Source organism: Onychomys torridus, chromosome 2 (genome assembly GCF_903995425.1).
Source record: "Onychomys torridus chromosome 2, mOncTor1.1, whole genome shotgun sequence".
Taxonomy (NCBI): domain Eukaryota; kingdom Metazoa; phylum Chordata; class Mammalia; order Rodentia; family Cricetidae; genus Onychomys; species Onychomys torridus.
The window spans coordinates 80335879-80479289 of NC_050444.1; the positions used below are offsets into that span (position 1 = coordinate 80335879).

At 46.5% G+C, this 143411-nt stretch overlaps 2 protein-coding genes across 2 annotated transcripts; one reads left to right on the plus strand and one right to left on the minus strand.

The window, feature by feature from the left end:
* Window positions 1-5955: 5955 nt before the first annotated feature.
* On the plus strand, window positions 5956-113118 carry Snx30 (sorting nexin family member 30). Its single transcript, XM_036177488.1, has 9 exons — window positions 5956-6678; window positions 62501-62692; window positions 71835-71945; window positions 83859-84017; window positions 90013-90208; window positions 91430-91629; window positions 97943-98029; window positions 103488-103640; window positions 107425-113118. Exons 1-9 carry the CDS (start codon window positions 6523-6525, stop codon window positions 107482-107484), a joined length of 1314 nt encoding a protein of 437 aa, XP_036033381.1. The 5' UTR covers window positions 5956-6522; the 3' UTR covers window positions 107485-113118.
* Window positions 113119-116003: 2885 nt separating this feature from the next.
* Window positions 116004-121570, minus strand: Slc46a2 (solute carrier family 46 member 2). The gene is made up of 4 exons (XM_036177089.1): window positions 120303-121570; window positions 118809-118892; window positions 118007-118163; window positions 116004-116061 (listed from the first exon to the last, which is right to left on the minus strand). The coding sequence occupies exons 1-4, from the start codon at window positions 121435-121437 to the stop codon at window positions 116004-116006; spliced, it is 1434 nt and encodes a 477-aa protein (XP_036032982.1). The 5' UTR covers window positions 121438-121570.
* Window positions 121571-143411: the final 21841 nt, after the last annotated feature.

Sequence of the window (143411 nt, forward strand, 5' to 3'; positions counted from 1 at the left end):
AGCCTTTTGTTCAATTTCCAGCTCCGCTTAGACCAGATGTGGCGCACACCTGTAATCCTAGCACTAGAGAGGTGGAGGCAGGAGGATCAGAAGTTCTTGGTTAAACGGCAAGTTTGAGTCCATCCTCGAACACATGAGATCCTGCCTCAGAGAGAGAGAGAGAGAGAGAGAGAGAGATATGAGATGAGATAGCTCAGTGGGTAAGAGCACTTGTTGTGCAAGCAGAAGGACCTGAGCTCAAATCTCCAGCACCCATATAAAAGCTGGACCGTGCATGCTTGTAACCTCAGTGTTGGGGGTGGGGAGGATGGGTGGATCCCAGGAGCATGCTGAACAGCCAGCCTAGCTGAAATGGTGACCAGTAAGAGACTGTCTCAAGAGAGCAAGGTGAGAGAGTTACAGGAAGACATCTGGTGTCTTCTTCTGGCTTCCACATGCACGCATATGGGAACATACAAACCTGCACACATATACCCTAGGCTTCTAGACTCCCGACCCTACCCTGTGCTTATGTGTATGTGTGTGCATGTATGGAAGCAGGAGCTGGATGTTGGGTGTTTTTCTACAAGCACCTGCTACATCATCCTCATTGTCGTCATCATCATTGTAGACAGGATATCCACTGTACCCTGGAGCTCACTGATTTGGTTAGCCTGGTTGGCCAGAGCCTCTAGGATCCTTTTGTTTTCCCTCTCCGGTGCTGCACCTGCCTTTTTGTTTTTAAACCTTCTCCCACCCCCCAAGACAGGGTTTCTCTGTGTAGCTTTGGCGCCTTTCCTGGAACTCATTCTGTAGCCCAGGCTGGCCTCGAACTCACGGAGATCCGCCTGGCTCTGCCTCCCAAGTGCTGGGATTAAAGGCGTGTGCCACCACTGCCCGGCTTAAACCTTTATTTTATGAGCATAGATGTTCTTCTGCGTGTGTGTCTGTACATAATGTGTGTGTTGGATTCCTTGGCAGTTGAGTTACAGACAATTGTGAGTTGCTGTGTAGGTGCTGGGAATTGAACCCAGGACCTCTGGAAGAGCAGTCAGTGCTCTTAATCCCTGAGCCATCCCTCCAGCCCATCTTTTTTTCTTTTTTCTTTTTTAATTTTATTAATTTTTATTTGTATGTGTGTGAGTGCCTGGTACCATTGGAGACTAGAAGAGAGTATTAGATCCATTGGAACTAGAGTTACGGGTAGCTGTGAGCTACCATGCAGGTGCTGGAAATCAAACCAGGGTCCTCTGCAAGAGTAGCAAGTGCTCTTAACTCCTGAGCCATCTTCCCCTGCACCTGGCTTTTGAGGGGAGGTTGGATCTGAACTTGAGGCCTTCATTCTTGCATGGCAAACACTTTCACCCACCCCGCCTCAGAGCGTTGTGCTATGGAGAGAGAAAACGATCCTGTCATTTACCCCAGAGCTCGTCTGTTGGCTCTCCAGCGTGATCTAATTTCTTGTTTGCAAAACTCTTCAGATTCTGGCTTCGAGTGGATTTGCTTCTTTCCTGGGACATCACCAGCTGAATTGAACTGTCCACACAAAATTCTCTCTGTTGGGGTTGTGCCATCTCAGCTGGGCATCCCCCACCCCTTGTCTGAGGCAGCCCTCTGTGGCTTGTTACATGTCACTCTGGATGGTCTCTGAAAACCTCCTTTGTCCTCCCCATCGTCCACTTCAGAAGCGGTGGTGTTGTTTTGAGGCAGGGCTTGGGATGCCACATAGAATAACGCTATGATTGTATTAAAAGCCAGAGGAGTATGAGCAGCTAATACAAACACCAAGCGTGCCCAAGCACGCGCTGTACCAAGGGAGAAAATGGACAATGCCTTATTGGCACTCCTTTGTCTCTGAGGACTGAGCACTCACATGCAGTCCTGACACGATTGCTAGTGAGGTTGACGGGCTTCCTGTTTGGCAAAGTTACTAAATTGTGGGGCCCAGGCTAAGTGCCTACCATTCCTTGTAGATGGGGAAGGGCCCATGCAACTGGGTCTTGCTCCAAAGGTAGATAGTTCATTCTGGGCCAAGTATGTTTGGCCATACCCCAAGGAACATGGGTCGAGTGTACTCAGAATGACATGTTCTACTGTGGAAGTTCATACATGATTCTTTTCTTTTCTTCCCCATCCCTCCCCTCTCCTCCCTTCCCCTTCCCTCCCTTCCTGTCCCTCCCCTCTCTTCCCTTCCCCTCCCTCCCCTCCCCCCTCCCCCTTCCCTCTCTTCCCCTCCCCTCCCTTCCTGTCCCTCCCCTCCCTTCCCCTCCCCCCTCCCCCTCCCCCTTCTCCTTCCCTCTCCTCCCCTCCCTTCCTGTCCCTCCCCTCCCTTCCCCTCCCCCCTCCCCCTCCCCCTTCTCCTTCCCTCTCCTCCCCTCCCCTCCCTTCCCCTCCCCTCCCTTCCCTTCTTCCCTTCCCTTCCCTTCCCCGTCACCTTCCTGTAACTCAATTCCAAATTGGTCTTTTAATAAAAAACCGGGAGCCAGATGTTGTGGTAAATGCTGAAAGATCATCAGAGAGACAAAGGAACAAGCCACAGCCACTTCTCACCTCTAGGACTCCTCAGTCTGAAAAGCCTCTAGTTCCTGTCTCCTCAGGCCTTCTATGCTTTCCTCTGCCCAGCCATTACTTCCTTCCTAGTGCTAGGATTAATGACCTGTGTGCTTCCCAAATACTGGGATGAAAGGTGTGAGATCTCAAGTGCTGGGATTAAAGGCGTGTGACTCCCAGTTATGGGGATTAAAGGCGTGTGCCACCACTGCCTGGCTGTTTCTCTCCTAGACTGAGTCATTTTCATGTAGTCCAGGGTGGCTTTGAACTCACAGAGATCCAGACAGATCTCTGTCTCCCAAGTGCTAGGATTAAAGGCATGTGCCACCATTGCCTGGCTTCTATGTTTAATCTAGTGGCTTGTTCTGCTCTCTGATCTTCAGGCAAATTTTATTAGTGTACACAATCTATCACGACACTTTCTCTTCCTCTCCTCCCCTCTCCCCTCCTGCTCTCTCTCTCTTCCCCTCCCTCTTTTCCTTCTTTCCTTCCTTCCTTCCTTCTTTCTTTCTTTCTTTCTTTCTTTCTTTTTTCCTTCCTTCCTTCCTTCCTTTGTTCCTCCCTCCCTCTCCTCCCTCCCTCCCTCCCTCCCTCCCTCCCTCCCTCCTTTCTTTCTTGAGGCAGGATTTCACTATGTAGCCTTGGCTGGCTGGGAACTCACTATATAAAGCAAGCTGGCCTCCTAGAGATCCACTTGCCTTCCCAGTGCTGGGATTAAAGGCAGGTGTCACCACATCCTGACTTAGATAAATTTTTATAGTCACAGAACAACAGAAAGTCACAAATCAATGTGTTTACCAAATACATTTGTGGGGACATCAGTAGACAGGCTATAGAAAAGTGGGGACATCTGTTAGAGGCCTCAGATGCTTTCTGATGACAGTTTTTCAGTTTGGTGGAAGTTAGTGGTTTGGTGAGTTAACACATCCTAAAGATTTTTCTTGATAGTCAAAAGGAAGTTAGGTCAGATACACGAGTTAGTAATAAATTACCATTTTTTTTTCTTTTTTTAGAGACAGGGTTTCTCTGTGTAGCCCCAGCTGTCTTAGAACTAACTCTCTTTGTAGACCAGGCTGGCCTTGATCTCAGAGATCCACCTGCCTTTGCTGAGATTAAAGGCGTGGACAACTATGCCCAGCAACAAATGACTACCAAGGGGGGCTAAAGATAGCCAAAGATGACCTGCAACATTCCAACAACACAAAGTTGTAATCATTTAGTCTGTGGGATCTTAGCAGCCATAGGCTTTTCTAGGCAAGTGCAGTTCCCAATATGTAGAGACATGGCGGGGCGGGGGGAGGGGGGGATCCCACAAACTCCCATGTCCTTCTTAGAGCTCATCACTAGAAATCCAAGTTTCTCTCCACAATTTCCAACTAACACCACAGCCTTTTGCTCTGATAAACTTCCCATGTTTCCTCTTCCCCACCATGCTGCTCTTGGTAGACAAGAGTCACGTGCTCTAGGACTTAGTTATTTCAAGAACTATTCCTCACCACAAGGAGCACTGAAATGAAACAGGAAATGGTGGACAGGAACAGGCAGGCCTCGGCTGAAAATGAATGCTGGAACTTTCCATCAAAAATATTTCCCATAGTTCACTTTCTTTAGTCTGGATGACAACCACAACTTAGATCATTTCTGCCAGATGCCTCTGAGTGACCTGGAAGGTAAATAAAGAAACTTTCATGGATCCCTTAGGAACTCTGGCGCCTCTCTCTCTCTCTCTCTCTCTCTCTCTCTTTCTCTCTCTCTCTCTCTCTCTCTTTTCCTTCCCTCTTTTCTTTGTTTTTCCTCTCTCCTCCTTCCAATGTGGGGAGGCGTAGAAACATGTTATTCTGACTCAAACTAAGGACATGGAGTTTGGAATGCATCATATAATTATGGATATTCTGTGGTTGTTATTTCAGAATAGTAGAGAAAAAACTGAGGAAAAAGGAAGGGAATAGCATGCAAAAAGCTCTTAACATTTAACAAGTCCCATCTAACTCCCACCATTTTCTTGTGTATGACTCTGCTGTCTGTCTCCCTACTTGGTAGGCTACGAAAGAGTTTTACTGTGCATGCTTGTGCGCACATGCATGAGGTCCGAGGGTGAACACTGGGGAGTTGGTTCTTTCATCTCCCCCCATGGAGGCAGAGTTTCTCATGTTTGTGCTGATGCAGCAGCAGCACTGGGTACTCTAGGCTTCTGGATGATTCGACAGCCACTGCCTGGATCAAAGAATGCCACAGCATCTGGCTTTTCCTGTGGATTCTGGGGATTGAACTCATGTCCTTAGGCATGGGTGGTAGGTTCTTTTACCTACTGAGCCATATAATTTGGCTCTTCTATGGAATTTTCTTTTGATATTTATTATTGTTTTATGGATGCTGTTGAACCTGGGTCTTCTATAAGAGCAGTCAGTGCAAACCACGGAGTCATCTCTCCAGCCCCACTTCTAAGGAATCTTAAGAGCTCCATTATGTTAACGTGGCCCAGTTGTTAAAATAAATAACAATAGTCAAGAAGAAAACCTGTTAGATATCCATACAGCAGTCGTTTCTAGTTGTATTTGTATTATCTGTTTTAGTGAAGATAATAGGGCATGTAATAGTTTTAGACGGCTCCTAAATGTAAATGGATCGACAATTTTGCCAACTCAGAGCATCAGACCTCAGCACTCACATGAGACAGACGCATTTAAAATGTTGTTAGCGGCCTTTCAATCTTATTTTCCTCCATCCAGGCGGACCACTCCAAAGGAGACGAAAGTCAATCACAACAGTACCAAAGGTCCAACTCTTCGGACTATGCCCGAAGAAAAGGAGCCAACCGAAGTTAAAAGAGACTGTCGTCGTTATTTGGGGTTGGATTCAACTCTGCATTCTCCACTTTTTGTTTCAGAGAAAGTGTGACAGAGAGAGCCCTTTGTGAATCCCAATGCCAAGACTTGTCACCATTTTATTTTTATTTTTATTTTAGCAGGCAAAACTGGACAAACCTAAGAAGTTTGAGGTTTGGAAAAAAAAAACAAACGTGTTTCTCATAGTGAGCCACACACAATACTTAAGGCTTTGCTAGATGGGCAGATGACCCTCTAACTTGGCCTTAGAAACAGAAGCTCCCCTGACAGGAAAAAAGGGATGAAGGTATTCTTTAAAGAGCTGGAAGTAATGCCTCGGCCATCTCCACCACGCCAACAAATATAAAAGTCGAGAATCCAGCTTGGCTGGAGCATCAATGTTTGAAAAATAACTCTAACCTCACGGTTCTTGCAGAAGACTGGTGGACTACGTGTGCGCGTAGGGGCCATAACTCATTTGTAGCACACGCTATTTACGGATGCTCATGCTTCTGAGGTTTCGCCTTACATAAACCCTGCTTAGCTGCAGAAGCCAGACCGTACGGGGGACGTCAGCGTGGATCTGAAGACATCCCACACTGCCTCTTTCAATGTCCTTCTAGTTTTCTCTACTCGGTGTTCTCTAGACCCTCGGAGCCACGTAACTCTCTACGTTACTAAGCTATGCCCCACATTTCTATTTTGGCTGCTTTCTGCGAGCGCGGTGAGGCTGGAAGACCCTGACTCAGGCGGATGGGTGCCTCCCGAGACCCTTAGCCTTTAAGCCCGCAGCGCAGCTGCCGGTGGGCGCACTTCCTGCCGGGAGGTGGGCGGGGCGGGACGCCTCCTGCCTGAAGCCACGCCCCTCCCGGCCTCCCGGCTTCCCCTCCCTGCGGGCGAGGCTCCGCGGGGGCGGGGCTGCGAGCCGTGGGCGGCGTGGCGCTGCTTGCTGGGCGCGGGGCCGGAGGTGCCGGGGATCGCGGCGGCTCAGCGCGCGGAGCTGCGGTGTGCCTCTAGGGAAAGCCCAGCCTTGCGGGCAGGAGAAGCATCGGGCGGCGGTGGCGGCGGCCCCCACCGGCTGGTGCAGGGCCTCAGGCCGAGTGGGGCCCGAGCGCTGCGGGGCGGGGGAAGCGGCGGCGGCGGCGGCGGGTCCCGAGCGCTGCGCGCCATGGCGGGCGGGCCCCCCAAGGCCCTGCCGTCCACGGGGCCCCACTCCCTGCGCGACATGCCGCATCCGCTGGCCGGCTCCAGCAGCGAGGAGGCCGTGGGAGGAGACAGCACGCCCAGCCCGGACCTACTGATGGCCCGCAGCTTCGGTGACAAGGTGGGTGCTCGCGTCTGGGGACTCCTGGAGCGGAGAGAGGAAGGATGATGGATCTAGGGCCACCCCTGCCACCCGGCCGCGCTCCCCCTGGCGCCCCTTTCCCAGGGATCAGGCATGCTCTGGCCCCTAGATCCCTTGGCCAAAGCGTGTCCTCTTGCTGCCCCCGCGGGGTCGCAGCTGCGGGCTGAGTGGCCTCAGGGCATGTGTTTCTCTGGCTGAGACTGGCCCAGAGCGCGGGTGACAGCTGGTAGGGAGGGGTTCAGGTTGCAGCGTGCAAGTGGGGGCCCGGGGTTTGTGCTGCGGTGCTTGGCCCTTGTGTCCTGGGAAGGGGTGGGGGCTCTCTCACTCCTCTAGGTACGTTCCTTGAAGAGGTCTGCGGAATAGGAATAACTTGTTGGCGCCTCCAGCTTCTCAGTACTGCAAAGAAGCAATAATTAATGGCTAATGGCTTTCTGGGGTGGGACCGCGCAGCCTTGCTCTTCTTCTCCCCAGTCGGTCATGTGGGGAGTGATCTTTGTTTAGGTTTGCTGTTTGCCCCGAGGAGTCACCTGACTCCGACCTCAGCGGCGGCGGGAGGAGAGTCTTGCTGTGGTTTTCTGTCTGGGGCTTCATTCACCTCCTGGAGCGGACCACATTGGTTAGGTTTGGCCGTGGCAGGTTTTGTGGTTGGCGGAAAGCAAGCTTGCCCTCTGGCCTTCTTTGTGCATAAGGAGGCTCTTGGTTGTTCTACCCTCCTGCTGCTTTGAGAGATAGCAAAGTCCAGTGAGGAGGAAGAGACAGCACCTCCCCCGCCCCCATCGCCATTTCAGCTGTGCCCAGGATTTTGAGCAGTGACCTGCACTCTTGCTGCCTTTTAGTCATGAGTTGTAAACATTCCAGTTGTTCTTAGCACTTGAGATCAGGGTTTCTCCCTCCTGCTAAAATACTAGATGAGTTCCTGCTTCCCCCAGTATTAACGGAATCGAGAGACTTAACTTTTCTTCACCCCTTAGGTCGGAGGCCATATGCAAGGGTAACTGACAATGCCCATGGGAGAGTATGATTTGATGGCCTCGAGCCCTCAGAATGACCAGGGAGTGATAGACATTTCTAAAGCATAAGCTAATGAAATCGATGGATTGAACAGCTCAAATTGTGTTCTTGCATGCACCCCTGTACCTCTGTCGTTATTGCTTTTTATAGATTTTAGATTATATGAAAACAGGAAGCTTGCAAACCCTTAGCTTATGTTTGACATTCAAAAAGTGATTGTTGAATGCCTGAATAATACATTTTTTTTTTATTAGCAGAGAAGTTGATTTTTAATGGAAATCGAATGAGAACTAAGGTTAAACCTTCAATTGTTGTCTTGGTTCTGTGTAGGAAATGGAATTATTTTCTTACTATTGTGTAACAAATTATCCCAGAATTTAGCATCTGAAAGTATTGTCTATGGGTCAGGAACCTGGGTGGTTCTGGGTCAGACCTTTAGGAGGCTGCCATCATCTGAAGGCTGGATTGGGAGGGTTCTAACCTCCCTTCTAGGCTCATTCATGAGGTTCTTCAGAGTCTACAACATAGTAGCTGGTTTCTGCCAGAGAAAGTGATTCAAGACAGCCCAAGACTCCAGCCAGCCCTATGTAAACTGATCCCCAAAGTGACATACCTCTGCTGTATTCTATTGGTCATAGAGGGACACTGGTACATGGGTAGAGGATGTGAATCCTAGAGAACACTAGGAAATGGAGATCCTTGTGACCATCTTGGACCCTGGCTTCTACAGTGTGTGTGTTGTGTGCTACTACGGGATGAACCCATGCCAAGTGCTCTACCACTGAGCTATATCCCTTGCTTCACAGACTGTTATTTTAAATATTCGCTTATGCTCCGCTCTTGGATAATTAATTAGAAGTGGAGCCATTTTACTAATAAGTACTCTGGGAAGGTAAGTTCCCTGTTCCACTAAGATCTGGCTGGTTGGCAGGAAGTGAGGCCCATGTCTAATTATGGATGGTTTCCTCCACAGGATCTTTTCTTTGAAAGAGTCTTGAAGGCACTGTTATTAATTATTCAACATTTAATAAGTATCCTAACAACTGTGGGGAGCATCTAAATGACACAAGTCTCAAGGGCCTGATTTACAATCAGCCACTTTTCCTTAGAGGCTAAGCATGGTAGAGATTTTTCTGATTGGGAGTAATATTCTCTTATCTTGGCATACCTGTATTCTCATACATTTTTTTAAAAAGAGATTTAGTATGAGTGTGTGTGTGTGTGTGTGTGTGTGTGTTTCTGTGTGAATGGATGCTGTGTGTGTGCAGGTCCCCTCAGAGGCCAGAAGAGGGTGTTGGTTTGCCTGGAGCTGGAATTACAGGCTCTGACCTCCTGACAGGGGCGCTGGTAAGTGAACTCAGATGCTCTGGAAGAGTAGGAAGCACTCTTAACTGATGAGCCATCTCTCGAACTCCTCCACCCCACCCCACCCCCAAGTGTTTGTAAAGAGAAGCTAGCAAGCCCCAGAAGTGAGGGCTGTGGAAGGCAAGCTGCCCTTGCCCATGCCTGCCTTGTCTGGGTAGCATGCGTGTTGCTGGAGGTAAGTCAGGTGATCAGTCTTGTGAGAAGAGGCCTTTCCCCTGCCTCCTTAGCCGTTGGGATTTTCATCCTAGATGGCAAGGATTTAGGGTTGGTTCTGGGTAAGGGGCATGAAGGTTTTGACAGGCTGAACACAGTGCCAGGTTACTGTGCAGAGGACCGGGTTGTTGTAGAGCCGCTAGTTGCTTTCTCTGGCTTCAGATGGTGTCATCATCAGTCTAGCTGACACTTCTGAATGGCCTTTTTGGTTCTGGGGTAGGAAAGAACGTGGAGAATGCTCCATTATCAGCTTCTCACATTGTCCAAATTGTGGTGCAGTGGGAAGAATTATTGTCTACCAAGGGCCAGATGGATGAATTCTTCTGATGCTAGCTAAACCCCTGGGCCTTATACCACTTGATTTTTTTTCTTCTGCCAAAAATGTAAATAAATAAACTTGACCTGTTTCTCTTCTTTTTCACTTTCGTCCCCGTATTCTGAGCAGTTTCTTCTGTGACTCGGCCGCTTACTTGAGTGTGCATTCTGGAACTGAACACTTAACCCCTTTCAACCCCCACTTGGCTTACACTTCTCACCACATCCCACCCTCTTCACAACCTACTTCCTGACCCTTCCTGCCCCCAAGGTGTTTCTTCCAGTTACATTTCATTCACTGGGTGTGGGAATCCAGATCTTCCTCTTTCATCTTTGATTCCTTTTCTTCCCCCCTTTAAACCTTTAACCTTTAAACCCAATGCTATAGAATGAATCCTAGGATAGAACATTCAGGAGACCCTGTCTTAAAACAAAACACAACAAAAACAACTAATAATAATAATAAATACGTATTTTAAAGAAAGCTAGCTAATATAGTGGATCAAATAAGCGGATTTTCAGCTCAGCAGCCTGGGAGTCCAACTTTGGCTTCTTTCTAATCAAGACCCTGGAATGTCCCCCCGGCACTCAAAGTAAAGGCCAGTGTTCTCAGGGGTCCTTCCAGGCCAATGTAGTCTGACCCTTCCCCTGACCCCTCCAGGCTGTTCCCTGACTCACCCTGCCTTCTTTAGGCCTCTGCTCCACTGTGCCCTCTACCTTACATTTATTGCAGACAACCACTTGTCACCTCCCTCCTTTCCTGAAGTCTATTCCAGCCTCAGATTCTCAGAAAGTCCTACCCAAGTCCCGTTCCCAATAGCCGGTGGTCCTGAAGTCCCCTTCCCACCCTGCTTTCTTCCGTCCGGAGCATCTGCTGCATAACACAGTGTGTACTTGGAGAACGGGGGTCTTGCTGGTTTAGTGAATAATCTTGTGTTCCCAGAACAGTGTCTGACCCCCTCAGATATTTTCTGAATGAACAAAAAGGATGAAGAGTGCCCCCGGGAGCAGAGTGGGGATGTTGCTCAGTTGCTTGAGTGCATGTCCTAGGCCTGGAGTTCACGGTCCCCAGCAAACATGAGCAGGGCATGATGGTGGCACACACCTGTAATCCACTGGGAGGAGAGGCAGAAGAATCAGGAGTGTAAGCTCTCAGCTATACAGAGAGTTCAAGGCCAGCCTGTCTTTAGAAAAGCAAGGGCATGGAGGTTGGGGAGATGGCTCTGGTCCTAAAGTGCCTGCTGTGTGAGCACGAGGACTGGAATTTGGGTCCCCTGCCCCCATGTAAAGCACAGTCGCACACATCAGGAACTGGGAGCAGGACAGGAGTGTCTCTGGGACACAGTCAGCCTAGCCGAACCGGTGAACTTTAGGCTCAGCCAGAGACTGTCTCAAAAAGTGAGATGGAGCTTGCTACATGTGTTGGGGCTCACCTTCAGTCGCATCGCTCTGGAGGCAGAGACCGGTGGATCTAGAGGCCACAGAAAAGGGAGGGGTCGGCACGATTGAGGACACTTGCTGTTGACCTCTGGCCTCCAAATACTGTTGCACACACAACATGTACTTTTTTTTTTTTTTTTTGAGACAGACAGATCTTGCTATGTAGATCTACCTGGCTGGCCTTGAACTCAGAGATATGCCTGCCTCTGGTTCCTTGGGATTAAAGATGTGGCTGTCACACCTGGCTATTATTAGTCTTCTTCCCCCCATCCGTGTGTGTGTGTGTGTGTGTGTGTGTGTGTGTGTGTGTGTGTGCATCAAAGAACAACTTGTTTGAGTCCGTTCTCCCTTGACTAGTTGAGACAGGGTTTCTTGTTTCTAGGGTGCTACTTGATCCAGGCCGGCCGGCCTGTGAGCTTCTGGGCTGTCTCCTGTCTCCATCCCGTCTGGAGGCGGGAGTGCTGCCGTTAGAGCCGCACACCATTGGGCTTTCTTAAGTGGGTTCCTGAGGGTTTAGTCAGCTTGCAGAGCCATTTTCTTGGCCCCTAGTTAATATTCTTTTAAAAGGACATACAACTTAAAAAAGCAAGCTGGCCATAGGAAAATGTCCAAGCTTCATTACTGAAAAGACCCAGATAATTTGGCTTCAGGTATGGCTAGAATAGCTGGTGCTGATGTTAGGAATCTGTCGCTTGCAACAAGCAGAAGGGCACGTCTACCCGATAGTTTGGACAAAGCTCTGGCTGATGTCTTGGTTGGAATTGGGTCAGACACCCACACCTGTGTTTGTGCCTGATGAGGCAGAGCTAGAATCCAGTTACCTTTGGATTGTGGGACTTTTGAAAGTGGAATATACAGATTAAGTGTATCTAAAAGTGTGCCGGCACACTGTGAAGAGTAAGATCATATTCTCGTCTCAAACAGAAACCAGGGAGGAGTGATGCATCTGTTCTAGCCTTGTGGCTTGCTCTCCACTAGCTTTTTTCTTCTTTTTTCACCCCTGAGACAGGGCTTCTCTGTGTAGCCCTGGCTGTCCTGGAATTCCCTCTGTAGACCAGGCTGGCCTCAAACTCACAGAGTTCTGCCTGCCTCTGTCTCCCGAGTACTGGGATTGAAGTCATCTGGTACCACATTTGATTCATTTTTTTTTTTAGTTATGTTGGAATCAAAGGTGTTCACCATCATGCCTGGCTTTGCTCCAAAACTTTACAGAGTGTACTGGCTAACCCTCTCAGATGTTGGGTGATTTTGCATCTCCTAGCGTTTAGAATTTCAGAGTTTCAGGTTAGGGGTGTTCAACGTACGGTGGCTACTGTGCTGTAGAAGCTGCTGAACACCCCCTTGAAGTGAGAACAGTGGAGTGAGACAGCACATCCAGCAAATGTAGTTGCTGAGCAAGCCTGGTGACCTTAGTTCAGTCCCTTCACCACACAAAAGTCAGATGTAATCCCAGCAGCCCTCCAGCGACATAGGAGGCAGAGGTGACCGGAGAACAGCCCGGAAGCTGGAAGGTCAGCTAGCCTGGACTGCAAAGAGTGGCAGCCACAATAGAGGCCCCACCTCAGCATGGGGGAGGAGAGAAACAACTCCTGAAAGTTGTCCTTCGACCTCCACACCATAGAACACACACACACACACACACACACACACACACACACACACACACCTTAGAACATTCCTGTAACAAAATTTAGATGGGGAAATGGAGGCATTTTAACATAAAGAAATTTGTCCCAGGCCACAAAGCTTAGCTGTTAAGTGCTTGTCACATCCACTGGATCCATCTGTTGATGTGTCTCATTCTCACTGGACAGTGAACACTCCAGAGGCAGACCTCTGCTTGTCTTCGTCTATTCTGAAGCATCAAGCACAGAGCCGGGTACATGGCTGCAGAGGTAAGGGTTTGGAAGTCCCTGCACTTGGCTACCCAGATGTGCCACATGCTGTCTGGTCTCTGTCAGTTCTCAACCAGGACCCCTGAAACCTTCCCTGAATAGCCCTGGCTCCCCACTCTGCCCCTCTGCACACAGGAGAACCCACACAAATGTCATAATTCTTATTGGCCGCTCTGGTGGTCTGGATGAAGGGCTCTGTAGTTAGTAAGTGTCAGTGCTCAAAGGAAGGACATAAGACAACAGACGCCAAGGAACCACCAATGTTCCTTGGCGTCTGTTGTCTTATGTCCTTCCTTTGCTTTGAGAAGTTCTTGTCTGTCATGGACATCTGTCTTTCCTACAGCCTCCCCTAGCCCTCAATTCCCAGGCCACTGTGGCGTCTTGCCATCACTTATTGTCAGTGCCGTCTGGCCTAAGTTCTTTTTTCTTTCTTGCTGTGCAGCCCTGGCTGGTTTGGTACTTGCTGTGTAGCCCAGGCTAACCCAGAACCCCAGCTTCTTCATCCTGTACTCTCAATTCCACTTAGACTAGGGCGATTGCTCATCTACATGAAGTTTCCCAGGGCAGCGTTCATTGGAGCAGGTTTTCAGTCGTGACCTTTGGACAACCTCTGTCCTTAAGGAACTCATGACACCACATTCTAGTCATCTACACAGTCACTAGCACCTTCGCCTCCTGTTTGAATCCTCAGGGAAGGTACAGATCATCCCCAGTCCCCTGGACTGCGAGGCCAGTCTGTACTCCACCAACTAGAGTCCTTCCTAATCCTTCCCCCCAGGCAACAGCTCCAGTCTCGGCCAAACTCCTTCCTCTCTGACCTTCCATTGCCAGACTCTCCTCTTCCCATCCACAGAGTGCAAATTCTCTGACTCAGTAACCCAGTAGCACTGGCTAATACTTACCAAAGACAAACAAATTAAAAGGAGCAAATGGACCCTCGAACCTTCGGATCGCTGCACTGAGAGGGGCTGGGCCCTTCCCACCCGTGTCCTCTTTGACCTTCCCCACCTGAAGGTGCTCAAAGGCCATTTGCTTGTTTTTGACTCTCGCTCAGTCATCTCCTGCGAGCACAGTTCTTCTCCACCTTGAGGGCTTTCCTGGCCACTCCCTCACACCCCACCTCACCCCAGAAAGCCCCCTTGAGCTCAAGGGCCCGATGAGCACACAGCCCCTGCCACCTAGGCCCACTGGCAGACAAACTTGCAAATACCTCAGTAAGGGGACTGACCAATGAGAAGCGCTCACTACCTTGTTGACACTCCCCAAGTGAAACTCAGTTCTCACTTCGTGTTTTCAGGTGATTTTTTTTTTTTCAGGTTCATGTAAAGCAGTACCAGCAGAAGGAAACTGGTTCCTAGAACCAGGAAGTCATGCTAGCTGCTGGCCCAGCTGGCTCTAGAATTCAAAGTGTCTTGTCCCCCTTTTCTAGTTTACTCCTGTCTGACTTTATTTTGAGGTAGGGTCTCACTATGTAGCTCTGTTTATCCTAGAACTCACTTTGTTGGTCAGGCTGGTCTTGAACTCACAGAGCTCTGCCTGCCTCTGCCTCCAGAATGTTGGGATTAAAGGTGTGTGCCACCATACCTGGCTTGGCCTCATTTTTAGGCAGGCACTCTGTGCATTATGAGAAACAATTGCTCCCAACCTACTAGAAAGGTATTTTCCTCTGTATGTAACAAATCTCAGGAAAGACTGGTGGGCTCCCCCACATCACCTGCCCACTGAGGACTATATTTTGGCAGTAGAAGACATTGATGAGAGACCAGAATGCAGGATGAAGACAGAGGTCAGGTCTCTCCCCCTGTCCCTCTCCTCCTTTTCTTCAGAGTGAAGCTGGCTAGGCTGCTATCCAGAGCTTCTTTTGTGGCCCCAGGTGTAGAGGCACAGCCGTGCTGCCTAGTTAGGCAGAAACTGACTGGTTTCTACTAAGATCAGCTTCTCCACTGACCCTCTAGTCCTGAGGATGATGGGAACTTCCTGCCTCTGCTGCCGATGACCTCACCATGCCCTGCTTGGCTCCTCAGGTTTCTTTCTCATTACCTAGACAACTACTTCCCTGTCCTACAGTCCCTCAGATTAAGTACCTTAGTAGTTCTTGCTTTTCATTTGGACCACAGCAGATACAGAAATCACAGCAAATATACAAAAATGTGGAAAGAAAACATAGGGGAACATATTAAGGATTAAGAAAAACTACCTTAGCACACTGTGAATTCCCTTGGTCTCACATCAACCCTGGGATGGAGGTCTCTCTGCGACCCTTTTTAGTTAGTGGAGCTGAGAGTCAGAGCAAGCACCTGGCTCCAGAGCACACTAACACAGGAAGCCAAGGGCCAGGGCTTTGAGCTCAGGGGCTCTCGGTAGGTGGTACCTGCAAAGGGCCAAGTGAGATAAAGAGCGGGAAGTATTTACTGGATTTAGCAACAAGGAAGTCATGGAGGACCCTGAATAGCAAAGTCACAAACCAGATAACAAGAAGCTGAGGAGTAAGCCAGAGGTTACAAGTAGGGAAGACAGCAGCATGCCTTCCTTCTAAATTGGTTTCCAAAGAACAGTAACAAAAATACATAATACATACACATACACACATATATATATATCCATATCCATATGCACATAAACATTAAGTATGAGATGCAGGGACAGACCACCATGGAAAGATGTTCTTGACTTACTTTGAGCTTGTTCAGATGTAGATGGGAACGAGCCAGTTGGGTGTGTGCGCTGCCAGCTTTGTATGACTACAGTGGAATTCCCAGGGTCAACTGGGAATTCTTTCATCAGGAAAGATTTAAGCTGAGAGTGTAGCCCAGTGGTAGATTGCATACATGCAGTATGCAAAGCTCTGGGGAATCAACAACCAACACACACACACACACACACACACACACACACACACTCACTCACTCACTCAAGTGCACACGCACATTTACTGAAGTTTTGGAGGTTCAAGGGCACAATGCCTCTATCATCTTACTCTGCAGGACTCAGAAAACACAAACTAGAATTCTGAAATTTTTCCAAAGGCGGGAGTCTTTCCCAATCACCCTCTTTTTTTTAATTAGTTAATTAATTAGTTTTGTGTTTTGTTTTGTTTTGTTTTGTTTTGGGGGGGACAGGGTTTCTCTTTATAGCCCTGGCTGTCCTGGAACTCACTCTGTAGACCAGGTTAGCCTTGAACTCAGAGCTCCCCCTGCCTCTGCCTCCCGAATGCTGGGATTAAAGGTGTGTGCCGCCACCGCCTGGCTCTTCAAGTTCTTACCGTCTCTCAGTACTACCAGTCTGGAGGTGGAGTTCTCAACATGTGGACTTTGGAGGTTGGGGAGACAAATCCGATTGAGACTATGGGGGAGGAAGAGAATCTCTCCAAGAGTGGACTGCCCCAGGATTTGCCACATGAACTCCTCCACTGAAATGGGAAGAAAGGAGAGCTGCTCATTCAGACTGTATCATTTCCTGGAAAGTTCTGCCCTGTGGCATCTCAGCTGTGGTTGGGATCATCAACAGAATAGGAAGGGAGAGGAAAGGAAGAAAGTGAGGGAGCATACTGAAGCTGGAGGTCAGCCTCGGCCATCAGGAGCCTACTGTGGAAATAACATACAACCTAGCACCCAAGAATTACGTCGGGGATGTTGCCCAGGTGCCTCTGTCCTCTGGACCATGGGGAAAGATGTAAGTAGAATAAAGCAAGGAGACAGTGTTGCGGCCTTTGTTGAGGTGGGCCTCATTATCTAAAGTAGATGGGGTGAGGAGGATGCCTGCCACTCAGTAGGCCCAGCGCTTGCCTAACGTGCAGGAAGTCCTTGGCTTGAATCACCGTATAAACCGTGGGTGGTGGTGCGCCACTGTAATCCAAGCACTCTGGGTGTAGAGACAGCAGGATCAGAAGTTCAGGGGCAGCCTCAACTACATAGAGCTTGAGGCCAGCCTGGGCTACGTGATACCTTGTCATAAATAAGCAATAATAAACAAATAAAGGAAGCAAGTAGAGGTGTTGGAGATGCAGCTCAGAGGCCCAGCACCAGCGCGTGTTAGTCCTAGGTTCATTCCCTCGCATTGCAAAAGAGCACAAAAATAAGAAGGAAGGAGCGAAGGGAGAGCGGGCTTGGAGAACCGTTGTTGTTTGTTATTACTGACTCAGAGATGGGAGAGCAGGAGGTAAGGCAGGAAGACGGGGTGGGTATCTGCAGAGGTCAGTGGAGGTCAGCAGAGCCACTACGGGAGAAGACAGTGTGGCAGGAGTCCCTGCAAGCCACCGTGTGTTTCTGCTGGGCCTGGGTCAGAGAAGCACAACTTCTCTTGTTTCTGTCTCCTTTCAGACGCTGGCCAGAAGCGTAGTGTGTCTTTCTGACACCTTGGGCCGCTTACTCTGTCCCTGAAGCAGCCTTCTCCTGGGGGCCGCTTGTCCACCGAGTGTCTGATCGCCAGGCTTGTTTCAGTGCAGAGGCTTTCTTCTGTTTTCCTTCTCTGCTCTATTCTCCTCATAGCAGCTGCTGAGATTTACAGTTTGCCTGTTCCGCAGGTTTTTCTTTTAAACTCTGAGTAAAATTGTCCTGGAGTTTAAAGAACAAGGAAAAAAAAATCAAACAGTATGGAGATTCCTAAAGGATTTAAAAGTGAGTTACCAGCTGCCTCAGCCGGTCCTTTTCTGCACATATATTCCATGCAAAGCAAATGAACCCACCCCTCTAAGATGCCTGTATTGGGGCCTACAGAAATGGCTCAAGAGTCAGGATCACTCGCTGCTCTAGCACAAGACCCAGGTCTGGTTCTGAGCACCCACATGGTGTCACAACTGTCTATAACTGCAGGGATCTGATGCCCCTTTTTGGCCTTAAAGTATACAATACGCACATGGGACACATACAGACAGACAGACAGACAAATTATGGGAGACTGTTAGTTTGACTCACTCTGGTCTCCATAGTGAATTCTAGACTACAAAGGGAGACTGTCTTTAAAAAAAAAAAGAACATTTCAGAAGCTTGGTTTAGGGATGCTAACTTGGTAAAGTATTTGCAAATATACCAAAATCTGAAACATTGGACCCAAACATTTCATTTAAAGGATGCCAATGTTGTGTGTTGTTGCCTTACAGGCCATTCTTTTTTTTGTTTGTTTGTTTTCGAGACAAGGTTTCTCTGTGTAGCTTTGCGCCTTTCCTGGAACTCACTTGGTAGACCAGGCTGGCCTCGAACACAGAGATCCGCCTGGCTCTGCCTCCCGAGTGCTGGGATTACAGGCGTGCGCCACGACCGCCGGGCACAGGCCATTCTTGAGAGAAGATGTCTGTAATTTATTTGAGAGTTGGAGAGGCAGGGAAGTGAGACAGAGACCTCAGGGCAGAGGACAATATGTTACCAAGCTAGTCTCCCGGAGCCTAGCTGGAGCTTTATCTCCCACTGGGAGCCTCTGCAGGGGAAGAGATAGGGTGATCATTAGTCACTGGCTGAAAGTGGTAAGTTTGGGCATTAATTAACAGCACTTTTCAAACTGCCTAGTGGGAGACAGACAGAGCAGGTTCATCTGGGTAAACAGGCAGGCTGAGAAATGCAGGTGCTGGGGTTGGTAGTTAGACCAGAGGCTGCTGAAGTGGTCGGAATGGGAGAGTGCACTGTCGTCAGAACTGAGTATAGTTACTATGAAGTTTATGTACAGGAGTAACGGGAAGAGGAGGTGCTGCTACCAAGGGAGCTGATTTTTGAGTCAGGAACTAAGTAGGTGATTTCCTAATGGACATAAATGGGAAACTCAGTCCACCCCCTACCCGAAAGTCCTAAATGTAAATTTGCAGGCACAAAGTGTCAACTGGGGAAATGCTGTGGAAGGGCTGGTGGGTGATGGGACTGGAGAGGCAGCTAAGTGCGCGCAGTTGAGATCTGTAGTGGAAAGTTAAAGCTAGCAGTTGGGAGGCCAGTCCAGTGAAGAGGAAAGGGGAGGAGCCGGGCTGTGTGTGGTTTTAAGCAAGGTCCTGGTGATCCAGCGCCTAGCATGGCTCTCGTGTATGGAACCTAGAGCTAGAGACAGACCGTTGGTGGCGAGGGTCAGTGCCACAGGGCTCCCCTCACTGGACTCAGGGAATGTGCTGGATAGTTTTCTTTGCTAATAATGGGAATCCAGCTCCCATTAACTCAAGAAAAAAGGAGGGGAGCCTGTTGACAGTCTTAGCTGGAACCTCTTAATGCCACTGAGGACAGGCCAGTCTCTCAGACCAGTTTCTTCCGTGTGGAAATGTGGCAGCTGTTGCATCCACGCATTCCACAGCTCTACAGCCAGAGTGAATGGAAAATGTCAAGGCTGCCTGGCTTGGGTCACATGCCAGATCAAGTGGACCTTGAGATTGATACACTGATTGGCTTAGCTTGGGCCAGTCATCTGAGGCTGGGGAGGAAGTTGAGAGTATGGTTGGTCTTATTTTAATAGCTGGGAGACATGGGTCAGAAATTAAAGCACAGTCTTTCTAAGGCATATGTGCTTTTAAAAAAGTTACATATTTGCTGGGCGGTGGTGGCGCACGCCTTTGATCCCAGCACTTGGGAGGCAAAGGCAGGCGGATCTCTGTGAGTTCGAGGCCAGCCTGGTCTACAAATCGAGTTCCAGGACAGACTCCAAAGCTACACAGAGAAACCTTGTCTTGAACCCTTCCCCAAAAGTTACATATTCACATACTACAGAATTCATTTATGTATGTATGTATGTATGTATGTATGTATGTATGTATGTATGTATGTATTGAGACCAGATCTCTCTATGTAGACCAGGCTGTCCTCAAAATTCACAGAGATCCACATGTCTCATCCTGAGTCCTGGGATAAACGCGTGCACCATTATGCTCATGCCTGAGTATTTTATTTATTTCTAAAGATTTCTTTTTATTTATGTGTATGCAAGTGTGTCTGTGTTGGGGTATGAGCACATTCATGCAGGAGGTCAGAAGAGGGCTCTGAATCTCTGGAGCTGGAATTACAGCAGGTTGTGAGTCATCAACAGTGCTGGGAACCAAACCCAGGTCTTCTGTAAGAGCAATAGGTGCTTTTAACCACTGAGCTCTCTCTCTCTGGCCCTATTTATTTACTTTTAGGTAGAGTTTTACATGTTGCCCAGACTTTCCTTGAAATTTTGGGGCCAAGTGATCATCTTGCTTCAGATTCTCTGGTATTTGGCACTATGGACACATGGCACTATGCCTGGCCACAAAAATAAACTTTTTAAAATATACACCAAAGTAGTTTTCAGTATAATTCTGAGATTTCATAAACACAGTTATTACCTGATTCTAAAGCATTTTCATGACCCCAGAAGACCCCATGAGCCCATGCTCAGCCATTCTTTATTTTCCCTGTTCCCAGCCCCTAGCAACTACAAATTCTTGAGTCTGTCGATTTGTGACACAGATGTTTCATGTTGGTAGCATCATAGGGTATGTGGGCCTTTGCAGCCAGCGTCTGTCACTTACTCTGATGTTTTCAAGGGTATCTCATGACACCCATGTCAGATGTATCTGTTCCTCAGTCCCCTTGTGACCCAGGCTTCACAGTCTGACTGCCAAATAGTTGAATATATTTAAGACATGCAGCATGATGTTCAGTGATGTTTATGGATCACGAAATAACCACCATTGTCAAGCTATTTAAAATACCCATCCCTTCATGATTAGTTACCATTTTTTTGTGTAATGGGTGTGAACATTTGAGATTTCAGGACATTCAAGTACAAAATATTTTCTCTTAACTGAGTCACCATGTTGCACATTAGGTCTCTACAAGTTACTCATAACAGGTGATGTTTTTCTTTTGACTGATATTCCCCCTTTTCCTCCACCCCTGTACCCCTGGCATTGCTCTGGTCTTTTTGTAATCATTTTATAAACAGGCCCCATTTTTTCATCCTTTCATCTGCTGATGGACATTAGGTTGTTTCCTAGGTCTATGTCCCTTTTTTTTCTTCCCCAAAGGATAGTAAAAGTAACCTACCCAATTTTCTATAATAGTTTTGACATTTGATGTCAATGGTCATTTTAATCATTAACATTAAATTAACTAATTAATTCATTTTAAAAACTATACTAGGGATTGAACGCATGACCTCACCATGCTAGGTAATTACTCCAGCCTTTGAGCTGTATTTCCAGCCTTCTTTTTACTTCTGTTTTTCCTTTTTAAATTTCAAAACCAACTCTGACTAAGTTCGCTAGAACTCACTGTGTAGCCCAGGCTGACCCTGAACGTGGCAGTTCTTCTGCCTCAGCCTCTGTAGTAGTGGGATTACAGGGTTTCCCCAACATGTCTACCTAATCACTTCCTTTTCAGCGTACAGTAGGATGGTCTCTAGTGCCTTGGGTTCTTCTCACGATCTTCAGCCACTTTGTACACGGACAGTTCAGTTGTGCTAAATACAGGCACATTGTTTGCGGATCTTCAGAACATTGAAGACAAACTGCCCTTGCTAAGTGACCTGTACCCTTCCTTCACTCACCCCACCCCCATGACCCACATTCCTTTTGTTTTCGTGAGGTTTCCTTAAGACATTTCTTCCAGGATGTGATCAGATAGTATTTTTCTCTTTGTGGCTTGTCCCTCCCCCGCCCCAGAGCTGAGGATCGAACCCAGGGCCTTATGCTCTCTACCACTGAGCTAAATCCCCAACCCTGTGGCTTGTTTTACTTAGCATCATGTCTTCAAGGATCATCCGTGTTGTAACATATGACAAGACTTCCTTTTTGTTAAGGCTGAATAATATTCTGTTGGACATATCCACTGTATAAAGAGTATCCATTTATCTAAGGGACATTTGGGTGGCTTTTTGCCTCTTGGCTGGTTTGAAAAATGCTATATTGAATGGGGCTGGGCTGGAGAGAAGGCTCAGTGGTTACCAGTACTCACATGAAGGTTCACAACTGTCTGTAACTCCAGTCTCAGGGGATCTGAAGCCCTTTTCTGGCCTCTGCAGGGGCTGCACCCACATGGGAAGAGCCTTACATTCTGGAAATGCCATGCACAGGTTTAGCACAGGTTATGTCTCAGACATTCCAGCAAACGGCATCTTCCTGCAGTTACAACAAGGGATGTAGAGTAACTGGTTTACTACAGAAGTAGAGGCCCAGACCGTCCCAGGACAGCTGAGGGAGGGAGGGAGGGCAGTGGTGTGTGCTAAGGAGCAGGCTTGTCCTGCTGCCCTCAGCATTCTGCTGGAGAATCTGCAGCGGCGTTTTCCTGCACCATCTGCCCAGGCAGACCTTGCGCACACCATGACTTTGGTCAGCAGTTGTAAAGGGCAGGCCGGCTTCAGGTTTGTTCCTCAGAATTTTGTACAGGCCCACCATGTGCTGTGTCTGAGGGATTCAGAGATGTGACCTCACAGGATAGTCACCCAGGTGGAGGAAGGACACGTAAAAACTGCTGTGTAAGCTGATGTTGTAGATGCACACAGTGCCGAGGGTGGGGGTGGGGTGGAGGGGTGGGGGTGGGGGGTTGGCGGGGGGGGGGGGGCACACAATGATTCTTTTTTAAAGTTAGGGAACTTTGAAAGTGAAGCACAGTTGACTGAGGGGGGCTTGGATGGCCAGTCAGGTAACAACTGCATTTTGTATTTCAATTAATGGACAGTTTTGGAGTTTTACTGAGAGTTTGGATGGTTGCTTTCTGACTTGATAATGAGAGCCCCCAACCCAATTTTTAGCCCTTAGATATTCGTGTTCTCTCTCTTTCTCTCTCTCCCTCTCTCTCTCTCTCCCTCCCTCCCTCTCTCTCCTCCCTCGTGTGCACGTATGAAGGTTAGAGCAGCGTCTCCTGTGTTGCACTTAGGAGCTCTCTGCTTGTGTTTTTTGAGATGGTCCCTCATTGGCCACTAGAGTGGCTGGCTAGTGGCCTCAGGCATCTTCCTGCCTCCACTTCTTCATCACTGGGATTACATGTTTGTGGCACCAGGCCCTCTAATGGCTTATGCCAGTACCAGGCATGCACATGACACACCTATATACATGCAGGAGGCAGAATACCCACACTCATAAAACTTTTTTGTGGGGTAGGGTGTTTCCGAGACAGGGTTTCTCTGTGTAACAATCCTGGCTGTCCTGGAACCCATTTTGTGGACCAGGCTGGCCTTGAACTCACTGAGATGCACCTGCTTCTGCCTCCAGAGTGCTGGGATCAAAAGCATGCACAACCACTGCCCAGCCAGAAAACATTTGAAAATATTAAATGGGTTGGGTTGGTAACAGTAGGGCATCAAGGGTCATGTGCAGGTGCACAGATGGCACGTCCATGACGTAGGCCCCATGTGTCCTTGAGGACCCTAGCTTCCCAGTCCAGTTAGTCTCTAGTCTGTGCTGTGCTCTGGGTCTGTCCTTCTTCTCTCCTGTGTGTGTGAGAGACAGCTGGACTTGCTGCCGTTTATTTCCCCAACCGTGGTTGACAGTGGGGGGCACAAGAATCCTTCTGTAGCATTCCCCGTTTGTAGGAGAACTTAATGGAGTCTCCCCAAGGCCCAGCTGTAGCCTTCCTTGTTTAATGTGTGCCTGGTGGTCCTTCATTTCCCTAGCCTTGCTTCTGCTCTTTCCTGTTATTTCTGACTCGTGTGCGTCAGGGACATCTGTAACACGAATCTTTAGAGGTCTTATTCCTAAAAACAAACCTGAAGCCAGGTATAGGGGTGAGCGCTGGAAGATCAGAGAAACAGAAGAGGCCACAGCCACCTCACCTCACCACTTCCTCAGCTGATCCTGTTTCCTCAGACTGGAAGCCTCTGTGTCCTCATCCAAAATGGATCTCAGCTGAACTGCTGCTCAAAAGCCTGAAAGCTTAAACAGGCTCTAGTTCCTGGTCCTCACACCTTGCATACCTTTCTGCTTCCTGCCATCACTTCCTGGGATTTTAAAGGCGTGTGTCACCATGCCTGGCTGTTTCCAGTGTGGCTTTGAACTCACAGAGATCCATCTGTATCTCTGTCTTTGGAATGCTAGGATTAAAGGTGTGAGTGCCACCATTTTCTGGCCTCTTTGTCCAGTGGCTGTTCTTTTCTCTGACCCCAGATAAGTTTATTAGGGTGCACAATATTTTGGGGAATACAGTATCACCACAGACATCCAATGTATGCTCTCTCATCCCCCTTTCTGTCTCTCAGAGGTCACAGGTGTGCATCCGCAACCATTGCTAACACTCAGGGAGCCCTAGTTTGGGAGGGTGCCCTCTGGTGTCTTTTCAGTGAACTGCACTCTGGCATGGCTGCTGTCCCATTTCTTCTGACAACCAGAAAAGTAAGCATTGAGAGGTGAAGTAACTTGAACAAGTTATAGAGCTGAGAGAGGGTGGAGCTGGGATTTGAACTTGGGTTTGTTCAACTCAGTGTCCTTTCCCATTGCCATAGAGCATGGCCCTGAATTGGCCATCTTGCATCTCTTGTGTAGAGCGTAGTCTTCAGATAACCCCTCCCGTGTCTTTTTACATCACTTTGTTCCTCTCAGTTACTGGCTTTTTTGGCTTTAAACTCATGGCGTACGTCTGCCTTGTTTCTGAGGCTGATGCCTTATGCTCCTCATCTCCATGGACCCTTGGATGAGTGGTCTCTGTGTACTACTTCCATCTGCCTCACCATCTGGTTCCCTTTGGTTCAGTGTCACACCCACATCATCCAGGGCCTGTCCAGTCAGCCTGGCTCATGAGGTTCAGTAGTTTTTTCTCCACTGTAAAATCCCGGCTACTAGAGCTGAGGAAGTGTGGACGTCATCTCTCATTTTACCCCAAGCTCTTCTTTCTCAGTTGAGGAAACTGATCTATCAGAGTTACCCAGGCAGCTCATAGCCGAGCTGCCGTTCGGACCTTCACAGCCACGTTCTCCATCTAATGCTTAATGAAGACTCACTGAGTGAACTGCTTCCATATTTGGCCCTTTTCCGTCTAAGCTCTGTGGCCTTACCCAGCCCTGGTTCCTCTCTCTGGGTGGCCTTTCATACTGCAGAACTGCTTAGGGTTCTCTCAGCTGCATCTCTGCCTCGGCTTTCCAGGTTTTTGGATGATTCCACTTTTCGTGTCTCGTAGTCACCCCGTGCTGGAGTATTTCAAACCTACCTCTCTCCCCGTCTCCCACAGTCTCCTTCCTGCATGGGCTTCGCTGTTCTTTCATGTCTGTCTTCATCTCTGTTGTTCCTGCCAACATCCACGTCAAGACCTATGACTCTCTGTTTCCTTCAGCCAGGCCCTCATGTCCTGAGCACTAGCCAGGTTCCACATTCCTCCAGGATTGCCTTGCATGGCCATTCCCACCTGGGTAGACACTGTGGATTCAGGAATGATCTGTTAGCCAGCCGGGCGTTCTCTGGTCACGGACTTGTTTGTCTCTTGTCCCCCCTTAGCAAACTATGCTGCTGCTAACTGATTTTCCTCACGAGCTGCCTGGCATGGGAAGTGAATTCTTGTTTCCAGGAATATGACAGTGTATTAGAAGAGCAGGGAAATATGGCTGCAGCCCATCCCACTGTGCTGTAGGAGCTTCAGATTGCTGTTGACCGAAAGGATGAACAGACACAGCACAGGGCTGGGATGGGTGGGTGAGGGAGTTGTAGATGTAAACTAGGAGCACTAACACCACCTGGGGATTGTTGGAAATTTCAAATCTCCCAATCTCAGACCGAATTCCAGAGCTGCAGAATCAGTGTCTGCATTTTGATCAGACCCCTAGGTGAGTTGTATATAAAAAAAAAAAAAATCAAAATTTGAATGGGCCAGGCAGTGGTGATGCACGCCTTTAATCCCAGCACTTGGGAGGCAGAGGCAGGTGGATCTCTGTGAGTTCGAGGCCAGCCTGAGCTACAAAACAAGTTCCAGGACAGCCAGGGTTACACAGAGGGACCCTGCCTGAACCTTCCCCCCTCCTAAAAAAAAGGCAAAATATGGATGGGATGCTGGGTATGGTGGCACACATCTATAATATGAGTAGTTGGAAGGCAGAGGTCTGAGGATCATTAGCTTGAAACCAGCTAAAATGCTGCTGCTGCTGCTGCTGCTGCTGCTCGGGCTTCCTTCCTTCCTTCCTCCCTCCCTCCCTCCCCTCCCTCCCTCCCTCTCCCAACCCCCTCCCTCCTTCCCCCTCCCTCCCCTCCCTCCCTCCCCTCTCCTCTCCCTCCCCTCTCTCCATCCTTCTCCCTCCCCTCCCTCCCTCCCCTTCCCTCCTCTCTTCCTCCCCTCTCTCCCTCCTTCCCCTCCCCCCTCCTTCCCCCTCCCCTCCTTTCTTCCCCTCCCCCTCCTCCTCCTCCCCTCCCTCCTTCCCCTCCTGTAGGAACACTGTCTTAGAACAGGTTATGAGGTTCAGTGGGGCACTCAGCCTCTGAGGAGCTCTTAGGTGCTGCCTGGACCCTACCTCGAGAAATTGGGATCCCAGGGGTGCATTGTAGTATAAGCCTGTAATCCCTGGGGAGGCTGAGGCAGGAGCATGTGAATTTGAAGCGAGCCTGGTGACACAGTGAGGCCTTACCTGAAGAAAAGACAGGACTCAGCATCGGGATGCAGCTCAAAGAGCTTGGTGTCAGGGTCCCTGCCTCTGCGCCCTCCGGACTCAGCCAAGCATTCCTGTTGCTCGGCGTGGGCCATGCGCCTCCATGACCCAGACAGGAACTGGTGATCCTGGGCTTCTGGGATGCTGCTCCTCTGGTCCTTTTGTATCTAGCTGACTGCCAGTTCTCAGCTTCCTTTGCTGGTTCCTCCTTGTTTCCCTTGAAACACCAAGATGCTCTGGAACTCAATCTTGTCACCTCTTACCTGCATAGTGTCCCTAAGTGTCCTGCATCTCACTTTATGGCTACAAATACCACCTGTCACTGGGGAGTACCATCCCAAACCCTCTCCTAATTCTGGATGCCTCTCACTGACTCCTGACACCCTGACCTGTATCTCCCTGCGGGCTCAACTTACCCGGGAAGTGGGCAAACAACTTCCTCCAGTCTTTCCTGTATCAGGATTGGCCCTCATATTTTTTTGGTTTCTGAGGCCAACAAAAAACTAAAAATCTTTGGAATGTTTTAGGATTATCCTTAGCTCTTCTCTCTTTCTCATCCTGGAAGTATATCCAGCATCTGGTCACTTCCTTACACTCTGCACTGCAGCTGCCCTGGCCCAGGCAGCCTCATCTTTTGCCTGAGCACCCTCATTACTTCAGGATCCTCTTGGCCAGCCTTCTGGCCTCCGCCATCCCCACTTTCCCTCAGGTAACAGCAGCAGTGGAGGGGTCCTTCAAACGAGAGAGAGACGTGTAAGCCCGTCCCATGGTGTCTTCCATCCTTCTCAGCCGCTTCCCCACCTTCCACGCACCTCTTCCTGCCTTGCCTCAGGCCTCTTACACTTGGGTTCCCTCTGCAGAGCCTCCTGTCCCAGAGGGCATTGGGGCTTAATCTGTTTATATCATTTGAGCTTTCCTTGGGCCTCCCCACAGTTTACAACCGATAGCAAGTAGTTTACGGCTTCTCTTTTCCCATTACCCATGGTCAGTGGTAGTCCAAACATCTTATGTGGAAAGCTCCAGATACTCACAGTTTCCAAGGTTTTAAATTGCACTCCAGCTAAAGGAGCATGTTAAAATCCAGCACCTTTCTGCAGTGTCTGGTCCACCTCAGGGATGACCTCTGGCTCAGGATGTCCGTGCTAAACACACTGTCTTTTCATTGGCTACTAAGTAGCCATCTAAGTCACCAACCCTTGTTTTACTTAAGATGTAAAATTATTTTCTTTATTATATAAAGTAACCATCTATCTATCTATCTATCTATCTATTTATTTATTTATTTAGATTTCGTTAGTTTTGTCCTTATGGAAGGAGGAGTTTATTTCTGCTTACAGTACCCGGTGAGGGCAGAGCGGAGGCAATAAGTCACTGTCTTGGCAGCTGGAGCAGGAAGCTGAGTGCTCACGTCCTCAGTTGCTAAGCTAAACATGAAGAGGAGAGAGCGGGAAATGGAGCAGAGTCTTTGACCTCTCAAAGCTGCCTCCAGGAACACACTTCCTCCAGCTGTGCCTCCTGAACCTCCCCAAACCCTGCCAGCTGAGAGCCAAGTCTTCAAACACTGGAACTATTCTTTTTCCAACAGTACAGGCCTCGAAGTGCAAGGGTAGCAATGCCGGCAATTTTATTAGAGCAGTGTGTTGTAATTGCCTCATTTGTACTAGTGATTGTTCACCTCTTACTGTGCTCCCTCTGTAGATTAAATTGCCATGTTGTGTGTGTCTAGAGAAAAACATTCCGAAGGCTCAGGTCTGGACTCCCTTTCAGTACTTGCTGGGGCTCTCTTGGAATGTGCACCCTGAGGTAAGGAGACTGCTGTGGTGTACTGGTGCCTTCTTTGCCCCATTTTATCGCTTCCTACCCTACTTTATTTTGCTTAACAGCTTTTAGACCATCAGATATTTTGTTTAGCACCTGTTTTCCATTGCTGTAAACTACTTAAGGAAGAGGGTTTTATTGAGTCAGTTTATTGATGTAATTTCAATCCATGACTAAAACCTAGGTTACACATTTGTTGACCCAGTAAATGAGCATGCGCTAAGTGATGTAAAGCACCTAAGTAGCTACCACTTGGGAGCTGGTTTTGTTTCCCAGGCTGGTCTTTAGCTTGGTCCAGGATAGCCTTGAATTCACAGCTATCCTTTTACCTCACCCTATTCAATGATAGGATTGCGGGCATTAACTACCAGGCAGTGGGACCTGACAGGATGAAGCCCGTAAATGAGGTGGACTAAAGTCTCATGCAGTGCCAAGTTTATTCAGAGCCTGAGACAGTTTATACTCCGGGGCTAAGAAAGACCACATGACACATGAGTAACGTTCTCATGAGTCCAAGCTGTCTACATTCACATTTGCATGTGGCAAAAAAGATGCTTTTCCTACATTCACATTTGCATGTGGCAAAAAAGATGCTTTTCCACATTTAATTGAATAACGACAGCAAGCAATAATGAGTAATCTGAAGTGAGCTCACTCCTATCCGACACATCTGGGAGGAGCATGAAGACGCATTCCAAGGACAATTCTGTTTTGAAGAAACTGAGGTCACAAGACTTGTCTTGGAGTGTTTTCACAAGCACTCAGAATTCTCCTTGCATGATTCCATTCCTGGACTGTGTTCCGACACTCAGTGGGCACAGTGCTTGCTACTCAAGCATGAGGACATGAGTTCGGTTCCCCAGTACCCTTGTAAAAAAAAGCTGGGCATGGTGGCACATGCTGTAACCCCAGCACAGTAAGGATGGAGACAGGAGGATCCCAGGACCTCACAGGTCAGCCGGGCTAGCACAGATAGCTGGCTGCAGGCTCAGCAAGAAATCCTGTCCCAACAATAAGCTGGAGAGTTGAGTTTTCTCGACTCTCCTGCTGTCCTGAAATTCTCTCCCGGTGTGCTAGGAGAGCTGGTATATAGTTTAGATGTTGTTGAAGGGTTTCTGTACAACTCAGAGCTTATCTTTGTACCATTCTAGACTAGATAGCACTTTATTTGTTGGTCAGATGAGGTCTAGGTATGTCACTGTGGCACTAACATGCACCTGCAGCTTATTAAGCACATCTCAGTTGGTGATTTGAACCAAATGGCTGTGCCTGCACCTTCAGGCACAGTTGTGTTGTTCTTCACCATTCTGACTCTCTCAGGCCCTCTCTACACAGTGTGTGAGTGCAAGACTATGAGAATACTTACAGTGCACTGCAATGGTCCAAGAAGAGTTTCATCTCACCTAAGCCAGTGTATATAGATGACTGTGTTTTCAGGTGTTGACCTTGTCCTGTTTGCTCCTTCATGGACAACAAACAGAAACACAGCATTTTGTTTCCAAGTTTGTGTTTAAATATGTGGCTGGCTAGAGAAGTCTTGCTATGGGCGTATTAGTGAATCAGACAGACAGCTTCCATTTGTCTGGGGTTATGGTGTGGCAGTAAATGAGGGAGGAGAATGTGTTCACAGTGATTGACAGTGCAGCCAGGAGCCAAGTGGGTTGATGCCCAGTGCTCTCTCGAAGCAGGAAGTGCCTCTGTGATGTTGGGAGCTTTGCCTTGGAGAGATTGCTTAAAGGCTGTAAATGCAGGCTGGGCAAGCTACTGCAGGATGGAGCTTTGGAGGTTGCCAAGAGAATCTTGATAACATCACTTACTGCCTGTCCCATCAATAAAAAGGGGATAATAATAATACCACTTACCTCATTAGGTTGTTCAGATAACCTAATGAAATTTGTAATGTTCAAAAGCTGTTTTTGTAAGTGATTTCTGCTAATTTCAGTGAATGTAATTAAAAATTTTTCTTTACTTTTGTTTTGTGTGTGATGTGTGTATATATGTGTGTAGGTGAAGGTCCTTATGGGAATTTGTTCTCTTCTCCCAGGGATTGAACTCAGGTTGCCAGACTTGGCAGCAAGTGCCATTTACCCACTAAGCCATCTCTCAGGCCCTAGCTGAACATATCTTATATGACTAAAGAGATTTTTTTGGCTTTTTTGTTTGTTTGTTTGTTTTTGTTTTTCATAGAGCATCTCACTCTGTGGCTCATGCTGGCTTTGAATTTAAGGTGATCCTTCTGCCTCAGCCTTTCAAGTTCTGGGATTGGAATTATGAACCACCATATCAGTCAGCTCTTTGCCTGCCTGCTCTTGATTGCCTCTGAGAGTAGAAATAGTGCATTGTACAGTAGATGGGGTACCTTAACTGTCCAGACATGGGTGATGAGAGAAAATGAGAATCGGGACTGGAGAGACAGGGCAGCAGTCAAGAGCACTGACTGTCCTTCCTGAGGACCCGAGTTTGAGTCCTATAACCCACATGGCAGCTCACAGCTGTCTGTAACTCTGGTCCCAGGGGATCCAATGCTCTCTTCTGGTCTCCTCAGGTACACAGACATGCATGTAGGCAAAATACCTGTACACATTAAAATTATTAAATATAATTTAAAACACTAAAGGAAGAATGCTTTCTGACCCAGCAGGGTTGTATATCAAATGCAGGAGGGGAGGGGGGATGAGGGAGAAAGCTCTGTGGTGAGGCCCTCCAGGAACGTAGTTAAACAGAAAGCCAGCAGTGTGGTATGTGCTTGGAGTCTTAGCACTGGGCTGTCTGGCCTAAATTATTAAAAAGCAAGATGGACATCATCCTGAAGAAAAGGTAATGAGTTTGCTCTGTGGCCTTCATATGTAGGTTCACATATGCATGAGTACATCCCTCAACCTGTGCACCGGCCCACATCCACATCTGCACCACTACAAAACACACACACACACACACAGACACAGCAAGAGAAAACAAATCCAGTTCTGCAGTGTGTATCAGTGGGGAGGAAGTCCCAAGTCATTTCCAGGAGTCATCTACTATGACGTTGAGGACAAATTGTAGATGGTCCTGCAACTAATCATCCGTCAGTGTTATCCACTATTATGTTATGTTTACCCTACCATTGACCCAGTCCCAACTCTGATCTCTTCATGGCACCCATTTTCATTTCCTCTCCTTTATTTGATTGTTCATCTTGTTTCAGCAAGATTGAATTACTGTTGGCTCGTTGAACGTGAAGTGGGTGAAAAGCAGAGGAGCCTTTTGATATGTGTGCTGCACACCTTGAAGAAAGGCTTACGTCAGCTGGCAAAGGGAACAAGAGAGAAACCAGACTTAGTCAGGGAGTTCAGGTTCCGTTCATTCAGTCATTAACATTTATCGAGTGGTGGATGTTGGCCGTGTGCTTACAGCCGGATCCCCATTGGACGAGCCTCTGCATAGGACTTTCCAGGTTCCCTTTCGTGTCTTCTGCTCTGATATTAAAGGTCTCAAACTAAAAATCTTATTGCTCCTGACTGATATTTTATTGTCAGTATGTAGGAGAGCTGTTGTAAATTTTGCCTTGCAGCTGGTGACTGTGGTCAGTTCTCCCCAGTTATGAACGCCTGGTCTTGGTTTCTCTTCTCCTGCTGCTGCGATGAAAGGAAGAGAAGGAAGGGTTGACTTGGGCGTCGGGTCCCAGAGGGATAAGGACTCCATGCCATCATGGTGTGTGGGGAGCATGGCGGAGGCAGCTGTGGCAGCTGGAACAGCACGCTGAGAGCCCTGTCTTAAACTGTGAACAGGAAGCAGAGAGAGCCACTGGGAATGGCTCCTGGCTTTGAATCCTCAGAGCCCGCCCCCAGTGACATGCTTCCTCCAGCAAGGCCACACCTCCCAGGTCTCCCCAAACACCACCACCAACTCAGGACCAGGTATTCAGATGCTAGAGACTGTGGGGTACATTTATCAATCAAACCACTACACTTGTCTACTTTGAAAATTCAGGGTAATCACATTTGAAACCCACTGGTTTCTTTGGAAAATAAAAACGACAACAACAAAAACTGGCTGGGTATTGTGGTGCATATCTTTAATTCCAGTACCTGGGTGGCTGAGGCAGGTGGATCTCTGTGAGTTAGAGGCCAGCCTGGTCTATGTAGCAGAAGTCTTAACAGGTCTTATTATAAGAACAAACCTGAGGCCAGTTATTGGGGTGAACGCTGGAAGATCAGAGAAGCAGAACAAACCACAGCTACCTCACCTCGCCAGTTCCTCAGCCGGTCTTGTTTTATAAAGGCTTGTAAATAAGCTCCAGATACTCACAGTTTCCAAGGTTTTAAATTGCACTCCAGCTAAAGGAGCATGTTAAAATCCAGCACCTTTCTGCAGTGTCTGGTCCACCTCAGGGATGACCTCTGGCTCAGGATGTCCGTGCTAAACACACTGTCTTTTCATTGGCTACTTAGTAGCCATCTAAGTCACCAACCCTTGTTTTACTTAAGATGTAAAATTATTTTCTTTATTATATAAAGTAACCATCTATCTATCTATCTATCTATCTATTTATTTATTTATTTAGATTTCATTAGTTTTGTCCTTATGGAAGGAGGAGTTTATTTCTGCTTACAGTACCCGGTGAGGGCAGAGCGGAGGCAATAAGTCACTGTCTTGGCAGCTGGAGCAGGAAGCTGAGTGCTCACGTCCTCAGTTGCTAAGCTAAACATGAAGAGGAGAGAGCGGGAAATGGAGCAGAGTCTTTGACCTCTCAAAGCTGCCTCCAGGAACACACTTCCTCCAGCTGTGCCTCCTGAACCTCCCCAAACCCTGCCAGCTGAGAGCCAAGTCTTCAAACACTGGAACTATTCTTTTTCCAACAGTACAGGCCTCGAAGTGCAAGGGTAGCAATGCCGGCAATTTTATTAGAGCAGTGTGTTGTAATTGCCTCATTTGTACTAGTGATTGTTCACCTCTTACTGTGCTCCCTCTGTAGATTAAATTGCCATGTTGTGTGTGTCTAGAGAAAAACATTCCGAAGGCTCAGGTCTGGACTCCCTTTCAGTACTTGCTGGGGCTCTCTTGGAATGTGCACCCTGAGGTAAGGAGACTGCTGTGGTGTACTGGTGCCTTCTTTGCCCCATTTTATCGCTTCCTACCCTACTTTATTTTGCTTAACAGCTTTTAGACCAGCAGATATTTTGTTTAGCACCTGTTTTCCATTGCTGTAAACTACTTAAGGAAGAGGGTTTTATTGAGTCAGTTTATTGATGTAATTTCAATCCATGACTAAAACCTAGGTGGTATAGATACACATTTGTTGACCCAGTAAATGAGCATGCGCTAAGTGATGTAAAGCACCTAAGTAGCTACCACTAGGGAGCTGGTTTTGTTTCCCAGGCTGGTCTTTAGCTTGGTCCAGGATAGCCTTGAATTCACAGCTATCCTTTTACCTCACCCTATTCAATGATAGGATTGCGGGCATAAACTACCAGGCAGTGGGACCTGACAGGATGAAGCCCGTAAATGAGGTGGACTAAAGTCTCATGCAGTGCCAACTTTATTCAGAGCCTGAGACAGTTTATATCCGGGGCTAAGAAAGACCACATGAGTAACGTTCTCATGAGTCCAAGCTGTCTACATTCACATTTGCATGTGGCGAAAAAGATGCTTTTCCACATTTAATTGAATAACGACAGCAAGCAATAATGAGTAATCTGAAGTGAGCTCACTCCTATCCGACACATCTGGGAGGAGCATGAAGACGCATTCCAAGGACAATTCTGTTTTGAAGAAACTGAGGTCACAAGACTTGTCTTGGAGTGTTTTCACAAGCACTCAGAATTCTCCTTGCATGATTCCATTCCTGGACTGTGTTCCGACACTCAGAGGGCACAGTGCTTGCTACTCAAGCATGAGGACATGAGTTCGGTTCCCCAGTACCCTTGTAAAAAAAAGCTGGGCATGGTGGCACATGCTGTAATCCCAGCACTATAAGGATAGAGACAGGAGGATCCCAGGACCTCACAGGTCAGCCGGGCTAGCACAGATAGCTGGCTGCAGGCTCAGCAAGAAATCCTGTCGCAACAATAAGCTGGAGAGTTGAGTTTTCTCGACTTTCCTGCTGTCCTGAAATTCTCTCCCGGTGTGCTAGGAGAGCTGGTATGTAGTTTAGATGTTGTTGAAGGGTTTCTGTACAACTCAGTCAGAGCTTATCTTTGTACCATTCTAGACTAGATAGCACTTTATTTGTGGGTCAGATGGGGTCTAGGTATGGCACTGTGGCACTAACATGCACCTGCAGCTTATTAAGCACATCTCAGTTGGTGATTTGAACCAAATGGCTGTGCCTGCACCTTCAGGCACAGTTGTGTTGTTCTCCACCATTCTGACTCTCTCAGGCCCTCTCTACACAGTGTGTGAGTGCAAGACTATGAGAATACTTACAGTGCACTGCAATGGTCCAAGAAGAGTTTCATCTCACCTAAGCCAGTGTATATAGGTGACTGTTTTCAGGTGTTGACCTTGTCCTGTTTGCTCCTTCTTGGACAACAAACAGAAACACAGCATTTTGTTTCCAAGTTTGTGTTTAAATATGTGGCTGGCTAGAGAAGTCTTGCTATGGGCGTATTAGTGAATCAGACAGACAGCTTCCATTTGTCTGGGGTTATGGTGTGGCAGTAAATGAGGGAGGAGAATGTGTTCACAGTGATTGACAGTGCAGCCAGGAGCCAAGTGGGTGATGCACGGGCTGCCCAGTGCTCTCTCGAAGCAGGAAGTGCCTCTGTGATGTTGGGAGCTTTGCCTTGGAGAGATTGCTTAAAGGCTGTAAATGCAGGCTGGGCAAGCTACTGCAGGATGGAGCTTTGGAGGTTGCCAAGAGAATCTTGATAACATCACTTACTGCCTGTCCCATCAATAAAAAGGGGATAATAATAATACCACTTACCTCATTAGGTTGTTCAGATAACCTAATGAAATTTGTAATGTTCAAAAGCTGTTTTTGTAAGTGATTTCTGCTAATTTCAGTGAATGTAATTAAAAATTTTTCTTTACTTTTGTTTTGTGTGTGATGTGTGTATATATGTGTGTAGGTGAAGGTCCTTATGGGAATTTGTTCTCTTCTCCCAGGGATTGAACTCAGGTTGCCAGACTTGGCAGCAAGTGCCATTTACCCACTAAGCCATCTCTCAGGCCCTAGCTGAACATATCTTATATGACTAAAGAGATTTTTTTTGGCTTTTTTGTTTGTTTGTTTGTTTTTGTTTTTCATAGAGCATCTCACTCTGTGGCTCATGCTGGCTTTGAATTTAAGGTGATCCTTCTGCCTCAGCCTTTCAAGTTCTGGGATTGGAATTATGAACCACCATATCAGTCAGCTCTTTGCCTGCCTGCTCTTGATTGCCTCTGAGAGTAGAAATAGTGCATTGTACAGTAGATGGGGTGCCTTGACTGTCCAGACATGGGTGATGAGAGAAAATGAGAATCGGGACTGGAGAGACAGGGCAGCAGTCAAGAGCACTGACTGTCCTTCCTGAGGACCCGAGTTTGAGTCCTATAACCCACATGGCAGCTCACAGCTGTCTGTAACTCTGGTCCCAGGGGATCCAATGCTCTCTTCTGGTCTCCTCAGGTACACAGACATGCATGTAGGCAAAATACCTGTACACATACAAATTTTAAATATAATTTAAAACACTAAAGGAAGAATGCTTTCTGACCCAGCAGGGTTGTATATCAAATGCAGGAGGGGAGGGGGGATGAGGGAGATAGCTCTGGGTGAGGCCCTCCAGGAACGTAGTTAAACAGAAAGCCAGCAGTGTGCTTGGAGTCTTAGCACTGGGCTGTCTGGCCTAAATTATTAAAAAGCAAGATGGACATCATCCTGAAGAAAAGGTCATGAGTTTGCTCTGTGGCCTTCATATGTAGGTACACATATGCATGAGTACATCCCTCAACCTGTGCACCGGCCCACATCCACATCTGCACCACTACAAAACACACACACACACACAGACACAGCAAGAGAAAACAAATCCAGTTCTGCAGTGTGTATCAGTGGGGAGGAAGTCCCAAGTCATTTCCAGGAGTCATCTACTATGACGTTGAGGACAAATTGTAGATGGTCCTGCAACTAATCATCCGTCAGTGTTATCCACTATTATGTTATGTTTACCCTACCATTGACCCAGTCCCAACTCTGATCTCTTCATGGCACCCATTTTCATTTCCTCTCCTTTATTTGATTGTTCATCTTGTTTCAGCAAGATTGAATTACTGTTGGCTCGTTGAACGTGAAGTGGGTGAAAAGCAGAGGAGCCTTTTGATATGTGTGCTGCACACCTTGAAGAAAGGCTTACGTCAGCTGGCAAAGGGAACAAGAGAGAAACCAGACTTAGTCAGGGAGTTCAGGTTCCGTTCATTCAGTCATTAAACATTTATCGAGTGGTGGATGTTGGCCGTGTGCTTACAGCCGGATCCCCATTGGACGAGCCTCTGCATAGGACTTTCCAGGTTCCCTTTCGTGTCTTCTGCTCTGATATTAAAGGTCTCAAACTAAAAATCTTATTGCTCCTGACTGATATTTTATTGTCAGTATGTAGGAGAGCTGTTGTAAATTTTGCCTTGCAGCTGGTGACTGTGGTCAGTTCTCCCCAGTTCTGAACGCCTGGTCTTGGTTTCTCTTCTCCTGCTGCTGCGATGAAAGGAAGAGAAGGAAGGGTTGACTTGGGCGTCGGGTCCCAGAGGGATAAGGACTCCATGCCATCATGGTGTGTGGGGAGCATGGCAGAGGCAGCTGTGGCAGCTGGAACAGCACGCTGAGAGCCCTGTCTTAAACTGTGAACAGGAAGCAGAGAGAGCCACTGGGAATGGCTCCTGGCTTTGAATCCTCAGAGCCCGCCCCCAGTGACATGCTTCCTCCAGCAAGGCCACACCTCCCAGGTCTCCCCAAACACCACCACCAACTCAGGACCAGGTATTCAGATGCTAGAGACTGTGGGGTACATTTATCAATCAAACCACTACACTTGTCTACTTTGAAAATTCAGGGTAATCACATTTGAAACCCACTGGTTTCTTTGAAAATAAAAACGACAACAACAAAAAACTGGCTGGGTATTGTGGTGCATATCTTTAATTCCAGTACCTGGGTGGCTGAGGCAGGTGGATCTCTGTGAGTTAGAGGCCAGCCTGGTCTATGTAGCAGAAGTCTTAACAGGTCTTATTAATAAGAACAAACCTGAGGCCAGTTATTGGGGTGAACGCTGGAAGATCAGAGAAGCAGAACAAACCACAGCTACCTCACCTCGCCAGTTCCTCAGCCGGTCTTGTTTTCCTCAGACTGGATGCCTCTGAGTCCTCATCCAGAATGGATCTCAGCTGAACTGTGCTGCTCCAAAGCCTAAAAGCTTAACCAGCCAACTGCTTAACCAGCCAAATGCTTCTAGTTTCTGGTCTTCACGCCTTATATAATCTTTCTACTTTCTACCGTCACTTCCTGGGATTAAAGGCATGTATCACCATGCCTGGCTGTTTCTAATGTGGCCTTGAACTCAGAGATCCAGAGGGATTTCTGTCTCTGAAATGCTAGGATTAAAGGCGTGTGCTACCACTGCCCATCCTCATGTTTAATATTGTGGCTGTTCTGTCTCTGACCCCCAGATAAGTTTATTTCGGGGAACACACAATATTTCGGAGAACACAATACCACCACAGGTCTACATAGCAAATTCCCATCCAAACAAGTCTCAAAACAACAACAACCCCAAACAGAACAGAACAAAACAAAAACAAACCCTAAACCAAATTTGGTTTGGGCTGGAGAGATAAGTGGTTAAGAGACTTGGTGCTTACCAGAGAGAGGGTGGGAGTTAGCATCTCAGAACCTATGTATATACCAGGCAGCTCAAATGTCTGTAACTCCAGCTGCCCTCTAGCCTGTACAAGCACAGGCACCCACACCCACCCACATAATTAAAAACAAAAGATTTTATTGCATTGGCCTGGACCTACACAGTTCTTAGATGAGGTCATTCTTGGTAGGTCCTGTGAAAGAGGTGTGAACTGAGTGTTTTTTCATTAGCTTTGTTTGCTACTAGTTTCTTACTAAATTTTTCTACTTATTTTTTTAATTGAAAAATTATGTGTATGGGTATTTGCCTGCATATATATCTGTGTACCAAGTGTGTGCCTGGTGCCAGTGGAGGGTAGAAGAGGGTGGTGGAGCCCCTGTAACTGGCGTTACAGACTATTGTTAGCTACCATGTGGGTGCTGGGATCGAACCCCGACCCTCTGGAAGAGCAGCATTTCTCCAGCCCTTAATTTTAAAAATATCAGGAAATGAATGGAATGGTTGTGATAAAATGCACCATTTAGCATCTATGGTTATTGTTATATTACTTATTTTTTTTTCTACATTAGTTAATTGACTAATTTTTTCCCCATGCATCATTTAATTGACTAATTTTCCCCTCCCTTTTTTTGAGACAGGGTCTCACTATGTAGCTCTGGCGGGCATAAAATTCTCTGTGTAGACCAGGGTGGCCTCAAACTCATAGAGATCCACCTGTCTTTGCCTTCTGAGTGCTGGTGTTAAAAGCCTGTGCCACCATGCCCAGCTGTCAGTTGATTTCTTGATATTGAGCTATGTTTACATTAATACTTAGAATGCATCCTACTTTGCTTTGGATTTAATTTGCTGATGCTTTAAAGCTTTCCTTATTTTTAGTGAGTGTGCATGCATGCATGTGCATATGTCAGGGTATTTGTGCGGAGGTCAGGGAACAACTCCTGGGGCAGTTTTTGCCTCCTACTTGTTGAGGGAATATCTGTCTTGTCTCTGCTGTGTAGTATACCCCTGGCTAACTGGCCTTTGAGCATCACCATAGGAATGGTGGGATTACAGATGGGCTGCTGCATCTAGCCTTGGCCTTATGTGTGGATTCTGGGATCAAATTCAGATTTTCAGGCCTGCATGGCAAAGCACATTTACCCATGGACTCATCTCTCTGGCCTTGCTAATGCTTTGTGTGAAATTTGAATTTATTTTTTATTTTTTTGCTTTACCCTCCCCCCCCCAATTTCCTGACTGACTTGATTGATCAAGTTTGCTGTGTTCAATTTCCTTTTTGTCTGTGTTTTATTTCATGTTTCCATTTGACTAATGTTTGTAGCTGTATGTTTTTCCATAGGTAGGTTAGTTTTTAATCTAATTTTCTCCAGAACGAGGAGAAATGTTATGGCTTGCCTTTCTTTCGTGTCTAGGTTTTATTGATATCTTGACTTTGACCTCATGATTGTAGTTTTAAAAAAAAATTAATGTTCCTTTTATTTTATGAATCTTTTACTTAACAGATTCACACTTGACAGAAATGTCAGCTCTCTATTAAACTAATGCCATCCTTTTTTTTTTCTTTTTTTCAATGAAAGAGAGAGAGAGAGAGTTAGTTTCTGTCTGTCTGTCTGTCTGTCTGTCTTTCTGTCTGTGTGTACTAGGAATTGTGCCCAGGGCTTTGTGCTTATTAAGTGCACACTCTACCACTAAGGTACAACCAATGCATCCTCCTTTTTCCTCCCTCCCCCTTCCCCTGTCCCCCACTGTATCCTAGACTGGCCTGGAACTTGCCAAGGATAACTTTGAATTTATAATTCTCCTACTTCTAAATCTCCACTGCTGGAATCATAGGCATACACTACCACATCTAGTTTTCTGCAGTGCTGGGGATCTTGGGCCTCCTGCATGCTAGGCAAGCTCTCTGTCACCTGAGCTACCCCCAGCCCTCTTTTTTGAGTAAGGCTTATTTGGATTTAATAATGTGATGCATTATGTCCATAAGTTAAGAACCTCCCTCCCCCCACGGTATTGCGCAACACCGGGGTGTGGTGTGTGATATTTTCTGGGCACTAAGGCTATGGACGGCCTTTGCTCAGGCTGCAGGGACTGGGAAAGGTGTAGGGTTCGGTTGGGGAGGGAGAACACTGGAGACGGGGACCCTTGGACTTGGTTTTGAAGTCTTCCGTTGGGCTCTGGCTGGAACCGAGACAGAAGGCTGGGTGGGACCTTCTCAGCTGAGGAAGTGGGAAATGAGTTGCCTTGCAATGGAAAGTTTCACAGCTGTTCCTCTTTGCTTTCCCCAGAAACCAACCACCACTCCCCACTCTCCAAGCCTTGGCCACGCCCACCCCCAAACTCTTCCTGGCTTCTGCTTTCCAGCACTGTGGCCCTGAATCTGCTTGGCCTGCCTCTGCCTCCCAGTGCTGGGATTAAAGATATTTGCTGTCATGCCCAGCCCTATTAGGTTTTGGTACTGGTATTTATTTATGTTTTAATTTGTGTGTGGGGTGTGGGGGTGGGGTGAGTGTACCATGGCCTTCGTGTGGAGGTCAGAGGACAATTTTTAGGGAGTTCTCACCTTTTACCTTGTTTTAAGGCAGGGGCTCTTGTTCCTGGTGTTGCGCTGTGCACTTGTGCTCTAGGCCAGTCAGCCTAAGAACTTCTGGCTGTTTCTCCTAGATGCCTGGTAGGTTCAGGCATTGAACACCCTGTGTACAGAATCAAAGACATCCCTTCCATCTGGCTTTAGCATATCGTCTGGTGGCCAGGGCCTGTGCTGCCTCAGGTGATTCTGAGGCAGTCTGCCTTCCGGGGGCGTCCCTGCCACATAAGATGAACTTCATTAGGCAGGAATATTACTGTCTGTGGCTGACAGGAAAAGCACTTAGGTCACTGAAGACAAATGGGTGCTTTCTTAATGCATTCTTAATCTTTGTCATTGGGTGGCTGAGGACTGAAGAGAGGAGGCACTGCGTCTGTAGTTCATTTTCCTTTTAGCTCCGCTGGGCTGACAGAGCCTTAGACCCGTGCATCACCATCTCTCTTCCTGTTTGCAAAGTCCTTCTTTGTTCTTTGGATCTGATGGGATTTTGAGAAAAATAAAACAAATAAACAAGCAAACAGAAAACAAACACTGTCCCTGAGTGGTGATGTTTTTGCATTTGTTTTCAGTGTGGCTTTGTGGTCAGAGATAGTCTTTAAAGTCTGCCCAGTTGATAGGAGAAATGGTAATGTTTTCATTTTGATATGAGCTGGGTGTGGTGGCTCTCAGGAGGCTGAATGATTGCCGAAAACTTCAAGGCCAGCCTGGGCTACATTGTGTATTCTTGGCCAGCCTGAGCTATAGAATGAGACCCTGGTACACAGACAAACATGCAGGGCAAACACCTGAATTAGTCTCAGTTCTCTAGAGAAACAGAACTAGTAGGATGGATCTATATATGTTAAAAAGGATAGTAGTGGTCCAGCTACTCCAGCAATGGCTTTGTCTTAGTCAGGGTTTCTAGTGCTGTGAAGAGACACCATGACCACGGCAACTCTTATAAAGCATTTCATTGGGGCTGGCTTACAGTTTCAGAGAGTTAGTCCATTATCGTCATGGTGGGAAGCATGGTGGCATGCAGGCGGATATGGTGCTGGAGAGGTAGCTGAGAGTTCTACATTTTGATATGCAGGCAGCATGAAGAGACCATGACACTGGGCTTGGCTTGAACATTTGAAACCTCAAAGCCCACCCTCAGTGACACACTTCCTCCAACAAGGCCACACCTCTTACTAGTACCACTCTCTATGGAGGTTATTTCATTCAAGCCACCACTGGCTGTCCCCACAGAAAGGCCAATAATCCAGTTGTTTAGTCCCCAGGGCTGGGTGTCTTGGGTGGTCTTTATCTGTGTTGGAGTCCTGAAGAGGTAGGCTCTGATACCGATGCAGGAACGCCTCAGCGGCAGGAGAGACGAACTTGCAGTGAGGGTGAGGGCAGGCAGGCAGAAAGCAAAGCTTCCTCCATCTGTGTCCTTTTATGTGGTCTGCCACCAGACGGTGCGGCCCAGATTTAGGGTGAGCCATCCAGTTGCAAATGATCTAGACTTAGGATGAGTTTTCCCAGCTCAGATGATCCCATCCAGAAAAAATCCCTCACAGGTGTGTCCAGCTCTTAGGTTTTGATTAATTCCAGATGTAGTCAAGTTGACAACCTAGATGAGCCACCACACCACCAGTACACATAAAATAAAATTAAAATAAAAGAAAACTCATTTTCATGTTATTTACTAATGAGGGTGAACAGTGGTTTATTAGCTGTATAATACAACTGTTCATTTTCTTTTGTGTTGGACTCTTTCTCTGTCTTTCTGTGTATGTGTGCGTTTTTATGCTCTTCTGTCACATGTGCAGATTTCCTCAACCAGCACACTATGCCAGGACTCATTTGCTACCATTTATTGCCACTGCTTCACCAGTCCCCATTCTTAACCAGAAAGAAGATATTTATGTGTGTATTTATTTAGACAGGGCTTATCAATGTAGCTCAGGCTGGCATTGAACTCATGATGCTCCTGCCTCAGCTCCTCCAGTGTTGGAATATTTTTCACATCTTAAATACATGAAAAATAATCTGAAGTCTTTCTTATATGTTGGAATATGTAAAAACTAGTGAGATTAAAGTTTCACTGTCCTTATGGAACAGCAGTTATGGCCTACTTGAGCTGTTAAAACAGATACCATATGTTACAGATTTGAGCATATTTACCCTGATGCTGAAAAATTTGTAGCCCCCGATATAAATTGTGCACAGAGTCCTTAAGCAACCTGACATTTGTTTTTGCATTTGGAATTTGAGAACATTATTTGAGAAGGTCCTGATTATTTTACCCTTTTAAAAATAGTTAACCAAATTCTCCATCAGTGTTCATTGAATAATATATTACTCTTCATTATTTGAGTTTCCATAGTTATCAATTAATATTAAAACTCAGATTTGTTCTGTTGATTCCGGGGCTGTCAGTGAGTCAGCCATCAAGCTCTTTGGACAGGATCTATGCTATACAAGGGTCTGTGGGAATGAGAACCCCTGACCTCATGCATTAACACCAAAGGCTCACATCAGATGGATCGTCCACAGTGGAGCCTGACCACGTGGTTTACATCTGTGTGCAGACACTGGTAGGGTTCTTGGTCATTTTTCCAGAGTCCAGGAGATTGATGGAGACCAGATGGAGCTGCTTGTTAATGGCCTGTGGCCCTTCTCTGGAGCTGGCTGGCTCTGAAAGGCCCTCGAGCAGCGGCCTGACTCCAGTTATTTCTGTGACACTGGAGGAGCGGGAATTTTGTTGTTCTAAGAAACGTATGGAAGGCTGATGGTTGTCATGGGCTTCTTTACATGCCACATTGTAAAAAAAAAAATGAAGGTGGTATTGGAATATTTTGTCTGGTTGATACTGTTTAATGAAATCTCTGGCATGTGAGTGGCAGATGGTGCTTGCTCTGGGGTCCCAGACCCAGTTCTGTGTCCCTCTGCCTGTCACTGATGTGTGACTCTAGACCTGTGTTCTAACCTTCTTAGTCCATGTTCTGTTCTCTCAGTAGTCCCATTGGGATAATAAAATCTCCTCTCTGCTTCCAAGTTACTCTAAGGGATAAATAAGACCTACATGTGAGTAACTCCCTTGCACACTGTCTGCCAGAGAGTGTGCTCTTAGAATACTTTACTGTTCCTTCCCTTGATTGTAGTCATGTATAATCACTGTGAAATATATACAGTTTTATCTCCAAATACAGATTGTTTAGCCTTAAGTTTGTTTTGTTTTTAAAACATTATTTATTATTATTATTATTTGATGTTTTGAAATAGGTTCTCACTATATCTATGTATAGCAAGGCTGGCCTGGAACTTGCTGTGTAGCCCGCGCTAGCCTTGAACTTGCCATCTTCCTGCTTCTGACTCTGGAGGGCTGGTATTACAGGGGTGTACCACCATGCCCAGTTCATTTCTGATTTACGAGTTGACTAATAGCCCAGGCTCCTGGCTGCTCAGCTGGACATCTTTTGCTCTCTTGTCGAGGGTGGGTTCAGCTGTCCCAAGAACACTGTATGATGACAGCCTGTAGACTGTGACCCTGACCTCCTCAAATGGATGGGGAGGTCCCAAGGTGAGGGCTGTTGATGTTGAATAGTGGAAAAATGGCCCAGGTTTGGTGTCAGTGAAGCGGACCATTGAAGAGAAGCAGTCTCTGGAAACAGTTCTCAGGGGATCAGAAGAGAATGACAGGCTCTCCGTGAGCTTGGCCTCAGTGCTGGCTGAACAGTTAGTTACTCGGCAGCTCTCACCCTCTTGTCCTGAGGATGGAATCTATGGGCATTGCGGAGTTGTTGATTTGGGCTTCATTTGATTTTGCCTGAAGGGAAACGTTGTCTAGTCCTCTGTTTAAAACACAATTTCCTTCTGGTTTTGGTCTGTTTTTCCCCCTACCTGGGAAGTATTCAAGAGAATATCCTAGTCTTTGTTTTCTGCTTGTTTCTATTGCAAGAGCACATGCTAAATTCTAATGAGCAGATATTGGGCAGATAGTGGCAGGGTGATCCTAGCCACCTTGGCATTCAGGACCCCTCGTTTGCCCTTCCTCTCCTGGCGTCTTAGGGGAAACGGATGGTGTCTGCCTGCCCTAGCCCTTTCCATCCTCTGCTGCCTGTGCTGGTCCTCCCTCTTGGTTCTGTGTGCTTTTTCCGAAAAGCCAGAGCATGACCACCACTTTCCTGCTTCAAAGCTTAGCGTCCTCTGTGGAGCACTTGTCTAATTCCTTCTTCGGATCCCCAGAGGCTGGAGCATCTACTTTCCAGGCTGTGTTTCCTGCCACTCCTCCCACGCAGCTCACACCCGTCCAGGGGCTGAGCTCCAGCCGATGTAGCTTTCTTCGCTGGGCTGTCTTTCTCTTCCACCGAAGGGCACTTTCCTGTTCCTGGAGAGTTTGCACCCACACTCTCAGTATCCCTGTGCAACCTGCCTCCTCTTGCAGCTAGTGTGAGTGAGTCTGAGGGGCTTGCTAGTGTGAGTGAGTCTGAGGGGCTTGCTAGTGTGAGTGAGTCTGAGGGGCTTGCTAGTGTGAGTGAGTCTGAGGGACTTGCTAGTGTGAGTGAGTGAGTCTGAGGGGCTTGCTAGTGTGAGTGAGAGAGTCTGAGGGCTTGCTAGTGTGAGTCTGAGGGGCTTGCTAGTGTGAGTGAGAGAGTCTGAGGGCTTGCTAGTGTGAGTCTGAGGGGCTTGCTCGAGGCCTGATCGCCGGCTGGAATCTCAGCCCAGGCCTTGTGCCATGCTGTTGAAGAAATGAAGTCATCCTGAAGTATCCTCCAAGAGTGAGATTCCTTTCCTCCTTCGCTCTGGACCACAGGTTTTCTCTTCGTCTGTGCATTTATCACTGTGTATCATGTTCCCATGCTCCACGCAGCAGCCCACACAAGATTCCTGCACTCAATTCCTTCTCAGTTTGCTTTCCTTCCCAGAAAAGCACCTGGCAGTCATCAAGAATGCCGTGTTTGGATTAAATAGATGCTCAAATAAATTTTGCTTCTTCATATCTTCTCATTTGTGGTTGGGGGGGGCTATAGCACCTGTCAATTATGCCACTCAAAATCCCATGTGTCAGAAAACACCTGTACTTTGGTCTATAACATAAATAGGGAGTGATAATTATTTGTTTCTCTGCCATCTCATAGAAACATAATCAGATATTTTATTACTGGAAGAGAGGTGCTTAACACATGTTTAATTATATATATTTTAGAAATGTAACCTTTTAGCTAAATTTTGTCCAACAGCTGTACCTGCACAGAGAAGCATCTTCAGCAGGTGTGGTGGTGCACACCTGTGATCCCAGCCCTGGGAAGCTGGGCCTGGGCTGCCTAGGGAGAGACCCTGTCAGACCCCAACCAACAAAGGGACCTGGTGCTTTTAGAAAACCTCATTGTTACTGAGCTCCTGGATATTGGCTTCAAGACAAGCCTGCGAGTCTCTCCCTCTGGGTGAGACCCTGTAGTCACTGCTATGCCAACATGAAGGGGTCATCTCTTGTCCAACTTGGTTGTAACAGTTTAGACAAGGTTGTAAGGGTTGGTCCTCATTCTCTTCTTGGGCTTCTTCCTTCATCTGTCTGTCTCTGCTGGCTACTGTCACGTGAGGATTCAGATCACTGGCCCTTCTTTACAGAGTTCATTTCTTCTGCAGCTGAACTCAGAAGGGCCTGCGTAGAGGATGGGACTGTGACCGGTGCAGCCCTGCATTTCTTTACCACAGGGATATGTTCTGAGGAATATGCTTCTAGATGATTTCCTCGTTCAGTGAACATCGTGGTGTGTACTTACACAAACCTGAGTGGTGGTGGAGCTTGCTGTGTGGAACACACAGCCCGGGGATGCCCAGCTGTACAGCATGTTAGCGTCTTAAATAGTGTAGGCAGTTGTAACCGTGGGATTCCTGTAACTGAATCTATCTACACACAAGAAAAAGGAAGTGAAACATGATGTGAAAGATACAGACTAGCAACAGGCTTGTCAGGGCATTCAGCACAGTGAATGTGGAGCTGCAGGCCTGGACGCAGCTCTGGGGTCACTGGCTGACTGCATCTGCTCTTACCTAGCACGGTGCAGCCTACGAGCTCCGTGCACTCAGGCTGCAATAAATGGATGCAGTTTTAAATTTGGTGACATCTCATTTTACTGTAAGAAACTTAAAAAAACTTTTTGACATTTTGGTTAAAAAACATTTAGCTTAAAACGCAAGCTGCTCTTTCTCTTTCCTGTCATTTCTAGCTTTGACGAGTCCTGGGGGGATTCCATGCATTCACAGTTAAGAACTTGCTTTTTCTCTTCTTTCTTAAGGTTTGAATCATTTTTTTAAGAACTTGCTTTTTCTCTTATTCCTTGATGTTTGGAATTGTATTACTGTTTTATTTATTTTGTATGTGACTGCATGTGTGTGTGTGTGTGTGGTCAGAGGACAGCTGGTGGCAGTCCTGGGCCTTGAACTCAGGATGTCAGACTTGGCGGCAAGTGCCTTCACCTGAGGAGCTATCTTGCTGGCCCATCCTAAATTTCTTTCCCATGACCAGACTCTTGGTGCAGTACTGTTCTTTTCTAGTGACTCAACCATAGACATTAAGAGAAATCACCCTCATCTGCTGTAGGTCACATTGGTAGGGTGTGGGATTAGACCCGGAGCAGCCATGGACATTAAGAGAAATCACCCTCATTTGCTGTAGGTCACATTGGTAGGGTGTGGGATTAGACCCGGAGCAACCATGGACATTAAGAGAAATCACCCTCATTTGCTGTAGGTCCACATTGGTAGGGTGTGGGATTAGACCCGGAGCAACCATGGACATTAAGAGAAATCACCCTCATTTGCTGTAGGTCACATTGGTAGGGTGTGAGATTAGACCCGGAGCAACCATGGACCAAGCAGGTGGCTCTGCAGGCTGGATATCCATCCGGACTTTGGGGTTGGACATGTGTTTTACACGGGTGTATGCCAGGCCTCTAAAGCAGGTGCCTGTGGGCACCGGGTCTTCTGCCTTGTGGAGTTCCTAGGAAAGTATGATGTTAGTGGCCACCTTTGCTGAGATGTAGACCGGGATCATCGCGGAGCACCTCAGAGTGACGCTGAGAGACCTCTGTCCCTTTTAGGCCAGGAGAAAGAAATGATGAAAACTGACCTTAGGAAGCGTGGCCTTCTGGGACACAGTCCACACTTCCTTCCAGTTCAGCACCTTCTGGCCTTGTGCTAGTTTTCAGTTTGGGTTGTGGATTTGAAGACACCCCACTGCCACAGCTGTAGGTGTGTACGTCACAAGTCTTGAGTGTGAGAGTACCTCACCAGAGGGTGGTTTCACTTGTGTGTCCAGCAGAAGTAGGGTGTGTTTCATTTCTGCTACGGATCAGAAAGGCCGTTTAAACTCTGTAATCCTCCCTTTTCCCATGGCAGTCTTACGACCCCAGAAGTTACGCTCTCTCTTCCAAGGACACATATGTCAGATGCACAATTTGACACGTAATTTTTGCCTTTGAGATACCACAAATTCCAGAGAGTCTGTTTTGTAAGCGAGTGGTGAATTTTTGGTAGCATCTGATAAAAGGACGCTTTCAGTCTTCCTGAAAACGTGGAAGATTTTAAAACACAACTCAGAGATGAGAGCTGTTAAGAGCAACTTCACAGGAACATTTGATGCTTGCCATTGGTCTGCAAGTCTGTCCTGTGCTGTTCCTTGCCTGACTGGTTTTAGCCCTCAAGGGATTTTGGTCCGGGTAATGATTAACCAATAAGCATTTGCTCACACAGAACATACTAGTATTTTGTTTCGTTTAGACCTTTGTTCTGACAGCCAAGAATGCTCTTTGCTAATTTTTCTGACATGTCTGTGTGGTGCTATGTCAGGTGACAGTTCAAAAACATGTGACCAAATTTTTTTTTTCCCCCCCGAGACAGGGTTTCTCTGTGTAGCTTTGCACCTTTCCTGGAACTCGCTTTGGAGACCAGGCTGGCCTCGAACTCACAGAGATCCTCCTGCCTCTGCCCCCTGAGTGCTGGGATTACAGGCGTGTGCCACCACTGCCCGGCCACCAAATTTTTAAGATGAAAGAATTAGTGGTTACAAGGTTGGGTTGGGGACTGAGCAGTGGTTAAGAGCACTTGCCGCTCTTGCAGAGGACTAGGCTGGATTGCCAGCAGCCACATGGAAGCTTACTGTAACTCCTGTTCCAGGGCATTCAGTACCTTCTGGTGTCCAGGCACTGCATGCACATTTGTACTTGCAGCCAAACACTCATGCACATACAGTAAACACACAAAGGCTATGTAGGCTCCTCCCTCCAAAGGGCACTTGAGTGTAGTTGCTTCCTTAACTTTCTCTGCGGAAGGGCTGGAGAGATGGCCCTGTGGTTAAGAGCACTGACTTCTCTTCTAGAGGACCCAGGTTCAATTCCCAGCACCCACATGGCAGTTCACAACTGTCTGTAACTCTAAGATCTGACACCCTTACATAGACATACATGCAGCCAAAACACCAGTGTTCATAAAATAAAAACAAAACAAAACAACAACAACAAAAAAGCCGGGCGGTGGTGGGGCACGCCTGTAATCCCAGCCCTCGGGAGGCAGAGGCAGGTGGATCTCTGTGAGTTTGAGGCCAGCCTGGGCTACAGAGTGAGATCCAGGACAGGCTCCAAAGCTACACAGAGAAACCCTGTCTTCAAAACTACACCCCCCCCAAAAGAAAAAAAAAACGTTCCCTGCGGACATGTAAAAAATGTCTATGCCCCCGCCTCCAGGGTAGAGTGCCAGTGTCAGACCAAAGTAATGATTCTGTTTAATTAGCTTAGTGAGCCAGTGAATGTATTTGGGTTTACTTAACAGGGTTGTGGGTGACCTCCAAACAGCCATATCACCAAAAGGTCTCATCCCTGATTCACCTTCATCCCTTCACCATAGCTGCATAGATGGAGTACCCCTTTAGTTTATTCTCCGTGTGTTCTAGCTGACAGGTGTGTCCAGTATGCACCCTGTGGCCTACATGGACCCCAGGATAGCTGTGAATGGGGCCCAACACAAAATTGCAAACTTACTAAAAACTTGATTTTCATTTCCTGTAATTAGATGCTTCTTGAGCCTGACCTGGGTGGATGACAACTTTGTGTTGCAGTGTCAAAAGGTGGGGGACCCCTGCCTGAGTAGCTCGGAGGCCTTGTGCGGGTTGGGGCAGAGTTGAATCCAGCTGGGAGGGAAGGGCCCTGGAGAGAGTGGTTCAGATCTCAGGTGAGGGGCTAATGACTGTCCCTTCCCTGGACACATCAGTAGCCCCATCTTGGAAGGTCTCTTTTGGGCGGTCACCACTCCTCTGATAAGATGCTAATGGCTGTTGTGCTTGGAGGACAGTGCTCCACAATGTGGTGTTGCTTAACCGTACTCGAGACCTGTCTTCTTTGTATGACGTCACTTGAATGAACTCATGCCTGTCATTCAGTCTTCCTCACTATGGAACACACAGCTCTGATGGCTTCTGGAGGGTTCTATGCCCCAAGGCCTTGTGTGATGTGGGTGCAGAATGCCAGTGGAGGAGTGAACATTTTGCTCAGATTTGTGGGTTTGGCTTGGCAGGATCCCAAGAGCAGGTTGGAGGTGGGCATAAAAGAGCTGCTTTTTAGGTAGACTTGTGTTTTTAGGTAGAGTTGGGAAAGCTTACTGTCTTCTTAGAAAGCTGTGTCCTTGGACTCTGAAGTCTGCCAGGTGGTGTAGGCATATGGTGACCACACAAAATACCCGAGAAAATAAAGTTCAGGAAAGAAGGGTTGCTGCAGGCTCACAGCGTGAGGCTGCAGATCATCAGGATGGGAAAGGCATGGGCAGGAGCATGAGGTGGCTGGTCATGGTCCATCTGTGCTCAGGGAAAGAGAGAGAGATGGATGGTTGCTGCTGCCCAGCTCCCACCCTTTTTATTCAGCCCAGGGCCTCAGCCCAATATGACAGTGCTCTCCATGTTGAGGGTGGCTCTTCCGACCTCAGCTAATCTAACCTGGGAACTCCCTTACAGACATGTCCACAGGTGACAGTCAGGGTCATCCATTGCCCCTGTAGTAGTCAGTTTTCTTGCTGTGGCCCTTAGTTATTATTCATTTGGGGACAAGCTTTTGAGAATACCTCTCTTTCCTTTGGTGTTGGTGACTCCTCAGCCTGGAATGTGCAGGCTGTGTACTACTCTAGCCTTGCTTTTCCATTTGGCAAGCCTCCTCCTCCTCCTTCTCATGCTGTCGAAGCACCCTTTACTCTCCCCCTCTGATGCACAGAGTACTGTTACAACCAATTTTGCTTTGCATCATCATTACAGGGTTTGGCATTCATACCCTAGCTAGACTGAGTTGTTTAAACACAGATGGTCTTAGCCCTATGTTTTAGTAACCCTACATCATCTCTTTGGCTGACATCTCTTAATGCTCAGTATATTCTTGAAATAGTGGCTCCTCCTTAGAGGATGTGTAGGAATCATGTTTAAATTAATCCAAGAGTTAGACAAAATCTTTGCTTCTAAGAATGTCCAGAATAAGGTCTACAGTCTTGAGATTCCTTCAGAAATCTAATAACAGATCATGGAAACCTTGCCAAAGAATGTGGACTGGGGCTCTTTGATTTTGAAGTTCATTTGAAGGTGTTCTTTTACATTGGGCCGATGCATGCAATTTAAGGGCAGGGTTTCTCATAGGGAGGCTAGGGAAGCATGTTCAGTTTCTAAAAAGCTTTTTCAGGCTGTAAGTGTGGAGACAAGGTAGTCTGTGAGCCCCCATAGAGGAAGATGTGTCATATAGGAAATGGTCAGAATACAGGGCAGGAAGGAGTAAACCTGTTCTTGGACAGCACCGGCCTGCAAAACAGACTGTGCTAGTCCCAGGATGCACTGGGTGTGTGCAGACAGCTGTGGAGGTTTGGAGACGATTTTGACATAGTGTTTCTAAGTCAGAGGTGGGGAACACTGAACCTTTTGCTATGAGTAATAAGGAGAGCCAGTCCAGGAGCTTGGACATACTAGTTTAGTAAGACATTTGAACAACTAGGGTTAAAATGGGTAACGTCTTTAAAATTCCCTACTGTTTGTATCATCATTTCCTCTCTACAGTTTAGAAAATTATACAGACATTTTTGTAATTATCTGCACTAGTCAGGTTTACTGAAGTAATAAACAACTCCCAAAGCTCCCAAGTTTGCAACAAATATTCATTTCTAGGTCATGCTGTGTGTTCTGGTTGGGAGTCAGCTGCACCCACTGTTCCCAAGTCAAATGTTTCTGAAGGAGAAGTCCCTTTTGGGGACATGCTGGGCAGAGGAAAGAGCAAGAGACTGTGAGAGCTAAGTTTCTAAAGCTCCTCTTAGGTCTGGCCTAGGTTGCCCTTCATTCATCTGCCATTGGCTGGAGCAAGTCACATGACCTAACCCACAGCCAATGGGATGAGGGTTTCTCTGTGAGAAACCATTTGTAATAGTAAGAATGTATGATCCTCTTGCAGGAGGGGTCAGTCCCTTGGGTGTCCACTGATTGCCCCTGTGTGTTGAGCCCCCTACTGTTTTTCACTTAGTAATATTTGTAAATGCATCGTTTGCATTTATCATTTCTGAATGTGTTGAAGATTTTGTCTCACTGTTCCTTGCTTAAATTTTAGGTTAATTTGGGGAAGCTTGACTTGCTATGAAGCAGTGTGGCTGATGACTGCATGTTTTCAGTGCCTCATTGTGGTGTCTCCAGATTCTGAACAATGGCCAACACTGGGTGTCAGAATCTTACTTCTGAAGCTGGGTGAGGGGGCATGCACCTGAATCCCAGCACTGGGAAGTAGAAGTAGGAGGATCAGGAGCTCAAGGTCATCCTTATCTACATAGTGAATTCTGGGCCAGCCTGGGCTACATGAGACCCTGCCTCAACATTCCTCTTCCTTGAAAAAGGCTCTTTTTTCTGAAGTCAGTAGCTGAGCCTCCAGGGTTTCCCACTCCTTGCTGTATTGTATTGATACTATTGAGAGATGATCCACACAGGATGAAGTTTCACTATTGTCAGTTATACGCTTGGTTTGTAGTGTGTTCACAGGACGGTGAAGCCACCATCACTCTCACCAGCCCCATCAGTCCCTGGCAGCCACAAGTCTGCTTTCTGTGTGGGGACATGTCTGTGCTTACAGTAACATATACGGATCATAAAATGTGTGGTCTTTGAGTTTGGCTTCCTTCACTAGAATAAGATTTTCAAAGTTCATTGCTGATGTTTCTGATAGCATTATGAACTTTCCTTTTCCAAATCCTTAATTTTGCTTAGAGATTTTTATAGAGTCGCTCATATTTCCCAGTGAATGACACCAGTAGACACTTTGGACCTTGTGGACAGGGTGGCCATCAACAGTCCATCTGCATACAGTTCTTAGTGTAGTAATTGCATCACTACATTTCCTAATGTTGAAGCCTTCTTGGAACCATACATGCTGTGGATATCTCCCTGTATAAATAAAATGCTGTTTGGCCAGTGGCCAGGCAGGAAGTATAGGCAGGCCAAGAGAGAAGAGAATTCTGGGAAGTAAAGGCTGGGGTGGGGAGACACTGCCAGCCGCCGCCATGAGAAGCAACATGTAAAGACACCGGTAAGCCACAAGCCATGTGGCAAAGTATAGACTAACAGAAATGGGTTAATTTAAGATAGAAGAAGTAGGTAACAAGAAGCCTGCCACGGCCATACAGTTTGTAAACAATATAAGTTTCTGTGTGTTTACTTGGTTGGTTCTGAGCATCTATGGACCTGGCAGGTGAAAGAGATTTGTCCTGCCTGTGGGCCAGGCAGGAAAACTCTAACTACAAATGGTGCCCAACGTGGGGCACGAACCCACGACCCTGAGATTAAGAGTCTCATGCTCTACCCTGTTTTTCAAAACAGGGTTTCTCTGTAGCTTTGGAGCCTGTCCTGGACTAGCTCTGTAAACCAGGCTGTCCTGGAACTCATAGAGATCCACCTGCCTCTGCCTCCCGAGTGCTGGGATTACAGGCGTGCACCACCACTGCTCGGCCATTCTTTTTTTTTTTTTTTTTTAAATATTACATATTTATCGTGTATGCAGGCCAGGAGGGGGTGGAGATACTGTCATGTCACAAGTGTGTGGTTCAGAGCGTAACCTCTGGGAGTTAGCACTCTAGAATGTGTGGGTTCTAGGGGTCAAACTCAGGTTGTCAGGCTTGGTGGCCAGTGCCCTGACCCTTAGCCAGTGAGCCACCCCAAAGCCCCTATTCTTTCAAAAAATGATTTTATTTTATGTGTATGGATGTTCTGTTTGCATGTATGTCTATGTGCCATGTGTATGAAGGGCCCTAGGAGGGCAGAAGAGGCGTTGGATCCCTTGGAACTGCAGTTACATGTGGAAGCCCACAAAGATTCCAACTTGTGTTTCGACTCAAGTTCAGAGAGAGTTTATGTTGCTGTCCAAGGCTGCATCATAGGGTCCAAAGGCATGGTTACCAGGTGTCTTATATGTCAAGGTCTCATCACAAGATGCTTTGCCATGGGGCATGTTTACCAGGTGTTTTAAAGGGTCTACATTTGGTTGTATATTGTGTTTTGATCTTGAAAGGGGGAGGTCTTCTGCCTCTCCCCTTGCTAGTGTATAAAAAGTCCATCAGAAATAAACTCAAGGCTGCTGTGTATTGACCCAGGGCCATCTGGAAGCTATCCTGTGTCTCTGTATTTTTCTACACCTATATTTCTCTCTCATTTCCCAATTCCTCAATTCCCCCTTCAAGGAACCCTTCAGTAGGTCAGGGCTGAACCCCAGTGCTGGTCCCCTGACAGTTACAGATGGCCATGATGTAGGTGCTGGGAACTGAACCCAGGTCCCCAGGAAGAGCAGCCAGTGCTCTTAACCACTGAACTTTCTTACTGGCTCCCTGATATATATATAAAAATTTTTGTTTTTGTTTTTGGAGACAGAATTTCTCTGTGTAACAGCTCTGGCTGTCCTGGAACTCACTCCGTAGACCATGGTGGCCTTGAATTCACAGAGATCAGCTTGTCTTTGCCTCTTGAGTGCTGGGATTAAAGGCATGCGCCACAACAACCCAGCTTTCTTTAAATTTTTTAAAATAATTATTTGTTTACTTTTTGTGTATGAATAGTTAGCCTGCATTCATGTATGTGCACCACATGCATGCCTGTTGAATACCCTGGAACTGGAGTTGCAGATGGTTTGGGGCCACCATGTGGATTCTGGGAATCAAATCAGGGTTCTCTCAGCAACAGGGACCAATAACCACTGAGCCTTTTCTTCAGCCCCCTTGATATATTCTTTTTAAAGATTCATGAAAAGAAATTATGTTATGCATGTGTATGTGGGTTTGTGCATGTGACTGCAATGCCTGCTAGAGGCCAGAAGAGGGCATTTGGATTCCTGGAGCTGGAGTTACAGGCAGTTGTGAGCCACCTGGTGGGTGTTGTTGCTGGGAACAAACTGAATTTAGGTCCTTTGGAAGATCAGGGAGCAGTCAAGTGCTCCTAAGGGCTGAGCCACCTTTCCAGCTCCCATCTTTTTAAAAAGCTGTTTTTAAGAGCTGGGGATGTAAGCTTAGTGTTAGAGTTAGGGCTGGGCTCAATCCCTGCCCTTCAGAATAATTGATTAATTAATTAATTAGCTGGTGTGTTTATGGCATTTCGTTACACTTGATAAAACTAACACACAGTATGGTTTTAACTGTTACTTTATTGTTGGTGTATATGATAGCTCCCTTTTTGTCATGGTGTTTTGATAGCAGATTACTGGTTAACTGTCACAAAATGACTTGGAAGGTTTCTCCATGTTTTCATGTGTGTCTCAGAATATGACTGAGGTAGGACTTCTCAAGCTCACTGGGCTCCACTGTAAAACCTCTGGGGCCTTGGTGGTTATTGTTTCCAGGGTTTCTTTCTGTTTAACTTCATTTTGCTGTTTGTCTGTGAAACGTGATCCTAAAAATTAGTCTTAACAATAAAAACCCAGAGTCAGAAATTGAGGGTGAAAGCTGAGAGATCAGAGAAGCAAAGCAGCTGCCACTAGAGACTTCTTACCTCTACCAGTCCTCAGACGGAATGGGTTGGCCTCTCTCTACGAATCATCAGACTGAATGGGGGTCGAGATCCTGTCTCCACCCACCTTATATCCCTGTCTCCACCTCCCTAGTGCTGGGATTAAAGGCGTGAGCCTCCCATGTGCTGGGTTCCAAGGCATGATCCTCCCAAGTGCATGCTGGGATTAAAGGCTTGTGCCTCCACTGCCTAGTCTCTATGGTTAACTAGTGGCTAGCTCTGCTCTCTGATATCCAGGCAAGCTTTATTTGTCAGAACACAAACAAAAATATCACACAACATGTCTGTCTATCCTTCCCCAACGCTCCCAAGCTTGTGTGGCTTTCTGGACTTACTGGTGTAGCTATTTGTAATATATTTGTAGCTTACGATTATAGAGAGATAAGACTTCTTCTTTCTATATCGGTCAGGCTTTGTAAGTTCTACATTATCTAATCCATCTTTTAAAAGAATTAAATTTTGGTTTGTTGATTTTTCTTGTTTTTAGTATGTTTTAAGTTTTCTGACTTTTTTTTTTTTTAATGGGAGCACAAAGTAGATGTGGCCTAATGTGTTCATTTCATGGGATACATGTGTTTATCTGCTGTGTGGTCTGTGCCTCTCTTCATGTGTGTTTTCTTGGGTCAGAGTGATGAGACAGTGCAGGCTTAAGGTTTTAGTTTTCTTTTTGGTTTGTTTACTCATGTCTGATGTGGTAATAACACTGGTCTGCTATTGGCCTCACATCAGAACAGGTGGATTATTGGTTTGCCTCTGTTTCTGCTTGATGTTGCTAGAACTGTCTTTTAGGAATCACTTGAACACACAGGAAAAGGATGGAGGGAAGGAAGGCGAGTCCTGGGCATTCTAGTTAGTGAGAGTTGTTTTGGCATTTCAGTGTCGGGGTTCCCAGTGGCTTGTCTTCCATGGCAGAGCCCCACACCCTCAGTTTTTTCAGACAAGTCTGAGTGGTCTCATCGGCCCCTAAAGCCGCACCAAAGCCTTGTGGGAATGGCGCCCCCTGCTGGTGATTCTCATCCTCTAATCCTAGTACTGCACCTCAGCCGGAAGCCCTTCTTCCTCTCCCTGCCCTGCCTACCACATCCCGCCCCCACCCTAGCCCCTACAACTGCATTTTCAAATTAGGGTGCATGTGAAGGGTTTGGGGTGAAGACATTTTCTACTGCTTTGCAAGCCTCAATGACAGTTAAATGGCCTCAAAACTCCATTGAAGGTGCCTCTTGGTCCCCTTTCAGCAGTGTCCCAGTTATATCTAGTGGATGTTCGCAGGCCTGGCCCTTGGGTGGCACCCTCTCCTGGTTCCCAGAGTCACGCTTTTCCTATTTGTCTTCCATTCTTTAGGTGCTAGGTTAGCATCGAGTGGTAGGGTGGGGAGGAAGTAAGCTGGGGTGGTTAACTCACTGAGATTGTCTGGAAGTCTAGATCTATAATTTTATCTGTCTGTCTTGATCTATCTATCAATTTTTTTAAAGCAGAGCCTTGCTATATAATGCAGACTGCTCTCAAACTTGTAATTCTCCTGCCTCTGCCATCCCAGTACTAGGATTAGAGGCATGCTTCTCTATGCCCACCTTGGATTTATAGTTTCTGTAATGAGTGTGCAGCATCTTGTCTGTCTTATTACTGTAAACACTATCAGTCCTGCTCATTTTCCAGGTCTCCTTGCCTTCCCTGTTCTGTTCTGTTGAGTATCTTTGATAAGCCTGTTTTTGAGTGTTTCCCTTTGAGTTGATTCTCCATAGTGGGTTTAAATAGAATTTTACAGCAAAATCATCGGTCAGGAGTGTTCTGTTCGATTTGTGTAGGACATGGTCATTCTTCAGGTCTCTGCTATGCATGTGACTTAGGACAAACCGGGCAGGGATTGGCAATGGACAAGTGCTGTCCTCTCCTGTGGGCCGCCTTGAGCTGCTTTGCGGGGCTCTTCTGTCACCCACATTTCCCCAGTGGTGTCAAAAGAGAAGCTGGACTATGTTAGTATGATTTGTGTTTTTACTGGCTCTGTCTCAGCTCCCAGTAGATGCCACTCTGCTGTTAGGAACCTCCTGTTTAACATAACACAGAATCCTGGCAGAGAAATGTGTTAGTTGTCCTGCTAACCACTGGCCATAACAGATCTTGGAATTCCTTGAACCAGAGGAGTTTGTGAAGCAATGCAGTTCTCTCTGCGTGTCTTTCTTGGGGGTAGAGGGAGGGACAGGGGACAGAGGAAGGAATGTTCTGCAACTACAGGCAAGGGTTGACATTTTACAGCAATGAGCAGGCTTTTTGTTTTGTTTGCTTTTAGAAATGGGGTTTCTCTGTGTATCCTTGGCTGTCCTGGAACTTGCTATATTTATTTATTTATTTAAAATTATATACATATGCATGTGTCTGTGTGTGAGTTTGTGCACATGAGTGCAGGTACCTGAGGACACCAGAAGAGGGCGTCAGGTTCCTTAGTGCTGGAGTCCCAGGCAGTTGTGAGCCACCCTGTGTGGGTGCCCTTTGCTAACATCAAGTACTCATAACTTACGGAGTCATCCTTCTAGCCTTGGGTTTAGATATTTTTTAGAAGCACCCTAGCTGTAGTATGGAGAACTGATTGATGATAACAGCCTAGTACCCCCGCTCTGTGTCTGCAGCTCATGCTGGTCTTAGGTGGTGCTGTTACCATGAGATGCCCGCTTTAGGTCAAAGCACAACAGACTCGGCTGCTGAGGTCTCTGCCGGGCAGAGGTGCCTGGACTGGTCACGCCACCCAACACTTGCTCGTCACCCCTAAGATTTTCCTGTTTTCTTAGTGCATTTATTTCTCATGGGGCAGGATCTTGAAAGTCATTTTGTGATAAACTTATGACCCCAAAGGAAAAATGTTGGCTTTACCTGACTGGCTTTAAAAACAGCAGATTCTTGTTTACCTAGAAGCATTTGTGACCAGAGGATGGAGAGGAAGAACAGCAAAGGGACTGGAAAAATTCCATGAAGGGATCCAGCTTGCTAAGGAACCCAGGTTCAACTGCTGGCATAGCAAACACTAGGACAGGCTAGGTCTCAGTCTGCGTCCTCATGGAGAGAGGTCGAGGCTGACTTGCTGATCTTGTGAGGCTGTCATTGGTCGTCAGAGCGGTAGCATCACTGCTCCAGAGACTTCAGACACTTGGGTCTCGCCTGTCATTCCTATGTGCCTTGCTACTGCAGGGGACACCCTGGAATGAGAGGTGAAGGTGTTTTCCCTGGCTGTGTAGTCCCAGGAGGCAAGGATCCGACCAGATTTGGTTGTGACTGAATTTGATTGCCAGACTCTCCCTTCCTATACTAGTCAGGGCATTTCAGATTATATGTGGCTATTCAAGGTTACTGGCTGAGGTCCTTAGGGCAAAACCTAGAAGCATTGGTATAGAGTCTGTAGATCAGGCAAGAGAAGGCAGATAGATAATTATATCAGCACATGCACACACATGTATACATGCACACACAGGGAGAAGCCATTGTTTGTGGTTAAGTCAGGTGTATAAATCAATGATTTAAAAATACTTATTTTATTTTATATGTATGAATGTTTGTTTGCTTGCACGTATGTGTGCACCACATGTGTGCATGGTACCTGCAGATGTGATAAAAGAACTTTGGATTCCTTGGAACTGGAATTACAGACAGTTGTGAGCTACCAGGTAGGTGCTGGGAATTAAACCTTGGTCCTCTGCAAGAGCAGGAAGTGCTCTTAACTACAGATGCATCTATCCAGCCCCTAGATCAATGGTTAATATTTACAGTTGCTTCTGTGCAGATGCTTCCCAAGTGTGGAGAAGAGTGGGAGGGGGAGGGAGAGGGAGAGAGAGAGAGAGCACGCATACATGCACATCTGGTACATTTGGTAACATCTATATTAAAGGAGGTGGATTTCAAACAAAGACAAGATATTTCAGAATTGGCTAGGCTAGATCACAGAAAACCACTATTTGAGTTGATTGGCTTGTTTGGCCAAGGTTTTGATTTTGTTTTTTAATTTCTTTTGTGCAATGGTTAGCCACTGACTGAGCTGTTCTGAGGCCAGTGCTTTAGTGTTGATAAATATAAAGGTGGACCCTTGCAGAGTCTAACAAAGTGGCCTGCCTGCAGTCCATGTTTAAAATTTTACAGACAGGGCAGTGCCATTATGGCTCTCTCAGAGTTCCAGAGATGATGTCTGACACTGAGTGTGGCACTCCATGCATGCTCTGTGGTGTCGGCACTCCGAGAAGGCCAGCAGGTGAGGAGCAGCAGCTGTAACGAGGCTTTGCCTCCATATCCACACCAAAGCAGCTGCAGAGGACACAGTGTCCCAGCTAGCAGCACCTCATGCTGCCCTGCAGTTGGAAGCATAGCTGAGAGAGAAAGAAGCATTGTGTAAGGTGGGAGTTTGTTCCCATGAGCACCTTCTGTAAAGATCGTTGAAGAGTATTACTTTAACTATGTAAAGATGGGCTACATTTGTTTTACCCTGCCTGCCTAAGACTCCTGATTGGTCTGCTAAAAAGCAAATGGCCAATAGCTAGGCAGTAAGTGGAGATGGGGCTGGCAGACAGAGACAATAAGTAGTAGGAGGAATCTAGGCTGGAGAGAAGAGCGCGGGAGAGAAAGAAAGGGAGAAAGAGGGCAATGCCTGGGGCCAGCCAGCCAGGTAGCCACCAGCTAATCAGCCAGAGGAACCAGGAAAGTAGGACATACAGAATGAAAGAAAGGTAAAAAGCCCCGAGGCAAAACATAGATGAAGAAAAAGCGGTTAAATTAAATTACAGGAGCTAGTGGGACAAGCATTAGATAAGGCTGAGCATTCATAACTAAGAAGTCTCTATGTCTTTATTTGAGAGCTGGTTGGTGGCCCAAAGAGAAAGCCTACTACAAAAGATGACACCCTTTTAATAGTTACAAAAACTATTTTGTTGTTGTTGTTGTTGTTGTTGTTCTGTGTTTTTGAGACAGGGTCACCCTATTACATAGCCCAAGCTGTACTGGAACTCACCATATAGACCAAGCTAGCCTTGAACTCACAGAGGATCCACCTGCTTCAGCCTTCCCAGTGTTAGGATTAAAGGCACATACCACTACACCTGGCATTATTTTTGACATTGCCTTAAGTATCTGATTAAATGATCTGTGTTGGCACAGATGGGAGGCAAAGGAGAGAACCTTCTGTGTCCTTCTGTCACCAATGAGCAGGATGGCATTTCTCTTGACCCGGGCTGTGCTTTCCTCTGCCTTGTCTCATCTTTCTTCTTTGGGGTCTCCTCTGATCAGCTGTAGCTCATGGATATGACTGCTGAGGTGACTTCCAGGGGACGGATCAGAGCTCCCAGAGCACTTCCTTAACCCCACCCTATGGTCTGGGGTCACCAGTGCCTTCCCATTGGTATCTTGTCACTTCCTTGACTCCACCCTATGGTCTGGGGTCACCAGTGCCTTCCCATTGGTATCTTGTCACTTCCTTGACTCCACCCTATGATCTAGGGTCACCAGTGCCTTCCCATTGGTATCTTGTCACTTCCTTGCCACCTTCTTAGTCTTTGTCTTCCAGTGATTTCTGAGGTGACACTCAGGTGACATCCCCATCTTCTGCTAGACACAGGTTGTGTTCCCTCATCAAATCCTAACACGGCAGGGGAACCATGAGACTGAGCCTTAAAAGTTCATGGCCTTTGTCTTAGTTAGGGCTTCTGTTGCTGCGAAGAGAGCCCTGACCATGCAACTCTTATAAAGGAAAACATTTAACTGGGGCTGGCTTACAGTTTCAGAGGTTTAGTCCTTTATTGTCATGGTGGGAAGCATGGTGGCGTGCAGGCAGACATGGTGCTGGAGAGGTAGCTGAGAGTTCTACATCTGGATCAGCAGGCAGCAGGAAGAGAAGAAACACTGGGCCTGGCTTGAGCATTTGAACCCTGAAAGTCCACCCCCTGTGACACACTTCCTCTAACAAGGCCACAGCTCCAAGCAGTGCCACTCCCTACGAAGCCTGCTGGAGCCATTTTCTTTCAAATCACCACAGCCTTTTAAAAACACTATATTTGCAAACAAACAAAAACACTGGGCGGTGGTGGCACAGGCCTTTAATCCCAGCACTCAGAGGCAGGCGAATCTCAAGACCAAGCCTGGTCCACAGAGCAAGTTCTAGGACAGCAAAGGCTACACGAAGAGATTCTGTCTTGAAAAGCACAAAATAAAATAAAAATGTTAATAAAAAATAAAACATTATATTTGTAATGAATTCTTAACACCTAATTTATCTAGGTAGCCTCAGGCCTTCATCTTAAGGTGGAAAGAGAATGAGAGCTGTTGTTCTGCAGTCCGTCCCTCCGTCCCTCCCTCCCTCCCTCCCTCCCTCCCTCCCTCCCTCCCTCCCTCCTTCCTGAAATTTCTCCCTCTGACAATTTCTGTAAATTTTTGTTTACTGTGGAATTTTAAATACAAAAGGGGACAGATGGTATGACAAGCTAAGATCTGATTAGCTTTTTATCAACTTGACACAAGTTAGAGCCATCTGGGAAAATGAACCTCAATCTAGAAGACACCTCCATCATATTGCCCTGTAGGCAGGTCTGTGGGGCATTGTATTGATTAATGATTGATGTGGAGGGCCAAGCCCATTGTGGGAGGTGCCATCCCTGGGCAGGTCATCCTAGGGTGTATCTGAAAGCAGGCTGAGCAAGCCATGGGGAGCAAGCCAGTAAGCAGCACTCCTCCATGGCCTCTGTGTCAGCTCCTGCTTGAGTTCCTCCTCTGACCTGTTCGTTCATTTAAAATACATGGAGTGAGGAGAGGCACAGTTGTGGCTGGTGATTTCTCCGTTCATGTGATTTGTAAGGCTGTACTTTTCTTCTTCCAGGATCTCATTTTGCCCAATGGTGGTACTCCAGCAGGCACTTCGAGCCCAGCTTCTTCATCTTCCCTTCTGAACAGACTCCAGCTTGATGATGACATTGATGGTGAAACCAGAGATCTCTTTGTCACAGTTGATGATCCCAAGAAGCACGTTTGTACAATGGAGACCTACATCACATACAGGATCACCACTAAAGTAAGTCCCTGATTTCAGAATGTTGGGGTTCATACTTGTGCTTATGGTTTTTGTTTTTGGGTAATTGACAAAGGCTAGGGTCATCTGGAGGAGGGATCCCCAGTTAAGGAGATGCCTCTGTAAGATTGGCCTGTAGGTAGGTCTGAGGAGCATTTTCTTAATTAGTGAGTAATGATGTAAGAAGGCCCAGCCCAGTGTAGGTGGTACTACCCTTGGGTGGGTGGTCCTGTGAGGTATAAGGAAGGTAGCTTAACCATGAGCCTGGAGGACAAGCCAGAAAGCAGCCTTCCTCCATGGTCTCTGCATCAATCCCTGCCTCCAGGTTCCCGCCTTGACTTCCCTCAGTGGTAAACTGTGATTGGGATGTGTAGCCAAATAGACCCTCTCATTCTCAAGTTGCTTTTGGTTGTGGTGTTTTATCACAGCGATAGAGGAGACCTAGAACAATGCTCTGGGCCAGTTGAGATCCTCCTCTGCCTTTGCGTTCTCTCCTCTAGTCATCTGATTATAATTATGGGAGAGAGTGGTTACATTAAAAGTAAAAGGATTATAGACTTAGAATAGGTTTTTATTTTTAAAATGAGGAGAAATTGTGGCTGAAGTAGTTTAAATAAAACATTTAATCCCTGTAATACCTCTGTGTCATATGGTGGTTTTGCTCAATGTGTTTGTTTCACATTATGCTTGACTGTATCCCAACTTAAGTCTCTGTGATGGGACCAGGATTGGAATTTGGCCTAAGATGAGTTAAAGACAGAAGTAAGGGCCTGAAGCTGATGCCTGGTGACTCTCTGCCATGCTATCTACCAGACCGATAGAGGGCAGAGCACTGGGGCTAAACTGACCAGTTTTCACAGAAATCCTAAAAGATTTGTGTTTAGTTAGACTTTTATAGGCGAGGAACCTGAGTAATTTGTATGGGACAACAAAATTAGTAACTAGGTTTCTAACATGAATTGTAAGACTGAAAAGTCCATATTCTTCGTCTAATTCCACTTGTAAAGAACAAAACATTTAATGCTTACTCTTTGGGGGATGGTGAGGATGGAACACAGGCCTTGGACCCGCTAGGGCAAGTGCTCTATCCCTGAACTACATCTCTAGACCTGTATTGTCGTCTTTACTTTTGAAGTCTTTTGTCATATTTAAAATAGGACTAAAATTTTAGGGTTCGAGCAGGGTTTTTTGTCTGGCAGTATTGACATTTTGGGGGGGGTGAACATACTTTGTTGTGGGGGCTTTCTGTTGTAGGATGTGTGGTGATGTCCCTTGGCTCTGTCCATTAGATGCTAGTAGCACCTTCCACCTGTCTCCAGCCCCACCTGTGACAATCAGAAATATCTTCAGACATTGCCAAATACTTCTGTGGAGAAAATTGCTCCTTAATAGGAAGTTACTAAGTACATTACTAAGGAGAAAATCCATGTTGTCGCGTTGTAGTTTAGAATTTAAAAAGTGCTCTACACAAACAGAGCAAAGATATGAAAGTGGGATGAGGACTTGGTGTGGGGAGGGAGGACTTGGTGTGGGATGAGGACTTGGTGTGGGATGAGGACTTGGTGTGGGGAGGGAGGACTTGGTGTGGGAGGGAGGACTTGGTGTGGGGAGGGAGGACTTGGTGTGGGATGGGGACTTGGTGTGGGGAGGGAGGACTTGGTGTGGGGAGGGAGGACTTGGTGTGGGGAGGGGGGACTTGGTGTGGGGATGGGGACTTGGTGTGGGGAGGGAGGACTTGGTGTGGGGAGGGAGGACTTGGTGTGGATGAGGACTTGGTGTGGGGATGGGGATTTGGTGTGGGGAGGGAGGACTTGGTGTGGGGATGAGGACTTGGTGGGGGGGGGGGACTTGGTGTGGGGAGGGAGGACTTGGTGTGGGATGGGGACTTGGTGTGGGGAGGGAGGACTTGGTGTGGGGAGGGAGGACTTGGTGTGGGGATGAGGACTTGGTGTGGGGAGGGAGGACTTGGTGTGGGGATGGGGACTTGGTGTGGGGAGGGAGGACTTGGTGTGGGGAGGGAGGACTTGGTATGGGGAGGGAGGACTTGGTGTGGGATGAGGACTTGGAGGTTAGAGAGGGACAAAAGGGAGGTGGTGAATGCTACCAGGTTATGTTATATATGTGTATGAAGAAAGTGCTTTAGTGGGAAAAACCTTCTTTCTGTCTGTTTTTCCTCCACCACAAAGCACACACTACAGAGGAATTACAGATGTTTTATGAGCCTTTGTGGACGAACCTTTGTGGATGGTGTTAAAACCACTTCTCTCTTTTCTTACTATTCCTCCCTCCCCCTTTGTTGAGAATTGAACTTAGGGCCTCACACATACCAGGGACAGTGCCACTGAACTATGTTTCTGGCCTTCTTTTTTCTTTTTTAATTAAAACAATCATTTATTAATTACTTATTTGGGGCAGGGAGCCAAGTCTTGCTGTGTTGCCCAGGCTGGCCTGGAACTCTGATCCTCTACCCCAGCCTCTCCACCTCGGGGATGAGAAGTGTGTGCCTCTATACCCAACAAATGTCTATTTTATTTTATTGTAAAAATTTGGTAGGTTCTGTACCTGTTTAAATTCTTGGTGAGATAAATGGAATGAAATATGTTCACATATTCTTCATCCTTTATTGGGTGGAAATACTATATTTTCAAAATCACATGAATAGTAAAATACATGTTCATTGAACAGAAACAAAGACCAAATACAGAGTGGAAATCTTGTCCTCCCGTGCTCTCCAGCTGGACAGTCTTCTCTCCGGAAGCAGCAGTTGCTGCCCCTTGGCCTGTGCCTGCCACTCCTTTCCGTGTGTGCTCTGTGGCACACACGGACACTTAGAGTGCACATTGTTTGGGAGGCAGCTCTCGTACTTTTCCTTCTGCTTCACAGTGTTGTGAAAGCCTTTCCATGTCCACATGACTACACGGAGCTACTCTCTGGGTCTGCCTGATTATGCAACGATTATATAAATCTCTCTCTGTCTCCCTCTGGCGTGTTTGTGGACATTTAAACCAGTCTCAGTGTTTTGAAGTCACCCCACCCCATCTTTCTGCACCTGGCCACACTTGAAGGTTAGGCTGGCCGAGGGTATCTGCCCCGTTATCTCCCCGAGGGGTACTCACACGTGTATGATTTCCTCAGACGTCCTAGGCGATGTTCATATTTCCAGGAATTCTTTCCATTCATTTACGTTTTCTTGGGGTAAACTTACTTTTCACCCTGTAATGAGTAAAATGCAAAACCTGTTTTTCTTGACTTAAGCAGCCTGGTGACAGGGTGACTGCCGTGCTGCCAGCACTGCCGACCCACCCTGACAGTTTTCTTCGGCTCCTGATTCCGCACCCTGCCTCCCCACCACACACATGCGTGGTAAAGCAGACACTGCGGGCTTAACAGGTTCATTGGCGAATGCGCCAGCTCTAACCCACCGTCCCGCCTTCCTGCCTCCTAACTACCTTGTGTTCTTATTTCTGTCCTCTCTCCTGGGATTATTTGATTCCCTGTAACTGAGAAACTGCTCTTTCCAAGTTCTAGTCTTGGGTTTTCACTTGGGTGTGACAGATTGCTGCTGAGTTCTTACTTTTTATTATCTCTCTCCTTACACTCTTGACCCCCGGAGTTGCCTGCTCTTCTGTTTCTAAAAGTGGACCAGGTCCAGTATCTTGGTGATGTGTTTGAAGTCCCTTTTTTTGAAAGCTGTTTACATTATAAATAGTGATATCTGGGAATGAGAGGGAGTGCAGATGGGGCCCTACACCTGGGACTTGGAGTCTGCTGGGGTCCTCAGTTAGTGGCCAAAGCATGAGGTGCAATGATTTTAAACCCCTCAAACCTCTAAATGATGACTGTGATGATGATGATGATGATGATGATGATGATGATGGAGACAGGGTCTCTCTATGTAGCCCTGACTGGCTTAGAACTCACAGAGATCTGTCCACTTCTACCTCTTAAGTGCTGGGATTAGAATTGTGTGCCACCATGCCTATCTCTAATTCAGATCGTTTCTTTTTAAGTTTTTTAAAATTTGTTTGATGCGTATGAATGCTTTGCCTGCATGTATGTCTATGTACAATGTGCAGGCCTGGTGCCCTTTGGAGGACGGAAGAGGGCGTTACATCCCCTGGAACTGGGTTTGCAGGTCATCATGAGCTGCCATGTGGCTGCTGGGGCTCAAACCTGGGTCTTCTGGAAGAGCAGTCAGTGCTTTTAACCACTGAGCCACCTCTCTGGCCCCTCTAATACAGATTCTTTCTTTTAAAAGTTTATTTTTATTTGTATATACATTGGCGCTTTGCCTGCATTCATGTCTGTGTGAGGGGGTCAGTTCTTGGAGTTACAGACAGTTGTGAGCTGCCATGTGAGTGCTGGGAACTGAATCCAGGTCTTCTGGAAGAGCAGTCAGTGCTCTTAACCACTGAGCCGTCTCCCAACCCCCCCTAATTCAGAATCTTGACGGCACAGTAGTGAGCTGAACTTAGCTGAAGACATGCCGGTAAGGAGTGCTCATCAAATCTCACCATCCACGCCTTCCTCCTTGATGGGCAGGCTGGCACAGCCCCTTGTAGTCCAGCATCCCCTGGATCCTTTTTCTCCCAGCTCTTAGAAAGTAACGACACGGTAACGGCTAATTATTGGACACTTAGCCACATGTCTATCTATTTTGTGGTGGAAATTTCAATTTTTATTTTATGTACTGAATCTGTTGTAGGAAACTTAGAAAATGAAACTAAGCTAAAATAATAAAATGAAAACATACCTGTCTCTATAAGCTCATAGTCAGAACTAACTATTGGTGACTTAGTGTGCTGTTGTCTCTGTTCTTTCATGAAAATGAACATCTGTATGTAGCCAACTCAATAACTGCATTGCATATATCCTTCTGTGCTGGCAAGTCCCAGGCAGCACGTTTTGCCTTCATCTCTGAGATTGCAGCCCTGCTCTCTTGTCTGCTGTCCCATTGTTTATTTTGTGCAGAGTGCTTTAAGTGCCTGTGCTGATCCTCACACAGTGAGGTGGATATTGCAACTATTCTTAGTTTTAAAATGGAACTTAGACACAGGGACATGAATATAATTGCTCACTGATGCGGCTAATGTGTGGTGGGGCTGGAGCTTGAGTTCAGAGTCCATTCTCTTAGTAATTGTGCCGCACTTCTCCTGTGATGGCTAGTCTTCACTGTCAGGGCCTGTGGGTTGGAGTCCCCTGGAGCACACCCAGGGTTATGTCATCACCAGCTCCTGTGCTTCGCCAGTTTCTCATCCGATGCTTCAGTAGTCTAGAGTGTAAACGCTGCTAAGAGGTTTGAACAAGGAGTTCAGGATTGTAGTGGGCGTTTGGCTTACCGACAAGGATTTGGGTGACTGGTTTGAGCAGTTTCCCTGGTGTGGTTTGCAGTTGGTTAATGTGAACTGGAGGTAAGGGGGAAAAGATGTGTGTGTTGGTAGCTTGGCAGTTCACTTGGCAAGAACATAGCATCAAGCCAGAGCAGTAACCACAAGAGAGCATGTGATTGAGAGAGAACCTGTGTGTGTGTGTGTGTGTGTGTGTGTGTGTGTGTGTATGAGTGTGTGTGTGTGTATGAGTGTGTTAGTCAGAGCCTTACTGACTTCAGACTTGCTGTGTAGTCCAGGCTTTTGTAGAACTCATTCTTGATCTGCCTCTTGAGTGCTGGAATTACGGATACTCGTCACTGTGTCTGGCTTACATGTTTTTGTTTTTGAAGATGAAGGAGAATTAACAGGCAGATGGACAAGACAAGGCTGGCCTAGGGAAAAGTAGACGTGGGGTGAAGACAGGAGAGCAGGACAGGAGTTGCTGGCTATGTAAGGAGTTGTGTGCTGAGGACAAGCATACGGCGTGGCTGCTGGTAGGAGAAGCACACTTCCCCCGCATTGTTCTGGAAAAAGGAAGGGGAGCATGTCTCGTGGAGGAAGTTGAGGGATTCTTTGCTAATAGCTGTAGTTTTCTCTAGGGCAGCGTGACAAGGCAGGGATGAAGTTAAGTAACGAGGTTAAGAAGTCTTCAAGACGTCTGCAGCTTTTTAATGACTGATGTCGTGAGGGAGGTTGAGGCTGCTTGGCAGTCTTGGGGATGCTGTTATAGACTGTGTGTTACTCTTTGCCTGATATTGCTAAATGCTCAGATGCTACCAGAGGACAGTCTTACCTTTTGCGTTTGTGGAGGCTAGCGGTTGCTAAGTTAATTTAGTGTTTTGGCCAGTTTCAATAAAACCACCATGGATTCTGTTGCCACTGGAGACTGCTTTTGTACCGTTTAAATTTTCAGAAAGTCTATTCGAAATCTTTGGGTACCCATAAGAGAGTCTGTAGGATAGAAGTTACTCCTGTGTAGGGCATCGGGCTTCCAGAGCCCTGGGCCTTCTTTCTCTGGTGGGAGGGGAGACCTTTTATGGTCTGTGGGGCGCAGGTGTAGGCTGTCTTGCCGGGTGTTGATACATTGTGGCTTTGATGCTGATATTTCCAGAGATGACCAGAGAAGTGTTCATATGGAACGGCAGTGCTGAACCTATAGCATGATGAGTTCTTTACACTCACTCTGTGCCTGGTTACTGCCTCCCATCTGACTGGAGTGATGGGTGACCTCTGATGGACACAGTATGGAAGGTCCTCTCTGATGATGGAATTGGTCTGTCTACTGATATTAGAGAGTAGAAACCCTGGGTCTCACAGGGGGCAACTGACTATACTCATCCCTGGAGTTTCGTAAATATTTGTATATAAAATATATATACATTTATATATTTATATTTATCCAGCAGTTCTATCCTTAGGAATTTGTTTTAGTGGGATTAATGGATAGAAGCCCAATGATGTTTAATGTAATGTTGTTTATTGTTTAAAAATCAGGAACAATTTCAGTAGGGATTAATTGTGTTATAGTCACTCAATTGAGTATTGTATATGTATTAAGTGATTTTAAAGGTCTGGACACAAAGGTGTCCAGGCTGTACTAAAATGATACAGAAACCAAATGAGTATGCATAGAAAAGTGTAAGTTTGTAGATTTAAATACTAATTTTGTTTTCTATTTAGAAGGACTATATCCATTTTCATAATTTTCATGAGGTTTCAAAATAATCAAATATAACCTATACAGACAAAAGGGTAGAGCCAGATCTCCAGATATAGAAATGTTTGAATAAAACACAGCTTCTGCTTGTGTCCTTTGCAGTTACCAAGTGTTGATTTCATAGAGTAGGAAAGTAACATAAAGGTGGTTTGTGGAATTGATCTGATGGACATAATACGAAAATTGGTAGATTTGATCATGGAACATTTAGGAAGGTGGAAGGAGAGACTCGGTTGCCTAGTCATGATGAAAACCATGTTTCCCCTCACCACTGCCGACGGGATTTCTGCTGGAGGCCGGGTGTTGGAAGGGGTCTGGAAAATGTCTCTCTCAAAGCTCGTAATGTGGTGGAAAGTAAGACTCTGTGCATTTCAGGGACCTGGCGTGGATACTAACTGCCCCTGGGGCCACAGAGCACAGCACGGTGGGTCGGTGGTGGTCCTGCTGCGCTGTGCCTGAGTTCATCCACAGTTCCACTTCCTGGGAAGCCTCCTGGTAACCGAGCAGTATCTTTGTGGTGTGTCTCCCCAAGTCTTCCCACTCCGCCTGCTTTGACATGGGGAAGGATAAGTTTCATGGATACTTACAGTGCCAGGGGCTGGACTCCCTTTGAGGGTCAGTTCCAGTTCTGCTTAGGCCAGGAGCACAGCTTTGGGGAGAACGACATCATAACCTCAGAGCCAAAAGCTGCGCACAGCCTTGTTTGGCGAATGACTCTTCTTCAGGTATTTTAAGGATTTTTCTGGAAGTCTTGCATTAAAACAGACTTTGGACCTGAAAGAATACATTTGTAAAATGTGGCTTAGATCATGTAGTTTATCTCATATTTGAGATCAGTAACTGCTGGTACCCACCTTGGGAGGGATGGTGTATCTGAGAAGAGATAGTAGTTAATAAGTAAAAATCGTATTTTGGTGTAACTTAATCTTATTTAACATTGGTTTATTTTTAAACTGATGTAATTACATTTCAGAAAACTTTATAAATTCATACATCATTAACATTTTGTGTAACAACATGGCATTTTGTTATTTTTTTCTAGACATTTCCTCATTTATATCTAAAATGCAGTATACATTCAAAGTCATTGTTCTGGTAGAATATGGTAGATTTTTTTTCTTTTTCTTTTTTCTTTCTTTTTTTTTAATTGTCTCACTGTATAGCCTTTCTGGCCTGGAACTCACTATGTAGGCCAGCTGTCCTTGAACTCATAGAGTTCCCTTGCCTCTGCCTTGAGTGCTGGGCTGAAGGCGTACACCACTGCACCTGGCAGGTCTTAGAATCTGCCTCACATGGGAGCAGACTTCTGTTGTCCTGCTTGGTTGGCTCCCTTGGCCCTCAGCAAGGCTTGTGAGCATATGTAACAAGGTAGATACAACATTCCTTCCCATGGATTTGGGTTCAGTTCAGCAACAATATCTGAAATTATATTATTCTGGGGGAAAAAACCAACAGCCCTCTCAGAGTTAAGCTGGAGGAAATGAATCAAATGCTCTAGACAATTCTGAGGAATTGCTCAGTTCCATTTCTTGAGGGTAGGAAAAAAAAATCAAAACCAAAACCAAACCAAAGATCTGATGTTTTCATCCTAGCTCCATCTATTCCCTCCTCTCTCCCTTTCTTCCTCCCTCCTTCTCTCCCTCCCTCTCTCATCTATCTGTTCGTCTGTCCATCCATCCATCCATCCATCCATCCATCCATCCATTCATCCATTCTTTATTTATTCATCCATCCATTAATTTATTGGTTTTTTGAGACAGGGTTTCTCTGTGTAGCCTTGGGTCTCCTGGAAATCATTCTGTAGCCTCAGGCTGTCCTTGATCTTAGAGATCTGCCTGCCTTTGCCTCCAGAGTGCTTGGATTAAGGGCGTGCGCCACTATGCTGGGCTCCATCCTAGCTCCTTGACTTTGTAGCCTCCTGGTAAACTCTGGTTTTGTCTGGTGCATGGGTGGAAGGAAGTGTGCCCTTGCCTTATTTGGTTATTCTAAAAGTGTTTTTCCTCAGCCAGAATGCACTCCCACTCACTTGTGCACATTTTCCCTTCTCTCTTCTTTGCAGAGCACTCGGGTGGAGTTTGACTTGCCAGAATATTCTGTTCGCAGAAGATACCAGGATTTCGACTGGTTGAGGAACAAACTGGAAGAATCACAGCCCACTCATCTCATTCCCGTAGGTAGTAAGTCACTGCAGCTTGCTTCTTGCTTTCCTGAATTACGTTCACACAGGTGTTGCTCAGTTCTTTGCAGTGTGGGTTCCCTCTGATTTTGTACTGAGTCCGCCCACCGAGAGAGTATGTAAGATAGAGGGGATGTGTCTCACATTCCCAGTTTCTGACCTCTTTGCTAGTTTCTTAGCTAAGGTGGGATAGGTGTTTACTTTTTTCTCCCATTCTCCTTTCTGTTGAACGATACTAATCAGTGTGTGTGTGTGTGTGTGTGTGTGTGTGTGTGTATGCGCGCGCACACACATTGGAAGTCAGAGTACAGCTTTCAGGAGTTGGCTCCTCTTTCTGCCTTCTTGTTTGTACTCCCAGCAGCCGGTCCATGGGCTTCTGGGCGAGTCCCCTGCCTGCCTCCCATCTCAACAGAAGGAATGCTGGGATTGCAGATGTGTACCACTCGTCCTGCTCTTCATGTGATTCAGGGACTGAACTTGGCCTATGAGCTTCGCAGCTAGCATTTACTTACTGAGCCATCTCCCTAGCCTCTGTCTGTGTCTCCCTGTCTCCCCCATCTCTGTCTGTCTCTCTTTTATGTGGTACTGAGGACGAAGCCCAGGGATTCACACTTGCTTGGCATCTGCTCTATACTGAGCTGGACCCCAGCCCTCTTTTTACTAAGTTACCCAGGCTGACCTTGAATTTGCAGCCAGCACCAGCCAATTGGGGTACCTGGGATTACAGGCATATACCACCAGGCTCACATTTTACCTTTTTCCAATACAAGATCTTACCTTATTGCCCTAACTGGCCCAGGACTCACTATATAGCCCAGGTTAGTCTCAAGCCTGTGGCAATCCTCCTGCCTCAGCCCTGTGTAAACTACTGTGCCTGGCTCAGACTTTCACTTGCATTATAACAATTTTTTTTTAATTAAAAAGGGGGACACCCTAACTCTTTAAAAGATTGAAGTTTGATAGCTGGGTATTCTGGCTCACATCTGTAATCCTAGTACTTAGGAGGTAGGGGTTGGAGGATTACTGTGAGTTCAAGGCCGTCTTGAATTACATAATGAGTTCCATGTGGTCTCGGCTACAGTATGAGACAGTGTCTGGAAAAACAAACAACAGTAAAAACAAAAAGATTGAAGCTTAGAAGTGAGTCTCACTGAAGCTACTTTTCCCCCTTGGCGGATATTATTCTTGAACTTTGGCTGCCTACCAAGAAGGCGAAACTGATGCTTCAGATTGCGGCTGACAGGGCAGGAGTCTAGCACACCCTTCTTCACAGCCACAGCCTATTGTTTAAAACTCAGACAAGAAAACCACCTACCCCTGCGTATCGATGCAGCATAACATGGACCCCCACTTACAACTTTCGGCTTGCTTTCTTTTTTAAAGAGCTGATAACTAAAATTTTAAAAACTGAATAATTATCATACGTATTAAGTAGTTTTCCAATGCTTTTCAGTTGAGATAATTACTGTTTGGTCCCCCATTTTCTTTGGGGGCTTTAGGAAAGTTTGGAGCATACGACTGTCCAGAGGCCGGTTTATCATTCAGTAAGACCTCGTGTGAGTCACGGCCAGGGCTGCCCAGCTTGCCCATCACTGCTGCACCCTCCAGCCTCCTTTCCCCTCATGGTTGGATGAGGCTGTGCATGCTGTGAACACTGAGTGTTTTTAGGGGTTTGAGGTGATCCGTGTGGCTAGCACTGGGCTGGAAGTGGCGGGCCCTCGGCTCCGAGCTTCCCCCAGGCTTCTCTTTTTGACCAAGTCCTGTCTGCTCTTCCAAGCCTGCGGCTCTTCTTTTCCGCCATCCAGTCACTTAGGAACATGCCTGAAAAAGAAACAGCCATGTTAAAGCAGTTGGAACAAATCCTTAAAATAGAATCCTACTTGGCCAAATGGGCAGCTAGTGATGATTTTTTTTCTGAAATGCAAAAACATATGCTTTTTATTTCAGAACAGCTTCAGGGTTATTGTGAAAATTGGAGAGCAGGTTCTTATGTACTCAACACCCAGTTGCCACATTTTACACAAACGTGAGCTGCTTGCCTCATTTAATGAGCCAGTCATTATTGATTAATAAATATATTTACTCAGAGGACTTTATTCAGAATCAAGTAGTTTTGCCTAATGTTTCAGTTCCAGGTCAGGACCTCCTGGTCAGGCTCTTTTGACTGATTTTGCTTGTGACAGTTTCTCAAACTTTCCTGGGATTTGATGGCCTTTAAATTCTGAGGTTTGGTAGTGGTGTTTCAGAGAGGCTTCAGTGGACGTTTGTCTGAAGGCTTTCTTGGTTAGATCATGAAAGTGTGGGGTAAGGTGTTTTGGAGAAGAAAGTTACAGCTGCGGACTGTTAATCTGGGTCACATGACTTAAGAGGACGTTTGTGGGGAGTTTCTGTTCCCTCTTCTCACGGTAAAGACACTTTCCCTGTAGCCCAAGCCTTGCTCCCTCCTGGCAGCTCATGGTTTTTCTTTTTTCTTTTTTTTCCCCTTTATTTCCTTGTGGTTTGGCACTTGAGAATCAAAGAGGAGAGAGACACCTGCTGGTAAAGTGAAGTGCCACTGGTCCATAGATCCTGTGCTGCACTGAATGTGTCTCCCGCATCCAGGGAGGGTCCTGGCATCCTTCAGTACAGTCTCCACTGCCAGGAAAGTGCTTTAGAAGCAGGCAGGCAGAGACTTGAGTTTCTTCACAAGTTTTTTGAGACTTACCTGAAGTGGAGAGATTTAATTTAGGAAAGTATCTCTGGTTTAAATAGAGAAGTCAGATGAGAAGTGAGCTTTTTGCTCCACCTCCCACACAAAACTCATCTTACAGACTGTTAGGAGGGACCCCTCAGTATTTAAGCACTGACTGTGTGTTCTTCAGTGGACCTGGCATGTAAGTAGGTGCTGGTAGGTATGGGAGTACGTGACTTGGTAGGAGCATGGGTGAGATTTTAAGACAGTCAGGGGGCCTCTGCTGGGGGAACTCAGTGTCACTAGAGGCTGGGGGGCTAAAGCATTGGCTCAGTGGTTAGGAGCATCTGCTGCTTTTGCAGAGGACCCAGGCTCACCGCTGTCTGTAACTCCAGCTCTAGGGGATCCATACCCTTTTCTGCTCTCCAAAGGCACCAGGCCTATGTGTGGAACATAGGACATACATGCAGGCAGAACACTCATACACATAAAAGTAAAAATCTTTTTAGAAGAAATATCCACTCAAATCTTAACAGAAGTGGAAGCCCAGGAAATGTACAGCATACTTACTGTTTAAGTTTTTGCTGTCTCCTTTAAGGAAGATTTTATTTTTATTTTTTAAAATTTTAGTAGACTTACAAATTTCATTTTACGTGTGAGTGTTTTGTGTGCATATATGTACTATGTGTGTGCTTGGTGTCCAGGGAGCTCAGAAGAGGTTGGTGGATCTCCAGGAACTGGAGTTACAGATGGTTGTGAACTGCTGCATGGATGCTGGGACCTGAATGCATGTTCTCTTCAAGAGCAAGTGTCCTTAACCACTGGGCCATCTCTCCAGCTCCCTTGTTTCTAGTTGTTTGTGTGTGTCTCGCTACCATGGAGGCCAGAAAGGGGAGTCAGATCCCTTGGAGCTAGAGTTACACATAGGCAGTTGGGAGCTGCTTGGCATGGGTGCTGGAAATGAGCCTGGGCCTTCTGCAAGAACCATGTGCTCTCTTAGTCGCTGGACTTCCCCAGCCCCGTGTTTCCTCCATTTTAAAAGCCTTACTGAAGCTGTATATGTACAGTGCGCTCATTTGAGTTTATAGTCTGTGTTCAGATGTGTGGAACAGCCAACAAACCAATGTTAGGACCTTCCCATTGCCCCATTCCCCACCTGTCGCTGTTGCCCCTCGAGTCTGGTGACCTCTTCACTGCCTCCTTGTCTTCTTGTCTTCTTCCTACACTCAGCATGTTTTCAAGGTTCCCCGACAGTGGAGCACCAGTTAGTACTTCCTTCTTACTGTGTGAGAGTATACCACGTTCTGTCTGCCTGTCCACCCTTGGATGGAATGGCATTTGTTTTCGCCTTTGGCTGTTATGCACAAACTGCTACGGACATTGCGTGTACGTCTTTCTGTGGCAGGTGTCTTTATATTTGGATATATACCTAGGAGTATAATTGCTAAATTATATGTTATTCTGTATTTAACCTTTTGAGGTACTGCCAGGTATCTGACATTCCCTCACATTGTGTGTGAGTTCCAGTTTCTCCACATCTTCGCAAACAGTGATTACTGTCTGTCTTTAATTATAGCCATTCTAGTGGGTGTGAGGTGGCATCATGCTGTGATTTTTAACTTGCATTTGCCTGAGAGCTGAGAGCATCCTTTGATGTTCTTGGTGGATATTTGCATGTCTTCTTGGAGAAATGCCTGTTCAGATTCTTTGCCCATTTAACTTCTTAAAGATTTATTTTATTTTGTATTATTATGTATATGTGTGTGGATGTATGCATGTGAGTGCTAGTGCCCTTGGAGGCAGGAGGTGTGGATGTCCCTGGAGCTGTAGTTATAGGCAGTTATGCATTACCAGACATGGGTACTAGGAATCAAACTTGAACCCTCCTCAAGAGTGGAATGTGCTATTAACCATCTCTCTAGCTCCCTTAAAAATGGAGGGTTTTTTGTTGTTGTTTGTTTTTTGTTTTGTTTTGTTTTGTTTTTTTCATTTTTGTGGAAAGGAACTTTAGAATCTGTTTGAATTGGTTGGGAATCTTAGGGGAGATTGACCCTAGGGCATTTGTCAATCCACCTCTCCCATCTTAAATCAGCTGTAGTTAAACATGTCCGAGAAGGGCTGTGCTCTGTGATTTGACTGCTTAGGTTAGGAGTATGGAGATAAAAACCATTTCTTTAAAAGGATGAGGGATAAAGCTCTAGTTGAGTGCTTCCCAGCATACACAGGCCCCTGAGTTCCATCTCCAGTTCCTTGTGGGATGGGGTGGGGTGGGGTGGGGTAGGGCAGGGAGGGGCAGGGATCACTACCTCCTTTAGACTTTACTGAAACTGTGGAAGTTGTAGCCAGTTGGACAATGGCCCGAGGAAAGCACCTGGATGCTTGATTTGCTTCTCCTCATGAACTGGAATATACCTGCTTTGTTTCCAGTCTCTGTGACTTCATACTTGGCATCCTTTGTGGGCTCTGGTGGAAAAACCCAATTTCCTGCTTCTTAGACCTACCCCTTTCTTTTTCCAGAGGACAATCACAAGAAAATTTATAAATTGATTGACTCGCCTTTCAATTCAGTTGCTTCTACTTTGTCTTCACAAATCTTGGCCTGCTAAAAGTATCCTGTCATTGTCGTGCTCCCTGTCCCCGAGGTTCTGAGGGTTGAACACAGCACCTCACACGTACCAAGCATGTGCTCTCACCACTGACCGCCATCCTAAACTGTTAATTGTACATGTATTGTTAGACTTCATCACTGACCAATACCTGCCAGAAACAATTTAAAAGAATCAAGGTGCATTTTGGCTTATAGTTTCAAACCTTGGTTGATTGGATCCATTCTCTGAACCTGAGGCATGGCAGAGCGTCACAGCATCAGGAGAATGTGGCTGAAGCTGCTCACCTCAGAGCAGCCAGGGAGCAGAGAGATAGGAAAGGGCCATCCAGATATATCCTAAAGTCATGCCCTTCTTCCAGTAACCTGCTTCCTCCAGCCAGTTGCCACCTCTTGAAGTTTCTGTCACCTTCTCAAATAGCACTGCTACCTGGGCACCAAGTCCACGTGAGTCTGTAGGAGACACTTCAGATTTAAAACCTTACAGAGCCCTTGGAGGTCTTGTATTCTGACATGCTTTCTCTCTCTCTCTTTTTATATTGCTTTGTTCCTCTGGAATTTTAAAAACAGAAAGAAGTAACCACATGTACTGGGAGCTGGATATATGTGGAGTGAACTGAAAGACAGTTCACTCTTTTTACTATGTAATGGAGGCACCACAAAGTCTTAAATTGAGACTATTTTCCCCACACTGTTTCTTTGTAAGTCATATAATTGATGTACCTTAAACCTTGTACATTTTACAGGTGAACAATTTCACGAGTGTGTCACCACAGTCAAGAGAGTAAACATATCCACCCGCTTCAGAAGTGTCCCTGTGTGTATGAACACTTAATACTACATATAACAAACTTTAAAAGTATAATATTTTTATTTATCCTTTGAGAATTAAAATTACGTCTCCTTTTGGTCTATTTTATCTTTTTTTCTTCTTGGCAGTACTGGGGATTAAACCTAGGACCTCATACTTTCTATCAAGCTATGCATGAGCTCTTTCGTAGCACATATTTAAGTGCACACCATAGTGTTCACTAGAGACGATATTCATCGTGTATATGAATTAAACAGCTCCCTGTGTGCTCCTTTCCCACCCTAGGTAACCACTGTTCTTTGCTTTGCTTCTGTAGGTGCTCAGTGGCCTCGCCGTTGCTTTCTTTACTGTGACTGTCTGCCCGGCAGACAGATGGTACAATTAGATGGGCATGTGTAGGCTCAGGAGATGACGCGCATACATCTATTAAACACTTTGGTGGTGAATTCTACTTGCAAAATGAATGTTTGCTTTTCCCGAAGGAGGAAGGATGTATTTGCTCTGCAGCTTTATTCTCACTGGAGTTAATGAGGAGAATTTGTATTGCAACACTGTTTTTCCCCAATTTGAAATGATAAATGACTTCATCTTCTAGCCAATCCCTGATTTTTCGGTTGGCTTAGTGGCTGCACATGAATCTACTGCTATTTTAATTACCATCTGCCACCCCACGGCCACCTCACGGCCACTCAGGCCAGGGCTTTTAGCCCCACAGCCCTGGCTCTGCTGTGGTTTCAATATGTAGGTTTAAATTAAGTCTCTGTCATTCTACTTACCAGAAGAATTTGAGAATCAAGGGCTGGGGTGAAAATCTGCTATAGCTCAAAGAGGCTGAGTAGCAACTGTCTAATCTTGCTTTTTGGCCAGAGGCCACCGTAAGAGGCACATCTCTTCACTTGTCCCAGAACCAAGAGGAAGGTCAAACTCCAGTCCCTGCCTCTTCCTTCCTGTGCGTCTTCTCTGTCCAAATAACTGGCTTCTCTGTGGCCAATTCTGTTCAGCTGGTATCTGGCTCTGCCCCTTGATTTAAGGTATAACTTTATTGGATAGTCTTGGGAGCATCAGAGTGTGATCAAAATGTCCCACATCAAGGCCCTCTTTTTAGATAAAACATTTACACACGTATGTGCCAGCTGCCATGTGTATGCAGATGCCCATGGAAACCAGAAGAGGGCATTGGGTCCCCTGGAACTGGAGTTACAGGCAATTGTGAGGTACTCAATGTGAGTGTTGTGAACCAAATTCTTGTCCTCTGCAAGAGCAGCAGGTGTTCTTGACCGACAAACCATCTCTTTAGTGTTCCCACCCCCCACCCCTTATTTTGAGGTACTTCTAGCTTACTTGGTAGGGAAGTTAATAGTAAAATATTGATTGAACTTCCAAGTACTTTGAATTAAACTAGGGATGGCAGTTTTTCTTCTTAATGGCATGGCTTTTAATCTTGATGCTTCTTTATTTGGCAGTGAATCTTGGAGTGAGGTTTTCTATCAAGTGGGAAGGGTAGAAAGGGACAGGTTTGAGTGATGAGTGGGTGTGCAGTAACCCTTCATTGAATTCAGGGACGGACTCTTGACAAGAAGTTGGCTAATCCACTACTGAGCAGTTGTGTGTAGATTTCCTACTTAGAAATACACTTCTCTGTGACAGTGTACAGGAAATATGCTTTTATTTCAGATTACAAACCAGAATTAAGCTAAAACCACATATAACATATACCCCCAAGTCTCAGGTGCTGTGTATAATGTCAGTGTTTCAAAATTAAACCCTGAAGTTTCCAAAGGATTATTGTAATAATTTGCAAGTAGGATTTTTTTTTTTTTTTTTTTTTTAAGATTCCAACATAGATCTGTACAGATATTTAGAGTTGTCTCTTTCTGAGATGGGGACCTGTTGTGTAGCCCACACTGGCTAATGTAGCCCAGCATGGCCCCAGGTTTCTCTCGCCTTAGTCTTCTGAATGCTGAGATCACACGTGTTGTCACTACATCCAAGTGCGTTATGGTTTGGATTCACTTCCCGGGTCATTGTGGTGGGCGTCTTTTCAGGTGTTCCTTGGCTGCTCGTAGATTGTGGGAGAAATTGAAAACATCATTGCCTCATTACTGAGCTTCGTCATCACCCGTCTGCTCATTTAAAAAAAAAATGTGTTTTTAAACATTTTCAAACTCAAACATTATTTGTTGTATTAATTATTGTATACATGGCACTGTGGTACATGAGGATATTTTCACACAGATACATGTCCACTGAGCATATCCACCTTGCCACCTCCCATTAGCCCTTTATTTCCCTGTACAAGTTCATGTCATCTATACATATGTGAATTTGTCCATGTAGGTATAAAATCTAGGAACCACATATAGGAGAAAACATTTGATAGTTTCCCCCGGGACTGGCCTGATTTGCTTACTCTGGTTAATTACGTCCGGTTGCTTGTAAATGACATAACTGAAGAAGGCTGTAAATGGTATATTTTCTTCATCCATTCTTCCACTGTGATCCTTAGCTTAGCTGTTGTGAATAGTCTGGGTAGTTCCCTGGCTTAGAGTCTTTCTGGCAGACACCCAGTTGTACAACAGGGTTATGTAGCAGATCTGCCTAGAGTTTTTTGTTTGTTTCGTGTCTTACAGATTTTATGCATGGGTTAGACACATTAGTGATTAACTCTGAGTCAGCAGTAACGCATTGGTTTCCCATTAAGGAAAGGAATAAAAGTACTTGCCCTTGGTGTCATTTAACCAAGAGCGAGCCCAGATTTGAACTGTCCACCTCATGCTCCCCATGTTGTCTGTCCTTTGTTGTGTGATATGAATCTGTGCCTGCCTGAAGGCTGTCTTTGGGAATCTGTCCCTGTGTCTGGGTCTTCTGTCTGTGTGTCTGTCAGTTTATGAGATGTGTGTCTGCTTAATCGAAGGGCCTCATTCCGTCTTTATTGAACAGCACAGAGAGCATACATGGGAGGAATGGGCTACTTTAGGGAAATCTTTAACAGCTTTATAGAGGACGAAGTCACTCGTTCCAACGGACCCACACAACAAACTACTATAAATATTGTTTATCAACCAATATCCATAAATGTTGCGGTCAGCCTTCATGGTAGATTTGAGGAAGTTGCTCTCAACCTCTGTATTTGCTGCTTTCAGCAAATGACACACATGCGTTGTTCTGGGTCAGGGGCACAGAAGAGTACATAATTGAAGATTACAGCTATGACCAGGTGGTGGTGGCTCAGGCCTTTGATCCCAGCACTCTGGGAGGCAGAGGCAGGCAGATCTCTGAGTTCTAATCCAGCCTGGTCTACAGAGTGAGTTCCAGGCCAAGATTACACAGAGAAATCTTGTCTCGAATAAAAACCCAAAACAATAAGAACAAAAAGATTATAGCTATGCATTAGTTTAGATTATAGACGGTGATTACGAGAAGTCCTAGGCAAGTAAGGATGATTGTTACATTGTCGCTTAGGAGCAGGCTAAGCAGTTCCAGTACACAGCAGGCTAACTGGTATGACTTAAGTGACATCAGGTGTATTGTTAATTCTGGCTGTGTGGTCTAGCAAATGTTCTAGCCTCTTAGAATGCAAGAGATAGTGTTAGAATCTATCTATCTATCTTTCTTTCTTTCTTTCTTTCTTTCTTTCTTTCTTTCTTTCTTTTCTTTCTTTCTTTCTTTCTTTCTTTCTTTCTTCCTTCTTCTTCTTCCTTCCTTCCTCCCTCCCTCCCTCCCTCCCTCCCTCCCTCCCTCCCTCCTTCCTTCCTTTCTTCCTTCCTTCCTTCCTTCCTTCCTTTTTTAGCTGAGGATCGAACCCAGGGCCTTGTGCTTGCTAGGCAAGCACTCTACCACTGAGCTAAACCCCCAACCCAGTTTTAGAATATTTCATTGCCGCAGTTTTGTTTTTTGTTTTTGTTCTTGAAACAGTCTCACTATACAGCCTTGGCTGTCCTGGAACTCAGAGATCTGCCTGCCTCTGCCTCCCAGAGTGCTGGGATTTAAAGGAATGTGCTATCAAGAGAAGCCAGTTTTTGGTTTACTGAGGGAACTGCTCCCAGTGGCTTCCATAGTAGGGAACTGGGTTATATTCCTACCAGCGGTAGGTAGATAAGGCTTCGCTCTATCTACATCCTCATCAACGTTTTTTTTGTTGTTGTTGTTAGAACCCATATTTTTCAGTTGTGCATAGCGGTCTCTTTTTACCTGGAGGCAGTAAGAAAGACATCTTTAATAATTCATTTGAGTAAGCTACCAAGGAAATAAATTGAAGGGAGCTCAAAGGTCCCTGAAGGAGTAGCTAGTTTAAATTGTTCAACAGTATTGACTCAAAGATTTATGATAGAGAAATTTGAATGAGAGAAGTAAAGGTTACATTTTGATTACAAACCTAAAATAAAGATTGTCTTAGGTTGTGTGAGTTTGTCTATTTCCTTATTTCTTCATTTACCATGTTCTCAAACCCTTTGAACTAGGAGCAGAGTCTTAAGCTATTTCGATAAATTTTTGTGTGCTTGATGTTGTCTGCCCCCTTCTTTAGTGTGTTTGTGTGTATATGTGTATGCATATGAAGGTAGTGTAGGGGTGTGTGTGTGTGTATGTGTGTGTGTGTGTATGTCTATGGAGCACAGCCTTGGGTGGTTTGTATATGTATATGGATGCGTAGGTAGTGTAGGACATGTGTGTGTCTCTGGTTGTGTATATGTGTATGTGTGTGTGCGCATATGTCTATGGAGCACAGCCTTGGGTGGTGTGTATATGTATATGCATATGTAGGTAGTGTAGGTACGTGTGTGTGCGCGCATGTGCATGCATGTGTCTGTGGAGGATAGCCTTGGGTGGTGTTCCTCCGGCATTGTGTTCCCTTTCTTCTTCTTTTCTTGTTCTTTTCTTTTGGACATGGAGTCTTTCACAGTCTAGGAGCTCACTGAATAGGTTAGGCTGACTACCCAGCCTGCCCCAGGAATTACCCACCTGTCTCTGCAGCCTCAGCACTGGTATTACAAGTACATACCACTACACCTGGCTCTTCTTTTAAACGTGGTCTCTGGGACTTGAACTCAGATCCTTGTGCTTGCACAATTAAGCTATCTCGCTTTCTTGTCTTAGACATTGTCTTCCATCTTTCTCTTTATAGCATCTAGACAATTTAAAGATGGTCCAGCTGCATTTTCTGGACAGATGTTGACGTCTCAGTGGTTCAGGGGTTATAGTGTTTTGTTCTATGCATATGAAACTGACAGGACTGTTAGGATTTGATACAGCTACATTTCCCAGAAATCTTTGTGTTGATGATAGCATAAAGAACTAACACTCGGGGATGTGGTGGCGCATGCCTTTAATGCCAGTGCTCAGGAGGCAGAGGTAGGCGGATCTCTGAGTTCAAGCCCTGCCTGGTCTACAGAGTGACTTCCGGGACAGCCAAGACTACATAGAGAAACCTTGTCTTGGGGGAAAAAAGACTCACAGATTAAGAACTACCATTCTTGGGCTAGAAATTTAGCTCAGTTGGTAAAGTGCTTTGCATAAAATGATATGGTGGGATATACCTGTAATCTCAGTATCAAATTGGAGTCAGGAGGTAAGAGTTCAAGGTCTTCTTCAGATACACAGTGAGTTTGAGACTAGCCTGGACTACATGAGATCCTGCCGAGAGAGAGAGAGAGAGAGAGAGAGAGAGAGAGAGAGAGAGAGAGCGAGAGCGCGAGAGCGAGCGCGAGCGCGAGCTAGCTCCCAGCACTGTTCTTGCACAGATGGGCAGTAGAACTTTGCTAGCCTGGTGAGTTTTTCTTGCACTGTCTTGATTGGTCTATTTTTTTTTTTCCTGTTTTATAGCCGCTTCCTGAGAAGTTTGTGGTGAAAGGTGTTGTGGATCGTTTTTCAGAAGAGTTTGTAGAGACCAGAAGAAAAGCTTTGGATAAATTTCTAAAAAGGATTACAGATCACCCTGTGCTCTCTTTCAACGAACATGTCAACGTGTTCCTCACTGCTAAGGTACAGGCAGAGCTTCATGTGTTTCTCTGTACCTGATTGTTGTTGGGCTCCTTCTCAGATAACTGCTTTGGTCTTTCACGAGCCTCTTCCGTGAGTGGCCCTCTGAGGTAGGCTCCATCAAGGCCCCCTATGTCCTTGGTACCCATTGCATTGGCATGGTTACTGTCTTAGAATCCAGGAGGAAAATAGACTGCCTCTCTTGCTGTGGCAGTGGAAGCCGGTATTCTCACTTGCTGAAAGCAGAAGTGTCCAGTAAACACTTCTTGGCAGTGTTAGTAGGTGAGGCTTACTCACAATAGGCACAAAAGAAAAAGAAAACTGGGCATTTGGTAAAAGTCATCTTCAGGGCTGGCAAGATGATTCAGTGGGTCAAGTGTTGGCTATGGAAGCCTAAGTCTTCTCTCCAGGATCCACATAAGGGTGGAAAGACCCAGCTCCACAGGGCTGTCCTCAGACCTCTACAATGCCACCAAGGTGTACACACACACACACACACACACACACACACACACACACACACGCATGCACTCAAAATAGTACATTATAAGAGTGTTTTTCCATAAGAACCTGTTGGGGACGCAAAGGTCCTTATGCCCACAGAGCACAGGGAACCAGGAATGTTAAGCACACAGGGGCTTCTTCTCAATGGAGGAATTACATATTTTCCACCCAGAAGGCTGGGAGTGGAAACTGTTAACCTGGTGACCTCTTTGTTATCTGTGGAGGCATATCTCATCCACTGTCTTAGCGTTTCTATTGTGAAAAGACAATGATCACAGCAACTCTTATAAAGGAAAACATTTAGTTGGTATGACTTGCTTGCTGTTTCAGGGGTTCAGTCTGTTATCATGATGGGGAGCAAGGCGGCATGCAGACAGACGTGGTGCTGGAGCTGAGAGTCCTACATCTTGCAGGCAACAGGAAGTTGACTGAGACACTGGGCAGTATCCCGAGCATAGGAACCCTCAAAGCCTGACCCCACAGTGACACACTTCTTCCAACAATGCCATAGTCCAACAGAGCCACATCTCATAATAGTACCACTCTCTATGAGATTATGAGGGTCAATTACATTCAAACTACTACATCTACCTTTTGCTATGGAGGGCAGACCTCACCCGAATCACCCAAAATGCTTATCCCAGACTCTACCATCCTTAGAACATTGTCTTTAGCCCCTAGTTAATAGAACCCATCCTTAGGGAAGATGTTACATGTACTTTCTGGCCTCCGTGCTGTCTTGGTCAGAGAGCACACTGGATTCTAGGCCTTTTAGCTACATTCATGGTCATATGTATTTTGCAAAGGAGTTCCTATATAATCACACCTTAAGCTTTATTATGCACCTGGAATTGGAATGATTGTTGCCTGGAACCTTTTCTCCAAATTTTGCTGTGTTTTAAATATGCTGACAATGAACCTCCTGGCATCAGATGCCCCAGGTCTGATCTGGTTGACGAAGTTAGTAATCTGAGCAGTGTTCATTCTCATCTCTGCTTTTCCACCTTCCAGCCCCTCACGGGCCCTGTAAAAAACCGTGGCTTCGTTTTTCAGACAAGGGAACTGAAGTTCAGAGAGGTTAAACTCGTTCAGTCGACGACATCACTAGGACTGGAAATTGGGTCCCGAGGCTCTTAGCCTGTTTCCACCTGTACCCCAAGGCTGGCCATTGCTTGCTGGCGGCTGTCTTCCTCTTAGGGGTGCTTTCCAGTCACTCGCCAGAGAAATCGTTGGATTCCAGCCTGCTGCTAGAGACTGTTCAGGCTCAAGTTGCTTGTTCACTGGCCTTGTGTTTTGCTTGCTGTGGGCAGAACTGGCCTGCAGTCTAAGGTACTCCACTCTCACGTGCGGAAATGGGGTCACACGCTCAGACTCTCAGGTGGCTTCTCCCTGGCCAACAACCCATTTAGTTTCAGATTCCTGCTCTGATGACAAGGGTATTGAGGTCTAAGTACGGTCCATTTTACCTGTTAAAATGACAAGAAAACTGAGACATCTGTACAGATAGCAGCTGCTGTCATTTAAGGCTTCTGGAAGATGGAAACTATCTGCAAAGTCCTTGAAGTTTTTGTTTTTAACTTCAGTCGATGGCAGCCAGTGCACTAGCTCCCCCTACAGGTTGAACATGTTTAATGTAAGTATTTCTCATGGTTCTTCAAGTTTCTTTTTCTTTCAAAGTGCAAGTCAGTTCTCAGGTTGCAGGTCCTTTGTCCAGTAGCCTCGGGCTGTCCTCATTACTGAATGAAGTGGGAGAGGGTTGTGGCTTGGATTCCTGGTCCTTAGGAATCTGCATGAAGAATGAGTGGCAAATAGTGTGTGTCTCGGGCTGAACAGTATGATACAGTCCTGCGGTTTCTCCATCAAAATCCTGTTCCATGTAAGTGAATGCAGGAGAGCAGCCCTTAAACACAGAGTTCTGCCCGGGCTTGGTGTGGTGCATACTTTTAATCCCAGCATTTGGGAGGTGGCAGAAGAAGGATTAGGACAGGGTCATCCTTAGCTATGTAGTGAATTGAAGGCCAGCCTGGGTTACATGAGCCCCTGCCTGAAGAAACAGAGAACAAAACCAGGAAGAAAAAAAACTAACCCCATTTGCGTATCACTTGCCAAACTAAACACAAACTAAACACAAACTAAACCAAATAGTTCATGTTTTCTTAAAAAAAAAAAAAAAACTATGAAAATATATATGATGTGAAATGTATTTCTTTCTTTCTTTTTTTTTTTTTAAAGATTTATTTATTATATTATATAGTGTTCTGCTTGCATGCCAGAAGAGGGCACCAGATTCCATTATAGATGGCTGTGAGCCATCATGTGGTTGCTGGGAATTGAACTCAGGACCTCTGGAAAAGCAGTCAGTGCTCTTAACCTCTGAGCCATCCCTCCAACCCGAAACACATTTTCTTAACAATTTCTAAATGTACAGGCCAGTAATGTTAAGTGTATTCACACTGCTATGCAACCTTTCTCTAGAACTCTTCTAGAACTTTCTAGTCTTAACAAATCTGAAACTCTGCTCATGAGACAAGAACTGTTTCTCCTCACCCAACTCTTCCATATTTTCCTTTGACATACTGTTGTGTGAACCCCCCTGGGGAGATGTCAGCAAACATCTCTTCCTCCTCCAGATGGGGCACAAATGATAGACCAACATAACGATGCCTCCAAAGCTGAGCTTCACAAACCAGTGGGTTCATTGGGTTTTGTTTACAGAACCTGGGGAAAGGGTTACATACAACAGAATGTATGATTAATAAATCAACCACACAACCAAAGAGTCTCACCCCAGTGTATGTTCCTGTAGTTGCATAGATGAGTATTACCTCTATTAACTTCCTGTGCGGTATATGAGCTCACTCCCACCACGAAGGAGAATTCCATGCAACTGGGAGGGAGGTCTAGGAAGGAGTGGCTGGTGTCTCAGCTGAGGGTCTGATGGTCTTCCTCCTGTGAGTAACAACAGGCCTGACCTATGGGTCCTTGGGTAGTCACAGCTGTCAATGAAGGTGCTAAGGCAGTGTCTTACAGCATGGAGTGAGTCCAAGTTCTTAGATGGACCACCTATATGCAGCATTTGGGGATGACATGCCCTATCCCAAACTCCGACATGTCTCCAAGAAGAAGCCAGTGGTGCTGGGAGTGTGAGGAAGCTTGGTGGACTGTGTAGGCATGGCCTTCATTTGTGGTGGAATGGGTGCGTCGGTTAGATAGGTATCACTAATAATTCCATCCACTTGTTAGTTGACTTACCTCGGGCATGTGACTTAACGTTTTGTTTGAAGGGGAGAATGTGAAGGTGAGCGAACCACTTGAGTCTAGTCTCTAAAATAAGTCACCTGTGGAAGGAATTCCAAGAACCCAGCAACAGTGAGGCTTCAGTGACAGCCCTGAGAAGGCCTGGTGCCTTTCGGGAGGTTTCCTGTCAGGATGTCAGGATGGGAGATGGAAGCTCTAGAATATTCTCCCGGCTGCCTGACTTGGAAGGGGAAAGAGATGGAGAGGCCCTAGAGGGATGCTGTTGTTCTCAGGTGGGCATGGCAGCTTGGCCATTCATCAGTTATTCATTCTTTACCAGGACAGGTCATGAGAAAGCCATAGGCTTGCTCGGAACCCCGCTCTGTGAACTGGGGGTGAATGTTCTGTTTGTAGTGCTGTGGATGTGAGCAACATACCAGCACCTTCTGTAAACCCATTTTTGAAAGTGATACAGGACAGCCTAAAGACAGAGTTCAGTAATGGGAACAGGCTTGTTTCCATGATGAGCTATATGCACTTTGAGTTTGTTTTTGTTTTGAGATGGGCCCTGTGGTGGTTTGGATAAGAATGCCCCCCATAGGCTCTTATATTTGAATGCTTAGTCATCAAAGAGTGAAAAGGATTGGGAGGTGTGGCCTTGTTGGGGAAAGTGTGTCACTGGGGGTGGGCTCCGAGATTTCAAAAACTCGCACCAGGCCCATCTGTTTGTCCCACCCTGCCCAGTAGATCAGGATTTTTCTCTTCTCTTCTCCTCTTCTTCTCTTCTCCTCTTCTCCCCTCTCCTCCACAGCCCCCTCTTCCCTTTCCAGCCCTCTCTTTCTTCTCCCTGTCTCTGCCAGTGGATCAGGATGTGGATCTCTGACTTCTCCAGCACCGTGCATACCACCATGTTCCCTGCTGTGATGATAATGGACTAAACCTCAGAAATTGTGAGCAAGCCCCAGTTAAATGCTTTCTAAGTGTTGCTGTAGTCATGGTGTCTCTTCACAGCAATGGAACAGTGACCATGATAGGGTCTCACTTTGTAGCCAGTGCTAGCTCAAACTCCTGATCCCCGTCCCTCAGCCTCCCAAGTGCTGGAGTCATGGGCATGCGCCACCAGCTCAGCCCTAAGAGCTGTTTTTTTGTTTGTGGGACAGGGTCCTACTGTGTAGACTAAGCTGGCCTTGAACTCACAGAGATCTACCTGCTTCTACTGCCTGAGTAATGGGACCAAAGGTATGCACCACTATGCTGAATACTGTATCTTTTTAAATTTGGATACAAATTTTAAAATTTTTAAAAGGTTCAACCCATTTCCCACTTTTGCCTTGACCCACGGGAAATTCAGAGTTTAAAATTTGTTTACAGTGACAGTTCACCTGAGTTTCTCTTAGCACGCTACCCTCCACCCTCTCCCTTCCTCATATGGCTCTAGTTGAGTCTGAGTGAGTGAATGGAATGAACCTTTGGGTGTTTAATTTTGTGCTAAGACAGCACGGGGCATTTTTCCAGAGGTTTTAAAAGTTATGTTAGAAAGAGTGTTGCATTTAAAGGCAGGGGCTAGCTTTGCCCAGAGGGTCTGGGGCCTAGCCATGCTGACAGGGAAGCTGGACATGAACATATGGATGTGAGCCTGGGGGTCTGTTGTAGAGTGCTGTTCTCTAAACAGAATAGCCATCATCTTGTCAGACTTTGTGCAAGAGACCCTCAAGAGTGGGGCCTGGTGGCTTGTTGCTCCCTCAGAGAAGGATAGGCATGTGTGTGGCGGGTGGGGTGGGAGGGTCTTCATTGGGCCCTCCCTTGAACCCAGCTGCTCCCTCCTTCACTTTACAGCCAGCTGTATATGATTCTTCCTGATTGCACATGGCCTCATGGTCCTGGGAGATGCTAGAAGTTTAGCTAAGGGAGGCTATCCATGTTTTCGGCTATGGGGATGCCCTCATCCATGCTGGAGTGAGACTTTCTTGTGTGTGAGCCCCTTGCTCCTGTCAGTAACCGCTCACCTGTACTCTGTAAGCTCAGTAAACTCACTGGCTCCTCAATTTGGACATCGGATTGTGCTTTGGTTTGCCCTATAAGGGTAAATAGGTGTTTGTTTGACCTCCCCGGGGAAAGAGTTCCTACATGGGGCTGTTAATGTGTGTGGCCCTGACAGCTTCTGCTTTCTAGTTCTTATATTTCCAGTAGTCGCCAGCTTCAGGAGCTGGTTTCCTTAGCCCTGGCTGTGTGACAAGATGGCACTTGTTGTCTGCAGGACCTGAATGCCTACAAGAAGCAGGGGATAGCATTGCTGACCAGAGTGGGTGAGTCCGTCAAGCACGTCACAGGAGGCTATAAGCTGCGGAGTCGGCCTCTGGAGTTTGCAGCCATCGGTGACTACTTAGACACGTTTGCACTCAAACTGGGAACCATGGATCGGATAGCCCAGCGGATCATCAAAGAAGAAATAGGTGAGCTCTTTGTTGAGACTGATGGGCCCAGAGTAGCAGGAATGGCATTCAGATATGCCAGGCTGAACCAACCTGCAGAAACGCCACAGTGACAGAATCAGGTCTTATTCTGCTTAAAACCAAATACAAGAGGGAGGAGCTGGTTGTGCTGAGAATGTAATTTTGCACTCGGACCTTGTCCTGCACCCAGCCTGGTGCTTCCCCATGCTCTCCATCCACAGGGCCGATGATTACAGAAATGAACTTAGCAGAGAGATGGTTCACAAGAACAGTGAGGGGACCTGTGTTTGCCAAGGCTGTGACTCTGAGCTTTTGAACTTGGTATCCACTCCTTCACCCTGCCCTGCTTCACTTCACGTCCTCTTCGGAGCCGGAGAATTGCTCAAGCCTAACTCTGTCTGTCCTTATCACCACTACTGCCTGTGTGTCTACCCTTCTCCTGTCATGGCCACCTGATTAACCACCTCCCAGTAACAGGGGGGCACTTTGTCCCCTTACATAGGCCAGACACACCTGAACAATGGTAATTATCACACCAAGACATGAAACACGCCACACAGGTGTTTAAAACCCCTCAGTTACTACCATTTCCTAATAGTTAAACAAGCAGCAACTACACTCTGTCAAAAATGGCAGGAATCCTGGTAACAATGAAGGGCCAGATAATTCTGGACCTTTGGGAGAGGAACTGCGTCTGCCTGTGTAAGCCCACACCTCTTTCAGCAAAGTGGTCCCTGTAATCCGTTGTCTTCCCATGGGACTGATGTGTTTTCTTTTAAAAAGACCCCCCTGCCCAGTACTAGAGACATGACTCAGGTTAAGAGCACTTGTTGCTCTTGCAGAGGGCACCTACCTGGTGGCTCACAGCCACCTCTAACTCCACTTCCAGGGGATCTGAGGCCCTCTGAACCTATATGGACATCCCCCCACCCCCCATTGCTTTGTAAAGTGTTGTACTTGCAGCATGGGTAGAGGTGGTTATTTTCAAAGAAAGTTCTCTAGGTTTGGCTCTTAGCCACTTCTTCCATAAAGCATTTTGGTTCCTATTAACAAGAATCCTAGATATTCAAATGTTAGGAAATATTACACGTAAAGGAGGGTGTGCCCAGGAAAGCCAAGGCTGTGCACGCTCGTGCAGAGAGGTCTCTGTTGTGGAGTCCTGAATCAGTCATAGCAGTGGGAGCTTGCCAACCAGATTCCGAGTGGCTTCTCTTCCTATAGAGTACCTCGTAGAGCTGAGGGAATATGGGCCCGTGTATTCCACGTGGAGCGCCTTGGAAGGCGAGCTGGCAGAGCCCCTGGAAGGTGTTTCGGCCTGCATTGGGAACTGCTCCACAGCCTTGGAAGAGCTGACAGATGACATAACAGAAGAGTTTCTGCCGGTGCTCAGGGAATACATTCTGTACTCTGACTCCATGAAGGTAAGCTGCCCTGCTTTTTGCACACTCATCAAAAGGCTCTGAATTTTTGCATGTGGTACTTGTCCCTTCTCTGCAGTTGGGAAGACTGATACCACAGACATATAAATGGACGTGTGGTGAACAGAGGGTGCGAATTAAGTGAAAGAAAAGATTGGAAAAGAAAATTTTGATCAGAGTTCTCATATTGAGAAATGAGATGCTGTAGGAGAAGGATAGTTAGATAACTTTGGGAATTTAAAAACATGATTTGTTGGGGCTGGAGAGATGGTTCAAAGGTTGAGAGCACTGGCTGCTCTTCTAGAGGACCTGAGTTCAGTTCCCAGCACCTACATGGCAGCTCCCAACTGTTTGTAGATCCAGTCCCAGGAATCCACTTCTAGCCTCTTCAGGTGACTGGCACAGACATATAAGCCAGCAAAGCACCCATACACATAAAAATTAATTAATTTTAAAAAGCACAGGATTTGTTAAATAAAGTTGGAAAATATGGTCGAGGAAATCTTAGCAAGCAAGACCAAAAAATGTAGCTGGACAGTCAAACACACCTGCAAATGTTCAGGACTGTGGCAGAAGGTGAGGGGCCGTGCGGCGTTAATCTCAAGGCTCAGCCTCTTTCGGAGAATTCCTGACTGAGGGACAGGGATAACCAAGGGAAGGAAATCAAGAAAGAGGTAGCACAATAAAATCCCCCAAACCTGAAGATAGACGTCTTTTGAGTAAACAGAGTGTGCTAGTCGTCCCGCAAAACGGATGAGAGGAGAACCAGTCCAGCAAATGCCACTGTGTACTCAAGGGAGAAAGAGGTAATACGAGCGAGAACGGCTTTGGTTTAGTGCAGCGAGTGAGAGAAGACAGCCGCGAGGACGCACAGGTCTGTAGATCCCTAGATAGATGGAGGTGTTCCCTGCCCCACATCGGCTCATAGAGCCTGCCTGAGAGCACAGCTTCAGGGGACTGCTGTGACAGTGGCAGCAGACAGAGAAGGGATCTGTCTTCCTAACAGCATGAGAAGGCAGGGTCGCCAGGGTCGCCAGAGCAGCTGAAGTCAGACAGTAAAGAGATTCTGGCCTGTCTCTTCCTTCACCACGTGTGGAGCACTGTACCGAGTTTCTTGATCATTGATCCCCAAAATACTGCAGTCAGGTTAATGGGGCAGGGAGAAGGATCGTCTCCAGTGTGGTAGGGGAAGGGCATGGTGAAAAAGTGTTGCTGGCAGTGTCTGAACCCCAAGCTCAGGCCCAGGGCCATCTGGGGGAAGCTGCTAGGAAAAGAGGTTGCCTGTTGGCCCTTTGGGTTCCAGAAAGACACCTCTGCAGACTGCTCAGGGGTGCACAGGGGTGACCTGACAACAAAGCCAGAGATGCACCTAAGATTGTTGGGGTGGGAGGGGCTTGAATGACTTTCAGAGAGTGAAGTGTGTCTTTATTGGTTCCCTTGCCACTGAATACTCATGCTACCTAAAAATCCTTTTCCTCTCCTCGGAGGGGACTGGACCTGCCTGCACTGAATCTACCAGGTTGAGCTGAATCCCCAGGGGAGTCTTGGCCCTGGGGGAGATGGGAATGGAAGGGGGGGGGGGCGGGAGTGGGGAGGACAGGGGAACCCATGGCTGATATGTAAAATTAAAACACAAATATAATAATCATAATGAATAAAACCACAAAAAGTTCCTTTTCCACATTTTACTCTCCTAGAGAATCCTGTAGTTCCTCTTTCCAGAAAACTTTCAGATATTTTATCTGGCTGTCCTGGAACTCACTGTACAGACCAGGCTGGCCTTGAACTCACAGAGATCTGCCTGCCTCTGCCTCCCGATGCTGGGATTAAATGTGCGCCACCGCTGCCCAGATGTTTTATACCAGTGAGAGAAACTTGGGTATTTGCTAGGAGAACTGAAATGGAGAGGGAGCTTAGTCGAGGCCTGGAGGCCTCCTCTTCCCCGCTGCTGATGGGCTTTAGGACAAGGACAGTCTTGCTGGCTTGGCTGATGGTGGTTACTGGTGCCAGCTTTGACTGAACCGAAGAGAGTCTTTGAGGAAGCCTCCCGGACGCTGCCGGAGCCCTCTTTGCTGTCCCACAGTTTATAAACTCACAGCCTCTCCAGGGGCAGACACGGACTTGTGCTCAGGAGGAGACGTAGTGTGCTCTCCGGTATACACTCACAATTGTGGTGTTTTCTTGGAAAAGATCCAGTGTTGATACTGAAAGTCAAACCACAGAATATGTCTCTATTCCTTCAGGTGGTTTTCTCATTGTAGGCGAAAGGCTGTTTGCCACAAGTGTGTCATTGACGCTCTTAGTTCATTGTAAACATTTTGGGTGACAGGTATTACATTTGTATTGTTTGATAATTCTGTTGTAGAAAGTTTCAAACGTGTCTAGAAACTGAAAGCCTGGCAAGCCCACCTCACATGTTCAAGAGTTGCCTACTCATGATCCAGCTACTCCCACCCCACCCCACTCCCTAGTGTTTTAAAGTGAATCCTAAGCATCATTATAATTTTGTAGAAAAATACTTAGCACCCCAAATATACATGCTCTTATAGTCAAGTAAAAAAACATATCATTATCACAACTATTACAACCTAAAGCCAAGGGCTGGGTAGCTCAGTGGTGGAACACTTGTCTAGCATGCTTGAGAACCAAGGTTCAACCTCTCAGCACTGTGGGAAAAATCGTGAACAGTTACTGGGCTGGGGAGATGACTGGGTGTGGGGAGTTGGCTAAGAGTACTTTCTATGAAAGCTTGGGGAACTGGGTTTGGATTCCTAGTACCCACATAAGCCAGATGTGGCTCTGTGCATCTGTAACCCAGTGCTGGGTGGTGGTAGGGGTAGCAGAAACAGGAGCATTACTGGGGCTTGTTGAAGCTTGTCAGTCTAGGTACAAAAACCCTGTAGACCCCAGGTTCTGTGAGAGACCTTGTCTCAGGAGAATAAGGTGGAGATTGATAGAGGGGGACACCCAGTGTCCTCCTCTGGGCTCTGTGTGCATGAACATGGGTATGCAATGTCACACACACACACACACACACACACACACACACACACACACACACACACACACTTTTAATAAACAGCTTCTTACTGTGGTCACCTAGCCGGTAGTACTCAAATTGTCTCACACAGTTTTTATAATCCTCTCTCCAAAACCCCTCAGAATCTGTATATTCATTGAGAGGTTTCTTAACTATTTTAAAATCTACCCCCATTTTTCTTTTTCCTCACAATTTTCTTGTTAAAAGTGAGCACTGAGCTGAGTCCTCAGCCTTCTCTTCATCTGAACAGAAACCAGTGAGGTTCCAGATTCTCAGGACCACTTAAAACCCTGCTGAGGATTAAAACCCTGCCTCTGAAAACAGCGGCGGCCAAGAGAAGCCCATTCTAATCCTCCTCACCCGTCCCCGAGCCCTCAGGCCTCCCCACGTTGTCCCTGGTTTGCTCTTCCTGGGTGACACTGTATCTTCCCAGGACTGCTTGCATGTTTCTTGTCCACCTCCTCTCTGGCATGGGAGCTCCGCGATGGCAAAAGTGTTTTGTTCTGTTCTCTGCCCTCGGTTGATGAATCATGATTCTGAAAGGTGGAAGTTGGGGAGGAAAGCTGGCGACCTCCAGGTGGCTTGTGTTCGTCCATCGGAGGCAGGGCCTCTCTGGAGCTTCCTGGCTCTTTTGTTCCCGTACCAACCCTCTCTTACAGTCACAAGCTGGTTTGGCCAGTTGTAACCCCAGAGACTGTGTTTGGGATGGGGAGCCATCCTTAACATGGCCAGGAAAGGATCCCCCTTAGAAGATACCCAACCTTCAGCATGGCTGGGTTGTGGTCAGGCTGTGAAACCCCAAGTCAGAAGATGGAGGACACTGAACTGCTACTGTCCTGTCACTCTGCAGTGTGACACCTTGCACTGTCACCATGCCCAGTCTCCTCATTTAGACAGTAGGCTCTGTGTCTGTCCTTCGCCTCCACCAGGTTGCCGGGAGCCTTTCATTGCTGTCTGGTGATTATGGGATGTGAGCCCAGGTCCTCCCTGAGCCTGCCCATGAAGGCAGCATCTGTTTGCTCCAGGGGAGATTGAGCGGCAGAGGCGTGGACAGAAGAGCAGCCCTGACAAGCTGGATCTGAGCTGCCTTCTTTGTGGAATGGGATGTGTAGTTGCCCTTTAGACTGTGGTGACCATCTAGGGTGGATGCATCTTCTCTCACTTCCCTCCCTTCAAGGGTCTTGGCATCCTCAACAAAGTGACCTAATACAAGCCAGGGAGAGAAAACCACACCCTGGGCTGACAGTCCAAGGCCTTTTCTCAAGAATGTTGGTTCGGAGATTCTGGTCACACCAACAGAGTGCCTATCTGTGCAGCTCTATTCCTTGACGTGGTGGACTGAAAATGTCTGCCTTTTCCAGTAAGATGTGCAACATTCTGTGAAGGGAGTATACACACACGCTGGATAAAATGTCACCACAGACAGCGTCGTGAGTTTATTTCTCTTGGGTAGAGAGGATGATTTTTCAGTACTCCTAGTACCAGACAGGTAGATTTAGATGATAGCCTAGACTTTGTGAAATCAGAAATCCTTGTTATTTTCCTTTGTTTTGTTTTATAGGTTTAGCTGTTAAGTGTGGTAGCCACTGGCCATATATGATGATTTATTTGACTTTAAATTTAATGAAATGAATAAAAATTCAGGGCTGGAGAGATGGCTCAATGGTTAAGAGCACTTGCTGCTTTTGCAGAGGACCCAAATTATGGTTCCACCACCCACATCAGATGCTCACAACTGTTTATAACTCAAGCTTCAGGGGAACTGACACCTCTGGTCCTGGTGGGAACCTGCATATTCTCTCTCTCTCTCTCTCTCTCTCTCTCTCTCTCTCTCTCTCTCTCTCTCACACACACACACACACACACACACACACACACACACACACACACCTGTTTCTTCAGTCACATGAGCCATGTGCCAAGTTCTTGACAGGCAGATGAGGCTAGTAACTGCTGTCTAATAGACTGTTTCCCTCACAACAGAAAGCTCCCTTGGAGACATTCATGAGTGTGGGGAGTGAGCCTCAGAGCGCTTAGGAGAAAGATGACTGGCCCACTTGGAGAATGAGTGATTACAGGTTATATACTCTTCAAAGTAGATTCCTCAGGAGAAGACTTGGGGCTCCCAATGTCAATGATTCTCTTTAGAAGATGGGCCATAGAGTACCCTCAGACAATTAGGCACTCAACACTTTTGAACACATCCGCAGGGACACCAAGTACCTAACAGTTCAGGAATGGGTCCTTCTTGCCCTGACTTCATGCCGTGTTGGAAGGTCCCTGTGTAGAATTTATGTTTAGAACCTGTTTTGGTAACTTGTGGCTTCTGAGTCGGTGGGTAAGAAGGTTCTCACCATTCCTAGTTTGCCATTTTCTAATATACCTGAAGAAGCTTGAGGGGAAGAACTGAGGTGTGCTCTTTTACTGTAGGCTCTTGTGTCTGGGCAGCTGGGCTAAGATCGGGGAAGGGAAGTGAGCCCAGGGCACAGGCTCAAGGTGCCATTCACTCTCAGGTGCTCCTTGCTAGTGTGGACGGAGCACACTATTTTGTACATACAGAGGATTGAGTCTCTTCATCCAGTCCCTGACCCAGAGTAGACAACAAACAAGTAGCTGATGGAACAGTAGACAGGTTGGTCTACCAGGGATCAGCCAACACTAAGGAGTCAAGAACTCGCCTATAATCGTTCTGTAATGGAGTGACGATAGCTGATTAATGTATTCATGAAAATTGCTGAGAGTAGATTTAAATGCTCTCACCACAAAGAAATAAGCATGAGGTAATGTCTGTTAATTAGCTCAGTGTAGCTACACCATAACATGCATGTATTTTGGAACACTGTACACAATAAATATGTATGATTTTTGTCAGTTGTATAAATTAATGATTAAGAACTGTTTTGACTGTTTTCCCACTGAAATCAAAGACAGCCCTGTGTTTAAGCACAGAGCTTGGCATCTGTCAGAATTCTCTGTACATGGTAAGGCTGAGGCCTTGGGACAGTGTGGTGGAGGGTGTACATCTCCCCACTTGTCCTTTCCAAAATCTATTGCTGTCAACATCTGGCGGCGTACTTCCCTGGAAAGCCCACTCTCCAGGATTGGTTCTCCTTCCTTCCCTTCTGTTCTCAGAGCTCATGTCATGTACAGCTTCTGGACCACAACCCCTGTCCTGGGAACACATGGCTGGGCCAGGGCACTGGGATTTGGGGAGGGCTGGGAGTTGGAGGCCCTTTATAGACAGACTGTTAACATGCTTCTCTCTACCTTCCACAGAGTGTGTTGAAGAAGAGGGACCAAGTTCAAGCAGAGTATGAAGCCAAATTGGAAGCTGTGGCTCTGAGAAAGGAAGATCGCCCCAAGGTCAGGACAGCACCCAGCAAAGGCTGAACACCACAGGCTCCCTACTGATGCTGAGGCTCATCCTTAGATTTAAGGATAGGATCTTGCCGCTACCAATATGTCGTTCTCTTTCTTGTTTGTCTGTGATTAGACTTTGTAGTTGTATTCACAGGAGTGGGAGTAGGGAGTGTCACTGAAATGTTATAGTAAGGATCAGTGTTCAGGCAAATAGTCTGACGTCAGAGCTAGTCATCTGTACTCCCCTCCCTGAAACAGATTTGGAGAATTTGAAACCCAGACCTCAGAGATAACACTCTTTGACTATGTGTGCGCCTTTCCTTTTTTTAAATTAATTGTTTCACATATTAGTGTACTAGTCATCTGACCTAGAGGGGAGGCAGTATCACCCCACTCCATGGGCAGGAAAGTGAGTCACAGAGCAGTTCTGTGCATTGCTTGGCCTTTCGGATGCAGATGTCTCTACACCCAGTCTGCCATCATAGCAGGCATAGATGCATGTCTGCTGTGTTGATTCATGTGTTACCATAGTGATCCATTGTAACAAGTCTTTTTCTGTCCCACTAGCCGGCTCCCAAATAATGACATAGAGACTTCTTATAATTATGAGTGCCTGACCTACAGGTTAGGCTTGTTCCTAACTAGCTCTTATAACTTAAATTAATCCATTTATATTAATCTCACAAAACTAAAGCCACTGTTAGTAAAGTGAAAATCCAGGGCATCAGGAAATGAGTTAGGTTTAGTTCTATTCCAGAGACTGAGCCAGCTCCTTTAGTTACTGGTAGTCTAGTGGTGGGGGGTGAGGGCTGATCACTTAAAAAGAAAAACTCTGTGTGTGTGTGTGTGTGTGTGTGTGTGTGTGTGTGTTGTTCATGTGGGCACCCAGAAGCCCCAGGATCTCTGTTGTTCACTGCTCTGTGTGCTGGACTACCTGGCCTGGAAGCTTCCGGACATTCCATCTCTGATTCCCATTACAGACTCTGTAGAGTCATGTGGGTTCTAGGAATCCAAACTTACTATCATGCTTATACAGCAAGAGTTTTTCCCACTGAGCTGTGTCTCCAGCCTAAAACCTAATTATTTTTATGTAAACCAGAGGAAGGAAGGAGCTTCATGGGTCTCATGATCCTCACTTCAGAGGGAGTAGTCATTTTAGGATGGAGGAGTCGGGATGAAGGAGCAGACCGCATGGCTGAGGCGCTAGCCGGAGCCTTGTGATCTCTCAGTACAAGCCGAGGACAGGGCTGGTGAGGCTTCTAGTGCTGAGAGAGACATACCTGGATAGGATTTCTAGTTTTGCTCTTTTTTGAGGCTTGAGAAAACTGTAGACACTGAGCTGGTTTGCCCTCAGTCAGTGGAACTGTTTTGTGTAGACTTAGTGTGGTGGTTTGGAAGAAGATGGCCCCCAAAGAGAATATGGCAGTATTAGGAGTGTGGCCTTGTTGGAGGAAGTGTGCCACTTTTGCTCAAGCTTTCCTCAGTGTGACACTCAGTCCACTTCCTGTTGCCTGCATATCAACATGTAGCAGATCCTTCTCTAGCACCATGTCTGCTTACACACTGCCATGCTCCCTGCCATGATGATAATGGACTGAACCTCGGAAGCTGTAAGTTGCCACCTCAATTAAATGTTTTCCTTTATAAGAGTTGCGATGGTCATGGTGTCTCTTCACAGCAATAGAAACCCTAACTAAGGCACTTAGCTTTCCTCCCAATTTTAATGTTGAGAAACCACAGGCATAGGAGGAGACCAGCTGCCTTCTGCTGGCTTTGTCAGGACCAGACTTCACAAGTCTTAGAATGTGGCCCTCTTCAGAGACTCAGCTGTTACTACAGAAGTGTCAAGAGGACTTGATATGTAAAGGTGGGCTAGACAGCGGCACACTGAGTAAATAATGGGGGTGAACTGTGGAGGGGACATTTACATTTTAGTCAACTTTGCATTTAAAAGAAAGATTTATTTTATGTGCATGAGTGTTTTACTTACATTTATGTATATGTATGTACCGTGTGCCTGTGGAAACCAGAAGAGGGTGTTGGAACCCTTGGAACTGGAGTTATAGGTAGTGCTGAGTTGCCATGTTGATCCTGGGAACCACATCCATGCCCTTCGAGAGTAGCAGATGCTCTTAACCGCTGCGCCATCTCTCCAATACCTGTAGTTTTCCCATTTTTTCTCTTTCCCATGCTAATACATTCACGTAGAGCTAATTCAGAAAAAAATAAGGAAGCCTGTAATCCCAGTATTCAGGAGACTGAGAGGCAGGGGAATCCCCAGTTAGAGGCCTGCCTGGAGTATATAGCCAGACAGTGTCTCAAGAAGCAAACGGCGAACAAGAAAGAATGAGGGAGGCCAGGAAAGATGCTATGCAAAAATAGAGTTTTGTTTTGGTTTTTTGAGAGAAGGTTTCTCTGTGTAACCTTGGCTGTCCTGAAACTTCCTCTGTATCCCAGGCTGGCCTTGAACTCACAGAGACCGCCTGGCTCTGCCTCCTGAGTGCTGGGATTAAAGGTGAGTGCCACTACTACCCAGCATAATATAGTTATTTTAAAAGGTAATTTTGGAAAATGGCAGAAAGCAGCAGGCACCATGTACCCACAGTTGAAAGCAGAGGAAGGTGGATGTGGGCACCAGACAAGTTCCCCTGCCCCTTCCCCTTAATTCAGCCAGGCACCCCACGGTGTTTGGAGTGGGCCCTCTCTTAGCTGACCCTCTCCGGAACCCCTTCTGCACACACCCAGAGAGTATCTTGGGTGATTCTAAAATCTAGTCAAGTTGACAATGACCACAGTTGTGTCAAAAGGGCAGCAACTCCCCCCACGCCCCTGTGTTGGGATTGGAATTCAGGACCTTTGCGTAGTAGCCGGGTACTGTACTGTTGAGCTGTGCCCCAGCACACTGTTGTAGTTAGTGTCTGACCCTGTAGTCCAGGCTGACCTTGACTGGCTGTCTTCCTACGTCTGCCTTCCTAAGGCTACAATTCCGAGCATCCCATCCTTCAAGGAGACTTCCCTTTCCCTGTACTGGGGACTGAACCCAGAGCCTGATGCATGCCAGGCAAGCACTGCACCACTGAGCCATGTCTCTAGTCCCAGACATCTTAATGGCATGTTCTAAGAGACCAGAGGGCATTTAGCAAGGGTATCTATCAACTCCAAATATTTTTGGCAGGTGGAGAGAGAGGCATTTTCTAGTGAATTTCACGGCAGCTGTGATTGCAGCCAGAGGTGGGCAGAGTTCTGTTCCCTTCCTTTCCCTCCTTCATTCCAGCCTTCTGTCAGTGTCAGTGTCCCACTTGACAGATGGGGAGCCAGGGCTCGGGGTTGGCTGACTCGGTGCCCAGCTGACAGACGTTGAGCTGGTGCTTTGCCCGTTCCACATGGGCTCCCTGCAGCCTTTGCACCGTTGAGGGGAGCTTTGGCTTTTGTGAGTATTCGCAGATGAGCGCTGCAGGGACTCGGGGAGACTCTGGGCCTTCTCTTGGGTCTTTCGCTCTGTCTCTCTAGCTTCGTCCCTGGAAAGGAGCCCGTGGCTCCCCATCTCTCTGAATGTGCTCTTGACTTCTCAGTCACTGGATTCTCTTCTCCTCACCATTCTCTGGAAGGTTGGTGATTTTACTCTGTGCCCTTCTGTTTTTCTACCTCAGGCTCACACAGAAACCTCTGTGCACCACACACAGGTGAACACATGATGCTGCCTGATGCTGGAGATGCCTCGTCTAGGGTTCAGGCTTCCGTGGGCTATGAGGATCAATACGCTGCCACTCCCAGTTGTGCAGAGGGAAAATGCTCTGCTCAGTGTAGTTGGCTGGGAAACCACTGGGTTGTACGTGACAGAGGAATTAGTCTAGAGATTCTAGTCATCTACGGTGGGGAGCGAATACTGTGAATCTCCGGCCTTGCTTCGAGAAGGAAATGGGTAGAGATTTATTTATTAGCGCCTGGAAATGCCCTGCCCACAGAAAGAGCTCAAGAATATGTATTTTAAATGGATTTAGGCTACCACTCTGCACCACCACACACGGAAACATACAGTGTTAGCTCACCAAACAAACGAGCAAACAGCGACCATTAGCACCGTACAGATCATCACACCTGAGCCTTTCTCTGATGGAATTTCTCACCAGACATGGAGGAGCCTGTGTGGGAACAACAGCTTCTCCTCAATTCAGACTTTTATTTATTTATTTATTTATTTATTTATTTTTAATTAATTAATTAATTAATTAATTAATTGCCTTCGGAGGCCTTAGCAGGTGACCCAGCCCCCAGTTTTTTTTTATCTTATTATAGAGAGCACCATCTTTTATCCTTTGATATTGCCATCCCAATGTCTGTCAGACACAGGAGTGTGACTAACAATTACTGGGTGTTACTCATCAGTTAATTATCACAAAAACACACAAACAAGAAACAGTCACAATGTCACCTACCTACAAGCCTGGGTGTCAGCTGTCAGCAGCCCTCGTATTCATATAGTTGGGCAACTTCACAAGGGAAGGTACCAGTTACCTCAGCCCAGTCCTTGCTGTGTCGACATCGTCCTGGCTGATAGACACTGACTCTCAATAGTTACTCCTGTACTTGGGGACATTTGGGCTCATTGGCCTGGGGACTTAAAACCTTGAAAGTTTCATTTGCTTCTGGCAAGTGGTGGCCTAGCTTTGGGCATGCCGAGCCCTGACCACCATATGGGCCCAATGGGGCACTTGAGATAAGACAGGAAAATCTGGCTTTGGAAAGCCATTGTGACCAGGAGGTCCTCATTAGCTATGTGGGATGAATGTAACTCACCATGGCAAGTGAAGGTTACGAAACCCAGGGGACACGTTTCCCTTTGGAGAAGGTCTTCCTAAACCTTAAGAAAAGCTTGAAACCACCTGCTGTGTTATGCTTCGAATTCTTTGGGTACCTTCTTTCATTCTCAGACTTTCTGGTCATCTGCCACCTAGAGCTCTTCGGAAGGGTACCCAGTTTATTTAGGACGTGGAGTTGAGAGGAGGGAGCTGACTGGTTGTCTCGTTATTACAGTTGACTCAGATAAGCGAGGAAAGGCATCATCAGACATTGCAAGTATTGGACTAGTTCCCGCGACCCAGGAAACCCCTTCTTTTCTAGTTCTGAAGTGACGTAGGACTGACTGTATGCAGGGCTGCTGCTCTGTGTGAAAGTCTGTCCCCTTTGTCAGCACGGATGGGATCCGAAGCCTCCTTACTCTGATTGCAGGGTTTTCCTTCCCATTTGCAAATGGAGGCAGACACCCATTTCCTGGGTGTCTGTTCTGGTGAATGGGTGGGATGATGCCTGCTTTTTACAAACTCTTCTGAAGACCCCACCACCTGAGCCTCTGTTTCCCAGGGACATGTTAATTTAGCACGTCCGCTCACTACAGATGTCTGAGGAGGAGCTCAGGAGAAACCAGGCGCACTTCACAGCCAGGAATCCGTATCCCTTCCAGGTGCCGGCGGATGTGGAGAAGTGCCAGGACAGGCTGGAGTGCTTCAACGCTGACCTGAAGGCTGACATGGAGAGGTGGCAGAGCAGCAAGCGGCATGACTTCCGGAGACTGCTCGTCGGCTTGGCCGACAAGAATATCCAGTACTATGAGAAGGTGAGAGGCGGCCGGGCCACTGTGGTTTCCAGTGGCCAGAGCCTTTGGGGCGGGCGGGGTCTCCCAGAAACCCCAAAGCTCCATCCTCCTTGTCCCATCCTTAACTTGCATCTGAGCTACCCCGAGTGCCCTGGCGAGCAGTGCTGAATTTGGAAGCAGAGACCCAGGTCTATAGGCTCTCCTGCACACCGCCCACTTCTCATAGGCTCTCCTGCACACCGCCCCTTCTCATAGGCTCTCCTGCACACCGCCCTCTTCTCATAGGCTCTCCTGCACACCGCCCCTTCTCATAGGCTCTCCTGCACACCGCCCCTTCTCATAGGCTCTCCTGCACACCGCCCACTTCTCATAGGCTCTCCTGCATACGCTGGAGGAAGTGGCTCTTTGGTCTGGACAGCTGGCTGTTTCCCAGACCCAGTAGACCAGCACTTGGGTACCCCCAGTTTATGGAGGCTTTGGGGTTTCTTATGTTATCTTGTGGTTCCACATAGATGGTTCTTCATTTTCACTATGCCAAGGACCCCCTATAGTCATCTGTTGAAGCTGATAGACATCTTAGCAAAATCCTGTTTTTAATGTTAGACTTTACAATGCTCTTTAAATACCTAAAATAAAGATACATAGAATTACATGGGAAAGCAATGATATTAGAAGAGACTTTTATCCCTATATCCTCTTAATCTGTGGACCTCAGGTTAAACATTCCCATTAACTAACACACACACACACACACACACACACACACACACACACACACACACACACACGAGGAGACGGTAAGAGGGAGAGAGCCAGCTCCTGAAATCAAGATTCACTCCTAATGTACCTAATTTGGAGTCATTTCTGGTAAGGAGTCTGGATGTCTCATCTACACTTACAGTTAAACAACGTCCGGTTTCAGTTGAAATAACTTGTGACCTTGAGATTCAGCTGTTGGAAACAGGGCAGCCTCTCTCCCTGGGAAGGTATTGGGACAGGCATATCTCCTAGATTGTGGCCCTAGGACACATCCTCGGCCTCGGCTGTTGCTGAGGCTTCCGTGGTTGTGGCTCACTCTGAGGTGATGTCCCTGTGCTTTTCCCGGCTTCCTACAGGAAAGCCGGGGAGACAAAGCTGGGAGGAGGGAGGTGCCCTCCATCCTTCCTGGCCATTCTCTGGAGTCCCTGCTGCTTCTGAACTGGATCTGCCCTGGATGCTTAGCCTTGTCAGCTCATTAAATGTAACCCTCCATCAGGCTAAGAAGTGTGGGCATCGGAGGAAGTCCTGAGTGAGTGTATATGTTGACCCCATTTCCAGGCTCCTGAGGCCTCTGACCCACAGGAAACAGGCAAATCCATTTAATCATGGGCAGGCTCAAGAGGGATAGCAAAGCTTCCTGGGGCCTGAGTGTGAGTATTTTTGAACAATTGATCAGGGTGTTACAAAGACAAGAGGGATAGCTTCCTCCTCCCGGGTATTTACAGCCTGTGCTCAACTCAGCCTACAAGCCGCCTACAGGCCACCTACAGAGATTACCAATACTAGCTAACACCCCACCCCTATGCTGTACCTAATAAACTCACCAGGCTCCATGTTTGTGACACTAGGAGCCCTCTATCAGAGTGAGCACACCCCATCTGATCCCAACTTTGCAGCATGCCTGTCTGTATGTCTGTCCTTCCTTCTTCGCCAACCCCTAGTCAGGGTTCCAGGACTCAAGCCACATGGTCATGTCAAGTGGTGTGACAAAGAAGATTTTATGATTTTCAATTTGAAGCTAAAGAGACCAACACTCACAGAAGTTTAAAAATCCTCCTAAGCTGACCCACCCTTTGAGTACCAAACTATAAATATCTAACTGATGGAACTGTAAGTCCGGGATTGTCCCATGCACAATCAGCTTAGGAAACGGGCCACATGCTTTTGGAAACAGCCTTGCTTCCTCAAAGGTAGGAAGCGCCTCACATGAAGTCAAGGCCTCCTCCTGCTGGCTGTGAGTTAGGGAAGGCGCCCGCCCATTTCTCTCCTTCTTGATTTGTAAGTACTAATCATTTTTCATGGGATAATTGTGAAGATAAAGTAAAACGCACATTCAAGTTACCAGAACATACTCAGCATGTGGCAAACAGTCAGTAAATATTACCTTTGTGTTCTTACTTCTCAGTCTAAAACCATCCAGGTTCAGTGTCTCCATCATACCCGTGGTGGGTGAATGCACCATCTCTAAAGTACCAGAATGCACATAGGTCTCTGTCTGTTTCTTCTCATTGTACCATAAACAGGGTAACTACCTTGAGGCCTGGTCTTGGCATCTACAAGTAATTGACATTTTTTCCTTGTACTTTTTGTGTGCAAAGGATTGTTTACAAAGTTGATGAATAGCAGGATTTGCACAGCCCCCTAGGCATCCTCAGGCATCAGAGATGCACTGATGGTGGGTTCCCAGAGGCAAGGGTGAGATAAGTAAGTTAAAGGTAAGGAACAGGGGGAAAAGACAAACAAAAAACCAAGGGCCTGATGGAGTGGGCAGGAAAGACCAGTCTATGAAATAACATGTATTCTGATCCGTAGAGAAACCTATACCGTAGGCAAAAGGCACAACATCTGCAAGTCCCTGGGCAAGAACTGACACATTTGGGGCCCGAAAAGAAGGTTGGGTTAGGCATGGTTCCTCTCGGGACATGCGGAAAGGCGCTTGGAGCTGGGAGGGGATAGTTTAGAACTTGGAATGCTATGGACTCCCTTCAGCTCCCCTGCCGGAAGCAAGCTCCGTGAGGCCGTCTAGTCTTTCCTTCTTTAGGACAGGCCTCTGCGTGGCCCAGGAAGCTATCAGGGGGAAGTTCCACCTCTCCTCTTTCTGCTTGGCCTGCTGGTGCCTCTCTCCTCTGTGGAACGCCTCCCCCATGACTCAGAAGAGTCCTCCTCCCCCCAAGGCTGGCTAGTACAGTGGGTTTGTCCTGCCCTCTTGCAAGAGTCTTCAGAGGGAGGAGTGTGTCTACTGAGGCACCACTCTCTCCGCCAGTGCCCACATCTTCTCAGTTCTTGGCCTCTCCAAGGACCTGGAATGAAAGGAGCTCACAGTGAAAGGGACGTCAGTGTGCATTCATGTCCTGACTGTGCAGCACGTGACAGTGAACATCGAACACAGAGCAGTGTGTGGGCCTAGTGAAGCCTGAGAGTCGGGCCGGTGCGGTGGCTCACTGCCGAGCCTGACATGGTGGAAGGAGAGAATTGACCCCTTCAGGTTGTCCTGACATCCTCACACATGTCCTGGTACATGTGCTCCCACTCTTCACATGCACGGGAACCACTGTACAAACTGTTAGACTCCCTTCTCCCCGGGGATAACTAAGAGTAGCCCAGACAAGCAAACCAAACTTCAGGTTGGTGAATAAGAGCAGGTTTTCCACCCACCCTGACTCAGGTGGCTGGCCCTTCATGTTTACATCCTTGTACAGCTCCACCCACACCTCCAAGAGTGTCTCCATCGGGGCTCAGAACTGGTATCTTCATCAAGAGTTTCCGGCCTGGTCTAGTTTTCACGTAGTCAAGGGACAGATTTCCTTAGAGTGGCTCCATCTCCACTCCCTGGGTGTAGGCTTCCCACCATCATGAAGGCTTGCAAGCCTTGTAAGGACACTGATAAAGATGGGGGTGACGCATTGTGGACACACACCTGTCACCTCCCCTGTTGATAATAGTAATGATAACACAGGTAGGTGCTGTGGACAAGGGTGATCCCGCAGGCTCAGGATGGGGAGAGTAGCGTTACGCAGCTGACCTTGTGTGGGCGCTATCGTTTCAGTGCCTCATGGCGTGGGAGTCGATTATTCCACTGCTGCAAGAGAAACAGGAGACCAAGTAGATTTGTTCCTGGCACAGAGACTCTTCTGCCTCTACAAGGCGTGGCACCCTGAACCAGAATGTCCCTGCAGTGCCAGAGAGGTGGTCGCGGGAACACAGCACAGCATCACCTCTCGTTTGTGAACTCCCTCCCGCCCCTCCCCCACCGTTGTTTTCAGTTTCGTGTCTATTCCTTGGTGGAGTCCATGAGGCTGTAATCATCTCTCAACAGAAGCATACCTCTGTATTGTGAAGGAACCTCCTAAATGGAACACTACGAAGACTTGAAACTGAGGGACAGGATGACCCCTGGATGACATGTGACAGCACTTGGCTGTTGTGGGACAGAACAATGGCCCTGCTTTTCAGGGACACAGGGGACATGAAGAAGGCAGCTGTGGCTTGCTGTGGAGACGCACTTTACCCCTGGGGGCATTGGCGTGTCCCAGCATAGGAGGTATAGGTACCTTCTTGGAAAGTCCTTAATTTACAGTGGCCTGTGGCTGTGACTGTGGCCTACTGCCTGCTCATCGTGAGTGGCATCCATTGACTTGTTTCTGGTTCACATGGGTCCCTTTAAATCAGTGTCTGCGTGCATCAGTGCTTGAGTGAGCAGGCCAGCGGCGTCCTTGTCCTTATGCGATGCTCAGGAAGCTGAAGGGAATGCTCCCGGATCTTGTTTCTGACACCAGAATGCTGTAGATGAGAAGCTTTTTGGTGTGAATTGGAAAAAAAGGTGCATTTTTTTCTCCGTGAAGGTGTTAGTGTGTTTGTTTTGATTGTTAACCGTCACTGTGGTTGGGATTAGACCTGTTAGGAAACAGCTGCTGTCTTATGGTCAGCGACTTTGCTGTGTGCCACGCCTCAGCTCCAATGTCTGCTTTGCGCAATTTGCCTTTACCTCACCAAAAATGTGTGGTTTAATACTTCTGTCATGCCCACTGAATATCTGGGCAACCTTGCAGTGAGGGCTGGTGTGTCACATTGTTACAACTGTCACAATTTGTAAATTCAGTGTGAATGTTCTATATGAGTGTTTTAACCCCCCAAATTCTGTGATCAGGAAGGAAAGTATCTGCAGGGCCCCCGGAGATGTGAGGAGTGGCAGCATGCTCGTTGCTTCTGGTTCTGTGGAAATCTCCATTTGCAGCCAAAATCTGGGACCTGCTGGCTGTGCTTAAAGTCTTCATTTGAAACTTTGCAAATTGCCATAATACCAACAGTTAGAAGGATCTCTTTCAGATCATTTTTCTTGCTGAAAAGAAGCTGCATAGTGTGTTCTTTCTTCTGTGGCTTTTTGCTAAAAACCCATAAATCTGATCTGCCAGTAAACGGAAGGGGTTTTGTTTATTTTTAAAATGAAGCTTCACATACAAGTTAATTTGCAAATTCCAATCAACACACAGCATGCTGAAATCCTGTCATTCTTGCTAACTGAGTTGGCCTCCAGTAAGCTGCCCCTGGGACATTGTGGACAGCACTGAGACAGCATGAAACAATTTGTCTTTTCCTCAAATTTGACAAGTTTGTGATGGAAATAATAATTCCTGAAACTATTGGTACTTGCCTAAACCCCATCTGTGCCATCCTAAAATCCTTTGATGTGAATTTCGCTTGGTACAAATAGAAATGACCCACTGAAGCAGAAGGGTAAGAACAGTCTGTACACCCCAAACTTCAGTGGCTCGGCATCTCATTCTACCTCTAAACCATCGGGTTGGCGTGGGTGTGAATGCCCAGAGCCAAGCCAAGCATGCTGGTAGAGTCAGGACATGTATTCAGACACCAACAGGCTTCCATTGATGTATGTCAGCAGACACCAGACTGGCCCAGCAGTGATGTCCATCTTTGGGAAACATGAAACTTGGCTTTGTGGACCTTGTGCTTGATACGTGTCCAGTGTCATGATGCTTGGAAAATTAAGGAGAAGCTAAAATTTGATGACCAGCTGCTTGCTGAAACCCCAAGTCAATCCTGTGTGCCGGTTAGCTCAGCAAGAAAGAAGCCCTGTGGAAACAGCCCTGGGCTGCACAGGGAAATGTAGGGAGGGAGACAGGGTCCACAGTCATTCCTTCATGAGAGGCTGCCTTTCACGGCATCTTGAAATTTTTGTTTTTTTCTATTTATTTGGCCAGCAAGCAATGTTCCTTGGCTTTGAGATTCCAGAAAGAGCTGGAATAATGGAGATTTTCTGTCCCCTAGGCATGATGTCAGTGGCCGAGCCAGGAACACCCATGCACAAGAAGTCACTCTTGTCTCTGTCTTCAGGTAGCATCTGGTGGGTTGAGGAGACTGGTCTAGAAGGAGAGGGGTAGCAGACAGTGAAGGAGGCCTCCTGCCTTCCCTACTCCTGGGGCTCCCTCAGTCTCCAGAAGCTCAGCAGTCATAAGCATTGCCTTCTTCTTGGCCAAGCACAAAAGAAATTCTCCATGCAAAATATAGCTCAGAGTGCCAAAATGCCTCAGAGGCTCCATTAGTTCCTTCTGGAGCCTCCAAAGCCTCTGCCTTGAAGTCCCGGATCCTCTTGTTTATTTTTCATGAGACTTTGCCTTGAGGGTAGAGTGCTCCGTACCTCAGGCAAAGGGACACAGATAGCTTTTAGGGCTTCAACACATGACTGAGAAATGAAAGTTGGCTCTAATAACTGTCCAGGTCCTGAGAAAGGGAAGGTTTGTTCACTGGGTCAGAAATCTGCCCAGGCGAAAGAGAACTTAAGAGATGTGAACGTTTAAGAGACTGCTGTAGTTTGTAGCAGGAAAGGTTAGTACTAATGCTGCCAATTTGCAAGAAGAATCTGGGCTGCTCTGCTCAAAGCCAGGAGACTTTGCTCTGGAGTCAGGAGGGACTCTCCTCAGCCTGTGGGGCTTGGGTTTTAGCCTCTCTGGAGGCTCAGTACTGAGTGCTGGTGAATGGAAAATAGGCTTAGGGAAGCAGCAAGCTTGGTGCTGCACCAAGCTCTCCTGAACTCACCAGGCATTCTCCCGCAGCCCAAGTGAGAAAAACCCACCATACCTAGGGATGGAAGTGGAATGTAAGTCTCCCTTTATGCCAAATGTGAGCCCATGGAATGCGTTCTTCCTGCTCAATAGGAGGAACCTGTCCATGCACCCTGCAGCCTTTGCTGAGGTCCAATGAAGTTCTGCTTTAGATGTGAGTGTGGTGCCAATGCTTCTCTTTTAGGACAACACTCAGACTCCCTGACTTGGTCCTGTCCCATGGAACTGAAGGCCTAGGTAGCTGGCTCTGTTTCAGTGAGGGCATTTGATTCATGGAAACGTCACTACACAACACTATCCTGAGCTGGTTAGGATGGGTACAGCAAGGCCAAGGACTGCCGTAGATGCTGCATTGGCCCTACTGGTCTGGGTCTTGGAGTGGACTCGAACTGGGCTCCTCTCTGGCTAGGTAGAACTGGTGACCCTGAAGGGTGATTCTTCCAGGGGATCAGCTCCTGTGGCTGTGGCTGGGTACCCCCTTCTCACATCTGGCCCCCACCTTCTCACAAAGGGTGTTTGGAAATCAATTAAGCTAAGAATATGGCTAGGGGACTTTGGTCATCTTCATTTACAAGATTATGTTGGGAATTTGGGGTTGCCTTCTCAATCTCAAAAGTCTTCAGGATGGTAACAGATTGGATGCACCTTATCACCTGTGATTGTCTCTGCTCAGGTAGAAGGTGGTACTTAGCAGTATAGTTGAGGAAAATGACCTCCTCTTGGCCAAAGAGAGATGCAGTAGGTGTGTTGGGGCTGCTCACTTTCCCCCTGTTGGTAATTTAGTGAATAACGAGAGATTCTGTTACTTTTACCAACCCACTCTGTAGGTTTGAAGGTGCCCCCGTGGTTGCACACATCGGAGGACAGGGACTCTGTCTAAGAAGGCTGGAGTGGGGACTGACCATTCTCTCTTTGATCATATCTGTTTGAAATATTCCTGAGTGTGACTGACTGTCCAACCCTTTATGCATGGCAAAAACAAAAACACATTACTAGTTTTTTAACTACTGTAGTTTGTAAATAAGTGCTGTGGGTCAGGGGAAGCTTCTAAAGAGACCAGTAAGATGTGTATCTCTTATCTGTGTTCTTAGCACTTGAAAACCAACACATCCAGAAAAAGCCACAGACTGTTAAAAGCATAACTAGTTCTTAAAAACTTGTCAGTACCCACTAATTGCCTTACTCTTCAGCTAGTGTTTTTAAAAGTCTGCATAGAAAGTTTCTACACGTGCAAGCAGTTGGTCTAGAAACTTAACATAGGCCATGTTCAGTCCTCTGAAAGGCACAAGCCGGAAGTGAGGGTCACAGAAGGAAGGTGGCCTTTTGGGAGGCGAGACTAAATATTGCTGTTGCCAAATGGTATTTGAAATAACGTCAAGAAACAGGGACCACAGCACTGTTTGCTGTTCCCGAGTGGGGCAGACGAACTTAGGGTGCTTGGCCTAGTTTGGGGTGTGGAGGATACAGACATTCTCAGCAGTGATGAATCACACTGCTTCAGAGAACCCTCTAGATTGTGACGGCGTGGAAGGTTTACCCTGCCTCTGCAGAACAGGCCCTAGAGCATGTTGGGATAGAAATTCTCCAAAGGTTGAAATGCCAAATAACACAAAGCTGTTCTGTAGACTCACTTAGTGTTAAAGCCAGTGGTGACAAGTTGCATATTTGCCTCTCCCCAAAAGTACCGCCCAAGTATCGGGTGATTCTGGGCTCCCCACAGCCCAGGTCAGAGCAGCTAACGCCTGTGCACACTGCTGTTGGACAGGCTGGTTCACTGCCTTAGACTGATGCTCTGCCAGGGACAGTGCTGGAGGGGAGGAGGAGGAGGAGGAGGAGGAGGAGGAGGAGGGATTTTTTTTCCCTAGACTGCGAAGCAACATGTGGATTGATGTAACAAGGCGATGGCTGTGTCAGCTGGGCCTTCATCCAGGAGCAAACCAGCACAAACCAGCATCTTTACCAGGCAGCACTGTCCACCTCGACGGTGCCTGCCGAGGGTGGGGCCTCTCCATCAGAGTCCCCACTCATTGTGTTGTGTGCGCCTGACCAGGAATGCACGGAGAGACAGACAGCCTCCCACAAAACAAACTGCCAGCAAACTTTCTACTCACATTTTAACTGTTTAAGGGGGAATTAAAACAAATTTTTGGACTTTTTTTTATTTTATTTTATTTTTAGAAATTGTTCTTTGTGTTTAAAACTTACAGAGAAGGAAGCAGGCTTCTGAGGTATGGAGTCTCGCTGTGTGCCCTCTCTCCATGCTGCCATTAAGCCAAAACAAAAGCTGTGAACATAAGTGCTTGAGAGAATGCGTGTTGATAAAAGTGATTTATTTACAGATCCAAGTCTTTGTCTCATGAAACTACCAAAAAAGAATGTCACCTTTTTCTTTGTTATGGAACCAGAGATTATAAAAAGAAAAAAAAGTTGTTTTGTTGTATTTTTGATGCTGGCACGAGGTTCTTGTCCACTTTGGTTTTTCGTATATCTGTGTGTAAGAAATCCTGTTTCTTGTTTACTATGGAATTAGTATTACATTTTGAGGTAAACAAAGAATTTGTATTGCTTGATAAACTATTAGCTTGTAAATTAAAAAAAATTCTTTACCTCAATTAACTTAAAGTAATGGACCAATAAACCTATAAAAGATGCTTTATTTACCCTGGGTCATGTGCTCATTTGTACCTGTTAGGACAGGAAAACGGGGCACCTGTCTTTCTGGTTTTTTAGAAGTTTCTCTGAACAGATGACAATTTGCTTGTGAGAATCAGAGCATGCAGGGTTATAGGAAAAGGCATACATAAGTATACACATAAACTGTGTTGACTGAGGCCCTGCCACAGTGTGTCCTCTCCTGCATCTTCTCAGTTGGCACCAATTTAGGGAGACAAGTTGTTGTAGTATCCTTGAGACTGCCAGGCAGGTGCTACACAGAGATTCTTCTACATGCAACAGTAGCAAACACATTCTATTGCAGGTCCGGGCAGCCATTTCCTGGTTTTGTTTTTTCCTGCCATTTTTTTGAGGCATTTTAAAATGAAAGTGCTTTTGCACAGGACAGAACCTGAATGCAGTTCCCAGGACCTATGCCAGGTAGTTCCCAACTACCTGTAACTCCAGCTCTATGGGACCCAAGGACCTCCTTTGCCTTCTAATCCTCACTTACATTCACATTCCCACTCAACAGATACACCGATACACATGTAGTTTAAAAGGAAGCTGGATGTGGTGCCCGCCTTTAATCCCAGAACATGGGAGGCAGAAGCAGATCTCTGAGTTTGAGACCCGTCTGGTCTGCAAATTGGGTTACAGGTCAGCCAAGGCTCCATGGTGATGTGCTATTTAAAAACAATTTATATATATATATATATATATATATATATATATATGTATATGTGTGTGTGTGTGTGTGTGTGTGTGTGTGTGTGTATGTGTGTATGTATGTATGTATGTATATATGTGTATATATATATGTATGCCAGGCATTGGAATGGACATCATAATGATGCTGAACTTAGCTTAGTGATAATTATTAATCCAGTTAATCCAGTATCATTAAGTCAATACTACAGTGATATAAAATGGGGCAGCAAGATGGAATAAAGAGATTTGAGATTTCAACTCCATTGTCTCATTTAATAACTATGGTTCTAGAATAGTTACATCTGTGAGCCTTCAATACTTTATAAAGTACAGACAGGCCTTCCCTATAGGGTTCTTGACAAGCTAGTAACTATGTACACAAAGCACCTTTCTGGTGGGCACTCACTATATGACAGCCCGTATGGAAGGGCTCTTCCTACTACCTGTTTAGATATATCCAAGTGAAATATTAACGAGTTAGCCTTTCCTATATGCTTAGTCAGCTGATTTTTAAAGGAGTGTTTATATACCTTCCCCCTTCCCTTTTAAAAAGGTACAGAGGCCAGATGCTGGAGGATTGGGGTCAGGCTGGAGACCTGGGAAATGGATAGAAATAAATGGCTAAAGTGGTGAGATGGTTCAGCAGGTGAAGGTGGTTGGCAGTCCCCTGGACCCACATGGTAAAAGACACACACACCACAGAGGTTATACAGATCTTTTTTAAAGCCGAGGCAAGAAGTGATAAAGGAGGGGGTTGTAATGGAGCAGCTGGGTTTAAAGGACAACTGTGAGAAAGGAGACTAGGTCAGGTCATTTGGAGCCTTACCACCTGTGAGGTGGAGGTGATGCTATTAAATCAGTCAGGGAAGAGAGAAAGGATACGGTAATCTTAAGTGGTGAGTGAGGGGGAAATAAGGGGGCTAAGTTATCTTGGGGAGCTGGAAGTTTTGACTCAGGTGTTGGAAAAATTCTGGGGTCTGTGGGGTGGGGAGCAGATTATTGGAGAACCAAGGGCCTTCGGCACCTCAAGAGTTAAAGATGTAAGGAGGACAAAGGGAAGAGGATGGGGTGGGTGCAGGGAGGGTGGGAGGAAGTAAGTCAAGTTCTGATCATTCCCCAGGGAGTCAGATACAAACCGTCCAAATGCCCTGACATTTAAATACATTCTCTGTATTTCACTCCAGTTTGAGAATGCCATATCTGTTGTTACAGGGGGATCCCACAAGAGAAAGAAGATTGGTACTCACACTGTGAATGTTGATTTTATTAGGAGATAATTCTGCTTTGTAAGCAAAATGGGCAATCAAAATAAGTAACTCAGAGTAAGCTGCTGCTCAACATCCCTGTGTTTTTACACCATTCACTCGGGAAAGAGATTGAAAATGTCGCATATTTCACGGGTACTTGCTGGATTTGGCTTTTGTTGCTGGGTTTGTTTTGTTTTGTTTTGAGGCAGTATCTCTCATGTATTCCTGCCTGGCTTCAGACTGGCAATACAGCTGAGGATAGCCTTGAACTTCTGATCCTTCTGCCTTCATCTCCTAAGTGCTGGGAATTCAGGTGCCCACAGCGGTGCCTGGCTTATGAGGTGCTGAAGATCGGAAGGCAGGGCTTCCGCTTCGGGCATGCTAGGTGAGCACTCCACCCACTGAGCTGCAGCCCTGGTCCTCATAATTACTTCCTAAATGCAACAGTGTTAACACTTCCCCAGTGTGTTATCCTCTTGCTTCCAGCTGAGGAAGACTTAACCACAAAACTCATTATTTCAACATTTTACATTAACTTGAAAACTACTGTCGTACATACAAAACTGTTGTTAGTTTTACAAAATGTTCATTTCATGCTCATCCCCCTTGGACTGGTGAAATCAGGCTTAAGTCTTCCAGAGAACTTCTAGCACTGGACTTGTTATCCGTCTCTTGGAGCCTTTAAGACAGTGATGGAGGACAGGTGCTGGCTGGAAGGATCCTGAACCCCTCCAGGACCTAGGATGCCTGTGCAAGCAGCTGGTACCACAGACCCTAACCTCTACCTTGCAGAGACATCTGAGAACTAGGAAATTTCCTCCAATACCCAGAAAGTGATTTTTCCCTCCCACCGAGGACCCAAGGGCCACTGCGGGTCTTTGGAAGGCTGGAACTTGGGTTTCATGAGCAGGTTATCACTGGTGTTTTCAGCTCCTTCATTTCTCGGCACTCTCTCCTTGTTGTGACCTCCGGTCTTGTTTGTAGGCCACAAGGCTGTAAGAATTTGCAAAAGAGAAGAAGAGCTGGAAAGAGGTGGGGGGGGGGGGGGGGTAAGGAGTAGGTCGCTCTTCATCTTCACCTATGCCTGGATCATCTTCCACCAATCTTTCTCACCAATGGGAAGAATATTTGTCTCTAAGGTTGGCTCTAGAGAACTCTCCCTATTCTTTCTAGTCCTGGGATAATGAACTTCTCCGCCTCCACTAACACTGTGAACTAGGCAGCTGCCCCAGCTTCCCAGCTTCTCTTTGCCTCTCACTCCTGCCTAGTGATGAGTTCCCGTGAATATCAATAGCCTAGTTAACCTTCACTGATCCCAAGGAGAGTTAGTGGTCTCAACTTTAGGTCAGTTACCAGTGGCCTCTGAGGACCTTCGGGTCTGCACCCTCAGCACTGGGTTTGAAGTTGCTTTTTCCTGGGTGCTGGATATCTGAACTTGTTTGTGTCTTACATGGCAACCATTTTACCAAGCCATCTTCCTGGCCCCAGTCATTCGTGTTATTCTGAGGCAGGTCTCAGGAAGCCCAGGCTGGGGCTGGCCTGGAACTTCTGATCCTCCTGCCTCACCCTCTAGAGAGCTGGGATTACAGATGTGCACCATCACACTGGGAAGGATGGAAGCTGATGCTTTTTTATGCTACGAAAGCACTGTACCGATTAAACTACACTCGCAGCCTGCCTTTTGTGTTTTAAAATGTGGCTTCTGCCAGATGTAGGGGCACACACTTGCAGTCCCAGTACCCAGGAAACTGAGACAGGAAGGTGTAAGTTTGAAGCCAGCCTGAGCTTGATAGCAAGACCATCTCTCAGAGATCAGCCACCTTTGCTTCCAGAGTGCTGGGATAAAAGATGGACTCCACTACTACCTGTAGCCCATCTTTCAAATTAACAACAAACCAGAAAGTGGCTTCTTGGGCCTGAGGGGATGGTGTAGTGGTTAAGAGCACTTGCTGCCTGTGTTCCGTTGATACCACTGGGAAGCCTGCTCTTTTCTGAAGGGAAATGGAGAAGCAGCCCATCTGGGGGAGAAGGGAGGTTGGAATGGGCTGGGAGGAGGAGAGGGAGAGGGGGCTGTGGTTGGGATGTTTTGTATGAGACAAAATTAAATAAAAAGAAAAAGGGGGCAAGAAAGAGCACTTGCTGCTCTTTCTAAAGGCCTGAGTTGGGTTCCCAGCACCCAGATGGTGGCTCACGACCATCTGTAACTTCAGTTCTGGAAGATTCCATCTCCCTCTTCTGGCCTCAGTGGGCAGACACTTCACACATGGTGCACAGATGTACATGCAGACAAAACACTCATAGACACAAAATAAAAATAAATAAAATTCCTTAAAAATAAAGTGACTCCTTACCAACTTCACACACACACACACACACACACACACACACACACACACACACACCTTTGCGATTCACACTCATTCCTAGTGAAGCCAGAACTAACCCTTGCTTTCTTTCCATTCCTCTGAGGCCTCGGCTAGCACCTGGCTGTGGAGCAGTGGCCTGCCCTCCTCTGCTGGGGCCTTCTGCCTCTGCTTGCCTGGAGCTGAGCCCTCTTGTGTCACAAAGGAGATGGTCCCTCAGAGGAAGGGGCCAAGGGATTGTTGCCTAAGGCCTTGTTGGGAAGCTCACACCAAGTGGTGGTCACTGTGTCCCTTCAGGGCACAGGGAAGAAATTGGAAGTGACAAGGGGTCCTAAAGGGATCCAAACCAAAGGTTTGTTCAGAATGGCTCCAGCGAGTTTCCAGTGGGGCCTCCAACTGTAAGGAAGTATATAAAGCCCCTAATAATCAATCGTTCTGTGAAACTGCCAGGAAGGAGCCAGGTTTGGGGAGCTGTCTGTTCTTCTTTGAGGGCACTTATTACAAAAAAAAAAAAAGTCTGTAATTGACGTAAACACCAGGGCCCCAACCCACATAGCAGACAGTTTCTGTCTTACCCGATTGGGACAATTGCCAAGAAGGAGAGAAAGGAGGACAAGACAAAGCAGGTGCCAGCGAACTTGTCCAGGGTGAGCTGATAGAGCTTGTTGTATATGGTGGATGTCACCACACCTGTCAGAGCCAGGCACAGCTGCAGGATGACAAACACCTTTCCTGTGGAGGAGACAAAGGTTATCAAGAGATGGGCGGTTATCCCTTTCCTCTACCTGGTCCCTGGGGAGCTCCAGAGATCCCCTCTCGCTCCTAAGGACTCTTTTCCAGTCCCCATTGGGCTAAGGGACTGCCGGGGCTTGGCAGGACCCGGAGAAAAAAACTCTAGCTACACCCCATAGCTCAATTGGATGGGAATCCTGCCTCCATCTAGCTGGATCTTCCTGAAATATTTTTGGTTGACTGGTTTTCAGTGACTAGCTTTGTAAGGCTTTTCCCACCCTCTCTTCATTCTTTTTGCCCTAGATAGAAACTAGTATGTTCCGATATAGAACGTGTGTGTGTGTGTGTGTGTGTTCGTGCACATATGTGCATGTATGAAGAAGGCCCTGGGTAGACATAAAGCTCCAGGAATCCTCCTCTCGGCCTCTGAGCACTGGGACTTTGGGTATGTATTTCCACACTAGCATTTTTATATGAGTGCCTGAGATCCAACTTGAGGACCTCAGGCAAGCACTTTATCAACTGAGCCATCTCCCCAGCCCTGCTTCTGGACCTTCTGAATATTTCTGCAAGTCTGTGCCACAAGCTGAGTAAGTCTGTGCCAGCCTAGGCAGGACATACTGGAGCGTCCTCTCGCTCACTCACCGTAGGCAGAGTCCTTTATGAGTTTGGACACGGCTGATCGGATGGTGGTGATGGGGATGAGTGCAAACAGCATAGTGGATCGAGCTGTAACAGGTTGTAAGAACACTTCTCATTGAGTCCAGCCTTAACCCAGGAGATCAGAACAAAGCCAAGGCTTCCCTCCCACTCCCTCTCCACACAGTCCCGGGGGCATTAGCCTTCTCTGCGGGGAGCACCCTGAGTAGCCCAGACTCTATGACTCTCTGGACCTTTCAGAAATGGTCCCTAGTTCAGTCGCCACACCTCCCTAAAAAGCCTTCTTAACTAGCCAACTGCAGTTGGGGGGGGGGGGGGAGAGGAAGGTTAGGGAGAGACCAAGCAGGGGGGGGGGGGATATGGAGAGATGCCATAGGAAGGGCTGGAGAGAGAGGCACTCTGTCCTCTGTAGAAGACTTTAACTGGGACCTTGTCATTTTTCTAGCTGTCTCTCTGAGGTGTGTGGCCCGGGGCAGTTCCCTGATAACCATCTAGAATTTTTCTTTCCAAGTTGTTAGCTATTAGGCACATGCAACCTATGTAAGTAAACATGAAATAAGCCTTCGACTCTCTCCTTTTTTTTTTTTTAAATCTAGCCACATAGCAAATGCTTGGTAGCTGTGTTGTGCTGGACATTGTGTTTACAGACGGAGGCCCAGTCCACAGCTGTGGAAAGTTCTGTTGCAGCAGGGTGCTAGAGCTTTCTGCCTGAGGTTGTCTGGCTTCTGTCCACTGGTGGAAACCTCAGTCCACGGTCTTATGGGAATGTACCCCATCGGTTGTAGAGCCAATGGAGCTCTACTAGAGCCAATTATTGAGGAAGTTTGTGCATCGTCAATGAGCAGCAGTGGTGCAGCTTTGATCCCAGCACTCAGGAGGCAGAGCCAGGCGGATCTCTGTGAGTTCGAAGCCAGCCTGGTCTACAGAGCGAGATCCAGGACAGGCTCCAAAGCTACAGAGAGAAACCCTGTCTCAAACAAACAAACAAACAAACAAACAAACAAAGCTAGAGAGAAGAGGAAGTAGCTTAGCAGGTAAAGGTGTTTGCTGTCAGACAACCTGAGTTCAGTCCCTGAACCTACATGATGGAAGGAGAAATAAACTCTGGCAAGCTGCCCTCTGAGCATCACAGGTGCCATTATAACGTGTCCATCCCCCCACTCTGGTGAAATAAGTACAATTTTAAATGTATTAAATGAAGCCATCCCCACTTAAGGCTGTCTGGAGGCCTTCCATGCTGATTCCAAGATCCACCGACCACACCTCCTTGACCCAGAGCCATGGGTCCCACTGCGGCAAGATTCAGTCAGCAATACAGGTAATACCCAGCACAAAACAGACAAACCCATTCCTGTCTCCCGTGTACCTCCTGGACTCCCAAGTTCAGTCCCTGGTGCTAAACTGGGACTCCAAGACCACACCTCTAAGCTATGACACAGATTGCCGGCAGTGCCCTGCCTCCCTAAGCCCCAGACTCACCAATGTAGAACATGTATGTCTTCTTCACAAAGGCCAAGAGAAGGGCTCCAGACCCAAAGGAGACCATCCCAATTATGATCATCGTGGTGTCCCGGAAGTAGCGGGAGAAGACAAGAACACCCAAGAAGCTGGTGATGAAGATTATGTATCCAGAAGCCATCCCGTAGCCCAGCTGCACTTGGTTCCAACTGAGAGGCTCTTTTAGCACAAAAAGGGCCATGACATCCATTGTGCCCACAACGGCCAGGTCATAGACAATGGCACCCACAAATAGCAAAGCGATGATGGTTCGAGAGGACTTCCTTTTGCCTGGAGCCAGAGGGTTCTCCGATACATTCTGCTTGTCCAGTTCATCTGGATCCAGGGTTCGATAGGTGCCCACCATGCCGGACACAGTATCTATGGTGGGGTACACCTTGCTGGGCTTGGACACAGACTCAGGGACCTTCAGCACAAAGAGACTGTAGAAAAGAGCAAACGCCGCACAGCCCACGCTGCAAGCCGTTAACACCAGCCCTTGAGCAGAGTGCCCAACTATTTGCTTGAAGAGATGTCCTGAGGCCATGCTCCCACAGAACCCAGCCAAACCCAGCACCAAATCGATGATGATGAGACGCAAGGAGCGGCGGCCTTCGGAACAGCCCAGGGATCCCAGCGCCATGACCCCGGACCAATAAGCGGAGAAGCCCCCGCACAGCCCACTGAGCGCCACTGCTCCATACATCACCTCCACCGGCCAGTCCAGCATCACTTTGAGCAGGAGTCCGATGCGGCACAGCAGGAAGCCCAGCATTGATGTGCAGATAGAGATCTTGCGGTGGTAGCGGTCACTGAGCCAGCCCAGTCCATAGGCGGACAGCAGGGGTGCCAGACCCACCACGAGGTTGTAGATGATGTAGAAATTGGAGATGGCCTTCTGCTGTTGGTTCTCCTGATGCCTCCCGAGCAACTGGCTGGCACTGTGATTGGAGGAGCCGCCAGCCTCCGATGCGAAAGATTCCTTCACTACCAGGAGTAGTCCTGCATCGTAGAGGGAGCCTGCCACCTGGGTTGAGGCCACCACAGGCTCGATCCAAGCCCTCACCTGGAAGCCAGAGAGACGGCTTCCCCACAGACAGGTGACTCTGGGACCCATGTAACCTATGCGACAGGGGACAGGGCTTACTGTCTGCAAAGGAGATGCTCCCAAATCTTACGGAGGCTTGGAGGATCGGGGCTCAGTGCCAGAGCGCTTTTCAGGTGCGCTTTGGGAGAAGCGCTGGGGCGGCAGCTACTCTAGCTGCCAAGGGACTTACCTGCGGCCCCTCCTCCCCAAGTCAGAAAAAGCAGCGCTCCGCCCCCACCTCCACCCGGGTCCGGCTGAGCAGGCTGGAAACTGCCCAGTGAAGCCAGAGCACACAGGAGCCTCAGTTCCCTCCCCACACATCCTAGAGCTGGCCACACAACCTGCCTTCCTTGAGGACCCAAGGCGCTGAAACTCAGCTGGGCGAGCTCTGGAACCCACCCAGGGAGTGTTTCCAAATTCTTCCTCCTTTGGAGGCAGGTTTGGGCAGGGGTCTGAACCCTAGGCTTCTGCTTAATGTAACTTTGAGGTGTCAAGTTTTCTTTGTCAAAAGTAGGAGGAACCTTGGTGTGCGCCAAGCTCTAGGCCTTAACTCCAGCACCATGCAAAGCAGGAATGATGGCACATGCCTGTAATTCCAGCGCTCAAAAAGTGGAGGCAGAGGGATCAGAAATTCAAGATCATCCTCAACTACACAGAGAGTCGGCTACAAGAGACCCTGTCTCAAAAAAAGAAAAAGAAAAAGAAAAAGAAAAAGAAAAACAAACAAACATAAAAGATGGTTCAGCAGGGGAAGGCCCTGCTGCCAAGGCTTATGGCCGTTGTTCAATCCCTGGGACCCACACCATAGACAGAGAGAACCACTCAGAACTCTTGTCTCTGACCTTCACACACATACTGTAGTACAGGAACACACACACACACACACACACACACACACACACACACACACACACAAAACCGAGTAATTAAAAATAAAATAACAAGGACCCATGGCGTAAGAAGCTACTAACACAGACTTTCAAAGAAATTAACTCAATGGCAGCTCCTTCGGGCCAAAGGCCTCTCAGAAAAGCGCCTACTTCACGCACCTGTACTGATGGCCCTTCCTGTTGGGCTCTAGCCTCAGCTCCCAGTCCCAGATGTCCCTTCAGAGCATAAAACGGGACTCTGGTAGAGTGTGGTGGAGCTCCCTGGAGACAACAGGTTCTTCTGAGTAAAGACAGGAGCAGAGACCCTTATTGCTTCCCAGTGGTTGCTCTTCCTGTCTCATGGTCTCTAGCCTCTCTAGCCTGGGCTAAGATTTCTGTTCCTCGGGCTTTTGGAATGAAGCTCAGAGTGATCCAAAACCCAAAATACACCCAGGAGTAAGATGGTTCCTCATGGACAGTTAAAATATCACCCAGCCTCTGTTCTTGTCTCTCCACCTTCACCCCTGACACAGTAATGGTCTCATGACTGGCGTGAATTCAAAGGTACACAGAGGACACACAAGCCTCCTGGGAGGGTCTAAGAACCGACGGATAATGGGCTTCCACAGTGGGTAGGGACTGACTCCAGGCAGAGCTTGGGTAATTATGCCCCTTTGGCAGTTTTTAAGTGGGGTGTTCTCTCTACTCCTTGTCACCACTCAGACCCTTCTTTGTGTCCAGACCCAGACAACTCCAACTTCTGCAAAGAGAAAGATGTACCCAGTCTCCCCTTGTGAGATGTGTCACCTGTGGATCTGGCTCACCTGTTTCTCTCCCCCACCCCACCCCCCGGCCTGTATTCACCAACCCATATCTGACTCTCCTACTCCATTCCTAACATTTTTCCAAGGCTTCAGTACACAACCCAGCAGCCTGCTCCCATGCATGGCAGAAACTCCAAGGATGGCTGAGTTACAAGAAAGTTCTGCAATCAGTAATGGCATAACCAGAAGGACGGCTCGGGCCATTTGATCAAAGGAGTCTATTCTTGGTGCAGCAGACAGCAGGAGGCAACCTTGCCCAATCTCTGGCAGGCTTCATGGGTTCTCAGCTCCTTCCATCCTCTTGTGAAATGTAAAGCACCTCTGAGAGATTCACATCGGACCTTGGAGAAGCTGGGTGCTAGCCAGCCTTGGGGTCTTCCAGGCTTATGGACTGACCTCTGGTCTAGAAATGATCTAGTCTCAGGTCCAGTGATGCCTGTCTCATCTTAGACTACTGTGGGTTGGATTATATTCTCACTATGCTCCTCTTCATCTCTGAATGCTGGGTCCAACCGTGGTTGTACCTGACCATCCTATGTGACCCAGGTTACCAGCAAGTTGAGCCTCCACTCTGCCTCATCAAGATTTAATATCTTCCACAGGATACCTTAATTTCCTTGTGGTCCAGATTTTCTGGGAAAGGTTTTCCTCCACTCCTAAAGCATTAGCAATGAAGTGAATCCCACTGCCTTGTATATCAGCTGTGAGGATTGCTCAGGAATCTAACCTGTAGCCCATAACTGGCTTTAGGAAAGAGAAAGAGTCAAACTTCTTATCTCTATATGAATAAAGGTATACTAGCCCATGATCTCATGTAGCCTAGGCTAGCCTCAGACTCACCATGACACCGCGGGTGACCTCAAAGTTCTAGTCCTCCTGCTTCTACCTGATGGAACTCTAGGGAATATGCTGGGCTTCTGAGCTGCTGGGGATGGAGCCCAGAGCGTTGTACACGTGGGGCAAGCACTCTCCCAACTGAGCTACACTGCCAGCCCTACCCTAGCCCACAAAGTGTGGCATTTGACATTTACTGACCTCTTACCATGTACTAAGTGCATTATACTATTGAATTCAGTTAATTGTCCCAGGAAGTCTGTGGGCTGAAATCAGAGATGTTGAATGATTTGCACAAGCTCACCCAGGAAGCCAGTATCAGGCAGTCTTTGAACGCCTTTAGCTGTGGAGAGAATGCTGCAATCCACTTGAAGATGCCCTGTCCACTAACAAGGGGATGGAGAGATGCAGAAACACCATTGCCAACATGGGCATTATTGTTGCTCAGTGCTGGATTGCAGAAATGAATGAGAAGTGTGGTTGAAAGCTCCCTGACTGAACTTACATCACAGGTACTTCACAATCAAATGGGAAACACTTTTGTTACCTTAATAAATGGCCCCAGATTTATTTTACATAGGAAAAGAGAAGAGAGAAAGTTCTCCCTCAAGTTGTCTACTGACTTCCACAAACCACACACACACACACACACACACACACACACACACACACACACAGAGAGAGAGAGAGAGAGAGAGAGAGAGAGAGAGAGAGAGAGAGAGAATCTTCAAAGGCATCTAGTTTATAGGAAAAATATAAAATAAAATTTCTTCTAACCCTTTAAGCAGTGCGTATAAGAATGAAAAGAACGAACATGTTCTCATTTTAAAAGTGTCCCTCAGTGTCTGTCCCCTCTTTTTTTATCCATGGACAATTCCAATTATGTATACACTGTGTTTTAGTGTTTTCAAGTTGCCTGTGTTTCTGTAAATGGGACCCACACCTGCTCATGCCTGGCCATAATTAAACTCGGGGGTCAAAATGAACTAATAAAGGTTGCTGGCGGAGGTGTAAAACAATCCACTGTTTCATCTGGGGTCATGTTGACATCTTCCCCTTCTCATAACTGACTAGTGTAGGAGTCTTTGCTCTTGGGCTTGCTGACTCCCCATGGAAGGCCATACCTTTTTAGAGGATGGGGTGGGAGGTGGGCTGCGGGGAGGGGGGCTGTGGGGGGGAAGTAGGAGGAGGGATGAGGGGGGAATCTGTGGTTGGTATGTGGAATGGATAAAAAAAGTCTTTGCTCTGTTATCTGGTGGAGAATCTGTGATTCCCATATGAATTGGTACAAAGCTGAGCAAGGGTCTCAGAGAAGAGGAGGCAGAGAAGCCCGAGGGAGGCAGAGAAGTCTGGAAGCACATGTCGCCCACAGGTAGGTTGACGCGTGGGACAGGATCTGGTTTTCACAGGCTACTGGACATGGGAGCTGAAACATTTGACCTGGACCTAGAGTAATAGAAAACCCTTTACCAGGTGGCACACACCTTTAATCCCAGCACTGGGGAGGCAGAGGCAGGCAGATCTCTGTGAGTTCAAGGCCAGCCTGTCTACAGAGTGAGTTCCAGGACAGCCAGGGCTGTTATGCAGAGAAATCCTGTTTTGAAAATCAAAAACCAAAATCCAAAACAAAACAAAACCAAGCCAAAACAAACAAACAAACAAAAAAAACAAAAACAAAAAAAAAAAAAAAAGAAAAAGAAAAAAGAAAGAAAAGAAAAGAAAACCCCTCACAGCAGATATGCAAGCCAGGGCTGTTCTTCTTTTTACTAGTGCTTTGGGGGCCGAGGTAAACCTTTCCACCCCAAAACGTTGAAAATGAGGAAATAAGATACCCTGTGAATCATAAACATATAAAAGAATAGGGCCTGTGAGATACATCAGCTGATAAGGATGCTTGCCAAGCCTGCCAACCTGAGTTCTAATCCTGGCCTCACCTGGCAGAAGGAGAGAGCCAACTCTCCTCCCTTGTCCTCTGACCTCTACATCCACACTGTGAGGATTGCTCGGGAATCTGATCTGCAGCCCATAACTGGCTTTAGGAAAGAGACATGCACACAATAAAAGCATTAAAATGTAAACATATATAACACAACCAAGAGAGGTAGGCAAACTCACCCAAGAAGACAGGCAGATCTTGGCAGTGAGCATCCAAGGGCAACAGAGATCTAGCTGCTGTTTTGCTGGAGCGCTGTCTCTCCACGTGGCTTGCAGAGACCCTGTGGACCACCAAGAGCCAGGATGGAAACTTGGCATCTGCACAGAGATCCACAGCTAAGCACTGAGCTCCTGCAGAGCAGTTGAAGAGAGGGAAGGAGGGATCATATGAGCAAGGGGGTCAAGATCATGATGGGGAAAACCACAGAGACAGCTGATTTGAGCTAGTGGGAGCTCACGGACTCTGGACTGATAGCTGGGGAACCTGCATGGGACAGAATTAGGCCCTCTGAATGTGGGTGACAGTTGTGTGGCTTGATCTGTTTGTGGGGCCCCTGGCAGTGGGACCAGGACTCACCCCAGGTGCATGAACTGGCCTTTTGGAGCCCATTCCCTGTGGTAGGATACCTTGCCCAGCCTTGATGCAGTGGGGAGGCCCTAGGTCCTGCCTCAACTTGGTATACCAGATTTTGTTGGCTATCCAAGGGAGGCCTTACCCCCTCTGAGGAGTGGAGGTGGGGTGAGGTGAGAGGGTGAGATGGGGGGCAGAAAAAGGGGAGGGAGGGGGAACTGGGGCTGGTATGTAAAATGAAAAGAAGTTATAAATAAAGAAAAGAAGAAAAAAGAACACTGGAAAAGAAGAAGAAAAAGAAAAGAAACTTGGCATCTGTGTGTTTGCATCAACTCTGTCCATTGACCACTTAAAACTTTAGGTCAGGTTCCTGCTCAATTTTGTTCTAAGAGCTGCTCACCTAAAACTGGTAGCCCCCCACTCCTGCAAGGCTGAAGATACCAAAAGTATTGTTAATACTTGAAGGGCTGTAATAACAACAAATTGTCCACTGCCAGCCTTTATGGATGCGATTTAGTTTTTTTACTGATTCTTTGAGAATTTCACACGTACTGCAATGTATTTTGATCATATTCACTCCTGACTTCTCCCTCATCTCCCCACAACTTTGTGTCCTTTTTTTTTCTTTAAATATTTTTACATTTTTAATTATGTATATGTGGGTGCCTGTGTAGGGGCATGCGCACTTGAGTACAGGTGCCTGAGGAGCCCAAAGGTGTTGGGTGCTCTAGAACTGGAGTTACAGGTAGTTGTGAGAACCCTGACTATTGGTGCAGGAAACCAAATGTGGGTCCTCAGCAAGAGCAATATTTGCTCCAAACTTCTGATCCATCTCACGAGCCCACTCCTACTTTTTTTTATAACCCACCAAGTCCAATTTGTGCTGATTATACACTCATTCATGTGGGGCCAGCCGCCAGAACATGGTCAACCTACCAGGGGCCACATTCTTAAAGAAAACTGGTTCTCTCTCCAGCTGTCAATATCTCCAGCTTATGAGCCCCCTTCCCTTGCAAACTAGTGTTAATTAACTATATCTTGTACAGGCAACCAGAGTTTTTTTTAACTTCATCACTGCGCTGGTCCTGTCTTGTCCAAAACAATCACTGTTCCACTATGGTCCTCCCCAAACCTACTTCTATTATTCTACCAAATAAACATACTATGAAACTCCCCTCTGAATTAATCTCTGTACCCATAGATTAGTTCAGTTCCCAGGCCTCATTAGAGAAACCTCTTGGTGAAGAGGATGCAGTTAATGTAGTTAACTTAAGACTGGTCAAAGTGCAGAGTATAATGTCTGTGCAGTGCTCAGCCACAATGAGACATCTATATCACAGGCTGTCCCCAACCCCCAGACTCAGAGACCATCATGGAAGAGGTGACAGAAAGACTGCAGCTTCTAGCTTTAAGATGCACTGCTCCAGACCACCAGAGAAGCGTCTAGAAGTTTCCAGTTATTGTCTTAACCCTGAAAGAAGGTTCAGTGGTTGACCTAACTAACCATCATGCACTTCTGACTTGCCCTTTTTCTGAGTCATTTCTTCTTGCACTTACTGTGGCTCCGAGATGACAGGTCTTACCAAGAAACATGTTGCAATAAGAATCAAAACTACTCTGTAGGCAGTAGCTTCTTGTCACCAACCAGGTTCCTCGTGACACCCCTGAGATCACGATCACCCAGACCAGTTTTGTTCCTGTCTTATATAGCCTGAAGTTCTTCTTGGTACTTCACAGACAAGTCTAGATGCTGGCCCCCATATTAGCTTCCTATATGCTAAACAAATGTATTTTCTGCTTCTATTACTATTACACCCTCTTTGGTCATTTGGGCACGTGGCTGAGCCTGGTCCATTGGGGCCACCAGAGTCAGGTTTCTGCCTTGTGTCTCTAAGAAGACAGTAGTCTTCCTCAAGTGTTTTCCTGTGGTTGGACTGTGACTACATTAAGGACACAGCTCAAGTCTCTTTGTGTGGTTACAAACAATCCTCCAATTACTCTTTTACTGCTAATGTATTGTTGCAGACAGGAAGAAAATATGCTAGTTACTTGACTTTCCAAATCTTTTTACCTGGTAAGTTAATAAGTGAACATTGTGGTCTGTCTGTCTTTTTTCCCTTTTCTTTTCTGTTTTGAGACAGAGTCTCATGTAGCCTATTCTCATCTAAACTTCCTATGTAGGCAAGGATAGCCTTGAACTCCTGATCCTCCTCCTCCTCTTGAATGCTGGGATTATAGGTTTCATGGTGAAAGCCACCCTGTCTGTTTTTGTGGTACTGGAGACTGAACTCGGGGCTTTCTGCAAGCTAGGCAGGCCATTTACCAACTAAGCCCTCGCTTCAACTCTCTGTCTGCTTTTCTGATGTAGGTGATACAGATGTTAGTCTAGGAAATGCCTTCCCTCTCATGGTGCTGATGAAATGTGATTTTTCTTCATTCTGTTGGGTTGAGAGTCAAGTGAATTCATCAATATAATGAATACACCCATGCAACCTCTTTGGAAACTGATTCATTCTTTCCACCCTGAGATGGCATCCTATTAATAATAATGTTACCCAATTTTATAGATGAGGAAACATTTACAAAGGTCACATGGAGCCAGGACCTAGGTTTTAGAGACTATGCCATTTTTACATTGCACTTGAAATAATCAAGAAGAGATGCAGTTTAAGATGGCATTTAATTGTTGAACATTTTCTGTCAGTAAGTGTGAACTTATTTTTATTTATGATATTTTCAAACTGAAGTGGTCCATTTGTTCCTTCATGAATCTCCCATCCATCCATTCATCCACCCTTCCATCCATCCTTTACAAACATTATTGAGCATCATGCCCAGTAGAATATACCAAGAATGCAAGTCTTGCCTTCAAGGATCTTTCATCCTAAAGAGTTATAAGATACTCATAGGGTTAGCAAGATGGCTCAGCAGATAAAGGCACTGGCCACCAAATCTGACAACCTAGTTCAATTCCAGCACCCAAATGATGGTAGCTCCTTAGAACCAATTCCCACAGGTCCCACATGTGTGCTGTGGCACACACACACACACACACACACACACACACACACAAATAAATGTAATATAAATAAATAAATGTAGACACTCATGGTACTAACACTACAAAGTTCTGTTTCTCACATAAAATTATTGGCACCATGCCATGCCTCCTCTTTCAAGACTGGCTTTATGAGATTCCTCTCCACCCTGGGCTCTGCTACCAGACTGAATGATCTCATAAACAACCTACTCAACGTTATAACAGAAGGCATGGTCTGTCACTCCTGCCCATCACACACAGTGCAGTGGTAACTGCACCTCACATTTCCTCTAACCAGCCCATCCCCTCGCCCTCTCTGCTTATGCTTTCCAGACAGTTTGGGCTTTAGCCCCTTGGTACAACACAGGTGGATATGAGCCACTGTCCAATCACAGCTTTGCGTGCCCAGGGGTACAGTGATGGAAACAGGATCCAATTCTGGATCAGTAAGAAGTGGTCTAAGAGTGGGGCTTGTTGAGTACTTGGGAGAGAGAGATCCTCTTTTTTTCCCTGCTGGTCTTGGACCAAAGGCTATGAAAACCTAGAGTTTCCCTACCATTGTAGAAAAGCTTGTCTGAGATGGGAACAACACAGCAGAGCAGAGCTCAAAACTGAGGGGTCCAAATCCCAGTGGCTTCCCATGAACTCAGGGCACAGCTGTGCCTGAAGCTAAGTTATCTTTTCACATTTTAATAACAGAAGCTACTACAGTCATTTTTTATGATGCCAGTTTGACTTGCATTTTCTGTCAATTGCAAACACATGCAATTTGTTGGTGCCAGACCCCCAGTCACTCATCTCCACTGACCCTTGACCTTATTTAGCTACAGACTTCCTTGGATCTTCCAGCTGGTTCTCCACCGGAGGCATGCCACCTCCGAAGTCATTCATTCAACCTTCCCACTAACTACAGCCTCCTCTTTGTAGCTTCTCCAACTGCTTCCACTTGGGTGGTTCTCTGATCTTATCAGGACCCGCTGACACCTACACAAATATACAATCGTCCAGATCAGTGGCTTTCTCTCTTTACCTTGTGGTGTATTTCATTACCGTTCCATAAATCTTTCCCTGTTGCCCGTCTCTTTAATGTGTGCCAACCATGGAAGAACTTGCTCAAGTAGCTGAGGACTGTTGGGGGAAGCCTTACAACAAGGCAGATTGATGTCACTATGAATCCCCAAACTCCAGTGTTCAACACTCCTTCATCTTTAGCCAACGACTCCTACATCTTTCCAGCCATCTCCCACTCTTTCAAGATCCAAAATTCCTGGTCCTGAACTTCACCATTCCCTTTGAGCTCCCAAATTCTACTATTGTCTTGACTTTCCTCTCTTGATGCTGTGTGTGTGTGTGTGTGTGTGTGTGTGTGTGTGTGTGTGTGTGTGTGTGTAGTGAGTCCTGAAGCTGACATGAGATATCTTCCTCAATGTAACAGGTTCCTTATACCCTAGTAGGTCCCAGACCTTAGCACAACTGACTCCATGATGGAATTATCATTCAGGACATAAAATTCAGCACCACCAGCCAAAATGAAAACCAAGTCCATAGTTCTGGGAAAGTCTCTATATGTACCAGCCTTGTTTTTTTGGCTTCTGTAGTTTAACTTCTGACTCACTGCTCTTGTTAACTGAATTATGTCAACCCAGGATATGGTTTTTGTGCTTAAAACTCACCCTGAGAAAGGCTTGGGGCTACACTGTGATCCAGAACACCCAGTGTGGTTGCTGGCCGACTATAAAAACTTTCTATTGTTTTAAACCTGTGTCTGAGATGGTTATCTCACAACATTCAATTGCTCTCCATTTCATTTATTGACATAAGGTCTCTCAGTTGATCCCATAGTTTACCAATCAACTAGACTAGCTTGTCAGCTTGCCCCAGGGACCCCCTGTTTCTGCATTTCTGGTACTAGGATTACATACATGCCTGCCCTTTGACATGTGAGTCCTGGGGGGTCTGGACTCTATTCCTCACACTTGTGCCACAGGCGTGTCACTGACCCATCTCCTTCACTTCTTTTTTAATTTACATTTTATTTTATGTGTGTGGGTGTTTTGCCTGCATGTATGTCTATGTGCCATCTGCATGCCTGGTGCCCAGGGAAGCCAGAAGCGATGAGTTTAATCCTTTGGAACTGGAGTTTATATAGATGTGAGCTACGATGTAAGTGCTGGGAATTGAATCTGGACCTCTGGAAGAGCAGCCTATGCTCATAATCTCTGAGCCATCTCTCCAGACCCAAAACCTCCACACTCGAGAATTTCTCAATCTTTTTATTCTGCAGGAAACTTGGGATAACTTTTAGGTCTCAGGTAACTCATGTATAAAGATTCATTTGACCCTTGTCTGTGCTCCATTAGCATGACCATTACATCATAGGTATGATAAGCTACTAAAACAGTCGGTGCTCTTGAGAAAGAAGAAAGTGGAAGGTCTTTGGTCTGTTTATTTTGCCCTACATAAAATCCTGTGATATTTTTGTGTTTCTTCCATCTGCAAGGAAATAACTTTAATCACGACCAGGGTAAGACACTGCGGATTCCCACCCTTCTTTATAGTAAATGAGACAGGGTCTCACTATGTAGATCCAGATAGCCTTGAACTTGATCTGTAGATGAGGCTGGCTTTGAACTCAGGGATCCTCCTACCTATGCTTCCTGAGTGCTGGGGTTAAAGGTGAGTGCCACCATGCTCTGCACATTTTGTTTGTTTGCTTTTTGTCTCCCATGATCCAGGCATGGTGTCTTATACCTATGATTCTGGCACTCCGGAGGTTAAGGCAGGAGAACTGCCACAAGAAGACCTTATCTCAAAATAAAACGCAAATGTCTTACTTTAAAAAGTGTATCTGGGGGTTGAAGAGACTGCTTAGTGTTTAAGAGTACCCGCTGCTCTTGTAGAAGATGGAGCTCTGTTCTCAGCATCCACATGGCAGCTTACAATGCCTATAATGCCATCTCCAGGGGATTAGACTCTCTCTTCTTGTCTCTGCAGAGAGGGAGAGTAAGGGGGAGAGAGGAAGAGAGAGGGGGTGTGAGAGGGAAAGAGAGTGGGGGGAAGAGGGGGAATTATAAGTAAAACAAATCCTTTAAAATATCATATTGAACTGAGTTTAACTATCTTATCAAAAATTCTGTCTGGATATTGTGTAATCCCTACCTCAGGAGAATCCTGAAATTCAAGCCCACAGTGAGACTTATAAACAAGCTTAAACTATCGGCTGAGCTTTCATAATTAATAATAAGTCTCCATGTCAGTATTGGGGAACTGACGGTCCCAACAAAAAATCCAACTACAAATGGTGTCCAATGTGTGTGTGTGGGGCACGTATTTCCACATACGACCCAAGAAAGCTTTTAAAAAGGTTCCAAACACACAGAAATGGAGCCAAATGCAGCTTCCTAGTCTCAGGGTTCACTGGCCCCGGTACAGAGACACTTCTCCCAGCCACTGCCTGAAGGTTTGAGCTGCCAGTGTGCTATGAGCTAAGCTGCACAGTGTGGTTTAAGGTTTTGCTCACGCAGATAAAGTTACAGATATGCAGTAAAGCCGGTTCAGATGGAAACAAACCTCCAAACAGGTTACAGTGCGTTTAACAATGTGCATAAGCTTAAGAAAAAAGATAAAGACAGTCATAAAAAATAGTTTAAAAATAATAAAGTCTTTAAAGAGAGAAGTAAAGTAATTTAAAAAAAAATAAACCATTAAAGGATGGGAAATATTACACCACGGGGAGTTTGGACCATATATGGTGCTTTGTTAATTTTGATTTTTTAAAATATTATATAATTTTTTATTAAGGAATTTTTTATTCATTTTACATACCAAACACAGATTCTCCCTCTCTTCCTTCCTCTTGCCCCACCCCGGCTTTTCCCTCCCCCAATCTACCCCTCATTCCCTCCTCCAACAAGGTATGGCCTCCCGTGGGGAGTCAGCAGAGCCTAGTACATTCAGTAAAGGCAGGTCCAATCCCCTCCCCCTGCATCAAGGCTGTGAGAGGTGTCCCACCATACATAGTGGGCTCCAAAAAGCCAGCTCATGTACCAGGAATGGATCCTGATCCTACTGCTGGGGGACCCCTTAAGCAGATCAAACTACAGAACTGTCTCTCTTAAGCAGAGCGCCTAGTCCAATCCCAAGGAGGCTTCACAGCTGTTGGTCTGAAGTTCATGAGTTCCCACTAGTTTGGTTTGGTTGTCTCTGTAGGTTTCCCCATCATGATCTTGATGGAAATCAGTATGATGGTTTCTCAGAAAATTGGAAATCAATCTTCCTCAAGACCCAGCTATAGCACTCTTGGGAATATACCCAAGGAATGCTCAATCATACCACAAGGACACATGCTCATCTATATTCATGGCAGCATTATTCATAATAATCAGAACCTGTAAACAACTTAGATGCCCCTCAACTGAAGAATGGATAAAGAAAATGTGTCACATACACACAATGGAGTATACTCAGCAGAGAAAAACAATGACATCATGAATTGGATGATCAGGCAAATAGATAAAACTAGAAAATATCATCCTGAGTGAGGTAACCCAGACTCAGAAGGACAAATATGGTATGTACTCACTCATAAGTGGATACTAGATGTAAAGCAAAGGATAACCAGACTACAACCCACAGCTCCAGAGAAGCTAGCTAACAAGGAGGACCCTAAGAGAGACACACAGATCGCCCTAGAAAAGAGAAATAGATGAGATATCCATGGGCAATTCTGAGTTTTTTGAATGTCAATGAACAGACAACAGCTGCTGAGAGACATTAGATTGTGGAACGGACCGCTGAATTAAACCAACCTATATACTTTAGGAATGCCTTAGCCTTAAAATGGAAGTAAAAAAAATGTTTTACATTGGGGAAAAGGCTATCTCTTTCCCTACAGATTATATCCTGTGGCAACAAAAGGCTGTGGATTCCTTCCAGGTTAACAGAGATCAGATTTGACCAGGGGAGATCCCCTGAGCATCCTGGCTTCAGACGTGAGGGGGAAAGCCAAGAAAAGACTACAGGACAGGTGAGATGTAGGCTGATCCCTTTGCATGGGAACAGCTCTGAGATGAGATGAGACATGATAAATCTTGTTGGCTACAGAGTCCTCATGACTTATTATTACATGTCATCCTTTCACATGGCATGGATAGAGATTTATATTACAGTTTGGTTATGCAGTCCAAACTGACTTAGAAAGCTAACAGATGCCTTTTGTCTACTCAAACATAGAACAAAAAAATCATCTTTAACTGACTTGTACACACTGTACATTCCATAACTGTGTTAATGCAGATATGTATGTTACTTTTAAAAGTGTGTGTTTTCAGAGCAAGGGGTACAAACACCAAAGAAAATGGGTGGTCCAGGTAATGCAGCCTCTCAGAGTGCCTCTGTTATAGTTTCCTTAGAGTTCTGCATCCAGAACAGCTTCAAGGCTGCTGGCTGAGATGATCCAGCCTCACAGATTTCTCCAGCCAGGACTTCAGATAAGCCTTACACTTTCCCATTACACAGAGACTGAACAAGAAATAATGCACCCAGCTCTCTCAGGACTTGACTATTATCTCAATTTTCTCAGGGTCTCCTAAAGATGCCAGTGCCCCCAGACAACAGGAAGCACTCTAGAGAACATGATGCCCACATTCCCAAGAGGTTGGATGGATGGTTTTTGGTTATTCAGTGAATTATGGATATTTGTCCTCATTTATGGGTACAGGTTGTTATTGGTCATAGTCAGGAAGAGAGCTAAATAAAGGTGATTAGATTCAAAGATATCTTTCTAAAGGGAAAAGGGGGAGGTATAATATAGAAATGACAAGATAAAAATCTCAATTATTTTACATTAGTATGGATTTTGGTATATTGATACAAATTTAAAGTTATTTTTGTTATATAGAATGTACGATTCTACTCTTGTTTGGGATATTGTGCTTATGCAACTCATTTAAAAATGTAAAATTAAAAAATGCAGGTTAGTAGTCATTTATAATAAGCAAACTTATAGTCATATTAGGTATATTTTCAAAGTTAAACAGATATATTTTAAATAGATAAATGGTCTTCAAAGTCCTACAGAATATTACATTTAAGCTATGTTAATAACATCAGGCTTTTCATGACAGTGGAACATGTCTGCTCCTGGCAGCACCAATTTGCTTCCAAAAGGGATGATGAGCACTGAAGAACCTCCAAGGGAGTTTGCTTTCTTTATGGTAAAAGCTAGCCATTTGGGCAAGAAAGTGCCCTTGCCTAGACTGCTGACAGTATGCTGTCCAAACTGGACCAGCAGGATGCAAAAGAAGGTGACTGCCAAACTTTGTCAAGGTGTGGGTGGGGAAGGGGAGTCAAAGGCCTGGAGCCCAAGTGGTTGTTTGAATGACAAATGTCCACCACAGGCTTGGGTATTTGAACACCCCAGTTGCCCCTGCTGTTTGGAGAGATTCAGGAGGGACAGCGTTGCTGGGGAAAGTACCTTTCTCAGGATGGACTTTGAGAGCTCAAAGCCCACTCTACCTCCAGATTCCTGTCTTTGTTTCACACTTTCATTTGAAGATGTGAGCGCTCAGCTTCCAGCTCCTGTCAACACGCCTGCCACTTGCTGTCCTGCTTCACCCCCATGATGAAGTAAACTTATTCCTCTGGAATTAAAAGTCCAAATAAACTCTTCCCTAGGTGGCCTTGGTGTTTTATCACAGTAATAGAAAAGTGGCTGATACAGCCTAGGCTGCCAGTTCTGGGCTGAGTGGTACAGCCATGTCTGAATGGAATGGCAGAAGTCATAAAGCCAGCACAGCTGCTTGACAAAGATCCAGCAGAGCTGAGCCACACGATGGATGCCATGACATTTTTGTTTTTCATCTCCACCTGTTGCATACTTGGGGCACTTTTAATATTTGTACAATTTGGGGATATTGGATTGATGGAAAATTCCTTATGAATCATTTAAGCCTTCTCCTAGGAATGTTGCTTCTAAGCTTACCCAGGAAAGTCCTGAACATACTGTTCCCCCCGCCACTTTGAGGGAGATATCCTTATCTACTTGAAGATCTTCCTTATGCCTTGGAGGTTGTGACACATAAAGAAGAAGCCAGAGGTCTCTTCATGAGGCTATGAGACATTCTTTAAACATCTGCCCCTGTACTTACACTGGAACAAGATATTCAAAACAAAATAAAATTTAAAAGGTCAACAAGATTCAGTGGGCTAGAGGAATTGTCTGCAGTTGAGATTACACGGCTCTTCCCACTGTACACTTAGACAATTATGTGGCATACAACTGCCCAACAGGAAGACTTATTGATGAGCAAAGTATGGAGTGGAAAGATGATGAAAGTATGAGGTGTCAGGACCTCTTTATCTTAGAAGTCAGCTCATGTAGAGCCACTATAATGTCATATGACCAAGGAACAACAGAATGCCAGGATTAGACATATAGAGCAATTCTATAAAGATATAAATGTAAACATTGATTCTATTATGGCAGAATTTAAATAACAACTGCAGCAATTTTAGCCTGAGAATTTTTCCTGGGCACTCTGACCACTAAGAGTTAATAATACATTGCTTGAGACATGGCAAAATGCCCAGGGTGGTTGAAGATTTTTTTTTTTTGGTCTAGTGTTCTTGAAGCCACCAAAACAACCAGCCTGAGCACAGGCTGTCAAATGCCTCTAGATTCTCAAAAATTGAGTTATGGGGTTAATGAGTAAGAATGATAACTCTGTTTATTAATGATGCCAAAACTTGAGGGAAAATTATTGGAAATAATAACTCTGTTTTGTCATAGTTTATTAATGATGACTAAAAGATGAGCAAAAGGAAGTGAAACACATGTTCCAAACCAAAAATTGTATGATCTATGTTTTGGAACATCATGAATGTATCCCTGCTAACTAAATTTTGTATAAATAAAGAAACACTGTGGCTGCTAGTCAGTCAGGCTGCAAGATTCTCCCGACCACTATGACCTGGCTCACTTTTTTCCCCCGCTGACTCCTTACATCCTCTGCAGGACCCATCCACTGCCAGCGATGGCTCCCGGCAGTTGAGCATGGAAATTTATGATCCCAGATCTCATAATCTCAATAGGATCATGGTGACATCAGGACTCGATATGACAGCTGGCTTAGAAGAACTGAAAGGAAATGGACAGGTACTGGTCCCAGTAGACTGGGGAGAGCCAGAGAGGCCACCACTCAGACTTTCAGAGATGCCAAAATGATAATTACAGAGCTGAGATGCACCTTCCAGGCCTTGGACTCCATGGGAAATCTGAAATTCAGCTCAGAGAACAGTCTGAGCGATGTAGAGGCCTGTTATGTATGACACACCCCAATCAGGCCCTGCTGCTCCTAGGGTTGGAGCTAGCACAGACCTGGGCAGAGGATCAGCACTAGGCCCAGGAATACCTGTCCTGTGAACATCAAGGTCAAACTGAAGGTGAGGTTGATAGCTACTTGCTGGAAGTCAAGGTCACTAGTCTCCATGATGCCCTGGACAGCGGCAACTTGGTGCAAACCACCCACAATACAGCCACCTACAGGACCATGCATGGCAGAGTGGTGTCTGAGGCCAGTGACACCAAAGTTTCGAGGCTCTGAGACAGAGAAGCTGGGTACAACTCCCTGGGAACACTGTGCCCAGTCCTGCGTGGATATGTGTGTCTATATATCACATATTTGTTAATTAATTAATTAACCCTTTATTGTGTATGTGGGTACACGTGCATTTGTGAGACGTGCATCTACATGGGGAGGCAAGAAGACAACATTTTTGTGTTTTCTGCGATAGTTTCTCACAAGCCTGGAGGTCTTCAAGTTGATCACCAGATGGCGCCATTGGAAAGTCCATATTTCCTCATAGGCCTTTTAGGGTTGCTTGAGAAAATATTGTGGAAACCCGAATTTGAGGGTGCACTCACCCTGCTTGGTAGCTTGACAAGTGAACAAGCAGCCTCTCGGGCAGTGGCATCAGTCCTGGGTGTGGTGGCCTGATTCCACTGATACCTGCAGTGCCTGGGGTCTTCAGAGCTGCAGATTCTTTCATGGCACTGGACTGGTACTGCGGCAGCCTGGGGTGCTATGCAAACCAGATACCGCTGAGTGGGACCTGGTAGCCAATACTATGTCCAATCCCTGGGCTATTGAACAGCCTGTACGCCTGGGCCCCAGGCTTCAGAGCACTGAAGCATCTGCTGCTGTTTGATTGATAGCTAGAGTCCTGCACCCTGGGAGGTGGTCAAAGTGCTAGGGCCTGTTTGCTATATTCCCTGCTGGACTTCGAAACAGTCATGTTGCCAACTGGCACCCAGTTCCTGAGACCCAGGCCCAGGTCCATGCTCACAGACAAAGCCCCAGCAACTGTCCCTGGATGGCTGAAGCTACAGCAGGGGCCTTGTCTGGGCCACTTGACCCCTAAATAGGTGACCATTCTGGAAGGCTTAAAGCCACTAACTGGCAGTGACCCACAGATCTGATTCTACCTGGTGAAATCCTGGCACCTTATAACAGGTGGTCCGAGACTCCCTGCTGACCCATCCAGGAGACCATCCTTCTGGGACTCTGGGTGGCCCGCCTCTGTCCAGTCCTTGACTGGCTCTCCACTGGCAAATACGGGAGCAGCTGAGCAGTTGAGAACAGCCAGGGCAAGAAGTAAAGAGAACGCCGAGACTTCAGGAGAGCAGAGATCTGGCAAAGGCTGACAGGAGCCAGTGAGGAGACCTGGGTGCCCAGAGAGAGAGAGAGAGAGAGAGAGAGAGAGAGAGAGAGAGAGAGAGAGAGAGAGAGAGAGAGAGAGAGACAGAGAGACAGAGAGAGACAGAGAGACAGAGAGACAGAGAGACAGAGAGAGACAGAGAGAGAGAGAGAGAGACAGAGACAGACAGACAGAGAGACAGAGAGAGAGACTGAGAGAGAGAGAGAATGCCTTTGTCTCCTTCACCTCACCCATCCAGGCAGAAGGTTTGGTGCATGGGGACTGCTTGGGTGCAAAGTGAAGTGGAGTCAGACACCAAGACTCAATGAAGTGAAGGGAAGCCACACCCCAGCATCTGCAGATGGAGTGCCGGAGAGCCGACAGGTGGGGAGGATGGAGGGCCATGGAGGCTTTCAGAATTGCCCTGAAATCTTGCTACAGAAGAAATCATAGAATGGCACCCCCACTTCCAGACTGTCCCACGAAGTTGGCTCCCCTCCAGAAGACAGCTCTGACCCAGCATGTGGAGTGGCTAAATGTGAAGTAGCTGGTGCTGTGGACAATCTGGACCGTTCTCAAGTGGACCCTCCAAGTGGATGCAGCTGGGAATTGCAAGGCTTCCTTGCTAACTGGAAAGCCAGCACAGAGTCACTGTTAGCCCGAGCTCTCTCTCCGGCATTGGTCTCTCCATGGGGAGGAATAAAATGGCAAGCACTTCAGAGATTACGGCATCCTTGTCAGCTATTACTTCCTCTGCATTCTTTCCATCTTTGAGACTTCTGCAGCAACCCTCTCTTTTCTTCACTGTGAAGACCTTGACTTTCAGGGTCTTGGAAAGGCTTCAGGGAGAAGGAAGGATGACCAAATGCCCTATTTGCCACGTTTAACTGGTGATTGCTTTCAAAATTTTAATTTTTTCTCTCTCTGTCTCTCTCGTAGCCTGTGTAAGTTTATGTGCATCATGTAAGCATGTATGTATGTATGTATGTATGTATGTATGTATGTATGTATGTGTGTACCTATGAATACCAGAAGACAGCAGCAGATGCTCTAGAACTGGAGTTGCAGGAGTTGTGAGCCAACATATACCGGTTCTGAGAACCAAACCCAGGTCCTCTATAAGAACAAACACTCTTGACCATGCAGCCATTTCTCTGGCCCCTGTGCTGATTCCCCTGTTCCCCATGGAGGTTGTTTTGATTTCCTTAAACTCAGCTACCTTGGTTAGCTGCAGTCTGGAAATATTAAATAGGAATTCTAGTTTGTAATTATTTGTAAGTTCCAAATCACTTTTGCTATAGTGTACTACCATAATCACTATATTAGCTATTGTTATTAATCTTTTAACATACCCAGATTCTAAATTAAACTCTGCTGTTGGCATGTGCACAGAGAAAACATAGAATTTATTACTCCTTATGGCTTCCTGCCTTCACTGGACAGATCTGAGGAGACCTCTGAGATCCTGTGGGGATGTGGGGATCCTGGCAGCTGGGTGATAATAGGCCTTGACCTCTGATGCCCAGTGGCCTGAGGAACAGGGCCAGGCTCTCTGGATCAGCCTGACATACCAGTTCTCTCTTCACAAATGGTTAGCCAGGAATTGTCAATTATTCTCTCAACAGAAACCAGTTCTACCAAAAACTTCTGGAAGCCCAGGTAAAATGTTTTTGAAATGCTAATTTTCAAAAAACAATAGTTAGTACTATAGAGGGCTTGTGTCCAGGGACAGTGTGAACTGAATTCTGTTTTGCTAGAACAACATCAAAGGTACAAATCTTCTAAGCCAGGAACAGGGATTAGAGGTCTTACCACTGCCCTTGAATTCCCTAGAATAACCTCAGAGCACCATGGCTTGATATTTACTCTAGAGATCTATTTGACATTTATCTGAGTTTCATCTGCTTGAACTAAGGTGATTCATGGTGTTAAAGGGAACAGAAGCAAGAGCATTAAAAAAATAAAAACAACTACACCTTAAATCACATGCCCAGTGCCTGTTTTATTCCAGGCACATTCAGAGCTCTAGTCTGGCAGCTTTGTTTACCCCAGGGAAAAGGATGTAGAACAAACAGCCACAGTGTAGAGCTGTTAGGGGTAACAGCGGAAAGGAGATCAGTGTGCTTGTCTCTACAGGGCAGGTAGTAGAGAGTCTAGACCTCTCAGGTCACAAGGCAAAATATGGACATGTATATACATCTAAATAATCAATCCCTGGACTCTCCCAGGACTGTTATATTGGCACATGAACATACCAGTCAGTCCTTGGGCCCATCAAGTGCTCCGCCACCATCCTCTGGAGACTTTATTGACTGTATGATTGAGGTAGCAGTAAGACTCAGTGAGCAATGCAAAATGGTGCTGGGAAGCCAAACACCTGCTTCACCTGACACACAAAGCTGGACTCGCTGGACCGAAGGTTTGGCTGTGGTCTGGATGATGGCCCTCAAAAGCCGACGTGCTGAAGACTTTGTCCCTAGGGTGGCACTATGAGGTGTGTGTGTGTTACCTTAGGAAGTATGGGGCTCATGGGCAACCTTAAGTCATGGTGGGGGAGAGGTGTCACTGAAGGGCATGGTGGGAGCCTGGCATCTTCCTGGCCACTCACTAGGAGGGTAGTTCCCTCTGCTATGTGCCTCTATTAGGATGTTCTGCCCTTGTAAGAGACTGAATGCAGTGAGCCATCTGATGCTAGATTGGAGCCTTCAGAATTTTGAGCCCAAATAACTCAATCTCTCTCTCAGATAGCCCATAACTCGCAATGTAGACTAGATTGGCCTTGAACTCACAGAGATCCACCTGCCTCAGCTTCTGGAGTGCTTTCAATAAAGGTATGTGCCACCACAATCTTGTTTCTTTATATGTTAATTATCTCAGACCTTATAGGAACATGAAGCCAGATAATAGACATGTAAATGTACTAGATAAAACTATGAAGTTAATAAGAGAAAATACAGAACACTTATATATAAGAAGCAGCAAAAAACCTTCCACAGTAAAAACATTGAAGCTGGAAACAAACCCTGGCTCCCAAACTGGTGGATCTGATCACATGGAATGTCATTAGGTGTCACTCATGAACACTGTGGGTAAAGGTAACAGTGGCAGAGGAAGAGAGGCTGCTTATCATATGTGAAGTCTACAGACTACACTATCTAGGGACTCCTATATGCCTGCTCACCAGAAAAAGAAATTTTCATAAGAAAATAGATATGAGGCTGGCCATGGTGGCATACCCTTTAATTCCCTCACTGGGGAGGCAGAGGCAGGCAGATCTTTGTGAGTTCAAGGTTGGTCTGGTCTATAGAGTAGTTCCAAGCCAGCCAGTGGTACACAGAGAAAGCCTGACTAAAAAAAGAAAATACAAAATGATTTACTAATGATCAAAATTCACAGTGGAGGAATTGACCCTGAACTCACTGGTATTCAGGAACATGCTAATGACACCATCATTGAGATTCCAATCTATACAAGAAAACCAGAAGCGGGTTCTACCCAGGTTGGAAGATGTGTGGAAACACAAGAACCCTCAGGAAACTTTGGTGGATGTGTGGAATGGGCAGGCTTTCTGGAGGAAATTGACTTTGACAAATCATATTTGCTCATATTCCCTTATGTCAAATTCTAGCTGGCAACAGCCAAAGGCATTCTGAAGATCCTTTCAGTGCAGCTTAGGGGTCTGGCTGGGATGGAGGGCTCGTGGGCACGTGGTTGATGTTCCGGTAATTCTCCTGGGCAGCAGCTAGAAACCATTCATATATTATCTTGCTTGTTTTCCATCTGCCTCCCTTTCCTCTTTCCCTCTCTACTCCCTTTCTCCCTCCTCCCAGTCTCTTTTATTTTTAAGAGAGATGGGTGGTCTCACTAGACAGCCTCGGTTTGCCTAGAACTCATTGCATAGTTTAGGCTTGTCTTAAACTCATGATGTAGTCCAGCCTGGCCTCCAATTTTTGATCCTTCTACCTCCGTTTCCCATGTTCTGGAGCTACAGGCATGCACCACCCTAGATGAAAATTTTATTTTAATTTATGAAGTCATCTTCCTTGTTGACTTATTAGTAGACATCTTTATTTTGTCATCAGAATGGTTACTCGAAGGTTGGAGTGCATTCATAACTTTTTGAAGCCCATCTTTAGGGGCTATTATAGCAACCATCCTTAGAATAAGAACTTTAAACAGTGTGGTCCTAGTCTTCACTGTCATCCTTCATTCTCTTTTTATCACACGTTTTCCCT

What these genes read in the sequence shown, in the direction of transcription:
- Snx30 (XM_036177488.1), top strand. Translation starts at nt 6,523, where the DNA reads ATGGCGGGCGGGCCCCCCAAGGCCCTGCCGTCCACGGGGCCCCACTCC. An exon ending in ACGTGTTCCTCACTGCTAAG is followed by an intron (nt 84,018 to 90,012) that starts GTACAGGCAGAG and finishes TGTTGTCTGCAG; the next exon opens with GACCTGAATGCCTACAAGAA. An exon ending in ATATCCAGTACTATGAGAAG is followed by an intron (nt 103,641 to 107,424) that starts GTGAGAGGCGGC and finishes CTATCGTTTCAG; the next exon opens with TGCCTCATGGCGTGGGAGTC.
- Slc46a2 (XM_036177089.1), bottom strand. Translation starts at nt 121,437, where the DNA reads ATGGGTCCCAGAGTCACCTGTCTGTGGGGAAGCCGTCTCTCTGGCTTC. An exon ending in GACATACATGTTCTACATTG is followed by an intron (nt 118,893 to 120,302) that starts GTGAGTCTGGGG and finishes AACCTGTTACAG; the next exon opens with CTCGATCCACTATGCTGTTT. An exon ending in CATAAAGGACTCTGCCTACG is followed by an intron (nt 118,164 to 118,808) that starts GTGAGTGAGCGA and finishes TCTCCTCCACAG; the next exon opens with GAAAGGTGTTTGTCATCCTG.